The 144,179-nt window shown below is 38.5% G+C and overlaps 2 protein-coding genes and 1 pseudogene across 2 annotated transcripts; all 3 read right to left on the reverse strand.

The window, feature by feature from the left end:
- Positions 1 to 9,721: 9,721 nt before the first annotated feature.
- LOC125777886 (piggyBac transposable element-derived protein 3-like) lies at positions 9,722 to 12,319 on the reverse strand. The gene is made up of 2 exons (XM_049454014.1): positions 12,098 to 12,319; positions 9,722 to 11,828 (listed from the first exon to the last, which is right to left on the reverse strand). The coding sequence occupies exons 1-2, from the start codon at positions 12,112 to 12,114 to the stop codon at positions 10,043 to 10,045; spliced, it is 1,803 nt and encodes a 600-aa protein (XP_049309971.1). The 5' UTR covers positions 12,115 to 12,319; the 3' UTR covers positions 9,722 to 10,042.
- Positions 12,224 to 66,278, reverse strand: LOC115066058 (uncharacterized; annotated as a pseudogene).
- Positions 66,279 to 94,916: 28,638 nt separating this feature from the next.
- On the reverse strand, positions 94,917 to 97,287 carry LOC125777887 (uncharacterized). Its single transcript, XM_049454015.1, has 2 exons — positions 95,332 to 97,287; positions 94,917 to 95,276 (listed from the first exon to the last, which is right to left on the reverse strand). Exons 1-2 carry the CDS (start codon positions 96,250 to 96,252, stop codon positions 95,268 to 95,270), a joined length of 930 nt encoding a protein of 309 aa, XP_049309972.1. The 5' UTR covers positions 96,253 to 97,287; the 3' UTR covers positions 94,917 to 95,267.
- Positions 97,288 to 144,179: the final 46,892 nt, after the last annotated feature.

Here is a 144,179-nt window from a genome sequence, read left to right on the forward strand (position 1 = left end):
ATTCCATAGACGTTTTTCATTTTATTATGAATATTGGAATCTACTCTAATGCGCTTAAAACTTACCCACAATGCTATCTTCCACAAGTTCGGCGGAACAAAAACTTTTAAAACCGCCTACTGCTTGGTGTACCGACTCATAATGTTTCCACCGATAGGGGAGCCACCCGATGGGCCAATTTTCTGCTTTTCTTGTCTAAAAATATTTACTGTTGTATGTTTACCTCATAAATTATTACTTACTCGTATCTGTATTTTTTGGTGAAATTGTTTAAATCACTCTGATGAAGTGATTTTGAATTGTCATTTTTGTATGTCGAAATCTTGATACATTTTTAAGATTAGTGGGAAAATTCATTCAACAGCCGAAATCGTGTGATTAAGTGTTGGTCTGAACATGGTATTAGTTTCCACTTAGCGACCTTTCCCACTGAATAGTTATTTTGACAGAAGATAGCTAATATTGTCATCTCTATTACACACCCTAATTAATTCCATGTATTTTCTATTTAGAAAATAAGATTACTAGAAAATTTCTTGATAGTAACGTATGTTCGGTTCCTGCTTTGGTGTCGACAATGGCATAACTTTGATAAGATCGACCAGACGGATCCAAAAACTTTTGTATTTCGGAGAATGTTCTCCTTGTAAACTACTAAATACACTAGATGGGGCACCGAGTACTCTTATTGTTTTACTCCAGTTGGTTTTCAATAGACTTTTTGTTTTTTTTATAAACTAGGTAGGCTTTATTAAGTTTTTAATACTCAGTAGGAAAAGTTGGAGACTCCATAAAGTATAATATATAAATAAATAATCAGCTTGTCTTGATGATTCGATTTAGCCATATTCGTCTGTCTGACTGAACGATCGGAATCATAGTGGTTGTACAAGTATTGTAATTTTTGGAACGAAGTTCCTTACGGCAGGCTTGCAGAAGATAGGATTTTGCTGCGGGAGCTAACTGAAAAATAAATAAAAACCGTAAGAAATAACCCGTAAGAAATAACTCGTAAGAAATATCCGTAAGAAATAACCTGTAAGATCGCTAGTTATAGCCTACTTTTAGGTCTTGCAAAATAATTAGGCATGAAAATCTGTAACATTATTGTGTATGCAAATTTGTAATAACAATTGATAACTTAAAACAAAAACAAATTTACCAATTTTTACTTATTTTTTGCATAAAAAAAATTTCACTTTGAACAAAATATTAAAATTTCATTGAAGTGAAAGGTATTAGTATGGATGGCCACAACGATATTGTGTACATGCAAAATGGACAGCTGTGTTGTCTTGGTACATGCCGGCCATGCTGCATGTGCTTGCACTAAATACGTTTATGAGGAGTTGAGTTGTTGCATATTTTTTGGCGCAGGGTTTGAAATAACCCGTAAGAAAAATATTGTAAGATCGCTAGTTATGGCCTACCTTTAGGTTTTGCAAAATAATTAGGCATGAAAATCTGTAACATTATTGTGTATGCAAATTAGTTTTGAGTGAAGTGCGGAACACATAGAGCGGAACAGACTGCAAACTACATCTGCCAAATATTAAAATACAGACGTTCTTATGGACACTGTTATTTTGACAGCTGCACGACTACACGACTGCAGGCCGACAGTTGTCGTTCCCGCTAACTAGAATATTTCCTATATTTGCCAACGGCAGTAGGACGACAGTAGAGTTGACAGTAGAATGGAAGATAGAAAGAGGAGGTAGAGTGGTGATGTCACTAATATGTAAAATGCAAAATGTAAAATTATTCACAGGTCTAACAAACTTGACGTTATTTTACAAATAAAAGCATAAAATAAGTCTATTATAGCTCTATTATATCATTTGTAATAACAATTGATAACTTAAAACAAAAAAAAATTTACCAATTTTTACTTATTTCTTGCATAAAAAAAATTTCACTTTGAACAAAATATTTAGGGTATTCCATCAAACTCATAAATGCCTCATAAAATTCATAAACTCGTAAAATTCTGTGCCTTATAAATGAGCTGTCAAAATTTGTATGAAAAAGAGTTTACGCGTTTCGTATAAAACTATGAGGCAAAATCGACGCGTATTTGCTTCATAAACTGATATTTTACCTATTACGCGGCTTTTATACGTATGAAAAAAAAGAGCGTTCCAAAAAACTAAAGCGTAAATTTTTAAACTTATAAGTTTCTACAGGGATCCCTACAAAAAGCTGTATATCGAAATTCTTTTCGTACAAAATTCTGCAAACTAACGTCGCGAAATTCTGTAGTGACAAAATTCTGTATTCAAAAAATTCTGTATTGACAAAATTCTGTAAAAGCGAAATTCCGCACTGACAAAATTCTGTATTAAAAAAATTCTGTATTGACAAAATTCTGTATTGAAAAAATGGTGTATTGACTAAAGTCTGTTTTTTATTTGATAATTTCATGTGCCAAGTGATATTTATACAAAGAAAGATAAATGAGAATTTTAAGTCCAAAATAATAATTCAACAAACAAAAGACTTCAATATTAATTCAAACGTTAAGTACATATGTATGCAAAAAATTAGAAATGAGTATTTCAAGTACGGAAAAGTAGTACATATATAATTAGATTAAAAACGGGATACACTTAAAATATCGAAATTCAAAATGCCGACATATTAAAATACCGACAAAATTTAAATATGCAGCTAAATCAAAATATCGACGAATCAAAACACCGACCAATCAGAACACCGAAAAATCAAAATACCGACAAACCAAAATGCCGACATGTGAAAAATATTTTATCTTGCCTACCCTTATTTCTATCGAAGCACAGAAAGAGAATTCTGCTGACTAAGGGTTGTGATCCTGAGCGTGTTCGTGGCCGGAGGCCGAAGGCCGCAGGGCCTCGAACGAACAACGCCACCTTTTCTTGATTTGTCGGTATTGTGATTTGTCGATGTTTCGATTTGTCGGTATTTTCATTTGTCTGTGTTGATTTGTCGGTGTTTTGATTTGTCGATATTTTGACTGTCGGGATTCTAAATTTCGAGATTTTGATTGTCGGCATTACGTTATACACCCATTAAAAACAAATATTTTTTGCTATTCTTTTCAAAAAAGATACTTTTATTTACAGAATTACGTAAATACAGATTTTTGTCAATACAGAATTTCGTCAGTACAGAATATTTTTTACAGAATTTTGAAATACATAATTTTAGATACAGAATTTTATAATACAGAATTTTTAAATACAGAATTTCGCATACAGGATTTTGTAAACAGAATATTGTATAGTACAGCATTTCGTACCCAACCCGTTTCTACATTTACGAGTTTGGTGGAATACCCTAATTAAAATTTCAGTGAAGTGAAAGGTATTAGTATGGATGGCCACAGCGATATTGTGTACATGCAAAATGGACAGCTGTGTTGTCTTGGTACATGCCGGCCATGCTGCATGTGCTTGCACTAAATACGTTTATGAGGAGTTGAAGTGTTGCATATTTTTTGGGCAGGGTTTGAGGAAATAACCCGTAAGAAAAATACTGTAAGATCGCTAGTTATAGCCTACCTTTAGGTTTTGCAAAATAATTAGGCATGAAAATCTGTAACATTATTGTGTATGCAAATTAGTTTTGAGTGAAGTGCGGAACACATAGAGCGCAACAGACTGCAAACTACATCTGCCAAATATTAAAATACAGACGTTCTTATGGACACTGTTATTTTGACAGCTGCACGACTACACGACTGCAGGCCGACAGTTGTCGTTCCCGCTAACTAGAATATTTCCTATATTTGCCAACGGCAGTAGGACGACAGTAGAGTTGACAGTAGAATGGACGATAGAAAGAGGAGGTAGAGTGGTGATGTCACTAATATGTAAAATGTAAAATGTAAAATTATTCACAGGTCTAACAAACTTGACGTTATTTTACAAATAAAAGCATAAAATAGCTCTATTATAGCTCCATTATATCATTTGTAATAACAATTGATAATTAAAAAAAAAAAAATTTACCAATTTTTACTTATTTTTTGCATAAAAAAAATTTCACTTTGAACGAAATATTAAAATTTCATTGAAGTGAAAGGTATTAGTATGGATGGCCACAACGATATTGTGTACATGCAAAATGGAGAGCTGTGTTATGTTGCTGTCTTCTTACGAATGTTCATGTATTATCATGTGGTATTTTTTTTGCAAATTGTATCGATTCTACATTATCCGAAGGAACTTCGTTCCTGCATGGTGTCCCACGACAGCGCATTTCTTGTTTTATTTGACCAGTTATCTTCACCAAATTTGGTATGTGTTAGTTTCTAAGATAACTATGTAATCTCCAAAGAAATTTTCAAGATATAGCTGCCTTACAAACTGAACGATCAGAATAAAGTTCTAACAAGTAATTTTTTACTATATATTATATTTGTGAAGAGTTTTATATCCTCAGCGCAATCAAATAAACGTTTTTCTTGTTTTCATTATTATTTGATCACAGTCGTTTATAATAATATCATTTTTGCCGTCTATTTTTGGATTCTCGAGCCCTTCACTCATTTCAAACTTCCGACTATTGTTCCGGTTAAGTATGTTGAGGAAGTGTCTAGAACTTAACATCGTCGCTAATATCCTCTATTTAAGTTTTTGTCAACGTTACTGTACTTTTACATCTTTACATTTAGGTAAACAAATGCTGTTTAAGCGACACTTGATAAAATTAACGTGCGAAAATGTTTGATTATTGCATTTGCTGTTGTTATGCATAATATATTGTATCAGGTTATAGGGAGGGAATATATTTGATATTTGCAATAGACCCCTTCATATTTACATATACGCAATAGCATGCTGCTAGACACATTTCAAATGCATATCGATAAGTGTTCTTTACCTCATTTAGGGAAATGTGCCGGAACGCAGATGTAAATACATGTCTATGTGTGTGATATATAATTATATATATAATATATGTATAACACACACATTCCTTTGTGCGATTGTGTTTTTGTTTTCTCTCAATACTGCTGAACGCAAGATAAAAAAAAAACTTTACAAAATTACACATTTCTGATGGATTTGTGCCGTATGTATACCATTTTCCTCGTTTACATGCTTACTATGCCACACTTCTTCTCCTTTACTGGCGTAGACACCGCTTACGCGAATATAGCCGAGTCAACAACAGCGCGCCAGTCGTTTCTTCTCTTCGCTACGTGGCGCCAATTGGATATTCCAAGCGAGGCCATCTCCATTTGGTCCTTCCAACGGAGTGGAGGTCTTCCTCTTCCTCTGCTTCCCACGGCGGGTACTGCGTCGAATACTTTCAGAGCTGGAGTGTTTTCATCCATCCGGACAACATGACCTAGCCAGCGTAGCCGCTGTCTTTTAATTTGCTGAACTATGTCAATGTCGTCGTATATCTCGTACATCTCATCGTTCCATCGAATGCGATATTCGCCGTGGCCAACGCGCAAAGGACCATAAATCTTTCGCAGAACTTTTCTCTCGAAAACTCGCAACGTCAACTCATCGGTTGTTGTCATCGTCCAAGCATCTGCACCATATAGCAGGACGGGAATTATGAGCGACTTATAGAGTTTGGCTTTTGTTCGTCGAGAGAGAACTTTACTTTTCAATTACCTACTACTTCGGACTGAGTAGGCAATTGAAAAGTAAAGTCCTCTCTCGACGAACAAAGGCCAAACTCTATAAGACGCTCATAATTCCCGTCCTGCTATATGGTGCAGAGGCTTGGACGATGACAACAACCGATGAGTCGACGTTGCGAGTTTTCGAGAGAAAAGTTCTGCGAAAGATTTTTGGTCCTTTGCGCGTTGGCCACGGCGAATATCGCATTCGTAGATTGGATTTTTACATATAAAACACAAATGAAATGTTTTTCCTTTCTTCTTGGGATCACAAGTTGAACACGTTTTACGTTTTTCAAGATGATCAGCTTGAGAAACAGAAGACAATTTTTCTTCTATTTTCAAGATCCGGCGAATAGAAGTTTTGATGTCACGAGGAGTGTGCTTGTTATTTTCTCTACGATTCATGTGTGGCATGGTCAGATCTTCTGCTAGCTGCTTCATAAATTTAAATCTACTTCTAGTTTTCTTGGCCTGATTTTGTACGCTCATGACATAAGTATTGGAAGCTGATATATCTAATAGACGATAAAAAATGCACAAAGGCCATCTTTGCGTTCGTCGCGCCGTGGTATGTTTCGCACACTTTTGATCCAATAAATCAACGCCAATTTTAGTTTCATTGTAGTATAATATTATTTCGGGCTTGTTTTTATTATCGTCTACGTTTGCTGTATGGTGCATGCTGGAAATTAACACCACAGCACGGTTTTTTCTCGGCACAAAAGATGCCAAAGTAATATTTTTAGTAAAACCGAAACGCGAGGTTCCAATTTCTCGTCGCCGTCAATACCATCAAAAGTACCATGTCAGGTAACATGTGACCATGACGATAAAGATTATCTAGTATCTGATTCAGATGAATTTAACATTGATGATGAGTCATTCATTGAGTAATGATATAGTAGTATTAAACATTTTGTTGTTGTGTGTTATTGTTGTTTTTATGTTATTGTATATGTTATATTATTAGGTCTGTTGGTAAAAAATCCCTTACTAATCATCGCGTTTTTCATTAGTTGAAATGTAATGGACATATGTATTAGTACGCATTTTATACATTCATGTAAATGCTATTGTATGTTCTGAAATTTAAAAAAATATTAGGTCTGCAACTTTGCTTCCGGCGTTTTCCAATAGATGTCTCTAGGGTCAAGCACTGGTCGATTGAATCGTTTTATGTCGATCTTGGACATTTGTGTCAACATTAACCCAACAAAATATTTGTAGAGATCTGTTTGTATTCCAAACTTATTCTCAACTGAAAATGTCACTTTTTGAGCCGCATTCTCGACATTTGCGGGTAATTTTGCTTTTCTTTTTTCATTCCAAGAAAAGACCCGTCCACACTTTACTGAGGCTGACACATACATAGATAATACTATTACTCTACTACTAACGGGTGATTTTTTTGAGGTTAGGATTTTCATGCATTAGTATTTGACAGATCACGTGGGATTTCAGACATGGTGTCAAAGAGAAAGATGCTCAGTATGCTTTGACATTTCATCATGAATAGACTTACTAACGAGCAACGCTTGCAAATCATTGAATTTTATTACCAAAATCAGTGTTCGGTTCGAAATGTGTTTCGCGCGCGTGTTTTGTTCAGCGATGAGGCTCATTTCTGGTTGAATGGCTACGTAAATAAGCAAAATTGCCGCATTTGGGGTGAAGAGCAACCAGAAGCCGTTCAAGAACTGCCCATGCATCCCGAAAAATGCACTGTTTGGTGTGGTTTGTACGCTGGTGGAATCATTGGACCGTATTTTTTCAAAGATGCTGTTGGACGCAACGTTACGGTGAATGGCGATCGCTATCGTTCGATGCTAACAAACTTTTTGTTGCCAAAAATGGAAGAACTGAACTTGGTTGACATGTGGTTTCAACAAGATGGCGCTACATGCCACACAGCTCGCGATTCTATGGCCATTTTGAGGGAAAACTTCGGACAACAATTCATCTCAAGAAATGGACCCGTAAGTTGGCCACCAAGATCATGCGATTTAACGCCTTTAGACTATTTTGTGTGGGGCTACGTCAAGTCTAAAGTCTACAGAAATAAGCCAGCAACTATTCCAGCTTTGGAAGACAACATTTCCGAAGAAATTCGGGCTATTCCGGCCGAAATGCTCGAAAAAGTTGCCCAAAATTGGACTTTCCGAATGGACCACCTAAGACGCAGCCGCGGTCAACATTTAAATGAAATTATCTTCAAAAAGTAAATGTCATGAACCAATCTAACGTTTCAAATAAAGAACCGATGAGATTTTGCAAATTTTATGCGTTTTTTTTTTAAAAAAAAGTTATCAAGCTCTTAAAAAATCACCCTTTACCATCTATATGATTTCTATTAGGTGTTCAAAAAATATAAACTTTTTGTAAAGCAACTTGTGTTAGTTTACAAAAAATGGATCATAAAGCATTTCGTGTGTTAATTAAGCATTGATTTTTGAGGGAATTAGGCAAAGTTGTAGACCTAATAATTAAATATATTTTTTACACAATTTTTTGTTTTCTATTCGTAAATCTAAAAAAAATTTATTAATTTTTCAATGAAACTTAAAATCATTAATCAACACGACCAAAACAATAAAATTTCAAACTAAAATATTTTTGTCCCCCTAGCTTGTATTAAACGATACACTCTGCGTCGGTGCGCTCTTGTTTCTGCATCATCGAAACGAATTGCTTTCATCAAAATCTCGAATCTATTTTTACTTAAAATGCAACGATAAATTTTTCTTCCTGAGCCATCAGAACTGTACCACGACATATAATGTTCCCGATTGCTCCATAAGAAGGTCATAAATTGTGTCTTATGTTGAAAGGCTTGGAGAAGAAAAACACTAACTACCGCAAAGCAATTCAATTAGAGAAGCGCATTGCTATTGCTTTATATGCTCTTGGCTCTTCTGCAGAATACCGAACAATTGGAAATATTTTCGGAATTGGTAAAAGCACTGTCTGCTCCATTCTAATTGATTTCTGTCATAAAGTCTGGCGATGTTTGTGGCCTTTGTATTTGAAGAAATTCCCAATGAACGAAATTCAATTGCGCGTGTATTTAGAGGGTTTTGAGTCATTAAGTTTCCCTCAAGTGTTGGGAGCTACAGGTAATAAGTTACATATTTTACATTGGAGTTTTTATACATTTTTAAGTTTTAGATGGTTGTCATATAGAAGTTCGCCCAGCTGCAGACGATGCTGTTGACTACTACAATTAAAAAGGCTGGTATACCACAGTTCTTTTGGCTTTAGTAGATGCAAGGTAAGTTTTTCATGAAGCTCGTTTAAACACCTAATGAATTTTTTTAATGTTATAGATGTCGCTTTATATACATCAACGTTGGTAGTCCAGGCCATTGTAATGACTCTTCAATACTTGAGGGTTCATCTTTAAAAAGCGAGTTGGCACAATCTACTATATTTAAAGACATGAGTAGACGAATATCGTTAGTTAATGTTCCAGTCGTTTTGTTGGGCGACTCAGCGTTCAAATTTGATGAACATTTGATGAAACCGTACCCATTCTGTGTAAACCAGCCTTTGGATAAAAAAAATTCAACTATGTACTCTCGAAACTCCAAAGTGTGGTGGAGAATGCTTTCGGTCATTTAAAGGGAAGGTTTGGATAACCACATGGCCAACACCAAAATTGTCTTAAAGCGTGCTGCGTTTTGCACAACTTTTTAAGTGAGGAAAATGATGAAATTAATGAAAAGTGGATTGTAGCACAACAAATCGAAAACGACTCTCGGTAGTTGTAAGAATACGTCTCTAACATTTGTGGAAATATTAACCCAAGAGTAGACATAAGACAAGCGTTCGTTTCGTGTTTCGGTGAGTTATTACATTAAACTTTGAAATATTATTAAATCTCAACCGATCCATACTTACATATTCCATAATTCAATTCCAGTACAAAAAAAAAAACAGTTTCGTATTCATTCACATATTTATATTCATTTTCCATTTTCGTATTCATTTATTTTTATTCATTTAATCATTGATATATATATTTTATGTGTTACATATATATTTTCATACTCATTCACATATTTAAATTCATTTTCCATTCATCATTTATATGTATATCTTAACCCATATTATCCCAAGGTGTGATATTACATAGAAAAATGTTTTTTTTCTATGTCTATCTAGTGAGTAGGCTCTAAATAACATGAAAATAAGCTTTTATCAAAAATATTTTCTATACTGGCTGAAATTCAGGACCGCACCTTAAATGGGGCGCTGGGAAAATATGCCTTCGGGTTTTGTATGCGAAGTCGGTTATTATTTTGAATGGTTTTTATTAGTAAATAAAGAATAAGTACACAAAAATTATGATAAATCACAATATATAAGATCAATTATAAACGTAAGCTAAAAATCAAAGTTGATATGAGAGAAAAAAAATTACTTTATGGTATGAAAAGCTTGAGAACAATGTTGATGGAGGCCAACTCCACATTTACTGCATTTGAATTTCGTATTCTTGTGACATTCGCGGCATCGAATTTGAGTTTCGTTTCTAATGATATAGTGTTCCTTCCCATCCAGCCTTACCGAATCTGGCAGCTTACTTTTCGTAGTTAACGGTGTCTTGCCTCCAATGCGTTTTGCTATGGATGTAGAAGGTTTGCCAAGTATCAAATAAGTCTGCACAATGTATCTTGTAAAAGACAAGAAATCATGAGCGTCTTTAGCTTGGCCTGCTGGTGAAACTCGGTATAACTGAAAAGCATTATTAGCACAGGCATTTATGGGGAACATTATCATTTGCCAATACCATCTCTTCAGTCTTATTGAAATTCTATATTTTCCAACATTTTGGTCGAGTCGATCGACTCCGCCCATATATTTGTTATATAATAGATAGCAATGCGGTTGATCTACGTCTACTCTTTTATTGCCGCACCATCTCTTCACCTTACCAATCGGATGAACACCGCTTTCCGTTGAGGCAATAGTTACGATGTTGTTGTCGTTGTAGCGCACTAAAGTCATGTTGGATGATAAATCCGTAATTTGGTGGTGCGAACCCCGTGATGTCTTTTTCATCTCCTTGATGTCTTTTAGCGGGGCACCTTCTGTTCTATTAGCACGTAATGTACCAGTGATAACATGACCCATCTGACTTACTTCGTCTAGTAAACGTAAAGAAGTGAAAAAATTATCAATATAGAAACTGTAGTGGTTATCACTTGGCAGTTTCGAAATCAAATTTGTCACTACAGAGCCTCCAACGCCTAGATTTGGATTGGTGTTACCAGTTTTAGCTCCTTGGTAAGGTTCTCCATAAATAAGATAACCCAATCGTGTACACAGTGACCAAATCTTATAGCCAAAACGTATTGGTTTACCGTGAATATGTTGTTTTGCGCCATGTTTTCCAAAATAAGGTACCATAGACTCATCGATAGACAAATGTTTGTCTCCGGGATAAAACTTTAGCCATCTCTCATTCATAAGATTCCACAGTGGCCTTACTTTTGCAAACTTATCGTCAGAAGGTAGGCGGTTGTTATCGCATGCATGAAAAAAACGTAAAAGCTCTTCAAAACGATTACGAGTCATGCATGATGCAACTCCTGGATGATGAGTGTCAATACTTTGATCCCAGTATAATCTATAGCGTGAAGCGCTATTGTAGCCTGACAAAAGCAAAATACCGATAAAGTTTTTAATTTCTTCAACAGTGACTCGAAAATTGACATGTCCTTTTGCAATTGCATTTTGTTCCGTGCTAGACCGCAGGAGCTCGAAAACTTCTTCGTCAAAAAACATCTCAAAAAAATCTAATGGATTATCCTTATCTAAAACGAAATCAGGTTGCATCGACTCCCTTTCAGGGTTTGCAGCTATATCTTTTTGTCTCCACTTCCTCGTGACAATAGTCTTAGATTTTTTTGCAGGTGGTTCATTTGACTGAGACGCGGACGGCTGTTGTTCCTGTTCATCCTGATTTATAAATGGAATTCCATCTACGGTTTCCAGGACCCCATCTGCTGATGGTAGCTGGCATCGCACCTCAGCTTCTGCTAGTAGTTGCCGACGCGTAAGATTACCTATTTCTCCCGCTTCTTCGCTTCCGCTGTCTTCATCGCTGAAGTCATTGTTTTCAGGTGGTGTGATAAATATATCTGCAGACAGTATATTATGATCATCTTCTAATGCCGATATAATTTCGTGAACGTTCAACCTGTAAATAACAAAACATATAAAAATACGGTAAAATAGTTCTAAATATAGTTTACTGAAGCTGGGAGTACAAGGGCCCGTAGCAAAAACCACGGTGCCTCCTATTCCCAGCGCACCTCAAATGGGGCGGTACACAAAACTTAGTAAAATGAACACATAAAAGCAAATTTTCGTCAAATTCATGATGTTAACTAATAGACTAGTTAAAACTTAAAAAAAAAAACGAAAACGGTAAAATTAATTATAAGTATAAAAAAAGTTTTTACTTACCCTCTCCTGGAATTCATGATGGCTGAAATTCACAGAGTTTAAATAATTCCTGAGAGATAACCGAAAACAATAATCACTTTCAACAAGTTTTAGGTGATAATGACATACGTCAAGAACCCAAATAAATTATAGCCTCTACCAACACAGAATAAAATTTGCGTAATCTGAAACAAAAAAGAAGTGCACCTTAAATGGAGCGCTGGGATAATATGGGTTAAAACTCTTCTTCTTCTTAATTGGCGTAGACACCGCTTATGCGATTATAGCCGAGTCAACAACAGCGCGCCAGTCGTTTCTTCTTTTCGCTACGTGGCGCCAATTGGATATTCCAAGCGAGGCCAGGTCCTTCTCCACTTGGTCCTTCCAACGGAGTGGAGGTCTTCCTCTTCCTCTGCTTCCCGCGGCGGGTACTGCGTCGAATACTTTCAGAGCTGGAGTGTTTTCGTCCATCCGGACAACATGACCTAGCCAGCGTAGCCGCTGTCTTTTAATTCGCTGAACTATGTCAATGTCGTCGTATATTTCGTACAGCTCATCGTTCCATCGTATGCGATATTCGCCGTGGCCAACGCGCAAAGGACCATAAATCTTTCGCAGAACTTTTCTCTCGAAAACTCGCAACGTCGACTCATCTGTTGTTGACATCGTCCAGGCCTCTGCACCATAAAGCAGGACGGGAATTATGAGTGACTTATAGAGTTTGGTTTTTGTTTGTCGGGAGAGGACTTTGCTTCTCAATTGCCTACTTAGTCCGAAGTAGCACCTGTTGGCAAGAGTTATCCTGCGTTGGATATCTTAAAACTAAAACTTAAAAAAAAATTTTAAATCTATTTTTGGCGACGAAGGAAGTCGATGAAAGCGTGGCCTTTACTAAGTCATCTTTAATTTCCTTCTTTATTGCTATTGCTGATTTTTTCTTTCTTACCGCATCGCGTGACGATGGCCAAGCGCAACGACGCGACGTTGAAGGACCATCGCCTGGGCTTGGGAGCGGCGACGCTCCTTCCGTATCGGCCTCCACGTAAATTGGTTCCATGTCAACTGAAAATAGAAGAAAGAAATAAAAGTGTAAAGAAACATTCCATAGACGTTTTTCATTTTATTATGAATATTGGAATCTACTCTAATGCGCTTAAAACTTACCCACAATGCTATCTTCCACAAGTTCGGCGGAACAAAAACTTTTAAAACCGCCTACTGCTTGGTGTACCGACTCATAATGTTTCCACCGATAGGGGAGCCACCCGATGGGCCAATTTTCTGCTTTTCTTGTCTAAAAATATTTACTGTTGTATGTTTACCTCATAAATTATTACTTACTCGTATCTGTATTTTTTGGTGAAATTGTTTAAATCACTCTGATGAAGTGATTTTGAATTGTCATTTTTGTATGTCGAAATCTTGATACATTTTTAAGATTAGTGGGAAAATTCATTCAACAGCCGAAATCGTGTGATTAAGTGTTGGTCTGAACATGGTATTAGTTTCCACTTAGCGACCTTTCCCACTGAATAGTTATTTTGACAGAAGATAGCTAATATTGTCATCTCTATTACACACCCTAATTAATTCCATGTATTTTCTATTTAGAAAATAAGATTACTAGAAAATTTCTTGATAGTAACGTATGTTCGGTTCCTGCTTTGGTGTCGACAATGGCATAACTTTGATAAGATCGACCAGACGGATCCAAAAACTTTTGTATTTCGGAGAATGTTCTCCTTGTAAACTACTAAATACACTAGATGGGGCACCGAGTACTCTTATTGTTTTACTCCAGTTGGTTTTCAATAGACTTTTTGTTTTTTTTATAAACTAGGTAGGCTTTATTAAGTTTTTAATACTCAGTAGGAAAAGTTGGAGACTCCATAAAGTATAATATATAAATAAATAATCAGCTTGTCTTGATGATTCGATTTAGCCATATTCGTCTGTCTGACTGAACGATCGGAATCATAGTGGTTGTACAAGTATTGTAATTTTTTTATTTGACCAGTTATCTTCACCAAATTTGGTATGTGTTAGTTTCTAAGATAACTATGTAATCTCCAAAGAAATTTTCAAGATATAGCTGCCTTACAAACTGAACGATCAGAATAAAGTTCTAACAAGTAATTTTTTACTATATATTATATTTGTGAAGAGTTTTATATCCTCAGCGCAATCAAATAAACGTTTTTCTTGTTTTCATTATTATTTGATCACAGTCGTTTATAATAATATCATTTTTGCCGTCTATTTTTGGATTCTCGAGCCCTTCACTCATTTCAAACTTCCGACTATTGTTCCGGTTAAGTATGTTGAGGAAGTGTCTAGAACTTAACATCGTCGCTAATATCCTCTATTTAAGTTTTTGTCAACGTTACTGTACTTTTACATCTTTACATTTAGGTAAACAAATGCTGTTTAAGCGACACTTGATAAAATTAACGTGCGAAAATGTTTGATTATTGCATTTGCTGTTGTTATGCATAATATATTGTATCAGGTTATAGGGAGGGAATATATTTGATATTTGCAATAGACCCCTTCATATTTACATATACGCAATAGCATGCTGCTAGACACATTTCAAATGCATATCGATAAGTGTTCTTTACCTCATTTAGGGAAATGTGCCGGAACGCAGATGTAAATACATGTCTATGTGTGTGATATATAATTATATATATAATATATGTATAACACACACATTCCTTTGTGCGATTGTGTTTTTGTTTTCTCTCAATACTGCTGAACGCAAGATAAAAAAAAAACTTTACAAAATTACACATTTCTGATGGATTTGTGCCGTATGTATACCATTTTCCTCGTTTACATGCTTACTATGCCACACTTCTTCTCCTTTACTGGCGTAGACACCGCTTACGCGAATATAGCCGAGTCAACAACAGCGCGCCAGTCGTTTCTTCTCTTCGCTACGTGGCGCCAATTGGATATTCCAAGCGAGGCCATCTCCATTTGGTCCTTCCAACGGAGTGGAGGTCTTCCTCTTCCTCTGCTTCCCACGGCGGGTACTGCGTCGAATACTTTCAGAGCTGGAGTGTTTTCATCCATCCGGACAACATGACCTAGCCAGCGTAGCCGCTGTCTTTTAATTTGCTGAACTATGTCAATGTCGTCGTATATCTCGTACATCTCATCGTTCCATCGAATGCGATATTCGCCGTGGCCAACGCGCAAAGGACCATAAATCTTTCGCAGAACTTTTCTCTTGAAAACTCGCAACGTCAACTCATCGGTTGTTGTCATCGTCCAAGCATCTGCACCATATAGCAGGACGGGAATTATGAGCGACTTATAGAGTTTGGCTTTTGTTCGTCGAGAGAGAACTTTACTTTTCAATTACCTACTAAGTACGAAGTAGCACCTGTTGGCAAGAGTAATTCTGCGTTAGATTTCCAGGCTGACATTGTTGGTGGTGTTTACGCTGGTTCCAAGATAGACGAAATTATCTACAACTTCAAAGTTATGACTGTCAACAGTGACGTGAGAGCCAAGTCGCGAGTGCGACGACTGTTTGTTTGGTGACAGGAGATATTTCGCCAGACCCAATTGCGTTGCTTCCTTGTTCAGTCTGGAGAAAGCAGAACTAACGGCGCGGGTTTTGAGGCCGATGATATCAATATCATCGGCATACGCCAGCAGCTGTACACTCTTATAAAAGATTGTACCTGCTCGATTAAGTTCTGCAGCTCGAAAAATTTTCTCCAGCAGCAGATTGAAGAAGTCGCACGATAGGGAATCGCCTTGTCTGAAACCTCGTTCGGTATCGAACGGCTCGGAGAGGTCCTTCCCGATCCTAACGGAGAGTTTTGTGGGGATACCAACTTCAGACATCGGGGCATAAAGGCAGCTCCTTTTCGTGCTGTCGAAAGCAGCTTTGAAATCGACGAAGAGGTGGTGTGTGTCGATTCTCCTTTCACGGGTCTTTTCCAAGATTTGGCGCATGGTGAATATCTGGTCGGTTGTTGATTTACCAGGTCTGAAGCTTTAGTCTTTCACACAATACGCTCGACAGAACCTTATATGCGATGTTGAGGAGGCTAATCCCACGCTAGTTGGCGCAGATTGTGGGGTCTCTTTTTTATGGATTGGGCATAGTACACTTAAATTCCAATCGTTGGGCATGCTTTCGTCCAACCATATTTTGCAAAAAAACTGATGCTTGCACCTTGTCAGCTCTTCGCCGCCGTGTTTGAATAGCTCGGCCGGCAATCCATCGGCCCCTGCTGCATTGTTGTTCTTCAGGCGGGCAATTGCTATTCGAACTTCTTCATGGTCGGGCAATGGAACGCCTGCTCCATCGTCATCAATTGGGGTATCGGGTTCGCCTTCTCCTGGTGTTGTGCGCTCACTACCATTCAGCAGGCTGGAGAAGTCTTCCCTCCATAATTTAAGTATGCTCTGGGCATCGGTGGCTAGATCACCTTGGGGGGTTCTACAAGAGTATGCTCCGGTCTTGAAACCTTCTGTAAGCTGCCGCATCTTTTCGTAGAATTTTCGAGCATTACCCTTGTCGGCCAGCTTATCAAGCTGTTCGTACTCACGCATTTCGGTCTCTTTCTTTTTCTGTCTACAAATGCGTCTCGCTGCCATCTTCAACTCTCGGTATCTATCGTAACGTTGCGAGGTAGGCAGCCTGTTTTCTCTCCGCTGCGACACGGCACTCCTCGTCGTACCAGCTGTTCTTTTGCACTTTCCGAAAACCAATGATTTCGGTTGCAGCTGTACGTAAGGAGTTTGAAATGCCGTCCCACAGTTCCCTTATATCGAGTTGTTGACGAGTGCTCTCAGAGAGCAGGAGTGCAAGCCGAGTGGCAAATCTTTCGGCTGTCTGTTGTGATTGCAGCTTCTCGACGTCGAACCTTCCTTGTGTTTGTTGGTGTGCGTTTGCTGCACAGAGGCGGGTGCGAATTTTGGCTGCAACAATATAGTGGTCCGAGTCGATGTTAGGGCCTCGGAGCGCACGCATATCTAAAACACTGGAGACGTGTCTTCCGTCTATCACAACATGATCGATCTGGTTGGTGGTTTTTCGATCCGGAGACAGCCAGGTAGCTTGATGTATCTTCTTATGCTGGAATCTTGTACTACAGATGACCATATTTCGGGCCCCGGCGAAGTCGATCAGCCTCAACCCATTTGGGGATGTTTCCTCGTGGAGACTGAATTTACCGACCGTAGCGCCAAAGATACCTTCTTTTCCCACCCTGGCGTTGAAGTCGCCAAGCACGATTTTGACATCGTCGCGGGGGCGTCTCTCCAGACGTTCATTCTCCGGAGTGAATGATGGTACTCGGCGACGGAGTCTCTCTCCCACCACGAATCCAACACCAAACTTGCGCTCCTTTATATGGCCACTGTAGTAAATGTCACAAGGACCTACTCGTCTCTGTCCTTGTCCCGTCCATCGCATTTCTTGGACGGCGGTGAAGTCAGCCTTTATCTTTACGAAGACATCTACCAGCTGGGCAGCGGCACCTTCCCAATGAAGGGACCGGACATTCCAGGTGCATGCCCTCAAATCATAGTCCTTATTTTGTTTGCCATGGTCGTCATCAAAAGGGGGGTCTCTTATCCGAGGCTGTTTATACTTTTTCATTGGGGGTGTTTTTTTACGTGGCGGGTCCCAAACCCAGCGCACAACCCTATGCAGGTGTTTCGCCCTTTCACTTTAGCTCGCTTTCAAACGGATGTTCTTAGGCTACCCAGAGGATACTTGGTCAAAGACCGGAAGTCGTGAGCTGCTTGAGTCATATGTAAAAGAATCGTTTCTGGCCGCTCCCAAGTGAATGGCGATCAGAGAACTTTCCTCACTTGCGTGAACTTCTACACATGACTCCATCCTCCACTATGCCACACAGACATATCAAATATATAAGCAAAAAATATTTATTTATTTATTTTTTATTTAATAAAAGTTTACATAACAATAAAATTATTACATAAACTAAAGATAACGCAGCGCTAGCATCGGAGGCTTTCGGCTGGCATGTTGACTAGGGCGGTATCAAATGCGTCGGAGTAGGTCGGTATCTCTGAGGAAATTATATATCCTGCTAATATTATTGTCCATCGGGTTTTTTAACAGCTGTGTAGGATTAATACCATTGAAGTAGTGTATACTTTGGGCATCAAGTTTCGGGCAGCAATCCAAGAGGTGGTTAATGCTGTGTGAAAAGTTGCAGAACGGGCAGCAACTAGAAGTAGCGCCTTGAAGCAAGTGAGAGGTTGTAATAATCCTGTGGCCAAGTCGGAGACGGGTATATGGAGTAATGTAATTTGTCGGCATGGTCAGAGAGAAGCAGGGCTTTGTACGACTGGGATTGATTGAGGAGTAGTGATGACTATATCGGCTCCACTCGGATAGCAATTTTTTTTGCCTCTCATTATTTATAACCCAGTAGATATCCCTTTTAAAAAGAACGTTGGAAGTTATGGTAGGTGTAAGAACCATATCTTTAGCGATCATATCGGCAATCGTGTTGCCCTTTATATCTGCGTGACCGGGGACCCACATGATTTTGATATTCTGGGGGTGTGAAATAAGGATATCTCGAATATTTTCAAGAACGGGGTTGGTTTGGTTACATCTCTTAATAGCTTGAAAACATGACATACTGTCAGAGCAAAATATAAATTTTCCTTTATTTCGTACGGAATAAAGCATCGCGTTGAATATTGCCACGGCTTCTGCTGTGAAAATCGAGCAGAAATTAAATAAAATACCATAAGTAATTACTTCTCCATGTTCTTTCACGACAGCAAATGAAGTCTGTGATGATTTTGAACCGTCGGTAAAAATCAGATCCCATCCAGTGGATTTGTATTTAGCTGCCACTTCGAGGAAATTTGCCTTGTATACATCGTTGGCAGTATTCGCCTTCCGCAGATGGACAAGTTCATTGATAAAAGAATCATTTTTAAACAGCCACGGCGGATGAACGCTTTTGTGAATATGAGGTCTTTGGAGTGGAAAGCCGTTATCCTTTGCGAATTTGATACATAAGTAAATGGATGATTGCACTTTAGGTGGCCGTTTGCGCGAAATCGCTAATTGTAGGTCCTTTCTAAGAAGAGCGTTCGGTGAAAACATCAGCTTAGCGTAGAGCTTGCGAACCGAATCTTCGGCGTCATCGAATATTGTATTTAGCCCAGATTCTGCAAATAAATTATTTAAATGAGTCATTGGAAACGCTCGCAGCGATCTTCAAATTGCAACGTGGTAAGGGGCAGTTAGCATTTTCAACTTATTTTTTGCGTGATGTCCATAAACTTCCAAACCGTATTGTATAGTTGAGACAATAAGTGCCCTGGTTACGTTAATCAACAATGCCGGACCGAAAAATGAGCGCTTTGCGGAGATGTACTTAACTATTAATAGTTTGGACATTAGTCTATCTCTTACAACGATGGGATAAAAAAGATTTTATAAAATTTAAGATTCGCGGACCCACTTTCCATTTGGTTAGTTGCCTTAGTAAAATCGAGAGACATTAGGGAGATGTGATTTTTATTTGACAAAGCATTAGAAATGTAGTGGTCAAGATGAACAAGTGAGTCGATAGTACTTTGCACTCTTTTGAATGCAACTTGGTTATGATGAATGAAATCATTTTTGCGGGCATACCAGGAGAGTCTGGTAGCAATCATTTTTTCTAGCAGTTTGCCTAAACACGGGAGAAGGGAGGTTGGGCGGTAACTGAAACATCAAGGGGAGATTTACCAGGTTTGAGGATGGGAACTATCAAGCTGGTTTTCCAAGCTTGGGTGTAAATGCCTGTAGAAAAAATATTATTGTAGAGGTTAAGAAGGCGGGATAGGATAGAAAGGGGAAGGTTCTTGATAATTGGGTAAGAAATTTTATCGTGGCCAGGTGTTTGCCTTTTACTGAAAAAGGGCAGAGACCAGCTCAAAATGCGTTAAGTCTTTTTCTAAGTACTTGGCAGAGATCGAAAGATTGCTGGGTGGAAACCGGGATAAGGTTGTTCGGTACATATTTCAAATAAATTCAGGGGGAAGTTGCAATCGGAGGAGGTCGTAGAAAAGTAGTTGGCGAACTCTTGAGCTATATCTAGAGGATATAGAAGAGTGTCGCGACCGGATCTTAAGGCAGATATTGTAGAAAAAGAAGCCATCCCAGATAGTCTTTTGATGTCGGCCCAGATCCTTCTTGGGTTGGATGACGAGTTAATGTTGCTGGTAAATTTTTCAAAGCAGGCAGCTTTCGCAAGTTTGGCTTTGCGGTGAAAGTTAGCATTGGCTTTTTTGTACTGAAGCAGATTGGAGGAAGATCTTTCACGCTTATATTCATGCCATGTACTTTATTTGGCTTGTCTTAAAGTTGAAAGTTCAGCGCTCCACCAGAATGGAGCCGGCCTACGAGTTTTGCTACCTGATTGTGGGACAGATAGATTAGCCGCACTTCTGATGATTTTTTGGACGCGGGACGCTTCTTCGTTGACTTTGAGGGAAATGGAATAGGAGCTGCGACCATGTAGACATGCATCTTGGAACTTTAAAAAATCAGCAGAGTCAGTCTGGTATTTCAGCCTCGGGCGAAATGTTGAAGGAAAACGGTTTGAAGGGAGTCTGGTAATAATGGGGAAATGATCACTGCCATGGAGGTCATCAATTACTAGCCAAGTGCATTTGGTAGAAAGGGAAATCGAACATATGGTGAGGTCAAGGTGGGTGAAGTTAAGAAGTGAGTCGGAGAGCCGTTATTAAGGAGAAAGGAATTGGAGGCAAGGATTGAATCTTCAATTACACGGCCCTTAGCATTAAGCGAAGTAGAACGCCACATAGGGCTCCAGGCGTTAAAATCGCCTGCCAAAATAAAAGGACTATCAGTTGACGGAAGAGGGATTGTGTGATTTAATTAATATTTCAAGATCGATGAAATTATTGTAATATCCGTTTATGTTCCACTGTAAAGCTACAAACATATGCACAAAAGAGAAAAGAAAACTGGTATTTGTTTTTGTTAAGTATATAGCTAAAAATATTATGAGTTAGAAATGTCCATATTACTAGTTTCTGCTGGTTGCGAAGGTGGGGAAAGCGTAATTGAGTCATCGTGTTTATTATATGGAGATTGAGAGGATAGTGGGATAGGAAGGGGAGAGGAAAGTGACGTGCAATAGCGCGAGAGTATGTCTGTTAAGTTGGGAGAGTCAGATAGATACATATTGCAATTATTTTGAGAGAGTGGATTATCAACGATTGCGTTGGTTGCTGTTGGGTTTTTGTTAAATGATTGGGGATAAAGGTCAGCAGTGTGAGAGTTAAGTGGAGACAAGACGAACTTTGTGGAAGATGATGGTTTGGCTGAGTATGTATGTAATGAGTTGTTATTGGTGGTTTGTGAGGAGTTTGCGGGGTTGGAAGGGGAATTATTTTCGTTTGAGTCTGCAGTTGTTTGTGGTTTTTCGTTTTTGTTGAATTCGGGAGTCTTTAACACATTGGCAAATGATGAGGGGTTAAGGGGAGCCGGGATTGTATTTTTGTATTTTTTTATTGCTTCGTGTATGCTGCATTTTTCTAAAGTTTTAATACGTAGTATTTCTTTAGTTTGTAGAATTTTGGACAAGCGTTTTAGGAGGGCGGATGCTCTCCAGAGCAGTTAGCGCACATTGTTCTTATACATTCGTAAGGGGAGTGGGGAGGGAGGTAGCAATTGTTACACATTGGGAAATTTTTGCAGTATTTTGTTGTATGGCCAAGTTTTTGACACGACTTGCATCTCATGGGATTTGGGATGTATGGACGGACAGAAAGGATTCTCCATGCGACTTCAATTTTTTCGGGAAGATGATATTTATCAAATGATAAGAGAATTGAGCCAGTATGCTTAGATACACCATCAATTATTCTATTAAACTTATGTATAGAAGTTACGCCGTGCGTCTTAAGACCCTCTATAATGTCGCTTTCAGGCAAATGAGTCAGGAATGGAGCTAAAATGGTTCCTTTTACGCTGTTCAAGTTATCGTGAAGTTTAGCGGTGATATCACACACTCCCGGAAGAGATTTAGCTGACAAAAACTTTTCTGCAATTTTCTTATTTTTGAGAAGCAGAAGTAAACTGCCGTCGCGAAGCTAGGATATAGTGTTGACATCTTTGCTAATGGCTAGTATACCTTTATGTACGGCAAAACACGATAAGCTCGTTAGTGGTTTGTTACCTTCCAATGCTTTTATTATGATGAATTTAGGATCGTCTTTTTTTGTAATTGGTAGTTCTGGGAATAAATCCAGTGGAGTCGTTTCTGCTTTTTTTCGTTTAGGTCTGGAGCTCGGAGAAAGCAGGGCGAACCTGTTATCTCCGAGGTTAGAAGCTCCGGGAGCATATTGGCAAATTGATGATTTGTGTCACTGACTTTTTAAGCGCGGTTTAGTTAAGTAAACAACTAATGCACGTGTTTTAATACGAATAGCGCTGATAAACAGAATTGACAACAAACGCACTGTGTTAGAAACGCAACTGTTCACGCTGAGTGATAGTCGGAGACTGAAGCAAATATATATTTTATACCTATACATACACACATATATGCATTTATAAATGCACTATATCTCAATTATATGTCGTTTCACTATGTGTGACTGTCATTTAATGTTGTTCGGAAGGAGAGAGGGGGAATGGATGTGTGCGGGCAGGGAGTGCAACGTGCAAAACGTTTGCATTGCGGCACTGCATTATTATAACAGGTTTATTTTATGTTGTGACTTTCTTCTTGTTAACATTTTCAATAGCAAAAAAAATAACATATCTTATTTTATTACACACATATGTATTAGGGTGAGCCACATACAAAACCTGAAACAATGTATATACGAGGGCTGTCTGATAAATAACCGACCTCAACGTGAAGGTAGCGGCACATCTGAAAAAGAAGTTTCTACTTCAAATTGTGCATATTATAATAGCTACTCGCCAAAATTTCAGAAATTTATCTTGCGCAATTATCTGTTGACAGTCGTTTTTGTGAGTCTATTTCGGTGATTTCCCCAAAATGGAAAAAATTTAATATCGAGCTGTAATTAAATTTTTATTTTTGAAAGGCAATACGCCTTCACAAATCAAAGATGAGTTGGACTCTGTGTATTGTGACTCTGCACCATCGTTTACCACCGTAAAATTTTGGGCAGCTGAATTTAAACGTAGTCGCAGGAGCTTGGAAGATGATGAACGTCCTGGGCGTCCAAAAACTGTAACCACTAACGATAACATCGCTAAAGTTCATCAATTGGTACTAGACGACCGCCGGATTAAAGTTAGGGAAATAGCTGAGATTATGAAGATGTCAAAAGAAACTGTTTGTCACATATTAAACCAAGATTTGGGCATGAGAAAGCTGTCCGCGCGTTGGGTGCCGCGTTTGCTTACGCTAGACCACAAACGTGCGCGCATGAACATTTCTAGCGCTCTGTTGGCTCAGTTTAGAGGCAATAAGACCGAGTTTTGGCGCCAATTGATAACTGTAGACGAAACTTGGATTCATCATTATACGCCCGAAACAAAAATCCAATCTAACCAATGGATTGAAAAGGGGGAACCAGCCCCCAAAAAACCTAAAGCTGTGTACTCGGCTGGGAAAGTGAGTGTTTTTTGGGACAGCCATGGAATTATTTTTATCGACTATCTTGAAAAAGGAAAAACTATAACAGGAGCATACTACGCATCATTATTGGACAAGCTAAAGGAAGAAATTTCGAAAAATCGGCCACATTTGCAAAAACAGAAAGTCTTGTTCCACCAAGACAACGTACCATCTCACACCTCAACAGTCGCCATGGCGAAAATCCACGAATTGCGGTTCGAACTGCTTGACCATCCACCTTATTCACCAAGCGACTTTTTTTTGTTTCCTCAACTTAACCCTCTATAACGTATGGTAGACCACAGGCAACAAACCGTTTCACCTTCCTAAATTCTACTCGTAGTAATTTTTTTCGTCTTGTCAAGCAATGTAGAATGTAGTCTACACTCCATTCCTCTAATCAAGCATAAGCAAAACAAACTAAGTGCGGTTACTTTTTTCCAATGAAGCTTTATCTTCAGTGAAAGTCGGGCACTGGCCTCAATGTGCGGAAAAAAAATCCGATGCAAGTTCCCGAAATGTGCCGCGTTCACTCACACGGTGTGTGAAAAGTGCGGGTTAGCTTTATGCTATACCAAAAACAATAATTGTTTCAAGAACTTTCATTTATCCTGAAGGATTTCCATTTTACTCATAATTTTGCCCACTTTCTTTATCACTGTTACTCATTGTTTTTTTGTGTTATATGTGTTATAAATAAAAAGTAAAAAAAAAAAATAATAATTTCTGTATATTTTTCCCATAAAACTAACCGATTCCACTAAAAATAGTTAATTTGGAGGTTTTGAGTTATAGAGGGTTAAAACTGCGCTCGGCGGCCAGAGATTTTCGTCAAATGAGGAGGCAATCTCAAAGACGCCAAGTACTATTTGGAAGGGTTGCAGAGATGGGAGCATCGCTGGGAGAAGTGTGTGGAGTTACAAGGAGACTATGTAGAAAAATACAAAAAAAAATTTTGAAAAAGTCGCGTGCATCATGTTTAGGTCGGTTATTTATCGGACAGCCCTCGTACAGAATTAACAAGAAAAAATTTTAACTTCGGCTACACTGGATAATACCCTTCACAAGTACATAAGATTCCTTACAAGAACCTTGGTCGGTCAGTTCGTATGGTGGCTATATACTATAGTGACTCGATCTAAACTATTTCTTTGGATATTGTACCAAATTTCATCCCAGTAACTCGTCGAATGAAAACGATTTCTATTCAACCACTTGATTCCTATCGATCAGCTTTTATGGCAGATATATACTATAATGATGGGATCTGAAAATTTTTTTTTTGGAGATTGCGCGATTGCTTTAGACAATAATTCATGGCAAATTTGTTGCAGATATATCTTCGAATAAAAAATTTCTGATCAAAACCTCAAAAACTAAAAGATTTGTTCGCATATATACAGAGAGACGGACGGATAGACAGACGGTCATGGCTAAATCGTCTCAGTTCGTCATGCTGATTTATTTTTAGACTTTATCTCTGACGTTGCCTTGGGTGTTACATGTTCAGGGTATAAAAATATTCCTGGAAGTCCTTTATCTTAATATTTAAAGTTTTACACATAAATAAAACGTAAACATTTCTTTGTTTAGAATAGCATAACTTTTGTACCGTTTGGATTAAAAGTTTTTGTTGAACAGTTTCTTATGGAGCTTAAATTTCCTTAAAAATCGACATCAAGGATTTTGTTTTGGTTTTTGGTTCGACCTAATGTGTATGTGCGTACTAGGGTGGGTCGATTCCGGAATTTTTTCGATTCGGTATTTCTAATAGTGCGCAAAAGTTGCCTTAGTACTTCCTGATTCCAATGCAACTTTTTGTTTTGAGATCGGATTGCATCTTCAACCCGAACCTCGGCCTTGAAATTTCGGAAATTCGCCTAAAATCGTGAAATTGTCTACCTAGCACCTGAAATACGCATCTCATGGCAAAATGTACTAAACAAAAGTTATTTGTCACGTCATTTGCTACCGAAATGGTATGGCCGTAGGACGAACCGTTCCCGAGATACGAGCGAAAAGGCGGCGCGCCACAGCGCAAGGTCAAAATTGTTGCAGCTCTCAGCTAACCTGTATTGGTCACCCAGAACCCACCGCGTGGAGGTAGCTGCTCTTCGGGTTCCTCCCAAGCCCAACCCAACCAACCAACCACATGTCAGGCTTGTTTTAGTCTGAATCTGTGTCAAATTTATTGATAAAATCAGATTTTGTACTAAACTTTGGCACTTGTTGCCTAGATTTCAGTGTAGAGCGTATAAAAAGATCACGAGATTGGGGGCCAATAACTTTAGAAGATGCCTCTGTCACCAGTTTGACGTTCTCTCTACTGCCACGGTGTGAGAGGGGAATTCACTAAATTTCTATTCCTCTGCAGTGTCTCCCGACAGCCCTTTTATGAGTTCTTCGTTAGAAACTGAACAAAGAACTGGTGGAACAGTCAAGGTAATAGTCTTCCAGTTAATCATATCGTAATAAGTATTAGCTTTGAAATTCAGGTTTGGCACTTTGTTACATCTAACTCTTCCATTTATGGTGTCAGACTCTGCTTCTCTGGCTGCCAGAAGACGGTCAAGGGCCAACTTTCTGACTTCTATCCGTTCGTCAGTCATCATACTAAGGAGAATGTTTTCTGGAAGAGCAAAGAAAGCATTCTGTTGAATGGATGAATCGACAACCTTGCGCAGTTTAGCGGGTAAGTATCTCGACCTTTGAATCGCAGCATAGAGATGGCGCGAGCCATCTTTGATTGAACTGTTGAATCTTATTGAGAACCACAAAGGTGAGTAAACTGTAAGTATGTACTTGACCAAAATCTTTATTTTCTTTATTGGTTTGTCAGTAGAAATTTATAATCTCAGAATTCAATTTGCACAGGTGAGCCAGCGAGATTTGCACATGTTTCCTGGATGCATCGACGCTAAATCTGAGGAACATTGACCGGAAATAACAGCTTCTGATATTTTGTAGAGATAAGTTTGGTCTGTGCTAAGTTGGGTCGGATTAATAACCTCAGAAGGTAATTGGCAGGATGGAAAACTTTCAAATTTGACAACAGGCAACTTCTCACAATAAGGGAGCAGTTTACCTATGTCGCCAGAGAATATATTTGGACTCTTTGAGACACCATCTATGTGTTCGAAAAGAGCACGGAAATTTCGTTGAAATGTAGAAGACAAACAACCCACTGCAATGGCCTACCTATTCTTTCTTCTAGTTTCCGAATGATTCCACCTTTCCAACCTGTGTTCGTGTTCGTGCCATCAGCACCGACAACTTCTAGATGTTCCACATCAACTGAATTGTCTTGTAAATGTTGCCATATAGCTTGCGTCTCATCCTCAGCTCACCCGGAAGGAGAGGTGACGTGGCCAAAGTAATGACAACCAGGTTCCGCTATAAGAGAAATATGTTCCTCTTTGACAGTGTCGGGGTAGTACTTTTCACCTTCGCTGACTTATGTAAGTGTATTGTCTTTGCGGCCGTCAAAATACAGCCCATATACGGAGTCAATACTTTCGGTGTTCTGGAGCTTAACACCAACACTTTTTTTTGCCCGACTAATCTTGCATTTGTCAGTGACAAAGCTAGCCTAATCCTCTGTTATCAAACCTGCTTTTTTGGCATCCAGAAAAGCCGATGAAACAACCAAGGCCGCTGCTCTATCACTTACTCCAAATCTTTGGGCAGCTAAAGTAGTGTGTTGTAATACTAGTGTGTTTTGTTTGGTTTTAGAGGATGGAAGAGAAAATTCATCATCACCATCGTTTTTCGAAGAATCAATGTACGACGCACCTACATTGTTGTCGTCTGTATGAGACTCTGGCTGATCTGAATGGTCACGTGTTCTAGCTGATACTTTTCTGGTAAGTGTTGATGTTGAATGACTTTTTGAAAGCTTTTCTTTACGTTCATTTTTCTTTGTAATCTTTTTTGTTTCAGGTAGATCAACACTTCCAATGCGACCAATTCTTGTGGTTCTCTGGTCCAAGAGAAATGGTTGTTCATTGATAGGAACTTTCCTTTCCTTTGGACAAGTGCAAGAAGAAAAATAAATTCATTTACAAGCAGCGATGTCAAATAATTTTCCGGCAGAAGAGACAAAAGAAGAAGTGACATTTTGAGTTCTGTGTTTTGTTGAGAGAATATAAGTGATAGCACCTGGCGAAATCAACGACAAGAGTGAAGGAACTCGATGAAAAAATATTTATGTGGAGACCAGTCCGAACGTGTCGTATGGTGCAGGGAAATGAATGTAAGTGATAGAACTCGGCGAAATCACCGACAGGAGTGAAGGATCTCGATGAAAAAATATTTGTGTGGGGACCTATCCAAACGTGTCCTTTGGCGTAGGTGAATGAATGTGAGTGATAATAAAAATAAGCAAATAACCATACAACATAGGGTGCTCACGGAGCATAGAGGTTATTTTTAATCTAATAATCACATAACCCGATAACCACCTTACCGTGAACAGCCTAAATGTTAGTTATCAGTGGTTATCTTCTCTTTTGTTATTATTAAGGCCAAAATATAAATCCAGTGGTTAAAGCTGAAGAAAATCCAAAGGCTGGTATCATAAGAAGGTACCGACTGTACTTGTTAAGCTTCTGAAAAGTCCAATTAATTCTAAGAAATACTATAGAAAAGCACTGTACCGCATAGCCTTTGATACAAAAACAAGAATTATCGGCGATAGACGATGCGGTCTCTGCTTGGACCCTTAATTGCAATACACAGTCTAAAACAGGTATTGAGGTTTGTGGTGGAGAGAACCATAATAGAAGAACGAATAAATAAAAGGTTGACGCTCGACAACATAGTGAGTCACATGCTGCATCAGAGCTGGTGTGGGTTGAAATAAAAAAATGGGGCGCAATAGCGCTTCGAGAACTCAGAATAAAAGAACGACAGCGGATAAGCATAAGACCGCATAAAGAACTCTCAAGGTAGAATGTCAAGAGGCATTTATCGCCCAGATTGGTCCTGCAAAGTAGTGCTTAAGGGCAGTCTCACAGTTCCAAATGCAAGCTACAGCAATATGGTTTAGTACGTATGCATCTCTAGCGGACAATGTGAATCGTGCACGCTGCCAGTTTCACCAGGGACAGTACCTTTGAAATATTCTCCCTCCGGAAACAAAAAAAAGGTCTCATGCATGCATTCAAGCATATAACAGCAGAATGTCGCCAGTCAAAGTATATAACCAAAGGATGGATGCCATCTGATAGTAAATTAATTGAATTGTTACTGTTTTTCAATGTTATGCTCACTATCTGTTGCTGTCTTCTATATATTTTCAGTGTGTGCGTTCGCATACACATACATATCTATACACGTATGTATGTATATAGACAAAAGGAAGATTGTTGTTGTTGGGATTTTTGCTTCGCATGCATTTGGTATACCCTGTACAGGTTATATTCAGGTTGCTTTGTCCGTCTATATAAGTCTGTATAGTATATCGATCAGAAATCTTACATGCATCCCTTTCCTCTCAAGAAAGCGCAAATTTTTTCAGAATCGCGGATATCAGACCAATATAGCATATAGCCGTACTATGAAGTAGCCGATCAAAACCGAGAGGCTGTATGGCATCTGTATATCTTTACACAAACTAGCATTGATTATTATGCAAGGTAACGTTAGAACCTCTAAAGAAATTGTTCAGATCGGACCATTATAGCATATAGCTGAAATACATGCTGGGCGATCAATATCAAGATAAAGATTTTGTACACTCTTTGTGCTATAAGAAAGACACCTGAGCAGGGTATTATTGCTACAGTGTAGCCAACGTTAATGTTTTTGGTTTTCTTTTGTTTGTTATTGCTGTTGTCGTACTTCTTCTTGCAAGTCTGTTTTCACTAGTTTTGTCTACTACATGTGCAATTTACTTGCTTTTCGCGCTACGTTTTTGCAGCTCTGGCATTATTTTTGCTTTTGTTATTGCTACAACATTGCTTTAACTGTTCGTACGAGACGGTAGTTATTGTTATTTTGCCATTCGCTACATTGTAAACATGCATACACCCACAAACAAGTTACATGTATAGGTATAGCACACGTGTCTACTTTCACATTCACAATTAATTTTCACAAAACATTTTTCCAAAACTTCTTAGGCAGTACAACTAATTTGTCGAATTACTTATATTTTCTTAAATTTACAATTTTTTTATTTGTTTGTTTGTTTGACAGAAATAATGCCAGCACGTCTGAACGTGAACGTTAGTTATTGCCATGCAGAGTGTGAGTGATTGCAAAACTCATGAGCACAAAGCACATAAAGCTGATTTCTCTCGCACGGGACCACTGGACAAAGTATTACTTCATGGGAGAGAAGAAGACATTTAAGTCTCCTCTATTGCACAGACTGATTGACGCTTAATCTGTTCTAAATGTCTAAATTTTGTCATAATTTGATTTGCCGCTCTGCTGACAGCTTTCTACTTAAAAGAATACTCGCACATAAGTGCAGTCAAGTTTTCTACCATGATACTACCTCCCGGGTAGTTTTAAACATTTCCCTTATACTTGAAAACCAAGGGCAAAAAGAGTACGTGTTCAGAGTCTTCTTTATACTCTGTACACGTCGGACAGTATGGAGTAAAGTCAAGGCGATATTTGAATAGGTAGCTTCTGAAGCAACTATCCTCACTTAGTATTTGGGTAAGGTGGAAATCCAGGTCCCTATGCTGTCTACCTATCCACGAATGTATGTCCGAAATCAATCGTTGGATCCACCGTCCTTTGCCTGAAGTTTGCCACCATTTCTGCTGGTTCGGAAAGCACTTTTAACGCGTATTGCTGAAAGCCTGTGCACTGTGTTAATTGGTCTAACATATAATTTTATTTCTAGCGCCTGTATTCATAATGGAGCCGCATACAGGATAATTGAACTCATGACCTTAGCTATTAAACATTCTAGATAAGGTATTATATATTTTATTTGCTTTACGTGTCTCATTTTAAAAGTGTTCCTTGAATTTGAGTCTTAAGTTCACCATTACCCCAACATACTTCAACTGTGGCTGTGAAGTAATCTCACATTCTCCTATGGTCAGCGATATTTTTTTTTCAATTTTTCTGGAGTTTATGAGAAAGACATTTGTTTTCTCCCCAGCTCTAGATTCTTGGTAGCAATCCATCGGCGCAAACCATTTATGCTATCATTGCATTTGATACGAAGGTCATCTAGATGTTCAGCCACAGCTACCATTATGAGGTTATCCGCATTTGTGATTGTTTTCACATTTTTTAGATGCGGTATTCTTAACACCCCGTCGTACGTCAGGTTCCATAGCAGCGGGCCTAAAACCGAGCTTTGCGGTACTCCACTGGAGATAGTGTAGCTCTGAGTGCCCTCGTCCGTCTCGAATATCAATATCCTATTTTGAAAGTAACTTATTATAATATTTATTAGATAATGAGAAGCGTGTATATCGTGTAGAGTTTTTATTATATTTGCCCACTTTGCGGAGTTGAACGCATCTTTCTCATCCAGGGTTATTAGCGCGCAGTATCTTTTTATATCACCTTTCAATCTTTTCCCACTTATTGCACATTTCGCAGTATCAACTATTTCTCTTAGTGCGTCAATAGTGGACCTCTTTTTTATTAAGCCGTATTGTCTCTCTGATAATCCACCGGCTTTTTGGATTGCTAACTCCAAGCGGTTTCTTACAATGCTTTCCAAATCGTGTCGAGCATGCAAAGATGCCGATATTATGAAGGTGCTTCTGGTGGCTTTTTTGGTTTTGGGAGTAGAACAAAATGCTGTATCTTCCACGTATCGGGGAACACCTCTTCTAATATACACGCATTGTACATGTTAACAAATATACTGGGTTTTAAAGTTGTGGCTTCTTCATGTGTCGGGAATAACGCTTCGACAACATTTTTCATAAAGGATGCATTCTTAGGTTGTTGCGACTTATTTTTGAACTTCGACATACAAATTTTGTATGCCGATCCCTAGGGCTCTATGTTCGCTCCTTCACAGAGCTTTTCGAAACAGGATCTCTTACTACGAATAATGGCTGACTTCAGGAGCTTTTTTTGGCATTTAAATGATTCTCTGAGGCTGAATTTGTTATCACCTCCCTGGTTACGCTGTAGGCGGCGTCTAGCTGAGTGAGAGAGCTTCCTTAGCTTGGCAAATCGTCGTTCCACCAGTATACCGGCTTTGCATCTGATTTCTAGTGACAACTCCAGGAGAAAATATTCGAGTTCGCCAATTATTGCACTACGACGAGCATAGCAGCTTACAAAATATATTCCTTGTATATTCGCCCATGTAAAGCCTTTATGGGTTTCTTTGGAGCGAGATGTGATGGCTTGACCTTTGCAGGCCCATATTGCTGCTTTGCTACTGATATCTTTACTCCAAGTGACATCTATATTTTCTTCTAGCACCGTCTGTGTTAGGAGGTCTTCTACTGCAGCACAATGGTTGAGATTTAGTTGCAGTATCTTCATTTTTTCGTTGACTTCGACATATCTGCGTATTTGGACAGGCCGTACTCAAAACAGAGCAGAGCATACATGCCCTTTGCAGAGCATACTATACATCTCGGGGAATTCGTCCATGCCTTTGCCACGTGACCTGGGGTTGTATTCTATATGTCCTAGATGGAAGCACCGAAAATAGCGAGTAATAGGTAAAAATTCCCGGAGAAGACAGATAGACCACCTGATATTTACTTTACCGCACTTAAGTAAAGTTTTGCCATCCTCAGCTCGTAGGCATATAAGAGCTATTTGAGTGCCACTCCGAGTTTTCCGCTGTTTTTTATATTTTGCTTCCTCGGGTTTTTTATCCAACACTCCTTTTGTAATGCCGCACAGATTTCTTCAGGCATGGTTATCTCATCCAATTCTTTGCACATAATGGTTATATATTATGCGTTTATGGATGTATTATGGCTATCTCACCAATAATTCTCTCTAGGTGTCGGGTCTCTTTTTTGCTTAATTTTTAATTCGATTAGTATTTAGGTCTCCTTTGAGAGTTTTTTCTAATGTGTCTCACGTTTGAACCCAGTTCTTTAAGGCCTCTGTTACACTTAATTTTATTCAGAATATTCGCATGCGACGCTCTCACCTTTTTTGTTAAAATCATAGCGTCCGGTTTCGAACTGATTCTCTTCTCGATCAGTTTCTTCTTTCTAACAACGTCTATCCATTTCTCGCCTGCGAGGTTGCCTTCAAAACTGTCTTTGCGCGTGAATTCAGTGACCTCACTATATGTTGCTTGCCCTTTGTGGCTCATGTTTTTCAGCTTCTTCGTTGGTGGCAAACATCCCAATATTTCGCGTGGTCTCTTTGGGGAATTTTTATGACTTTACAACATGTGGTACAAAAATATTTTCAATTTTTTTCAGGCAGACATGATCCACGATTTTGTACTACCTGATTGGGAAATTTAAATAGCCGACTTACCGAACAATCCTCGCCAGTAAATCCGCTAATTTCTAACTGTGCGCTGCTATTAAAGCTTTTATTGGCCAATATATGCGGTACAAAGTCACCCGGAAAATCTTTATTTTAAGTATATGGGGGCTAAGGAAAGTATAGGTGTGAATCAGAGACCTGCATTGAGTATGATCGATCCGGTTTGATCAGCCTCGCTCAGCACAGCGGTTCGCAACAAAATTGTTTGTTTGAATTGATTGTGATTGAACCAATCAGATCGAGAATTGCCCTGCAAATATGTATGTGCATAGATTGTATGTACATATTTGTGTGTTTTAACGGCAACAAGTTGCGATGCATAAAATCCAAAACATTACTGCATATATTTCTTCATTTTTAACGCTTAAAACTAAAATTCAATTAATGCTTAAAATTAATAAACAAAGGTAATGCTTAAAATATTAGGGAACACAAATTTTTATCACTTCTTCATTGAGATCAACAAAAACTTAAAATTAAAAGAAGGTAATAAACTTGGTTTCTTAATCGCTAAAACTATTAAAAAATGAATTTAAAAACAATAAATTATCAACTGAACATGGTCCGAGTCTATTTCTTTTTTCAGTTATAATATTTCCAGCTAAAGAAAAAGAACGCTCAGCGACTGCGCTGCTGGCAGAAACCACCCGGTATGACCAAACGGTATGATTGTGATCGATCGGAATGCAAGCAGCATTCTCGAACATTCTTTGCTGCTCACACAAGGCGTTCGATCGAGAAAAATCATTACGAAACAAGCAACAGTGATTGAAACTGATTGTTCGCTTTGAGCACGCTCGCTTACGATCATTCATTTTTGTTGAAGCAAAGTTTTCCGTCACAAAAAATCTGAGTCAATGATCGGGTATGATTGAAAAATTTGTGATCGTTGCAGCTCTCTGGTGTGAATCAACCTGTTTTAGCATAAAGACATACCATTACCAGAGAAGGATTATACCTTAATTTCAGTTACCCGGGGGGGCTAAGGAAAGTATAGGTGTGAATCAACCTGTTTTAGCATAAAGACATACCATTACCAGAGAAGGATTATTCATTAATTTCAGTTACTTGGTGTTAAATATTCGGTACCTAGGGACTTGAACAGTTTTTGTTGGATTTAAATAATTTTTTATCATAAGGTGGAGCACACTAATGACATAATTGGTGCAAAGTTTTATGCCGTTATATTAATTGCTTCTTGTTTAGTATACTGGAAACTGAATGAATCAAGTGAAATTTAAAGTTATCGCTCATTTCCACAATGTTAAGTAGAAATATCAAAAAATGAAACAGGAAGACTTATGGGATTTCACCAAATAGTGGACGGTGCAACGCCCATCGTCCAATTTTCACATCGGCTCTCATAAAGCTCTCTCATTCCATCTTGGTGGTAAGATTTTAGCGTATTTAGTTATCGATTTATCGCGTTTTTAGTAGTTTTTAACTCTACTGTTGTATGGGGAGTGAACAGGGCTTTTATCCGATTTCATCCATTTCACAATATTGGTAGGAATTCTTATACGAGGGTTGCTATATATATTTCTGGCCTAATAATGAAAATAGGAATATTTATCAACGAAAATGGTTTTATTGTAAAAATATTCTCCATCAAGATTTATACACTTTTGGATGCGCTCAAACCAATTTTCGAAGCACTGTTTCCACTCCGATTGAGAAACCTCTAAAACATGGTTTTTGAATGCTTCAACAGCATCTTCTGGCGACGAAAACCACGCATTATTTTCTTGATGTCTGGGAATAAAAAGAAGTCATTGGGTGCCAAGTCAGGGCTGTACGGCGGATGACCCATCAATTCGACGTTTTGGCCGGTCAAAAAGGTGCTGGTTTGAGCCGATGTGTGAGAGCTCGCATTGTCATGGTGCACAATGATTCGTCTTCTCTTGTTCGTTTTTCGAATTTCTCCGAAGACTTCAGGCAAACAAATGGTGGAACCAAACTTTCGTTAGATTTGGCCCGTCTTGGAAGACCAACACGGTCGATTGCTGTTTTGTTTTGGGCTCATACTCACAAATCCATGATTCGTCACCTGTGCGATCTTATAAACGTCTTTTGAAGCACCGCGATCGTATATTTTTAGCATTTCTTTACACCAATTCACAAGATCCTTTTTTTTGAGCGATTGTAAAATTGTGCGGGATCCAACGAGAACAAACCTTTTTTATGGCCAGGTGTTCATGCAATATCGAATGTATGCTGGTGGGAGAAATGCATAGGCATGCCTATATCTGAAGGTATGTTACATGACGGTCTTGCATTATCAGTTCACGTACGGCATCGATGTTTTCTGGCACAACGGCTGTTTTTGGACGACCTTCACGGAATTCGTCTTTGAGCGAGCGTATGCTACGATTGAATTCGTTGTAACAGTTTTTCACAGTGCTATAGGATGGTGCTTTATAGCCATACAAAGATTTTAGTTCATCGATGCACTCTTGTCGTGATAATCCACGTCGAAAGTGATCGCACGAAAATGTTCACGAATTAATTCCATTTTTTGGCCGAGATGAATTTTTTAATTCCCTGTAAATAAAAAAATTCACGATTAAATGACAAAACGTTCTGAGTTATGTTATACTAAAAAATGTCAAACTTTCCAATGGAAATGTCAGATTGCACCTGGCAACACTTTGTGTTGCCTAAGCCAGAAATCGTGTTGGTTGTTGTAGCTTAAGTGGTTTAGGAGACATATACATTAAACATATTAGAGGGCGGGGCAACGCCCATATTTTCAACATTTTTTTCACATTTTATATAAAAATATATAAAAGTGGTCCGACTACACTCATCTACGAACTCGATTTTTTTATACTAAGAAACCTACATAGCAAGTTTTTCTTTTTAATTTAATACACTAAAAAATAAGTAAACAAAATTATGACTGCCATCTTCTTCTTCTTCTTTACTGGCGTAGACACCGCTTACTCGATAATAGCCGAGTTAACAACAGCGTGCCAGTCGTTTCTTCTTTTCGCTACGTGTCGCCTATTGGATATTCCAAGCGAAGCAAGGTCCTTCTCCAACTGGTCCTTCCAACGGAGTGTTGGTCTTCCTCTTCCTCAGCTCATCGTTCCATCGAATGCGACATTTGCCGTGGCCAACGCGCAAAGGACCATAAATCTTTCGCAGCACTTTTCTCTCGAAAACTCGCAACGTCTACTCTGCACCACATAGCATGACGGGAATTATGAGTGACTTATAGAGTTTGGTTTTTGTTCGTCGAGATAGGACTTTACTTCTCAATTTTCTACTCAGTCCGAAGTAAGCACCTGTTGGCAAGAGTTATTCTGTGTTGGATTTCCAGGCTGACGTTGTTGGTGGTGTTTAGACTGGTTCCAAGATAGACGAAGTTATCTACAAATTCAAAGTTATGACTGTCAACAGTGATGTGGGAGCTTAGCCGCGAGTGCGACGATTGTTTGTTTGATGACAGGAGGAATATCATTAGCTTACGCTAGCAGCTACACTCTTATAAAAGATTGTACCTGCTCGATTAAGTTCTGCAGCCCGAAAAGTGTTCTCCAGTAACAGATTAAAGAAGTCACACGATAAGGAGTCGCCTCGCCTGAAACCTCGTTTGGTATCGAACGGCTCGGACGGAGCTTTTGGTGCTGCTCAACGTCAGTTTACACAGCCGTATTAGTTTTGCGGGGATACCAAATTCAGACAGCGCGGCATAAAGGCAGCTCCTTTTCGTACTGTCGAAAGTAGCTTTGAAATCGACAAAGAAGTCATGTGTGTAGATTCTTCATTCATGGGTCCTTTCCAAAATTTGGCACATGGTGAATTCTTGGTCGGTTGTTGATTTGCCAGGTCTAAAGCCACACTGATAAGGTCCAATCACTTTGTTGACGGTGGGCTTTAATCTTTCACTCTACACGCTCGATAGAACCTTATACGCGATGTTGAGGAAGCTGATCCCACGGCAATTGTCGCAGATTGTGGGGTCTCCCTTTTTTGTGGATAGAGCAAACCACACTTAAGTTCCAATCTTTGGGCACTTTTTTGTCCAACCATATTTTGCAAAGAAGCTGATGCATGCCCATTATCAGTTCTTTGTCGCCGTGTTTAAATTGCTCGGTCCCCGCTGCTTTGTTGTTCTTCAGACGGGTAATTGCTATTCAAACTTTTTCATGGTCGGGCAATGGAACGTCTGCTCCATTATCATCGATTGGGGATTCAGGTTCGCCTTCTGCTGGCGTTGCACTTTCATTGCCATTCAGCAGGCTGGATAAGTGTTCCCTCCAAAATTTAAGTATGCTCTAGGCATCGGTTTGTAGATCATCATTAATCTTGAAACCTTCTGTTTGTCGCCGCATTTTCTTGTAGAATTTTCGAGCATTACTCCTGTCGGCCAGCTTGTCCAGCTCTTCATTCTCTCGCATTTCGGCCTCTCTCTTTTTCTGTCTGTCAATGTGCTTCGCTTCCATCTTCAACTCTCGGTATCTGTACCATCCCGCACGTGTTGTAGTCGATCGTAACGTTGCGAGGTAGGCAGTCTGGTTTCTCTCCACTGCGATACGGCACTCCTTGTCGTACATGATGTTTTTTGCATTTTCTGAAAACCAATGGTTTAAAAAAACTATACATAAAAAGTAGTTAACCGTTATATATTTGGAGGGATTGTTTATATCAATTTGGAGTCTCAATCCCTCCAAATTGATATAAACAATCCCTCCAAATATATAACAGGGTTGTCAAGCATACAAAATCGTTGTAGATGTTTAGTGGCTATATGATTGAAAAAGTAAAATTTATATTAAAACAAGTAAGGAAGGGCTAAAGTCGGGTGTCACCGAACTTTTTATACTCTCGCATGATAAAATGATAATCGAGATTCTGAGAGATTTACCAATATTTTCGGATAAAAATTAGGTTAGGTTAGGCACTGAGTTCTTCGTGTTTGATATCAGGGACCTTGAAAAGTTATAGTCCGATCACGACAATTTTTCCACATGGAATACCTCAGCTCAAATACCGTATTTGTGTAAAGTTTTATTCCGCTATCATCATTGGCTCCTAATGAATATATTATACAGAGAAGGCATCAAATGGAATTCAAAATAGCCTTATATTGGAAGAAGGCGTGGTTGTGAACCGATTTCACCTATATTTCGTACATGTTATCAGGGTGTTAAGGAAATATTATATGCTAAATTTCATTGAAATTGGTTTGAGTAGTTCCTGAGATATGGTTTTTGGTCCATAAGTGGGCGACGCCACGCCCATTTTCAATTAAAAAAAAAGCTTGGGTGCAGCTTCCTTCTTCCATTTCTTCCGTAAAATTTAGTGTTTCTGACGTTTTTTGTTAGTCGGTTAACGCACTTTTAGTGATTTTCAACATTACCTTTGTATGGGAGGTGGGCGTGGTTATTATCCGATTTCTTCCATTTTTGAACTGTACATGGAAGGAAACGACTCTACAGAGTTTGGTTGACACAGCTGTAGTAGTTTCCGAGATATGTACAAAAAACTTAGTAGGGGGCGAGGCCATGCCCACTTTTCCAAAAAAATTACGTCCAAATATGCCCCTCCCTAATGCGATCCCTTATGCTAAATTTCACTTTAATATCTTTATTTATGGCTTAGTTATGACACTTTATAAGTTTTCGGTTTTCGCCATTTTGTGGGCGTGGCAGTGGGCCGATTCTGCCCATCTTCGAACTTATGGAGCCAAGAAATATATGTACCAAGTTTCATTATGATATCTAAATTTTTACTCAAGTTACAGCTTGCACGGACGGACATACGGACAGACAGACATCCGGATTTCAACTCTACTCGTCACCCTGATCACTTTGGTATATATAACCCTATATCTGACTCTTTTAGTTTTAGGACTTACAAACAACCGTTATATAAACCAAACTATGTATAATACTCTCCTTAGCAACTTTGTTGAGAGAGTATAATAAAAAAAAAATTTTGTTAAAAAAATTACTTGATATGGTTGCCACTTATACATTATAAAAATTATTTTCGGTCGCAAACCATGGACGTTTCAACAAGACTCAGCACCGTCTCACAAGGCGCGAGTGAACCAAGAATGGCTGAAAAACAACGTTTCGAACTTCATTACGACCATACAATGGCTGTCGAATTCACCAGATGCGAGTCCAATGGATTATTCTCTCTGGGCCGTTTTGGCAAGGTCCGAAGTAAAAAATACACCAGTCTCGAGATGCTGAAGAAAGCCATTGTCCGTGAGTGGGCCAAAATACCAGCAAGTCTCATTCGGGCAGCTTGCGATTCGTTTTTTGACCGTCTCCAGGCCTTAGTTAAGGTAAAAGGTGGCCATATCAAGCAAAAGTGAATTGGTTCTGAATGTATGGTTATTTTCACACATTTTGTACTTTAAAATAAAAATAATAATTTTCCAAACCGAACTTATGTATTTTTTAATTGGTTACATTTCGAGTGCCGGTCGCTGACCATGACCTGGAAATGCCAAACGGGCGAGCACTAAGTTGCAAACAGCGGCCGCGACGCGCCCGGTGGCATAGTTATTCAATTGTACGCGCTATTAACAAAAAAAAAAAACAATCTTACACATACACAAGCGCACGTTCTCACAAACACAAAATTACATATACAGTGACTCACATTGAAAGTCGGGCAGGCGCAAAACAAAATTTCTACTTATAATAAAACTGTAATAAAAAGAGATATTCAACTCAATCTTTTTTTATTTTATTAAATAAAGTCTTACTGTTAAAAACAACAAAATTATATATTCAAAGTAACATAAAACTTAACGCATGTAACAAAAACTGTACTAAGGCCACTTTTTCGCCTCACATTGAAACTCGGGCAAACTGTATTTCTAGAAAATGTAACGGTAAATGTTCCGTTATACCGACTCGAAATTTCACTATAAGCTTGAAGATTTGTCATTTGAATATCGTAAGCCATTTAGAGAAGTTTAAGTGAGTATTTTTTTAAATTTCGCGAAAAATTAAACAGTCTACTTTGGTTGAGCGCAATTTAGTCATATATCACCATTTACAAGGAAAAACGGAGCGTGAAATAGCAAATTTTGTGAAGAAAAGAAAGTCCACAGTTCACGCTATTATTACTAGATATAATCAAAATGGATTGGTTTCAAATAAGCAGCGCGAGTCCAAACCTAAGAAATTATCAACCAGAGATGAGAACTTTATTTTAAGAGAAACAAACAAAGGCCTTTTACTTCTGCACCCAAACTAGCTGCAATGGTCGAAGAATCTTCTGGTACTAAGGTTAACCCAGAAACTATAAGAAGATTATTACGAAAAAATGAGTTACATGGTCGAGTAGCAAGAAAAAAGCCCCTAATTAGCAAAAAAATCAATATGATCGACTTGAATTCGCTCGAAAATTTATGGATAAAGATTTCTCATATTGGAAAACGGTAAATATTGACAATAAGAACGTTTCTATAATTCTAAGGTCGATTTTTAGGTATTATTTACAGACGAGAGTAGGTTTAATTTATTCGGATGTGATGGAAGAGGTAAAGTGTGGCGTAAAGTAAATCAAGAACTTGATGCCAAAAATTTAAGGAAAACAGTAAAGCACGGTGGTGGCTCAGTAATGGTCTGGGGGTGTATGGCAGCTTCAGGAGTTGGAAATTTACATTTTATAGATGGCATAATGAACAAATATGTATATTTGGCCATTTTGAAGACTAATTTGAAAGAAAGCGTGCAAAAACTTGGTATTGAAAGCAACTTTCAGTTTTATCAAGACAACGACTCAAAACATTCGGCGCTTGATGTAAGAAGTTGGTTGTTATATAACTGCCCAAAAGTAATCAAAACTCCAGCACAAAGCCCGAACCTCAATGCAATTGAACATTTGTGGGACGAATTAGGACGCAGGATGCAGAACAGGATGTGCACATCGAAGGAGCAGTTGAAAAATGCTTTATAAGAGGAGTGGAACAAGCTTAGTCCGAATGTGTGCAAAATCTGGTTAATCAATGCCGAGAAGACTGCAAGCAGTAGAAAATCAAAAGGATGGAGCCACAAAATACTAAAAATTATTTTTTTTATGTAAACTTTTAAATACTTATGTCTTTTACGTCTTGCCCGACTTTCAATTTGAGGCCAAAATATGGCCTTAGCACAGTTTTTGTTAAATGCGTTAAGTTTTATGTTACTTTGAATACATAGTTTTGTTGTTTTTTAACAGTAAGACTTTATTTAATAAAATAAAAAAAGATTGAGTTGAATATCTCTTTTTATTACAGTTATATTATAAGTAGAAATTTTGTTTTGCGCTTGCCCGACTTTCAATGTGAGTCACTGTATATAAAGTGAAATTTGAGGCAGCGTAGAGCGTTTGAAGGTCTAACAATTAGGCAACCGCACTGCCTACGCGCCATAACGCGCCGCGCTGCTAAAGAAATGACAATAGAATGGTTGGTATAAAATCGCGTTGAGCACGCGCATCATGTTCCAGCAAAAACATCAAAATTCTGGCGTCATGTTTTGATGGCGGGTGTGTTGTTGAATTTGCTGGCAGCACCAGCGAAGTCTCAATTAACGCCACAATTGCATTCAAGTGTTTGCTCGAGACATACGCCAGCTAGGCGTTGAGATACACAGCGATTGCGTTTATTTGTAGACATACATATGTGTGCAAAGTGTTGCAGCTGCTGGTGCCTCAGCATCAACAAGCGCGCTGTTTCCGTCACAGCGTGCGTCGCTGTGGTTCAGTTTTCGTACGCGCTCAAGTGCAGCGCGCCATTCTTGCTGACTTACAATATATATACTTTCAAGCGTACATAACTGTGGTATATATGTGTTTGTTAGTGTGTATGTTAAGGCTGCCTGGCAACCCAATCCTAGGACAGACAGTCCTTCAAAAACATTCATGCTTCAATTTCATTGCACATATGTGAGTGTGTGCATATATATGTGTGTGTGGTCGCTTGGTTCGGGTTTTCATTCATGCTGCTTTTATGCGTGAGCACTTGTATGACTTTCACTATTTCGACCCGGTTGCTCAGTTGAGATGTGTTGCAGCTTTTGTTTGTTGTTTGTTTGTTGTTGTGAGCGATTAGTGCTGAAAATGTGCATAGATATTACTTCGAAGTACGAGCTCTTTCTCACCATTTTGCTTCGACTTATACATTCCAGACTTGGTCTGTTCGTTTTCAAATGTTAAAGTTGCATAATTATCGTCTTTGTCGAAGCTTAACCTTAAAACCCGATCCCTTACTCTGGACTGGTTGATTATGCTCTAAGAAGCTAACATTAGAAAAAAAAATGAATGAAATGGTGATTAAAAAATGAAGCAAAATTAGAACCAAAACAAAAAATGCTGTCTGACACGTTCGAAAACTTTTCGAAAAGGTTGTGGTCGTATAAGCCCTCTTAGATCATGACCGGGTTAGTCATACTATACTATTATAGTAGGCTGATCTGTCCAAAACCGAACCATAAGTGGCTGGAAACTTTTATGTATTCTTTTTAGAAACAAATCTTCTTCTTAGTGATAATACTGGATTCAATTTTGACAATGGTATAATGCACAAATAGAATCCACTCAGACGAAAGTCAGGATTTCATTGCTGTTCTAGGCTTTCAATAATGATGGGCAGAAATACATACATATGCTGACAATAAGAAGCTTTAATGAAGAGTTTTTATAAGCGTTCCCACGACAGTCTAAGTAACTCGGCATTATTCCTCGAAACGACTTCGGAAATGGTTACTACCGTTACGACAAAAACAAAAAGCTAATAAAAATTCTTTAGGACGAAACTTTACAACAATAATATACGTTGACTAGAAACATTTAGTATATAAGCGTATATACCGGTGTTAACCAAAAAGGTTAGCTTGGCATTTGCGGCACACAGCTCTGCTAAATGCACTGACCAAAAGTCGAAAATAGGCGCGCATGCGATTTCTGCTCGTTGCTATTCTAAGCAATAATAAGTAAACAGCAACAACAACAAGTAAATATGTTTTTGCTCCCATTTCTTCTTCTTCTTCTTTCACACACCTACATACAAATCGACGATACTTGGTCGCCATAATGCTTGCACGAGCAGACAACATCCGGCTAGCATGCTGTTTGTGTATTGTCATGTGTTTCTATGTGCGAGTGCATGTGTTTAGTTGATGTCATTGTATGTGTAAGTGTGAGTGTTTGCTTTCCACTTAACATCCAACCGGGTCAACTACTCGAATGCAAGCATGCATGCTGAGTATGTATGTGGTGCGCACATGTTGTTGCATAATACATGTTGCATATTGTGCTGCTTGTATGCTAGCTTGTTGGCACTCTTCCATTGTCATTCGATTTGCCTTTAGCAAATTACCGTTACCCTCTTTCCATTTTCATACTTATTTGCTATTAAGCATTGTTTGTTGTAGCATTTGTTGTTGTTCTTGCTGTTGCTGTAGTTGTCGTCATTGCTATTGATAGACATTGCTGGCTGTTTAGTCGCTTTGATAGATTCATTACAGACATGTTTGCCTATGCTGTGCTATGCCACTGCGGTGTATTTACCATTACTCTGACGAAGAAAAGAAGAAGAAGCAGCAGCATTAAGTAGGAAGCTAGACTAGTGGTTTCCAAGTATTTTTACGGCTGCTATCGCTGCTGCGGTTGAATAGTCAACAGACAGGCACTTGTACAAATATACACACACACATATGTATATGAAGAGTGTATAAAATATTCACACATTCATGCAACACACAGTTTTTCAACACAATTCTGCGGTGTCTCACTCCGCGCGTCCCGCCAACCGCTTTGCCAGTGGCCAACTACGGCGTAAGACAGCGCAAGACACACACATAGCAATACATACGAGTATACACGTATGCATTCATTCCCCATACGTAATTTCCGCTAATTTGCATTTAGATTGTGGTACTACATCGGCTCTATTTAATTTTCCAACATCTCGTGTCGCTTGCTTATTTGGCGTGAGAGTTTATCTTTTAATTTATTGTTGCTCCGCCTAGTTAAGTAGTCCAAGCTTGCTTATACATATACACTTGCATTTTCGAGTCACTCGCCAACTTCATAACATACTTTGAGGAGCTATAGCACTTCATTGCGCGTGCCCGGTAACTCTTTGCTTATTTATGAAATGAATGCGGAAAGCATATAATAAGGTTAGAAAGGAGGCACAGTTTACTTGTTGAAGGAACAATTACATTGTATTCGTATATTCCTAGTTTGAAATATCGTTTAAAATGGCGATGCTCATTTCTGAGAAATTTTAAATAAAGTTTCGGGTTCGAGGAACTGGTAACTCGAAAAAAGTGTTGCCAATATTTGCAGTTGTTGCTGTTTTAGTTTTCGTAGACATTTTTCAAAATCAGTTTTTTAATAAATCCGAATTTTCGGTATATATACATACATACATATACATATACGTGGGAGACGTGTTTTTTCTGCGATCCTAAAACATTGTGAATACTTCTAGTTTTTGTGTTGAAAAAATAGTGGTTGCTCGTGTGGATACCAAATCTAAAGGAAAAGATAAGTAGACATTGATTTTGTTTAATGTTAAAAATTTCACTTCCACTTACCTTTCCGTTTTTCTGGGCAAATTTTGTGCAAATATAGCTTTTCTCCTTCAATTAACGTGCACTCAATAAATTTTTTTTGTTCTGCCGTTTTTTGATCGATCAGCTGTTCCCCTCCTCGTGTTTTCGTTTTCCTTTTGGTTTGCGAATTACCAACCATCGGAAACACAATAAATCAGCTGTTCTTTCTTTTTGGTTTTGGCATTGCCAACACTCTTTTTTGTTTTAAAATTTAAATTTAAAAATATTTAAGTAGTTAAGTTTAGGTCAGAACGTATACCACAAAGGGTGTTCCCAAACTATTCTTTCGCAGAGGATATGGCCTCCGAAAATAGTATTGGGCTAACACCGGAGAATCCTTTCCGAAGGAACTCCAAAATAATGAGAACGCCGCCCAATGGCAAAAAGGAGGAGTCTGCCGCTGCTGGACCAATAAGCGTGGAGATACTGCTGGTCAAGAAAGCAAAGGGGGAAAACCTGAGGAGACTGAAAAAGATGAAACGGTTAGCATCTTTTGCAACCTGAGCAAAAAAATCAAAGATTTAGAAATGATGATGGCAGGACAAAGGCATATGAATCAAGCTATGCGCGATTTAGTAAGCAGCATAGTGACTTTACATGCCAAAAAGGAAAAACTGGGAAATCAAGCAAGAAGAGTTATGATAGGGAAACCATCGCATGTACCCACCATTGGAAGAGATGAAAATACCCCTAAAAGAACGCGAGAAGCACCAGGCGATTTACCACCTACCAAAAAGCAAAAAAGTGTAAACGAAAAGCCGCAATTGTCGTACAGTGCAGCAGAAAAATTAACCCAAGAGAATAATACGACTAGATGGGTAGACGTTGTAAAAAAGAAGAAACCTTTGGAAAGGAAGATCAAAACAAAACCAGATGCCATAATCATAACAAAGAAGGATGGTGCGTCGTATGCAGATATTCTGCGGAAAATTAAAAGTGACAGCGGGCTTGAAGTACTGGGTTCAAATGTAACCCATATTCGTAAAACGTTAAAAGGAGATCTACTTATTGAACTTAAAAATCGAGCAGAGACGAAAGCCGAATCTTTCCAAAGCGCCTTGGAGGGGGTGGTTGGCGAAATGGCTAAGATACAGCCCAAGACCCACAACGTCACAAGGACCTCGATGAAATTACAACTCCCGAAGAAATCTGCACAGCACTAAAAAGAGAGTACGGAATCGAAAGTCTGGAGATATCGAGTGTGAAAAGTCTGCGAAAAACGCGCAGTGGCACGCAAATAGCACTTATATGCATGCGTGCTCAAGATGCCAAGGCCGCACTTAAAATAGGGAAAATAAAAATTGGGTGGTCGATCTGTCGCCTTCGAGAATTTTCGCCTGTCCCCAGATGCTATAAGTGTTTCCACCTGGGTCACATGGCGCGAAATTGCTGCAGCTCGACAGACAGATCTTCCCAGTGTACACGCTGTGGAACCGCGGGACATTTAGCAAAGGCATGCACAAACGCTCCGAGCTGCATGCTCTGCAAAGGAGAGAACTCAGTATTGAGCACGACTTGCCCAAATATATCGAGATGATGAAGTCTCTAAATAAATGAGGATACTACAGCTAAACCTTAACCATTGTGCAGCGGCTCAGGATTTGCTAGAACAGACAGTCATAGAAGAGAACATTGATGTCGCTATTTTAAGTGAACAATACTCCCAGCGTCCGGAAAGCACTTGGATTGCAGACAAATCTGGTAAGGCAGCAATATGGTCCTGCAAAGGCCAACCTTTCAAGACCAGCTCCAGAGAAGCTCATAACTGCTTCACATGGGCCAATATACAAGGGATATATCTTGTAAGTTGCTATGCTCGTCCCAGCGCAGCTATTACAGAATTTGAAGACTTCCTCATACGGCTCTCTTTAGAAACCAGAGGCAAAACTCCAATTGTAATAGCGGGGGGATTTTAACGCATGGTCGACTGCATGGGGCAGCAGATATACAAACCATCGCGGGCGCCTAGTCCAAGAATTCCTAAGTCAAACGAACCTAACAATAATAAACAGTGGAACGCGAAACACGTACCAAAAAGGAAACAAAGGATCCATAATCGACATTATGTTTGCAAACGATTCGCTGAGCAGGCACATTAAGTGGGAAGTGTCCAACATATACACAAACAGCGATCACATGGCAATTATAGCACATATTTCGTACTCCCGAGAGCAGGAGCTTCTTAGCAGAAACCCCTCCCGAAGGCGAAATTGGAAACAACAAGAGTTCGACCCAGACCTGTTTGACCTAGTCTGGAGTGCATCAAAGGCATCTGGTGACAGCGCCGCCCACTTGGTATCAGCAGTTCGAAAAGAACTCGTGGCAGCATGCGATGCAACAATGCGTAGAACGTCACATCACCACAAGCGGCGGCCTGTATATTGGTGGAATGATGAAATTTCCATGCTGAGAAAACTTAGTCACTCAGCTAGACGACGTCTACAGCGTAACTGGGGCGAAACGAATGAAAATCACCTTAGGGAGGAATTCAAAACCTACAAGAGGCTCCTGAAGTCGGCAATTACACGAAGCAAAAAATCATGTCTTGAGAAGCTGTGTAAGAAGCAAACCTTGACCCTTGGGGTACTGCATACAAAATATGTATGTCTAGATTTAAAAACAAGCAGCAGTAACCTAAAGATGCCTCTTTTATGGGAAAGGTCGTTGAAATACTATTCCCGAAACACGACCGGATTTCATATGCCAAACGACGAAAGGAAGCTGTAGAGTCACCCCCGTTAGTCACGGAAGACGAACTATTGGCAATAACAAGGAAAATCAAAAACGCCAAAGCGCCTGGGTTGGATGGGATACCCAACAGGGCCTTGAAGGAAGCTATAAGCTCAAAACCCCAACTGTTCGCTAAAATGTACAACACGTGTATAAAGGAAGAGGTGTTCCCCGACGTATGGAAAATACAGCTATTGGTTCTGCTCCCAAAACCAAAGAAACCACCGGAAGAACCCTCATCGTACCGACCACTGTGTATGCTTGATACAATGGGTAAAGTGTACGAAAATAGAATAAGAAACCGCCTGGAGTTAGCAATCCAGAAAGCCGGCGGATTATCAGAGAGACAATTCGGCTTTATAAAAAAGAGATCCACTATTGACGCACTACGAGATGTCGTTGATACTGCGAAATGTGCAGTAAGTGCCAAAAGATGGAAAGGTGGCACAAAAAAGTACTGCGTGCTGATTACCCTGAATGTTAAGAATGCGTTCAACTCGGCAAAATGGGCACACATAATCAAAGCCCTGGATGAAATACACGCCCCTGAATACCTCATAAACATTATATTGAGCTATTTTAAAAACAGAAGGCTACTTTTTGATACAGACGAAGGTACCAAGAGCTACTCTATCTCGTGTGGAGTACCCCAAGGGTCAGTGTTAGGCCCACTATTATGGCACCTCATGTACGATGGGGTGCTAAAAAGACAGCAACCAACAGACGTGAAACTAATAGCGTATGCGGACGATCTCATGGTGGTAGCAGTAGCCAAACAATTAGCCGATCTAAGAAACAAATGCAATGAGTGCTTAAATGGCCTACGCCATTGGTTCTCATCTCTGAGTCTGGAGCGGAGCAAAAAACTGAAGTTTTGCTCATAAGCACCAGGAAGGTAGAAGAACAAATAGAGCTCTCCATAGGGGAGTGCGAGATTACTTCGCAGCCGCAACTAAAGTATCTGGAAGTAATATTAGATTCTAAATTAAAATTTAAAGAACACCTGGAATATTCATCCAGTAAAGCAAACAAAATTTACAATGCGCTATCGAGAATGATGACCAATACAGGCTATGTGCGTTCCAGCCGGCGATTCCTGATAGCAAAAGCAATGAGCTCCGTAATACTGTATGCAGCACCAGTATGGATACAGGCAATGGATATAAAAGCATATGCTAAACAAATAATTGCAGTGCATAGGCTTTCTGCAATTCGAGTAATAAGTGCTTTCCGGACTACATCTACCGACGCTGCTGAAGTATTAGCCAGCATGCCGCCCATTGACATCCAGGGAGATGAACTCGAGCGTTTATATCATCTATCGGCGCCTAAAACAGTATCGGCAAAGACAGAGGTGAGGAATAAAAGCATTAAAATGTGGCAGGAGCGGTGGAATTCCTCATCCAAAGGGCGTTGGACCCACCGACTGATACCTGACATCCACTCGTAGATAGACAGACGACATGGGGACCTAGACTTTTATCTGACCCAAATACTTAGTGGGCATGGGTGCTTTAGAAGTTACCTTTTCAGATTCCACAATGACATTAGTCCGAACTGTCCGACATGTACAGAGCATATAGAAGACTCTGAGCATGTATTTTTTAATTGCCCTCGATTTTCAAATACAAGGGAAAAACTAAAAACCGCACTCGGTGGTAGTTTTACCGTCGATTATTTAACGACACTCATGTGTCAGTCGACTGATAATTGGAAAGCTGTCAGCGAAGCGTCAGCATCCATAATGACAAAACTGAGATTTTTTGAACAAGTTAGGCGTCCGTCAGTCCGCACAATAGAGGAGACTTAAATGTCCTGTCCCTCCCACGAAGTAATACTTAATCGGTGGTTCCGTGGGAGAGTCCTGAGTTGGGAGTAGGTTAGGTTTAGCGGATTAAAGTTCCGCACTCCGGCTTTCGATGCTTCCCCCTACTATAAAAAAAAAAAAAAAAAAAAAGACATTCGAAAGAACAACAAAGCCTTGCTTTGAAATATCGTTTAAAATGGCGCAGTTCATTTAGAGAAACTTAAAAGTTCGGGTTCGGGAAACAACATGATCCTGGTAACTCGAAAAAAGTATTGACGATATTTGCAGTTGTTTCTGTTTTACTTTTCGTAAAAATTTGTTTAAAATCACACCTTTAATAATGCCGAATTTTCGGGATTAGTTTCTGGAATTTATCTACGGTATCCCGGGTACCTAAAATAAACTTTAATTTCTTTTGCAGCTTTAATTTTCATATTTTTTTTTAAGAATCACTGTATTAATAAGCCTTCGGGTTTTTCTAAGAAGGACAGGACTGAATACGTGAAATGAAAGTTAGATTTTTAGTTACACATAATTTTTTTGACAGGAACATAGAAAAAATCCTGAAACTACAAAATTGGAAAACTGGTCTTTTCTTTGAGATATCAGAATAACAATTTTTAATAATACCGTATTTTCGGGATATTCAAATGAATAGGAGACGGCAAACCTCTTATGAAAATTAGATAAAAATCATTTCTTTAACAGCAAAATCAAAGTAATCCCGAAACATTAAGATTGGGGAATAAGCAATAACAATTTTTAAATAATCCCGAATTTTCGATATTTGCAAATTAATACTTTGTTTTTTTTTTTTATTATTTTATTTATTGGATCTGCTTTTTCTTAAAGCCTAACAATAAGTAATAAAATCTTAAATCTTATTAAAAACTATACAGGCTCAAGCAAGTGATTGAGCTGTTTTGGTGATACTCTCTTTAATACGCTGGCATTTCTCTTCTTTTAAGTCGTGTTTAACCGCAGGAATGAACCAAAGCATTAGCCTAAGGGTTTGGGTGATCTCGGAATTTAGATATTAATTTAACTCTGCTGTCTCCCTGTGCTCAAATGCTTTTCTTATTTCGTTAGTAATTCTATTTACTTGCTCTATTGTGCCATGTTTCGCACGAAAACCGAATTGATGCATTCGTATTGTGGTATTTTCGTGGAGGAAAGGAGACATCTTTGATAGTAATACTTTTTTAAATACTTTAGAAAGACAGGGTAGAAGACTGAGCACCTCTACAGTAATAATTGGTAACTCAATATTTTCATGTCCCGTCGACTTTTTTGGATTAAGTTCTTTGATGATACCAATAATTTCAGAAGGTGAATTAAGAGACTCGAGCGACTCCTTAGATGTGTTGGGTAAGATTGACAGCTTAAAGTTGTTCTTTGGAAAATTGGGTTGAAATACTTTTTCGAGGTAATTTGCAAAGCAATTTGCCTTTTCCTCGTCACTTCGAGCCAAATTTCCACCCAAGTCTCGAATTTTGCTTGTTTGAATTTGGACACAGCTTCTTCATATACATTTCGGTGTTCAAATCTTCCTTATGTTTTAATTTTTTAATTTACGTACAGCAGGTTTTAACTTAAAATAAATAAAATTTTAATTAAAGCTGAGTAGAAGGGGAACGATTTATCTGCCATTCACGTCTTGCATGTCTTTTTTTATTTACAAGCTTTTCTATTTGTCTATTAGAGATTTTTCTGAAACCAAGCGGCTTATAGCTTTTGTTTGGTGTTGCTAAAATAGCTGCTCTGGTCATTATATTATATCATTGAATTTTCTTATACTTTCGTCAATATCTCTTCCTGTATTTATTTTGTACTCAATATTAATGTGGCTACTGACGGATTTTTTAGATTTTAGCCAATTCGTCTTATAAGAAGTTAAAGCCACTTTTTTAGTACAGGAGAGTGATCAAAAGTTAGATCAGTACATGTATCAGCTGTTATGTGCGATTTATCTATATTTTTGATTACAGCAAAATCAATTAAATCTGTTGTTTTCTTACGATCACTAGGCCAATATGTCGGCTTACCAGAAGATATACGTATTATTTCAAGGATATTGTGCCTACAGCTGCCGTCCCTTCGAATTAATAAGACGTGAGCCCCAGTACATGTGTTTTGCGTTGTAATCTCCCAAATTTTGGACCTAGTGTTCCAAAAAAGTCTTTATATTCGATAATCTCTAATTTATGTTGGTTAACACTGTTAGCATTCCATATACAGGTATTTAGTAAGGTCACTTTTTACTTAATAAAGTTTGCAGCATTTGATTTTGTGATTTTATTAAATCTTGTATCATGTTTTGCATGCTAGACATAAATTGTGTCATACACTGTGTAAGATTTATAATAGTTTCAATACCTCCATTTGCAGGATTTTTTGAACTTTTTTCTGAGGTTGCTATAATTTCATTATGGGGTGTTTTTAACATTTGGTTTAAAGTGCTTGAATGCCCTGTGACAACTTCGATTTCAAATCCTTATATACAGGGCAACCTCTGAAGTTAGCAGTGTGATTTCCTCCGCAATTGCTCCATTTTTTATTTAATTCTTCTTTCTTAAGGGTGCATTTAGAAGTGGGATGTAAATCCCCACATACCACACAAACACTACGTAGAGTACCGGACCGTTTCTTTTATGTGGTTCTTCCACAGTTACTCTACGATGCAGCAAATATTTGAAATTATATATTGGATGTGTTTCATTTTTTTAAGTTAATTTGAGTTTGGCAACAATTCAATTTTAAACATTGGCTGAGGTACTTTGTTTCTATTAAATATATTTACAACTGTTTCAATTCCAAAACCGCATTCTTCCAATGCTTCTTTGACTTCACTAGAGTCCACGGCGGACTCTATACCCTTGATTATAACAACTAGGCCCTTAAAGCTCTTCAGTTGCTATGAATAATAATATTTGTTTTTATTTGACAAAAATTTAACGATTTCCATGAAACTTTTTCAGTGTAGGACTGAATTTTTGTTTCATCTATATTGCCTTTTTTCAAAGGCACTATATGAAAATTGTTAGTGCCAACAATTTCACTTAATTTTGCAACAAGAATATTACTGCTCAAATATATTGGAGGTGGTTTGGCATTAACGACTGTGCTGATACCCTTCGCATCGTCATTTGAACCATTGCTTAGTATGGCAAATCTGTTGCCATTTAAGACTTCCGTTTTATTTTTATTTGGTGTGCCGCCTTGAAATTTTTTAGGGTTGACCGCTGACTTTGAAGGACTTAATTTCCTTTTTATATTGACGTAGCGGTCAATGCCTGTTTGTACAGACGGGCCTTTTTTTATTACGTTCTCACCTTGCGTTGTGATTTTCTACGTTGCCTGTGCGCTTGCAATTACCTGCAGACTGGTTGCTGTCAGCGCATTTGTTGTTGCCCGATTGTTGTTTTCTGCCGCCTCTGCTGACTGCGTTTTGCTGATCGCCGCGAAGATTCATCATCGCCGTTACCCTTTTTATTGCCAGAAGTTGTTATTGTTGATGTGTCGACAAAGCTGAAGTAGGCATTTAAGGAATGCCTACGGCCTTCCTGGTGAGGCTGCAAAGCACTCATTATTGTTTTTTTTTTTTTTGAGTTTTGTTTTTATCTATTTATTTCGTGCACTATTTGTTTCTGTTTATAAATAATAATTTGTGCGCACTGATTTTTATTGATTGTTTGTTTTTATTTTATTATTATTAATTGGTTACTTTTTGCACAATGTGAATACACGGAGCGAGTTAAAAAAAAAAAACACGTCCGTACACCTTGAAAGCCAAATGAATATGAAGAAAAACCAAATAAATATAAAGAAAGTATTAATACTGGACAGCATCTTTAATATTGAAAAAACATTCAAATAATTTCTTCAACAGCAAAATAAAAAAATCCATAAACTTCGGTATTGAAAAATTGTAATCCCGAATCTTTTAGATTGAAAAACTGCTTTTTTCTTGAGATATCTATCAGCATAATAATTATTTAATAATCGGCATTTTTCGGGACTGAATCCTTAATACGAAGATTAGTTAAACTTTTTGCCATTAATAGCAAAATAAAATAAAACAAAATTTGTAATTTCGAAACTTCAACATTAGTTACTTGGGTGACCAACTTAGTGAGGAATACAAATCACTGTATTTAGATGTTTCGATTTGCACCCGCACTCGCGTTAGCGTTTAAAATGAAAAAACAGTGTATTTAGGCATAGTACAATATATTTGGAATTAATCCTTTATTTCTACTAATGTGTAGTGCGATCTTACATAAATTGTGGTATTATTAAAATAACGTCCAATGTGTTGTATCGCTGCAAATCGGCACGGCCGGAACGCTGTCAATCGGAACCAAAAGTAATGGTGTCGCGGCGCAGTATCGAATGTTTTTTAAGACGAATTTTAATGCGCGAATGTTGATGTGCGGCTTGTGTAGATCGAATGTGGGTGTCGAAGAGTTTATGTGGCGACTGTCGGTAGCGAATTGACCTGTCGAATTGTTTAGGACGAATAATGTCAGCTTCCCCGTTGTAAATTGCTTTTGTTAGTTGGGTTGGTGCGAGTGTGGTGGATTGTATTGGTGTTGTATTGTAGTGGCATCCTGTGGTGAATTGCACTGTTGCATTAGGATGCGCCAGTTTTACTGAGTAGAGGGGGTGGATGCTTAACTCATTTAAACAAACATAACAAAATTGTTGTTGCTATCTTTTCAGATATATGTATATCGGACACTTGCTTTTAACAGTAAAGAAGTAAATCCCGGAATTTTCTATTTTTCAGATATTTATTATAATAATAATTTTAAATAATACAGACTTTTTGGAATTATAAAAATCGTTTCGTGGTTGTTTTCTTATCTGAAACTTCAGGGTTAGAAAACTATTGCTACTTATGTCATTTTGTTCAGCAAGAATTTTTTGGAACGTCACATCTACACTTTTTATTTTTATCAATTAATGGTTTGAGTTTCAAGGAAGTATTAACATCACACTCAAATTTATGATTCTGAAAAAAATTAAAATTGTATGAAAAATAATAAGAGTGGCCGGATTGTGGAGAACTGTGTTTCCATTAAGTGTTATTTCGAAATTTACTTTAAGGTAGTAGTCTGGTAACTTTGGTTCAAAAAATTGAAACCTTTTTTTTTGCTTAATTTGAAAGTACAATGTCTTGAAAATATGCTATGAAAATTTCGGAAAGAAATTCGAAATATTTCGGGAGTTATAACGAGTTTCCTAGAGCGCCTCGGAGTCCTATCTCTCGGAGTTGTTGATCTTTAATCGCGTTTTTCTCAAAACATTGTTTTTCTGGTCGGCCAGGGTCCTAACTTTTTTTCTACTGAATCGATTTCAATTTTTAACAGGCTATTCTACACTCTTCTAGTTCTCGTCGGAACTAACGAGAATTTTTTTCACTCCTGACTTTTTATTTTAAAACCCTTTCTTTGCTGAAATAAAAGGACTTTTTTTAAAGTCCGCCATTTTGTTATTTATCCTTGAAATTTAACTTCAGTAGTTCCGACCAGAATGACATGTCTGTAAATTAAGAATAATCAAAAATATTTGATTTCAGATGGCATCAAGAGCCAAAGCCATCCGGGCTACCCAGGTGCATTTTTTTTGAGGTTCCAACTTCGAGTGACAATAATAACAGTAATAAAGTATTACATTTTTTCAAATCAATTTTTTTTATGATTTCAAAATGTAAATAAAAACACTCTAAATATTCAAGATAATTCACTTTTATTTTCCTATAAAAAAAACCACCCTTCAAAGAAGTCAAGTCAATAGGCACAAGTTACACTACCTTAAGTCTCTAGACAACATACAACTCTTACTATAGCATCAAACTAATTCAACTAATTCAAACGTAATAGTCGTAAAAGTTTATGTGTAGTAGTATACGTTTATTCGCAATCACCAGAAGCATCAATCTGTGATTTGAGGAGCAGATTACAAAGATTTCATTATCCTTTGATTAAACTGGAGCAACTCATTTAATATTTCTAAGATACAAAGGCGAAAGTCAAGCGAACTGTAATACATGTACGCGTAAGCTTCTTCTTCTCTTCTTCTTTACTGGCGTAGACACCGCTTACGCGATTATAGCCGAGTCAACAACAGCGCGCCAGTCATTTCTTCTCTTTGCTACGTGGCGCCAATTGGATATTCCAAGCGAAGCCAGGTCCTTCTCCACTTGGTCCTTCCAACGGAGTGGAGGTCTTCCTCTTTCTTTGCTTCCCGCGGCGGGTACTGCGTCGAATACTTTCAGAGCTGGAGTGTTTTCATCCATCCGGACAACATGACCTAGCCAGCGAAGCCGCTGTCTTTTAATTCGCTGAACTATGTCAATGTCATCGTATATCTCGTACAGCTCATCGTTCCATCGAATGCGATATTCGCGGTGGCCAACGCGCAAAGGACCATAAATATTTCGCAGAACCTTTCTCTCGAAAACTCGTAACGTCGACTCATCGGTTGTTGTCATCGTCCAAACCTCTGCACCATATAGCAGGACGGGAATTATGAGCGACTTAAAGAGTTTGGCTTTTGTTCGTCGAGAGAGGACTTTACTTTTCAATTGCCTACTCAGTCCGAAGTAGCACCTGTTGGCAAGAGTAATCCTGCGTTGAATTTCCAGGTTGACATTGTTGGTGGTGTTTACGCTGGTTCCAAGATAGACGAAATTATCTACAACTTCAAAGTTATGACTGTCAACAGTGACGTGAGTGCCAAGTCGCGAGTGCGACGACTGTTTGTTTGATGACAGGAGATATTTCGTCTTGCCCTCGGTCACTGCCAGACCCATTCATTTTGCTTCCTTGTCCAGCCTGGAGAAAGCAGAACTAACGGCGCGGGTGTTGAGGCCGATGATATCAATATCATCGGCATACATCAGCAGCTGTACACTCTTATAAAAGATTGTACCTGCTCGATTCAGTTCTGCAGCTCGAATAATTTTCTCCAGCAGCAGATTGAAGAAATCGCACGATAGGGAGTCGCCTTGTCTGAAACCTCGTTTGGTATCGAACGGCTCAGAGAGGTCCTTCCCGATCCTGACGGAGCTTTTCGTATTGCTCAACGTCAGTTTACATAGCCGTATTAGTTTTTCGGGGATATCAAATTCAGACATCGAGGCATAAAGGCTGCTCCTTTTCGTGCTGTCGAAAGCAGCTTTGAAATCGACGAATAGGTGGTGAGTGTCGATTCTCCTTTCACGGGTCTTTTCCAAGATTTGGCGCATGGTGAATATCTGGTCGGTTGTTGATTTACCAGGTCTGAAGCGACACTGATAAGGTCCAATCAGTTTGTTGACGGTGGGCTTTAATCTTTCACACAATACGCTCGATAGAACCTTGTTCGCGATGTTGAGGAGGCTTATCCCACGGTAGTTGGCACAGATTGTGGGGTCTCCTTTTTTATGGATTGGGCATAGCACACGTAAATTTCAATCGTTGGGCATACTTTCGTCCGACCATATTTTGTAAAGAAGCTGATGCATGCACCTTATCAGCTCTCCGCCGCCGTGTTTGAATAGCTCGGCCGGCAATCCATCGGCCCCTGCCGCTTTGTTATTTTTCAGGCGGGCAATTGCTATTCGAACTTCTTCATGGTGGGGCAATGGAACGTCTGCTCCATCGTCATCGATTGGGGTATCGGGTTCGCCTTCTCCTGGCGTTGTGCATTCACTGCCATTCAGCAGGCTGGAGAGGTGTTCCCTCCATAATTTAAGTATGCTCTGGGCATCGGTGGCTAGATCACCTTGGGGGGTTCTACAAGAGTATGCTCCGGTCTTGAAACCTTCTGTGAGTCGCCGCATCTTTTCGTAGAATTTTCGAGCATTACTCCTGTCGGCCAGCTTATCAAGCTCTTCGTACTCACGCATTTCGGCCTCTTTCTTTTTCTGTCTACAAATGCGCCTCGCTTCTCTCTTCAACTGTCGGTATCTATCCCATCCCGCACGTGTTGCGCTCGATCGTAACGTTGCGAGGTAGGCAGCCTGTTTTCTCTCCGCTGCGACACGGCACTTCTCGTCGTACCAGCTCTTCTTTTCCTTCCTTTTTTGTTTGTTGGCGTGCGCTTTTTGCTGCACAGAGGCGGGTGCGAATTTTGGCTGCAACAAGATAGTGGTCCGAGTCGATGTTAGGACCTCGGAGCGCACGCACATCTAAAACACTGGAGACGTGTCTTGCGTCTATCACAACATGATCGATCTGGTTGGTAGTTTTTCGATCCGGAGACAGCCAGGTAGCTTGATGAATCTTCTTATGCTGGAATCTAGTACTACAGATAACCATATTTCGGCCCCCGGCGAAGTCGATCAGCCTCAACCCATTTGACGATGTTTCCTCGTGGAGGCTGAATTTACCGACCGTTCTCTTCCTTCGGGGCGTGGGAGCAAATCAGCGATATGTTGAAGAACCTCGCTTTGATGCGGATTGTGGCTAGACGTTCCGGAGTGAATGATAGTACGACGGAATCTCTCTCCCACCACGAATCCAACACCAAACTTGCGCTCCTTTATATAGCCACTGTAGTAAATGTCACAAGGACCTACTCGTCTCTGTCCTTGTCCATCGCATTTCTTGGACGGCGGTGATGTCAGCCTTTATTTGCACGATGACATCAACCAGCTGGGCCGCGGCACCTTCCCAATTAAGGGACCGGACATTCCAGGTGCATGCCCTCAAATCATAGTCCTTAATTCGTTTGCCATAGTCATCAAAAAGAGGGTCACTCATCCGAGGCTGTTGGTGGTTTTTCCTTTGTGGGTGTTTTTTACATGGGGGGTCCCAAACCCAGCGCACAACCCTATGCAGGGGATGTTTCGCCTTCTTACTTTAGCTCGCCTTCGAACGGATGTTCTTAGACTACCCAGAGGATACTTGGTCAAAGACCGAAAGTCGTGAGCTGCTTGAGTCATATGTAAAAGAATCGTTTCTGGCCACTCCCAAGTGAATGGCAATCAGAGAGCTTTCCTCACTTGCGTGAACTTCTACACATGACTCCATCGCGTAAGCTACGCATTAAAATATGCTACGAATCCTCTTGAACTCATATAGAACGATTGCTTGCAAATTAAGGAAATGAGTTTTTAATTGTCAGAGTGCGTCAAAGCGATTTGCGCTACAATTTTGAGATTGTGCGATAAAAAGTTTGTACGAATTTTGTAGTTTTCATGAGTTGCGAAATGGCGGTAGTGGCAACCAAGCATATCCCAAAGTTAGGCGCGCTAAAGTAAAAGTATGTGTGTGTAGGGAAATCTGAGTGGCTAATACATGAGAAAATTTAATGCAATAACTGTAGAGTTTCCGTTATGAAAATTTATAAATTACAAAAAAAAAATAGTTTTGAAGCAGTGCAGAACTATAAGTGAAGTTGAAGGTATACCTAAGAGTTTCGTAGACCGATAAGATTTTAACTTCTTAAAACGCTTAGTGCCGCCTAAGTGTGTTTAACGCTATACGCAAAGTTTGTAGCGAGCAGTAGGTAGTAAATAAGGGCTGCTACGTTACGATTCAGCGCTCTACGTGCTCAAGCATGGCATAATGAACGCGCAGTGTACGCACTTGTAACAGCAAATGTTGCGCACTATATTTCCGCTTGCATAGTTTGCTTTGCGCGTTCCTACGCCAAATCGCACAGATTCACCCAGTAGTATTAACACCGCGTTGTTGATGAACTTTTTATTGTTGTTTCGAACTGTTGCCGCCATAGAAGGTAGCGCATAATTCCTTGTGAAAATATTTAACATGGCAGCGCATCATTTAAATGTGCCGCTTCCGCTTTGGTTGCGGCGTGTGGCGGCGCCCAACGAAGAAACACTCGGCGACGCACCGCAAAACCACATTGCGCACACTTTGTTATTGTATTATTTCAGCATGTTATTGTTGCAGGTTATAAAATTTTCTCAAGAGTAACAAACCAGTTATGCAAATACACTATGCAAAACTAAACACACACACACACATACAACCCAGTATACTGCGCGGTGACAGGGATAACGGTTTGGCGGACAGTCCCGCGTCAGCCGCAGACATCTATATATGTATTTGGCGTGTGCGCCTATGCTCGCGCGCTATTTTATTTGCGTAATGAACATATTTGTTGTACAAGAATACTGCAAACAACTAGTAATGAGCGATATTTCACTACCGGTGATTTTTTCACTGTGATTGAAAAATCGCAAATCGCAACTGCGATCACATTTTAGAAATAGCAGTTCGCTTCTATGAACTGCGATTGCGATCGCAGTTCGAAACTGGTTATTTTCCCAAAGATTTTGAAAATATTAAAAGCGGGTATTCTAAACAAACAAATTATCACCACACTAATGGTAATTCCTTTTAAGAAATGTGTGAAACCATCATACCAACATACAAATGAACTATGCTATACGGTCTAAGTGTCAGGTAGCCGAACCGCTCCAACATTTGCAAAAATGTAGTGAAAAGAAAGGCGGAAAAACTTGACTCGAGTTACAGGAGTCAAAAGAGAATTTGCCGCCAATAACGACAAAATGTTTTCGTCGTTTCCACGACAGTCGGGTCTACGTAAGTGGAACAGATCAGGACTTTCATTCGGCCAAACAGTGTCAAATTGGCTGAATCTGCCGCTACAACAACAACAACGACGTTTTAACGTCGACTTAGTTGCGATCGCAATAGCAATATAAAATCACAGTGATTTAAAAATAGCAATCGCTGAAATCACAGATATCGAAAAATCACCATATGGCTCATCTCTACAAACAACTAGAAAATCCACAGTCACCCACAAACGTTGTATCCTGTGTTGATGGGAATTCATTTCGTTTGCTTGTGCGAGTGTGTATGTATGCGGATTTCTTTTAGATTTTCTGACACCGTTGTGAGCGCCTAACCTGGCGTATGAGTAACAATATTTTCCTTTCATGATATTTGTAACTTTTAGCTCGTCAGCGGCAAGGCGCATAATACATGTTATATGGGTGTGCATATTGCAGTTATTTGCTTATGTGAGTTCGGGTTGTTTGTTCATGTGGGCAAGGCAGTTAAGCTGTTAATGCAAAAGGTAGAAGCAAATTTTTCATATTGTTTTTGCTTTGGAGTTTAAGTTTTCTCTTTTATCATGCAATGTTTATATTGTGGGGTACAGTGAACTCCAATTAAAAACTTCTAAGTTTTTAGAAATAAATAAGTTGTTTTAAGTCATGTCACATAAATTTTAGGATTGGATTGAGTTTAGGGCCACTTTTTAGCATAATGCTAACACTTTGTTCAGATTAAGGTGTGTCTCAGTCATTCATATGAATTCTGGGCACTTGAAAATTTCTAGGTACAAATTTATAAATAATTGCGATATCAGTGTCCTTTCTGATACCAACAACACTTTCCAAAGCTACTTTTAGCAAGATTTATAACCCTGACTGAGGTGAATGAATTATCTTTTTATATTTGGCGAAGACAACAATATCGTGTCAATGACCCATTTGTAAATCTTTAACGATATCAATAATCCTTCCGACATCTTAGTTTACAACAACACTTACCAATTTGTTTACATAACAGGACAATAACCTTAGGTGAGGCCAATAGCCCCTTTATTTAAGTTTAGCAAGAACAATAACCTTTTTTTTACCTTGAGCAAGGTCAATGAGTCTCAGGGTTGTTGACTTTTTGCAAACTTCGTCTGAAATACATCTAAAGATTTGTCTAATATACTGTATCTGCTCTCTAAAGCAGAAAAAAAGGTATCTGTAGTTAAATCCATAACTAGTAACGCCACAGACATTAAATTTTACATCCAAGATGGTATGAAGTATCTTTATGAGAAATCGGAAAATGGGCGTGGCACCGCCTACTTGACCAAACCAATTTCGACTAAATTTAGTATGTATCATTTTATGAAACATTCATATCTTACAGTGTGAAAATAAGCAAAATCGGACAACAACCACGCATACTTCCCATATAACACAATTTTTAGTTCCTCTTGATTTGTTCAGTTTCCAGAAAAAAAATTAAAGAGTAATTATTATATCGGGATACAACTTTGCACGAATAATATTTTTAGTGTGTGCCACCACAAAAAATTGTCCAAGTCCAAGTAAAACTTTTCAAATCTATAGGTACCGAATTATCGCTCAATATTTAAGATTTACCATTGAAATTCAGAGAGAATCCTGTCCTAAGAATAGTTATTCTAGGTATCAAAAATGGGTTGAACCAGGTCAATAATTCCCTGAGCCTCCATTTACATAATATAAAGATTTTCGAACTTCCATGTTACCTGAGGTTGAATATATCGGCCGATATTTAAGTTATCTCAATAAAAATTGCAGAACGTATTTTACTCATGATAGTTTATTTTTGTGCTTAAAATAAATAAAATTGGGGAAAACTTCACCTAGTTCCCATAAAACTAATATTAGTATTTTCGAGTATTCCGGCGGACTTTACTCCATATGATAAGTGATTGTATGTGAGGTACTTTAATGAAACCCAGGAAACATGTTTTTTAGTATGTGGCATGATAATAAATAATAGATAAAATCGAAGCGACACTTCCCCAACTCCCATAAACTACGAGTACATAATTGTATAATTATTTTCGTTTTTCTGAGAAATCTTATGCGGAATTTGTGAGTCAGTGTATGAGTTATACGAGTATAGAGTATAAGAATATACAAAATTTCTTAGATTCTTATCCTATACTTAATTTCAAGTTGCTAGAACGTTGATTCTTGCAAGTTGATAGAATATAGAATGTCCGTCCCTTGGTTCTAAGCTACTTCTCTACCAATTTTCACCCAAATCGGTTCAGCCGTTGTAGAGCTATAAATAGTGAATCGTAATTCTATTTACTTGCTCTGCAGTGCCATGTTTAGCGCGAAAACCAAATTGGTGCGTTGGTATTAAGTATATTATTTATATTGAAAAATATGTAAATAACTTGTTTAAAAACTACATTATTGTTTATAACAAATTTTACTTCTGTGGTTTGTTATGTGCATGTTTTTACATTTTTATCTATAACAAGTGTTAAACTATAAGTTTTTTATATAAAAATGCTTGAAACATAAACTAAATAAAAGTGGTTGACCCTCAAAGAAAAAATGTTTATCTTAGAATAATATGAATCCAAGTTTTGCGCTATATAAAAGTAGAGTGCGTGGGTTTTTTTTTCGCTGAGTGTACATTTATGACAATAATATCCCTGCTAAAGTTGCCATTATTATTTGAAAATAATATTTTAAAATTTTAATATTTTAAAATTTCTCTTACGAGGACTGCTATATATATTTCTGGCCTAATAATGAATAATAATTTTTTTTTGTTTTTTTTTTTCGTTGGATTTGGCTCGTCTTGGAAGACCCACACGGTCGATTGCTGTTTTGTTTCGGGCTCATACGCATAGATCCATGATGCGTCACCTGTGACGATCTTATAAACGTCTTTTGAAGCACCGCGATCGTATTTTTTCAGCATATCTTTACACCAATCCACACGAGCCTTTTTTTGAGCGATTGTCAAATTGTGCTGAATGAACAATCCAACGAGAATAAATCTTTTTTACGGCCAGGTGTTCATGCAATATCAAATGTATGCTGGTGGGAGAAATTCATAGACATGCTTCTATCTGAAGGTATGTTACATGACGGTCTTGCATTATCAGTTCACGTACGGCATCGATGTTTTCTGGCACAACGGCTGTTTTTGGACGACCTTCACGGAATTCGTCTTTGAGCGAGCGTATGCTACGATTGAATTCGTTGTAACAGTTTTTCACAGTGCTATAGGATGGTGCTTTATAGCCATACAAAGATTTTACTTCATCGATGCACTCTTGTCGTGATAAGCCACGTCGAAAGTGATCGCACGAAAATGTTCACGAATTAATTCCATTTTTTGGCCGAGATGAATTTTTTAATTCCCTGTAAATAAAACAATTCACGATTAAATGACAAAACGTCCTGAGTGATGTTATGCTAAAACATTTCAAACTTTCCAATGGAAATGTCAGATTGCACCTGGCAACACTTAGTGTTGCCTAGTCCAGAAATATATTTAGCAGCCTATGTATGATAGCTATAACTTGGCGAAGGTTGCAAAATTATTTAAAAAAAAAATTTGCCAAATATTTTCAAACAATACGGCATAATATTTAAAGCCGAACTCTGCATTTTTTAAGGGGACATTGAAACTTATTTATAGTTTTTATTTGTATGGTATTATTAACTTTCATAAGGTTTTCACATTATTATACCCTGAACAGGGTATATTAAGTTTGTCACGAAGTTTGTAACACCCAGAATGAAGGGTCGGAGACCCTATAAAATATATATATAAATGAACAGTATGTCGAGCTGTCCGTCTCTCTGTATATATACGAACTAGTCCCTCAGATTTTTAAATAATTTTGAAATTTTGAAAACGTCATTTGCTCTTCAAGAAGCTGCTCATTTGTCGGAATTGCCGATATCGGACCACTATAACATATAGTTGCCATACAAACTGAGCGATCGGAAAACTTTCATATTTCTCAATGTTTTTATTTGGCACAGGTTATTTTCTAAATCAGCAATGTAATCTCCGAAGGAATTTTTTAGAACGGATTACTATAAAATATAGCTGCCATACAATCTGAACGATCGGAATGAAGTTCTTGCATGGAAAACTTTCACATTTCACAAAACTTTGCACAGGTTATTTTCTAAAGCAACAATGTAATCTCCGAAGAAATTGTTCAGATCGGTTAACTATAGCATATAGCTGCCATACAAACTGAATGATCGGAATCAAATATTTGCATGGGAAACTTTGTCATTTGACGATATACATATCTTCACGATATTTGGTATGAGTTATTGTTTATAGAAATAATGTAATATGAAAAGAAATTGTTCAGATCGGTTAACTATAGCATATAGCTGCCATACAAGCCGAACGATCTGAATCAAGTTCTTGTAAGGAAAACTTTCACATTTGACATGGTATCTTCACGAAATTTGGCATGGATTACTGCTTAAGGTAACAATATAATCTTCACAAAAATTGTTCAGAACAGATTACTATAGCATATAGCTTCCATACAAACTGAGCACATAGTTACTAACAGAAATGCACCTGTGAAGGGTATTTATCTTCGGTGCAACCGAAGTTAACGTTTTTTCTTCTTTCTAAAAAGTTTAATTGACACAAAATTTTTAATATAAATTATATGTTCGAATTGGCCTTTTAAATGTTTTTTATGACTACAATAATTTTGGAAACGTTGTCTTATTACTATACAAATATTTATTCCTTTTGGAAAGCCCAAAAGTTCATGAGCCACCGATTGACTCAAACATGCCTATACGAGTCTTGGGTGGAAATTAGGCCCGAAGTGATGAGGAAAATGTTAATTGTTTTTAAAATCACCTAGGAAAGGTAGAAAAGATGTTTCCTTTAACAACTTTAATTTGCCAATCTTAACCAACACAGCTAACGAGTCACTCGAGTCTTTTAAGACCTCTTGTTTTGAAATTATTAGAGACATAAAAGAGCTTATTAAAAAAAGTCGCCACAATATTACCCCAAATATGCTAAAAGAGTTACCAAATATTTCTGTGTGCTTTTTGTGCTCTTCAATGCAATTCTTAGTTTTCCAATTTCATGGAAAAGTCGCAGATTATCTTGATAGATAAACCTGGGAAAGACTTAACACAGCCGACTTCATACAGACCAATCAGTCTTCTACCCTGTCTTTCCAATGTATTTGAAAATGTATTACTATCGAAGATGACTCCTTTCCTCCACGAAAATAATATAATACCAACGTACTAATTCGCGTTTCCTTCAAAACAAAGCACAATAAAGCAAATAAGTGGAATTACTAACGAAATAAGCATTTGAGCACAGGGAGTACTGTTCAGCAATATTTCTAGACTTACCTAAGGCTTTTTATAAGATGTGGTATGAAGTGTATACATATCTAAACTCCGAGGTTACCCAAACCCATTGCCTATGCTTTAGTCATTCCTATGATCAAAAACGCCTGAAGAGAAGAGATGTGTAACGTTTAACGAGTGTCACCAACACAACTTAATCCGTTGCTTGATCTTGTCTAGGTTTTAAATATTTAGATTTACGATTTTATAAATTATTGCTAGGCTTTAAAAAAAATCAGATTCAAGAAATATTGAAAAAAAAAAATATTAATCGAACTTTTTGGTTTCCGTTCTGAAACGGGATAGGCAATCATCGCCATAAACTTGTTTCATCAATTGAAACTTCTTCTTCTTCTTTGCTGGCGTAGACACCGCCTACGCAATTATAGCCGAGTCAGCAACAGCGCGCCAGTCGTTTCTTCTCTTCGCTATCAATTGAAACGTTTCGGTAAAAATTTTACCAATTTTAAAACAAAATTTTATGTTGGCTCTTTGTTCAGAGCTCATTTTCACACCATTTATTCCGATAACACAAACATACTAACATTTAAAACGCAAGAAGTTAAATAAAGTATTAACATACATTTTACAGTTAATTTGTTTTCTTAGGCAATTATTTAATGGTGGAACCGTTTAGTTGTTGGTCGCGTTTGTTTGTCATGTTTGATGAGTGGAATGAAGGATGAATACTCGGAACTAAGTCGACAGAGAGCGCTACAGATTTTGTTGTTGGTGTAGTGGTATAACACACTCTTCTATTAGCTTTGAAAATGCTGCTGAGATGATCGTACTTAATATTAGTTAAGGTCCGCTTTTGTTATATGTACCCGAGTATCGTAGGAGCGACTAATTCTCTAGTCTGGCGACGTGATAAATATCTTCGATCTTTTGCGCTCCCTCTTTCTTCCCATATGTTTTTTTTTTCTTTTTTAAACCGTGTTCGATAAGCTTTGTGCTCATCTCCATGGGCTTTAAAATTATCCTCCTTTTCTACTTCAGCCGGCAGGTGATTGGCTTACCGGTTTGTTATCACGTAGCATTGGGTCACCTCCTCCATTTTCATATCATCTTCAACATTTATTTCTGTCATTTATTCCGTTTATAACGTTTATTTTCACTTCTTTTTCAAGACTTAATATTCCTTGAATAAGACATATTAATCAGGAATAAAAATGGCGAAATTATAGTTTAGCCATTTTTATTTGACAATTAAAAAAATTATTTTGTTGGAACTTTTGTCAGATGAGTTTAAGAGTTTTAGACCGGTTGAAAAAGCTGCCTGTTTCACAATGTAATAATGTTTACATTAATCTGGTTTTAGAAATTGTTATCTTATCGCTAGATCCTTCCTAGGACAATAATCTTCGCAAAATTTTGTTAAGATTTCTCGTCAAATACAAAAGGTTTTCTGACAAGTATTTGATACTGATCGCTCAGTTATATGGCAGCTATATGCTTTAGTTCCCACAGACGAATAGCTTCTTGTGGAGAAAAGGTCGTGTGCAAAATTTCAGCTCGATATCTTAAAGCAGACAGATGGACTTGGCTAAGTCAACTCAGCTCAGCATGCTGATCCTGTATATACTTGTAAATATTTTTATTGTCTTTCACTTTTCCTTCACTGTGTTACGAATTAGAGCAAACTTAATATATGCAAGCGCCCTAAAGCGTAGGCAATGTTTAGTTCTTACATTTAGATACCAAAAGTTCCAATTTAGTAAATAAAGCTAATCAGAAAATGTTTATCAGTATAGCCTTTAGAAAATGTGAAATATTTTTATATGTATGTTTACGACAATTAATCTTTTCTCAATTTTCTTCTAATACTCTGCAAAATTTCCAGTAGGTGTTCGGTTTTTTTTTGCTGTAGTCGTGTTGTTGTTATTGGTGCACATTTGTTTGCTGGAAGTATTCAATTACATGCTGTTTTTGCAGTTAAGTGGCTCCACCGCCTCGACGGCAGTTTCCCACCAAAATTTACCGTTAGCTTGCAACCACGTATGCAGAAGCGTCCCTTCCCCCTCTCTCTCGGCGTTGGAGTACGGTAGTGTTTCTTGTACGCTCATGTTCGCAGACATTTCTAAACAACACTATGTTGTTGAAATTTCTTCCTCTTCATTTTGTTGCTTTCCATTCTATGACTTTCTAAGCTTTTGTTTTTGTTTTATCTTGTTTCGGTTACGTAACGTCGTGACCGTTGTTCACCCACTTAATTTCCTTATTAAATTTTAATCACTCTCTGCTCTCCCATCCTTCTTCTCTCCTCTGCCCTATGCTTTCGTTCAATTACCGGTCGCTTTAGTTACGTGGTAAGGTACACAGTTGGGTGTTTGTTGGTTTTGTGTGGTAAAATTATTTAAAAAGTCATAATTACTCAAAATGCCAGGCATTGAAATTTTTTTGAGCTGCTGTGGCATAACGGCATACTTTCAGGGGCTGCTTGAGTGCATGTATGCCCAAAGAAAGTTTGCAAATGCACATGTGGCATACATACAAGTACATATGTATTTACATTCATATATTCGTAAAGTGTTCACAGATATGCTATATGAAATGAAGAGGAACAGTGTGGTGCCGAATCATTAATAACTCTATTAAGCGTATGCCTTGAATAAAAGCATATTTCTTTGTTTTCACGCAAAATATTTGATAACGAAGTGGGTAAACTAGGCAATGCAGCTGTAAATTCGTACTACTTTATTAGGTACTGAAACTAAGGTAGATAGTCCTATTATATTCTATTTTCTTAATTCAGCTTACATACTTTACTTAGCAGGGCTTGTGTATTGCATTTTCAACTTATTTTTTAACTTTTTTGCAGCCCTACTAATGTTTGTAATTTAAGTTATTTTCCTTAATTAGTTCTTTATATTGTATTATTTCTAATTATTTGCAGGATACGTGGCAACCCTATTAATATATTTTTTAAATAGTAATTATTCAGTACTTAAATTACTCTGCAAAGTGTGTACTCTATTAATTTTTGACTTTCTAATTTTTTGGAACATACTTGGCAACCCTATAAATGTAGTTTTTTAAATAATATTATTTTGTACTTGTACTTTCTAAATTGTTTTATTTATACTGAATACATTCCTAACTTATTGCTTTTTAATTTTTTGCTACATACCTTGCACCCTAATAATGTAGTATTTTTAAACAATAGTATTTCCGTTTTTTGTTGGCAACTCTAATAACATTTTTTTTTACTATTAATATTTCTGTATAAATAAATGGTCTTGACATTCCAATAAACGTATCTCTGCTTTCGGGCGCCTTCGCGTAAGTTCTAGTTTCATCATATCTCACAATTTCATGGAAGTATGTATTTCGAATCACAGCTACTGTAGTTTTTTAACATTTTCCCCGACTAATCGACATTAGCATCTTTTGCGCGATCGACAAATTGTGTGGAATACAATGGAAAAAGTTTTTTTTATAGTAAAATTTTCATCCAATATTGAATGCATGCTAGTTCTACAAATGTCTACGGTTTTCTCTATCACAAAATAGGTCACAGACGATCTGGCAATATTAGTTTGTGGACAGCATCAATAGTTTCGGGACGAACAACTGATTTTGGACAACCTTAAGGAAATTCGGCTTGAAATGATCTAAGACCTCGAATGAATTCGAAATACCATAGATAAAAACTCACCCTTGATGGACCTACATCTACAAAAACTAATTTAAGTTTAAGGTTGCACTGTTGCTGTTGTTAAAAAATAAACGCTCGAAAATGTTCGCGGCTTAATTTTTTTTGGCCAAGATGAATTTTTCAAGTTACCGTAAGCAACACAAATATCGCCCATATGTCAAAATGTTCTGAGTATGTGTAACATCAAAAATGTTACGATAAAGTTGTGAGTTGCCAGATGGCAACACTAGGGTTAAAGTATTCATATAAATGATCAGTGCGACGACATGAATGCCACGTCCGTCTGCCTGCAGATATACATAGGTGCCCTACAAACTGTTCGATTAAAATCAAGTCCATGTATGTAAACCTTTTTTATTGAGTAGTCGAAAAAGTCCTTTCGTATTTTTAATCAAACTTCAACTATGTACTATTTTGGTCGACCACTTTTTGCCATTTTTCCGCTAGAGAAATTATTCCATCATTGTAAAACTTTTCTCGTTTTTCGGCGAAAAATTGTAACAAGTAATTTTGACTTCTGAATACTCTTTGCACGAAATCAAGTTGCATGCCCTGAAAAGCACGTTCAATATTGGCTTTAAAGTCTGAATTATTCCTAAAAACCAATGACTTCAAATAACACCACAAGAATTAGTCTAATTATCCTTGAAATAATCGAATCTTCAAACATTTCTGGCAATATAAATAAAATAAATAAAATAAAAAAAAGTTGTATTTCTTAAATGCGTAGAAAATTCCGAAGTTGAGACTCCGCTGGCAGAGTTCTTGGAAATCGGGGCTCCGCTGAACATTCGTGGTGAAATTATTTGACGTTAATTTAAAATTGTCTCGTTGCTTCTCACAAATTCAGAGAGAATTCGTTATCTCTCATTTTCTTTCGTTTCGTCGCTCTTCATTCAGCAGAATAAGCTGAACAACACTCGCTAAAAATTGAAGTGTGGTTATTCTTCTCACGCATGCACACATATCGTTGGCGAAAAAGAATACAACGATCGTTCATCACATTGTCGCCATATATTCGTAAATCGTCGCTTATACAACACCACGGAGAATAATGCAAAATTGTCTCACTTACGTTTCTCACAGCCATACGCTCGCATAATGTTTTTAACGTTCTACGAGTTCCATTGATTCGCCTATATCATTGGAATGTGTTATGCCGTAGTCACAACGTAAACGAATACAACGAAAATTAATCGTGTGTTCGTTTTGCTACGCTCGTTTATTATTCAGCGCGCAAGCGTACTTTGCTCGCTGATATCGTAAAACTTCAACTCGTTGAAAATCGGTAGCAAAACGAAACGTGATAATGGAAAATTTGCGCAATAAAAACGTCGTTGATCTAAGACAAATGTGTAGAGATACAGGACTCGCCTGTAGTGTTAACAAAAATACACTCATAAAGCATCTAGAGAGGTATAAACATAACGAGGAGCATTACGAAAGTGCTAGTTCGGTATTGTTAGAACGAGTTGCTGAGTTAAAAAAGACAATTCGCGAAATAGAACTGTGACAAAATGTTGCTGCAACATCTTCAGACTTTGTACCACAACGTTTTTCGTCACCATTGGATACAAATACATTTCTCATATCTTCGAACGTACATACCGTGCAATCAGTAGTACCCCCATTGCAGGTACCAACCAGAGAACGTATAATATAGAGAAGGTTCACCGCGTTGCCAAACTTACGATATTTCATTTTTTGGAGGGGTACTCGTTTCTATTAGTGGATTTCACCACAAAATCAGGGGTACTCGTTTCTATAAGCGGATTTCACCAATATTTACCAGGAGCGTCGAAAATAGCAGAATTGAGCATTTTCAATGTTAAATGAGAAAAATGATGCTAATTTCAATGTACGCTTACAGATTCGCATATTTACAATGCGCAAGCGACTATGGATATTCTCCATATAACGGGTGATTTTTTTGAGGTTAGGATTTTCATGCATTAGTATTTGACAGATCACGTGGGATTTCAGACATGGTGTCAAAGAGAAAGATGCTCAGTATGCTTTGACATTTCATCATGAATATACTTACTAACGAGCAACGCTTGCAAATCATTGAATTTTATTACCAAAATCAGTGTTCGGTTCGAAATGTGTTTTATCGACAAATTTTGTTCAGCGATGAGGCTCATTTCTGGTTGAATGGCTACGTAAATAAGCAAAATTGCCGCATTTGGGGTGAAGAGCAACCAGAAGCCGTTCAAGAACTGCCCATGCATCCCGAAAAATGCACTGTTTGGTGTGGTTTGTACGCTGGTGGAATCATTGGACCGTATTTTTTCAAAGATGCTGTTGGACGCAACGTTACGGTGAATGGCGATCGCTATCGTTCGATGCTAACAAACTTTTTGTTGCCAAAAATGGAAGAACTGAACTTGGTTGACATGTGGTTTCAACAAGATGGCGCTACATGCCACACAGCTCGCGATTCTATGGCCATTTTGAGGGAAAACTTCGGACAACAATTCATCTCAAGAAATGGACCCGTAAGTTGGCCACCAAGATCATGCGATTTAACGCCTTTAGACTATTTTTTGTGGGGCTACGTCAAGTCTAAAGTCTACAGAAATAAGCCAGCAACTATTCCAGCTTTGGAAGACAACATTTCCGAAGAAATTCGGGCTATTCCGGCCGAAATGCTCGAAAAAGTTGCCCAAAATTGGACTTTCCGAATGAACCACCTAAGACGCAGCCGCGGTCAACATTTAAATGAAATTATCTTCAAAAAGTAAATGTCATGAACCAATCTAACGTTTCAAATAAAGAACCGATGAGATTTTGCAAATTTTATGCGTTTTTTTTTTAAAAAAAGTTATCAAGCTCTTAAAAAATCACCCTATATTTGATAACAAAGCTCATATGTACATATGTATGTAAGTGCAATTTGACCCATTTAATGATTAAATCCATTAAATCTATTGAAATGTTTAATTAAGTCATATTTGTACTATTACTTAAATATTTAATTAATATAATTATAATTAATATATGTTTTTTTAAGTTATATATTTATATATCTACATACATATGTACATATGTATTTATTTACTTTGGGCATTTGAAGTTTTGATAAAATCTTAAAAGTCATATGCATATTGTGTACATGTAAACAGATTTTAAAAAACCATACACGAATGCTCACATATTCACATATGTATGTATGTAATTTTGTGTGGACGTAAACAAATTTGAAAGAATCTTTCGCATTATGTTTGTAAATTTGTCTATTCACAACTTTGTATGTAAATATACACACCCATTGTTTCATACAAAAACTCCGTTGTCCGGGCAACCAAACTTTGTTAAAAAGCAGAGAACGTATAATATTTGTAGAAAATGGGAGCTGTACCGACACAGAAGCATACACACTTTTACAAACACACATCGCATATGAGCAAGCGCAAAATCAACCCCTATTCGTGTACAACGTGGCACGCGCAAGTCAATTAGGGTATTCACAAGGTGTCATATTGTGTCATATCGTCATATTGTCATATTTTTTTATGACTGTCATAACAACACTGTTGTTGTTTCACATGCAAAATTAAAATATGACTGATACAACACTGCGCGCTATGTTTCTTGAGTTCGCTATTCTATCAGCTGTATTTGTTTACTTTCTTATTATTGGCATTTAATGTTTGAAATTAATTAATTTAATAAATTTCGTTATTAATATGGAAGGAAACCACGATATTCAGGTAAATTAAGTTGAATATAAGTGAAATATGAAAATATTTTGAAGTTTATGTAGTTGCAAATGATTTTATTTAAAAATTAAAAAAAACAAAACAAAGTCAAATATTTTTTTTTTTTAAGAAACCAACGGCTCAAAGCTTTTATGGTCGTTTCATCGAAGACACGCAGCTGACGGTAGGATGGAAAGTAGTGCGCCCAAAAGTATGCAATATGCAATCACCTGATTAAGTGTAGAAATATGACAAAATATGACATACAACAGTTAAGGGTGCTCACAAGTGTCATATTTTTTAAGAATATTAAAATATGACATAAGACATACAACAAAGCTTGTGAATTGCCTAAATATGTCTTCTTTACATATTTGCATACATACATTCCATGACAAATACAGTCAATCCCGGTTACGTGCCACATTCAAAGATACAGATATTTATAATTAAAGGGTGATTTTTTAAGAGCTTGATAACTTTAAAAAAAAAAACGCATAAAATTTGCAAAATCTCATCGGTTCTTTATTTGAAACGTTAGATTGGTTCATGACATTTACTTTTTGAAGATAATTTCATTTAAATGTTGACCGCGGCTGCGTCTTAGGTGGTCCATTCGGAAAGTCCAATTTTGGGCAACTTTTTCGAGCATTTCGGCCGGAATAGCCCGAATTTCTTCGGAAATGTTGTCTTCCAAAGCTGGAATAGTTGCTGGCTTATTTCTGTAGACTTTAGACTTGACGTAGCCCCACAAAAAATAGTCTAAAGGCGTTAAATCGCATGATCTTGGTGGCCAACTTACGGGTCCATTTCTTGAGATGAATTGTTGTCCGAAGTTTTCCCTCAAAATGGCCATAGAATCGCGAGCTGTGTGGCATGTAGCGCCATCTTGTTGAAACCACATGTCAACCAAGTTCAGTTCTTCCATTTTTGGCAACAAAAAGTTTGTTAGCATCGAACGATAGCGATCGCCATTCACCGTAACGTTGCGTCCAACAGCATCTTTGAAAAAATACGGTCCAATGATTCCACCAGCGTACAAACCACACCAAACAGTGCATTTTTCGGGATGCATGGGCAGTTCTTGAACGGCTTCTGGTTGCTCTTCACCCCAAATGCGGCAATTTTGCTTATTTACGTAGCCATTCAACCAGAAATGAGCCTCATCGCTGAACAAAATTTGTCGATAAACACATTTCGAACCGAACACTGATTTTGGTAATAAAATTCAATGATTTGCAAGCGTTGCTCGTTAGTAAGTCTATTCATGATGAAATGTCAAAGCATACTGAGCATCTTTCTCTTTGACACCATGTCTGAAATCCCACGTGATCTGTCAAATACTAATGCATGAAAATCCTAACCTCAAAAAAATCACCCGTTAGTTACAAATAAAAATATAATATGGTACGTAAGTGACCGCGGATACTTGAACGAGTCGTACTTAAAGCAATAATTTCTATGTATTTCAGAAAACAAACCGTGAGATGCAGCATGATATAATATAGGCTGTTAAGAGTGATGAGGGAGGGATTTGATTTTCATTTAAGCGGAGTACTACTTAACCGGGATTGACTGTACACATAAATCAGAGGAATATTGAATATTTTCTTTGAAATATGTATTTCTTGACTTGAAAATCGACAAATAAACTATGGTGGCAATTTTATTCTAGATATATATTTGCGGGGTTGTCACTTTTTTTCCATAAAATTTCAGAAATATATTCAATTTATGAATTTTAGCTTTTGAAATCGTCGCGAAAAGACGCTTGTAGGCAAGGCATGCTCGGGGAGATGTAATGGCGTCTGCTTTTATGAATGAATCGAATATGCTTTTTGAAAGTACGTTTGCGTTCATGAATGAAAATTTTGTTGTTGTGTATTTTACTATAAAGTTTTACGTCGGCAATTGGCTGCCATATTGGTTTCTGATGCTATTTCAATTGATTGTTGTTTTTGTAGAACAATATTTGTAACTTTTGCGGGTGACATATCCACATGTGAACGCATGTAAGTATGTATGTTGTGTATGCATTGTTTGTGTCGGAAAGTCATACGCATATATTTACGTGTGTACTCATATTGTAAGTATGTATGAATTTTTTGAGACTATTGTTGTTTTTCCAGAAGAATGTTTGTATTTTTTGATTTACATGCGTACGCATATATTATTTGTGTGAGAATGTCAAACGCACATACAAACATATGTGTGCACGTAAATATAGAGAAGCGCGCGCTTTTTATATTACTGATAATATCTTGATTTGAAATGAAATTGATTTGTACTTGCATACATATCTGCAGGATAGATGCGTATGAAAGTTTGATAATGATAAAAGTTGTGATTTACATACATACATATGTATGTATATTATTATTGTAACATATGTTTTTAGGATATTACGATAATATATCATATGTATATATAGAATATATACAGGTATATGAAATTATATTATATTATCAAAGATAAGAAATATTTAAAAAGTAGCTTTTATTTGGACATTAACTACAAATATTACCATGAAAATAGCATAATTTAATAATAATGTTATCAATTTTGCATGAATTCACAAAAATTCGCAAAATTATATTCATATCAATTGATATGATAGCATGTAAACGTATAAAAATATAAGCCAAATGGCCAACATGCGTCTGTAAAAGCAATGTATATTTCTGAGCATAATTTTCATTGAATTCTCAGCTCTGTTCACTCATTTCTGTTAATGTTTCCCCTGCCGAGCCAAAAGTGGTGAAATCCACTAATAGGATTTTGTTAGCTCTTGACAGTTCACACGCTTGTCCGTAACTGAACCTTCTCTATATTATACGTTCTCTGTACCAACCACGCAAATGCAATTCCCTCTCTGTTGCACCTCTGTTGCAGTTACCGACCTCACAAACGCAAATACCGGTATCCTCGCAGCAGATACCGGTCACGCAAACGTATGAGCAAATAGCTTATTCAATGCCTAAGCATACCCCTAGGTACACGCATGTTCCTGTTTATCCAACTTGTCCCGTAATATCTGATCCACCGTATGCGCCAATCCACCACCAGCAAAATTGGCAACCGCGTCCAATGTTTAATGTGCGCGAAATAATTGATCTATTGCCATCTTTTAATCCAATTTCAAAGATGTCATTAAATGCTACACAGTTTATTCAACGCGTCGAAATGCTACGTAATGTATACAGTATCGATGACAATTTTCTTCTTTTTTCTGTGCAACAGAAAATGCAAGGACCAGCCAAGCAGTGGGTCGATTCCTTGCCTGTTGTATACACGACCTGGTCCGCGTTTTCAAACCGATTTATTGAAGATTTTCCAACGTTACACAGTGTCGCCGATGCCCATATTAAAATGTCGAAAATGAGAAGAGGGGAAAACGAATCTCCTCAAGAATTTTATTGTCGCATGGTAGCTTACGGCAATAAATGTGGTATTTTTGAAAACCATATTGTTGTTCACATCATCAACGGTATTAATGATAGTGATTTGAAAAGAAAAATTTCGAACAGTTATACACGATGTATTGCTTTGTTGTCTCTGACGGTATTTTAAAGCAAATTAAAGTTAATGGTGTAAGTACAAATGCTTTCGTAGATCCGGGAAGCAGTCGTACTCTCGTTAAACAAAGTTTTGCGATAAAACTCGGTAGTATCAGTACATGCTCTACCACACTGAACGGATTCGGTGGAGGTAAATACTTATGCGATGCAAAAATAAACGCAATCGTCGAAATCGACAATGAGAAGTTTGAAAGTGACATTTTAATCGTGAAAGACAATTTATTAGACGAAAATATCTTGCTTGGAACTGACTGTTTATGTAGAAACGGTAGTCGACTAGTGATTGAGAACGGTGGTTGTCTTGTCGAAAATGCTTGAAGCAAACGTGCCCACACAACAATCGATATAAATTATTTAATTAAACTCTAGCAAATATTTTCGTCGTACGGTGATGTGTTCTCAGAGAAAGTTTCTGATCTTGGTCGTTGTAAACTAAAGAAAATGGAAATTGAACTGAACTCGCAAACACCCGTAAATATGAAGCCGTATCGTATCCCTTTTTTAAAAAGACCAATCGTCGCCGATATCATCAAAGAATTACTCGAAAATGAAATTATACGATCATCCGAATCTCCGCACGCGTCACCAATCGTCCTGGTTGAAAAACAAAACGGTGAGCATCGTCTTTGCGTAGACTATAGGTGCCTAAATAAAATTACAACCAAAATGTCATACCCAATGCCAGTTATGGAGGAACACTTCGCATAGCTCGCAGGTAATATCAAATTGAGATCGAGGAGAAATCGAAACAATTCACGGCATTTGTCACCAATGAAGGGCACTACGATTTTTAACAGAATGCCTTTTGGGCTGGTCAATGCTCCGGCCGTGTATCAAACTGTTATGAACACGTTGGTGGCTAAAATGAAAACGGGTGAGGTTTTGGCGTATCTAGATGACGTCATTATACCCAGTCGTACGATTGAAAAAGGTTTACAGCGTATTGAAAAGTCCTTGTCTCTCCTTAGAGAAAGCGGTTTGACTTTGCGAATCGACAAATGCAAATTTTTAGAAGGTAAAATCGAATACCTAGGTCACGTGATAACCGAGAATGGTATAATGCCTGGGAACCGTAAGCTATCAGCCATCTCTAACTTCCCAGCGCCGACGAATATCACAGAGTTAAGACGTTTCCTAGGACTCACGGGATTCTTTAGGAAATTTGTCCCTGAATTTTCATTAATCACTAAACCGTTAACAACAATGTTACGAAAATCCGAACGCAACTCATTTCACTGGAATGAGCCACAGCAACAAGCATTTCAACGTGTTATCGATCTTTTGACATCCGCTCCGGTGTTGGCCCTTTACGACCAAAATGCGCAGCATGAGGTACATACAGACGCTAGCAGTATCGGCCTCGCAGGAGTCTTAATGCAGTCGTATGATGGTAAAGTGTGGCAGCCAACTATGTACTACAGCCGTCATTGCACAGAGCCCGAAAGCCGATATCATTCATATGAGTTAGAAGCTCTCGCCGTTGTCGAAATGCTAGACCGTTTCCGCATATACCTTTTTGGTAAGAAATTTCGACTTGTGACCGATTGTGCAGCCGTAGCCAAAGTTCGAGATAACAAAGAGCTCAAAGCAAAAATCGCCCGATGGTGCCTGAAAATATCCGAATTCGACTTTGAAGCAGTACATCGTTCCGGTAGCAGGCTACCACACGTAGATGCCATGAGTAGAGCACCTGACCAGCCCGCTGAAAACGTGGAACCGGTAGGTTCTACGAGTATCCTCGAGATACAAGCCGACGTCAACGATTGTCGAGAAGATTGACGAGAAGTTACGAGAAGTAGTCGCCATTCTACGAGGTCTTGTTAAATCTGATCGAGAAACAGAAATCAAAAAATATTTTTGAATCCAAAATCACCGCCTTTATCGTCTAGAAGACGATGGCCTTAAGTTCGTCGTTCCAAAAGCTGTACGATGGTATCATGCGTTAGAGAAGACTATCACCCGCATTCGTAGTAAGTTTTGGTTTCCCCAAATGCGTAAATACCTAAAGTATTACATCGCCGCGTGCATTGATTGTTGCTATCGAAAAGCCCAATCCGGTAAAGTCGAAGGTGTAATTCACTACGATCCGAGAGAACCGATACCGTTTCGCGTAACTCACGTTGACCACCTACATAGGTCCATTCATTCGCAGTAAGAAAGGAAATTGTTACATTTTGGCTTGCCTTTGCTTGCCGATGCCTTTTCTAAGTATCTTATTGTTAAAGCGGTGCGCGACACGCGGACGATTCACGTAATAAATACCTTAAACGAGATAACTAGCTATTTTGGGTTACCGGCTAAACTAATTTCTGATCGTGTTACCGCTTACACATCCAAAACATTTATGGCCTATTGCGAAGAGAACGGGATAAAAAACGTTAAAACCGCTGTACGTACCCCGCGGTCGAACGGTCAAGTCGAACGCGCAAATCAAACAATCCTTAGTTATTTGCGGACGTCTGTAGATAATCAAAAAGAATGGGACTTAATGTTACGAAATTTATAATTTTCTATTAACTCGCAGAGAAATAACACGTCGGGTTATAGCCCAAACGAACTCATTTTTAACTTTAGCTTACGCGATCTTGCATACAATCAGTTAGTTGCCGCCGTACATGAAGACGTAGACGAATAATATTCCGATAGTTGAAAAACGTACCCTTGCATCCAAAAATATCGAGCGCGAAAGAGAAAAATGGAAAAAACGATTCGATGAAAGGCATTCCCTTCCTCGTATATATCACGAAAACGATTTAGTAGTCACAGAAAACGAAGTTCCCGCAACCGGTGAGTCGAGAAAATTAGAACCGAAATATCGTGGACCCTATCGTATCGCGAAGGTATTGAATAATGATCGGTATTTAATAGAAGACGTGCCAGGTATGCCAATAAAATCGCGAACTTTCACATCCGTTTACGAGTCAAGCAAACTTAAGCCGTGGTGCCACAACTGTCCCGAACTTGATGATGAACTAGTTCCCGAAGACTACGATGGCGCCGAAATCGAGGTCGATTTCCTGTCAGGAAAGGCCGACTGTCAACAATCTGGCAACCTGTGTACAAAACAGCAAAAGCCAAGAGGTGGCATCGACACATGAAGATAATCGTCGAGTGGCGTCGGTTGGATACACAGAATATTAATACTGAAAAGAGGTCTCCTGATACAAGCAACAGATATCGCTCATTTGCTGCAACGTCGTCATAACTCAAAAAACGTGATTTTTGAGTTAATAATGCAGAATTGTTCGTTATATCATACTTCATATTGAGTGAAAAATTCATATGATACCTCTTATATGCTCCGCTTGAGAAGAGGTGTAAGGTTGGAGTCACCGTGTAAGGTTGTAGTAAGTTGAAAACTTTAAACACGTTTTCTGACGAATCGATTTTTTTGAGTTATGACGACGTTGCAGCAAATGAGCGATATGTATTTAACATTGTAATAATTCAGAATTTTTGTAATACTGAAACATATTTGACAAACACGAAAAATATGAAAACAGAACTCAAACTGAAAAAAAATGTGCGCTCGAAGTTTTCAACATTTTGACAAATTGCGAGCGCTATTATTACAACCATAAAATGGCAAAAGCTCACGAATGATTATTTTGATGAAAATTTAATAATCTGTAAACATTGTTCTTGTGTATATCTTTCCATAATGTAATTGTAAACTTTTCTGAATACAATGAAAGAGACAACACTTAAAAATTATATCATTGCTATTGGAAAATCCCGTTCTATTCTTAAGGTTATTTCGATTGACAACCTACAAATTAAGTTTTTTATAATATTTGTTAGCTCAAAAAAATTGTGGCAACCTTATTCAAGTTATTGAAAGGAAAATTGGAAACTTCTACTTTTCTACTATTATTATTATTTTCTTTTTGAAATCAAAAAAAGTTTTTTTTTGCCAGCCAGTTCATTTTAACTATTTCCACTTCGTACAAAACCAAATTTTTCTTGAGTAAAAAATCGTAAGCAAACTTTAAAACTTTTCAACGATGATTTGTAATTTTGTATCTGAAACAGATCTGAAACTCGTTTTGAACTTTATGCAACTTTGAGCCAACACTATTCAACCAAATCGTATGTGTAGGCATACATACGAAACTTTGTCATTCAATCACTCGTACATCCCCACACATAAAAGTGCAGTTGGGTTTGAAAGTTGATTGCCCATACGTTCATGATATTACCGTGTCTTTGCCCAATTCGATTGTGATGCAAGGGTGCAGTAAATAAAATAAAGCCAAAGCGTGTGATGCGACAAAGACTACGTGTCGATTCTTAAAAAGAGCAAAAGCGAAAAAATTGGCGAGTGTAAATATTAAGAGAGTGATAGAGTGGGATATATCGGAGTTGATTGGAGTGGTGGTGAGAAGCTGGCAGCGTGCTTGGCTTAAGTCCTGTCACAGAATTCGATTTTCCGATCACGTGCGAGCTGTAAAAGTTTACCTTCGCTATTGCCAATTTTCGATAGCGGCATTTATGTCTATGTGCAGTGATCGTTTAAAAAACCTGTGAAAAATTGGATGTTTTGTAGTAAGTTCAACTTCAAACAGTGAATAAGAATATTGAAAAGTGATTTAGAACTTCGGTTTTGTCGATACCATATCGTAAACAAAGTTGGCAAAAAAGCTTTGGTTCGTAAATGGAACACAGACAATAACGCAATGGTTAAGTTTCTTTTACCAAAGCCTTACTCAGAGCTCAAAATAACTGGCTCTGGGAAGTCCTTCTATCTTTGTATATATTGGATTGCCGGCTGATCTATTCGACATTGATATTCATGTAATTCAGCGAATTAAGAGACAGCGCTAGGTCAAATAACTCTTGCTGGTAACCGGTAATATCTTCAAAGTCTACTGCATGAATTCTAGTCGAACAGTGTCCAGTTAGAATTTCTACAACCATTGAAAAGTGTACCTTGTTGAGAGCGCAAAGCTTTCTTCCGATTTATTGTGGGCCATATTTTGAGCCTCTCTTCCAGGAAGATTTTAAAGACTTCTTGAACAATCCTTCCAAATTCCATTTTTTATGAAAACTTGACGCCCAGCTGCTTCTTTTATCCCGCGTCTATCTGTCAGCCATTGCAGTGGCAACAGTGTATGCAACATGCACAGAACCACCGGCACGAAGTCACCTAGAGCTGAGCTGCCTCTGAGTGCAAATCAGTTCGGTACCAGACACGTTAGCACAATTGGAATTTACACACCATTGACAGTAGTGAGCAAAAACTGAATACAAAAATATTAAAGTTTTTCCCATGCAACTTTTTGCCTTCCTTTTGCCACTGATTTGGCAATTCTCACTCAAGTTGGCTGCAGCATTACATTGGTTGGAGAAGGTGAGCGAAACTCGAAAAGCATAGGAAGCAAACGAAAACTTGTTCAATATTTCCTTCCGTTCATCATTTGCCGCTGCTCTGCAACAGCTCGCTACGTTCCGCTTTTGCTCATATTCTATATTATTATCACTTCTCTCTTTGCAAAATAAAATTATTTTGGTTGAAAAAAATACGCAAATTCTTATTTCCAATCGATAGATAAAAATTCTGCTTACAAATGATAACTTTTTGGCAACGACACAAACGTGATTATGACCGCACTGCAACGGGGGCTTTGATACGCAAGCGATATGTTAATGGCTTAGTTCTCGGTACTTGTGCTTATATAAAGTACGAATATGTTAATGTGGTTGTATAATATCGTTTTACGTCTGTATGGAAAACTGTGATAACGGCACATTATGTGATGTGAAAAAGTCGCTATTGATGTCGTAATAAAGTTCGGCAATGATTTTGAGAGGTCCATGCTTCTTTTGGTTCCGCACTTTTGTCGCACGTCATTTTTCGAAAGGGGCAGTTGCTTCTTAAATTAGTCGATAAAATAGTAGTGAAAGAGTACATAGTTTTGAAGTCCATCCAAAATTTATTGGTATAACAGAGTTCCTGTTAACTTGATTATACTTCGTATCTTCCGAATATATCTAGTTTGATATTTCGCGAAGGAGGATAAGTAAAAACAAAGGGAATCATCCTGTCTAAGTAATTTCTTCTGGTGCGGTTTTCTTCCAATATAATGCCAGAAAAAGTGATGCCTTCCCCCAATGGGAACCACAGCTGTTCATTTGACTTTGTATATCTTAGAAGAGGAACTCTGAGGAACTTACATCAAGAATCGTATAAAAACCAGACTAGAGCTGCTCACATGCGTCTAACATAGAGTTAGGGGATGAATCCTTGAACGATTGCACAGGTTTTCGGCTTTAAGTTTACGGATACCTGAGAATCCTCAATAGCGCAATAGCTTCTTTTTTGGGAGTACATGTCAAGCTCCAACTTTTTAGCTAAGCCTTTCGTGTTTGTTCTAAGGTTACGGAAGGTAAGGATCAGAGTCATAAAGATTCAGTGCCAAAGAAAATACAAGTAAATTTAGTTGTAGTTCACATCAGCTAAGCTCTGATGAGCTCCAAAGTCTTATGTGCCGGCGGCTGCATTGATATTTACTTACGGTTTCACCGTAGACTTTAACTGAATGTTATAAAGGCGATAGACGCCATATATGTACAGCTCCGCTGTTTTAATAAAAAACCTATCTTGTATTACGAATGTCTGAAAGCTCGGGTGCAATAGTTCATTGGTCCTTCAAATATGTACGTGAAGGTTACCATTTCTATTTTGTTTACCAACAGATCAACCTTCAAATGTCAATTGTGAAGGCATGTTATGTACTAATGCACTGCAGCCATTGCTTTCACATAATTCTGCTGGTAACTAGGCAATATTTCCATCAACCAATGTATTGTCTCCTGTATTGCCAATTGGGACGTAACGAAAACCTCGTTCATCATTCAATAAGCGTTACTTAATCCACTTCACTGTCTTGCTACTGAGCTGTCAGCCGACTTTCTGGCATCTCCTACCTGCCACAAAACCACTGAATTTCACACTCATATCCATGACAATTAAATTCAGCGCAGCTGTAGCTGTAGTTTTCGTTTAAAATGTCCGAAGCATTGCAGACCCAATGTTTGCTTCTCTGCCAATTAGCCCTGCTCCACCAGTTCGAAAATAGAATAAGAATAAGACCGGAGAAAGAGAGAAAAAATTGAAGTTGAAAATCTATTTGCAACAAAATGTCAACTGGTTCATTGAGAATCTGAATTTTAATAATACAAAGTGCCTGATTACTGTTGAGTAGTGGGCATAGCGTTCTACATGGTGGTTAAGTGCAGAGCTCGGTTGAAAAGTGCTTGTGCGAAGTAGTATAATAACAGTTCAATGATTTGTGTGAGCTTTTTCCGCAAAACACATTCAGCTGCTGATGTTGTTGTTGCCATTTCTCTATTACCTTGGAATTTGGTTTACTTTTCAAGTGTCTTTCTATTGTTTCGCCGAACGGGCTACTTCTACTTCTACTATTATTATTATTAGTGTTAGTCCGAGCCGCAAAGCAACGCTAATTCGCCTTCACCTTTGTGCCATGGGAATATTCAATTACAATTGAAACCTTAGCATTTGTCTGTGGATAGTCAGTTGACTGAACATACCTGTGCTCCGTTACCCTTAACTTTCTGTGTTGGTAAAGTGGTAGTAACTGTAAGTCATGCCCTACCTCTATCGCTTTTTGTCCGTTTTGCTCTCGGTTAACTGGCGCTGGCCATAAATTAAATAACAGCAAACAGCGCCAATCCAAGTCTTTTGGCTAACGGTTTTGTTGGAGTTCACTATAGTGCTCTTGCTCTCAGCAGGTAAAAACTTCACCAACAGACCAAGAATTTTGTGTTTTCGATAATGAATTTATTGTAGTGACAATAAATTTTACAAACATTTGCTACAAAAAGTTATGGTGTGGAAATGTGGCGTGTTGGGAGTTCTCAAGTTTTCTACGAATTGGAAGCTCGGATGTGCACTAAAGAAAATATGTGATCTATTTTGTTTTGCACTCTAAATTTAAAAGAATATTGGAGAAGAATATGGCTTATATTGTATATGTATATGTATATGTAATTTAAAACTTGTCTCCCATATTCTTTTAAATTTAGAGTGCAAGATATATATATATATATATATTTGGTGGTGATGCGGTACTAGGAGGAATTGTTGTTCACACTTTGATGGTCGCTGACGAACTATATTTCAATTTAGTGCTTTTGATCTCACATTCTTACATTCGTTAAGTTTAAGGATAAATTACATAAAACGGCAAACTTAAGAAGTATAGTACGAATAAATATTATGTACAGTACAAATCAAAATTAGGAGTAATTATTATAACTAATGTAGAGTGGTGATCTCCACATTACCCCCCTTCTAGATTTTTGTGAATTGACTTGCAATACATCTAGAGGGTCTGATGTTTGGTTAGAATTAAAAGCTGGTTCTTCATTTGCTATATTGTAACTTGGCTTCAGGCGGTCGATTGAAATAACGATGTTTTTGCTTTTTATTTCGATTGTAAAATTTTTGTCGTTTTTTGAAACAACTTTGTAGGGTCCATCGTATGGTTGTGTCATAGAAGGAGTTACTCGATCGTTGCGTACATATACGTGTGTTGATTGAAATAAATTCTTATTTACGAATGGTGTACTTGGAGAATGCCATGAAGTTTCGACGGGACGAATTTTTTGAAGATGATGTCGTAATTTTTCAACAAAAATTGAGTTCGGCTGCATATTTGGTTTTGTAGTAAAAAACTCGCCAGGTAATCGTGTTGCGGTTCCGAATAACATTTCGGCTGCGGAAGCCTTTAAGTCTTCCTTAACGGCATTTCGTAGTCCCAAAAGAGTAAGTCCTAAATTATCTACCCAAGATTCTTTTCCGGTGGCTAGTATGGCGTTTTTGAATGAACGGTGCCACCTTTCTATCAATCCATTCGTTTGTGGATGATACGGTGATGTACGTTCACGCTGAGTAGCTAATGTTAGTAGCATCTCTTGAAACATTTTGGATTCGAATTGAGTTCCTTGGTCTGTTATTATCTTCTGAAGTGAGCCGTTTCGTCCAACCCACTCGTTCAAGAAAGCTCTACTGTTTCTGCTTGAATGTCGACAAGAGATATCGCTTCGGGCCATCTCGAAAAGCGATCGATGAGTGTAAGACAATATTTGAATCCATGATTAAGAGGTAATGGTCCAATTATATCAACGTGAACGACTTGAAAGCGTTGGTCTGGCATTTCTAAATGTTGAGATATCATCTTTAGAGTTGCGTTGGCTCCAACGTGAGCGAGGTCGTGAACATTGTGTAGAATCTGCTTACAAATCGATTGCGGTACGATGGGTCTAACTTGGCTCATTGAGACATCACAAAGTAATGTAGCGTTGCTGCCCTCCAATCTTAAATGTTTAAGTTGTAAAGAGTGTTTTATCTTACCCTTAACAAGTGCTTGAATGTTTGAGTCAGATTTTTGTTCGTTGGCCATATCAGTGTAGTTGATTGATGTTATTGTGTTGATACGCGACAATATATCTGCGGTTTGGATTTTTGAACCCGGAATGTGACGGATGTCTGTTGTAAACTGACTAATATAGTCAAGTTGTCTAATCTGACGAGGTGAACCTTTGTCGTTGCGCTTATGAAAAGAATAAATTAATGGCTTATGATCCGTATAAATGCATGTTTGATTGCCTTCAATTAGAAATTGAAAATGTTTCATGGCGAGATAGATTGCAAGAAGTTCTCTATCGTAAACTGAGTAATGCTTTTCTGTTTCGGTTAAACGACGTGAAAAATATCCAAGGGGTTCTGGTTCGTTACTTACTAATTGGTGAAGTACAGCTCCTACAGCGACATCGGATGCGTCTGTGAATAAACGGAGTTGAGCACCAACATGAGGGTATGCTAAAGTTGCTGCATCGGCCATATTTTGTTTACAATCTTCAAAAGCGTTGATTGCTTCATCTGTCCAATCGGTACGAGTTGTATCATTTCGTTTGTTTCCTTTGATAAGTGTTTGTAGAACGGCTTGACGTCTGCGGCATTAGGTAAAAATTTGCGATAGAAATTGATAGATGCTAGGAAACTTTTTAATTCGTTGGCTACTGTGGGTCGTTTAACTTTTAAAATAGCCTCAACTTTTTCTGGTAGCGGGCGAATACCTTTATGCGTAATGATGTGACCTAAGAATTTTATTTCTTTCTTACCAAATTCACATTTCGATGGATTAATTGTTAGACCAGTTCCGCGGAGTCGTTGGAATATCATGCGTATATGTTTCGCATGTTCCTCCATGTTTGCTGAAGCTATGCATATGTCATCAACATAAGGAAAGGCGAAGTCAAGTCCTCGTAAGGCTTCATGCATAAGGCGTTGAAAAGTTTGTGCTGCATTTCGTAGACCAAACGTCATATGAGTAAACTCATATAGACCGAATGGTGTTATTATGGCTGTTTTCTTTATGTCGTCCGGTCGAACGGGTATTTGATGGAATGCTCTTTGTAGATCGATCTTGCCAAAAACTGTTTTTCCTCGTAGGATTTTTAAGCAGTCATGAATAAACGGAATAGGATAACGGTCTGGATCGGTGATTTTATTGAGCGCACGGTAATCTCCACATGGCCGCCAATTGCCGTTTGCTTTGCGGACCATGTGAAGCAGACTAACCCAATTGCTCTTCGAAGGGCGACACACGCCTATTTGCATCAGATATTCGAATTCAGTGTGTGCGGCTTTAAGTTTATTGTGGTCGAGCTTTCGAGCACGAGCTGTAACGGGTTGACCTTGAGTTTCAATTACGTGACATACCTCAGAGTTTACTGGTTTTCGATCAAGATTCATTTCTGTGAGGTCCTTAAATTCCTTGAGTAACTTTGCGAATGGACACTGTACGTCGAAAGCCTTAATCTGCATGTTCAACTCTTTGTGAATAGTGCACGGTGCTTCGAGATTTGTCTTGTTGTCGATTAATTTGTTGCGTTTTAGATCGATGATCAAGTCGTAGTGACGAATAAAATCACTGCCAATGATTGATGTATTGACATCTGCAACCATGAAGTTCTACATGAATTTACGACGAAGACCAGGATCTACGTGTTGGCGTACTAAACCATAAATTTTTATTGGAGTACCGTTGGCTGCGTATAACGTGACGTTTGTTGGGCGAAGAGAATTAAAATTGTTGTTGTTTGGAAGAACACTGTAATCGGCACCAGCGTCTATGAGATATTTTACGTTTGATGACTGGTCTTTGATGAAAAGTTGATTTACTGCTGCGTCGGGGCGATTGTCGTCAGCATCGCTGACTGAAACTTCTAGTCATTCATGCTGGGTGTTGGTACTTTGTCGACGTAGACATGGACTACGGCATCGGTTGGCGGAGTCTCCGAAAGTTTGATGGTACCAACATTCTTTCGTATTGCGTGAGGAAGATCTTCGCTCACTCGATTGACTATGTCGTCGAGGAAATCTGCGACTAGTGCGTGAGCGACTGCGTTCTCGTGTGCGCATATTATCAAATTTGCGTTGCAATTCGTTAATCGTATTTGATAGTTGAAAAATCGTGTCTTGTTGAGTCTGAGACGATGTACTGGCGGTGTGATCTGATGATGAACAAATTTGACGCTGGGTTAACGTTTCCATAATAGCGTCGGCAACTGCAATTTGGACATCTATCGTACCTTCGCGTGCGATTATAGATGCTCTTATTAATTCCGGTAAGCGTTGGATCCACATGGCTCTAAGAGTTTCTTCCGAAAAGGAATTTCCTGCCACTCGTCTCATGGCATTAAATAGTTGACTCGGACGTTGATCACCTAGTACCATCTCCTCCAATAATCGCTGTATTTTGCGTTGATAACTTTCACCAAAATATTTGAGAAGCTCAGTCTTGAGAAACTCATACATGCCAATGCCTGAGTTGGTAACACGTTGCGTATTTTCAGCGTTTCTACTGATTTGGCTAATGGTTGGTAGCGTAAGAGGATCTAAAGTATCCATCACATGATAATAACGTTGAGCGTCGCTGTTCATGTTGCATGCCTTAAACCAATAGTCCACCGATGTGAACCATGCATCCATATCGTTTGGTGTTATGCGAGGCATCGGAATACGTGCATGTGCTTCAGGTGTAGTATACCGTTGAAGCGGTGCAAACTGTACACATTGATGATCTGGAAACGGGATCGCATCATTTTTACGTTGCTGTGAAAACGGTACTATATTCGGCTGATGTAAATTCCTATACGGTACTTCGCTGCCCTCTGTCTGCGCTGGCTTCGTCTGACGCGCAGCTTCACTCGCTGCCTCTAAATGTATGACCGTATGACTTTGACTTTCAGGTTGAATGTCATTGGCGCTCCAACTGCTTCGGTAGTGTCCAAATGCTTCTGGGACCACAGGAATTCCATCGCTGCCAGATATGGTTTCGCCTTCCACAGGTTGAAGGTGTTCGTCCATTTTGAGTAAGCGCGGTGTTTAGAAAAAAAATCAAAAAATTTTTTCTTCTGACACCAATTTGGTGATGATGCGGTATTAGGAGGAATTGTTGTTCACACTTTGATGGTCGCTGACGAACTATATTTCAATTTAGTGCTTTTGATCTCACATTCTTACATTCGTTAAGTTTAAGGATAAATTACATAAAATGACAAACTTAAGAAGTATAGTACGAATAAATATTTTGTACGGTACAAATCAAAATTAGAAGTAATTATTATAACTAGTGTAGAGTGGTGATCTCCATATATATACAAATATATAGGGTGACCCGTTTCGAGCTTCCCTACATTTTTATTATCATTTGAAAAAACATTGGCATTTATTTTTTTGGCATTTATTTTTTGAAGATTACCCCTTTAAAAAGATGGACGCGGCTTCGTCTGATATGGTCCATCCCTTGAGTTTTAAAACGTTGTTTTTTGGATGAGATCACAGCTCTTGAATCTCTTCATGTTACTCTTTGTCCCAAATGCGGCAATTTTGCTTATTTACATACTCATTGAGTCAGAAATGGTACTCATCGCTGAAGAAAATTTGGCTCGAAAACGTCGAAACTTCTTCGAACTTTTCAAGACCCCATAGAGTGAAGATATGTCACTTGGGAAGGTCGAGCGGCTTTTTTACGGAAAGTGAATTTTCATAATAAAGTTGAACAAATTGTAAATGTTGTTCAGGCGTTATTATTTCCATGATGAAATGTCAAACAATACTGAACGAAAACAATATGACAGCGTGACACGACTCTCGCATGATCTGTCCAAAAAATTCTATTTAAAAAAGTATCTTTACTTGAATCACGCGTTACATTGAAGGTAATGTAATGTTATGTCATATTTGGGTCCAACAATAGTAGTAATCTCTTTATTCTCATAAGACTCGGCTAAAAGTAATTGAATGTGAACAGGAATATAACTCAGTGAAGACTGCAAATTCACTAGCATACTGGGGCGGTGCTGTGAGCAAAAAATTGTAAGAATTTTTAATTAAATTTCGCGCTAAACCCCATTCGTCGAAATAAAAATTTTGCAGGTCCATGACATCTGTGCCAAAAGTCATACTAAAACAATCATATAGTATAATATAGTTCTCGCTTGTGTTTCTGAAGCATAGCCTTCGGTGATAGTTGTCAATAAAAAAAAACAATTGGTACTTGAGAAGCGACGATCAATTGCCAGAGTTCTTATTAGCATCGTTGGAATATTGGAAGAATCATTGAGAGCCATTTGCAAGATCATTTGGGCCTAAGAAAAGTGAAAGCACCATTGCTTTCGAAATCACTAAACGTCTTTTGAAGCAATGTCTTCCGACTATCAGGGTGTCAAAACTGGTTGCAAACCAACGTTATGATGACAGCTTGGTGCGCTCCGAATTCCGACCGGTCAAACTGTCAATAAGGAATACTATTTGTTATGCATCGTTTGAGCGAAGCTACTAGCAAAATGCTGCAATTATGGGTCGCCAACTCTTGGCTCTTTTACCATGATAATCTACCGTCACACACTGCATTGATTCTTCGAGAGTTTTTCGCCAAATTTTCAACCAATATCGTGCCGCAACCACAGTTTTCACCTGATTTAGCTCCGTGTGATTTCTGGCTATACAGCAAACTCAAACGACCACTCCGGTTTGAGTAAATTGAAGACATTAAATGTTAATCGCTACTACTTTTACTCTACATTGGTCCCTAAGCATGCACCTTTGAATTTCGAGAATTGTGTTTCTTCTTCTTACTAATTGGCGTAGACACCGCTTACGCGATTATAGCCGAGTTAACAATCGCGCGCCAGTCGATCCTTCTTTTCGCTACGTGGCGCCAATTGGATATTCCAAGCGAAGCCAGGTCCTTCTCCACTTGGTCCTTCCCACGGAGTGGAGATCTGCCTCTTCCCCGGCTTCCCCCGGCGGCTTTCAGAGCTGGAGTGTTTTCGTCCATCAGGACAACATGATTTAGCCAGCGTAGCCGCTGAGGGTTATCCAACGGTAGTTGGCGCAGATTGTGGGGTCTCCTTTTTATGGATTGGGCATAGCACACTTAAATTCCAATCGTTGGGCATGCTTTCGTCCGACCATATTTTGCAAAGAAGCTGATGCATGCTCCTTATCAGTTCTTCGCTGCCGTGTTTGAATAGCTCGGCCGGCAATCCGTCGGTCCCTGCCGCTTTGTTAATCTTCAGGCAGGCAATTGCTATTCGCACTTCTTCATGGTCGGGTAATGGAACGTCTGCTCCATCGTCATCGATTGGGGAATCGGGTTCACCTTCTCCTGGCGTTTTTTTGTGGAATTTTCGAGTATTTCCCCTGTCGGCCAGCTTATCAAGCTCTTCGTACTCACGCATTTCGGCCTCTTTCTTTTTCAGATTACAAATGCACCTCGCTTCCCTCTTCAACTCACGGTGCCTATCCCATCCCGTGTTGTGGTCGATCGTAACGTTGCTAGGTAGGCAGTCTGTTTTCTCTCCGCTGCGACACGGCACTTCTCGTCGAACTAGCTGTTTTTTTGCGTTTTTCGAAAACCAATGGTTTCGGTTGCAGCTGTTCGTAAGGAGTTTGAAATGCCGTCCCACAGTTCCCTTATACCGAGTTGTTGACGAGTGCTCTCAGAGAGCAGGAGTGCAAGCCGAGTAGAAAATCGTTCGGCTGTCTGTTGTGATTACAGCTTCTCGACGTTGAACCTTCCTTGTGTTTGTTGGCGTGCGTTTTTTGCTGCACAGAGGCGGGTGCGAATCTTGGTTGCAGCAAGATTGTGGTCCGAATCGATGTTAGGGAGAATTGTGCTTACTAGTAAAAAAAGTATTAAGGTGAGATTAAGCAAAGAAATTGTCTTAAGTTTGGCGGGGGCACAGAATATTTATTTAGTTTTTTTATTTCTATAAATTTGGCTTCTTCATGAAGGCTAAATTTCTAATGTTAAGCGAACGTACGAAGTTTATGCAATCATTCTTGTGTTGACAAATAATTGTACAAATTTCAGTGATTTTGAGCATTATATTTTTAGGTAGTTGAAGTGGTGTGTTACTAGCGGAGATTACAGAAATCGAAGAAAATCTTGTTGTTCTGACAAGGAGCGTACTCACAACAAGGAATATATTTATATATACATATATCTCCTGGGATCTCGTCAAAGTTAGTGAAATAATGCCTTGATCATAACAACTAACATCATATTTCACGATAAACTTGCAATGGGTTATAGAAATTGTGATTTTCCTGGTAAATGTGAAGCAGATTAAATAGCCAGAACAGTCATCGACCTACAGTTAGAATCCGAAAAGGAGCCTTAAATTTATAGATATTTAATCGACGAATATATTGCTGTACAATTAGCTGAGTTCCAATGGAGTCAATCTCTGGTTTGCACAACAAGCAGGCAAACGTGGCATGAAGGTAGCAGAGGCCGGATGTTGATAGAACTCTGGTAGGGGTGCTTACAGATCACTGTCTAAATGGCAGAAATGTCAGCAGACTTGGGTAAGTAGTTTATTATGAGTAGCTACTTATTTAAAAAGTAATAATTACTTTGTCATTATGTGCAGAATTTACGAAGACGCTTGTCTACATATGTATATACATCTACGTGCGTTCCAAAGTAAACAAATTTTTGAAACCCCCTGGTGGCGACATCTATATGTCGACTGGTGCGTTAGAATCTGCAATCTTCAGCGAATGCTCAGTGAGAATTTCATAATATTTCATCGACTGATGAAACTGACTAATACGGCTGTGTAAACTGACGTTGAGCAACACGAAAAGCTCCGTCAGGATCGGGAAGGACCTCTCCGAGCCGTTCGATACCAAACGAGGTGACTCCATATCGTGCGACTTTTTCAATCTGCTGTTGGAGAAAATTATTCAAGCTGCAGAACTTAATCGAGCAGGTACACTCCTTTATACGAGTGTACAGCTGCTGGCGTATGCCGATGATATTGATATCATCGGCCTCAACACCCGCGCCGTTAGTTCTGCTTTCTCCAGACTGAACAAGGAAGCAACGCAAATGGGTCTGGCAGTGAACGAGGGCAAGACGAAATATCTCCTGTCATCAAACAAATAGTCGTCGCACTCGCGACTTGGCTCCCACGTCACTGTTGACAGTCATAACTTTGAAGTTGTAGATAATTTCGTCTATTTAGGAACCAGCATTAACACCATCAACAATGTCAGCCTGGAAATCCAACACAGGATTACTCTTGCCAACAGGTGCTACTTCGGACTAAGTAGGCAATTGAGAAGCAAAGTCCTCTCTCGACAAACAAAAACCAAACTCTATAAGTCGCTCATAATTCCCGTCCTGCTATATGGTGCAGAGGCTTGGACGATGACAACAACCGATGAGTCGACGTTGCGAGTTTTCGAGAGAAAAGCTCTGCGAAAGATTTATGGTCCTTTGCGCGTTGGCCACGGCGAATATCGCATTCGATGGAACGATGAGCTGTACGAGATATACGACGACATTGACATAGTTCAGCGAATTAACCCTTAAATGCATGATGATGTATATATACATCAGTGTTTTCTTCCTTACATAATTTCTAAACGGTAACTCAAACAAAGTATTTTTTACTTTTATTAGGAGCTAAAAATATCTGTGCTGACTTTTGAATGCAAACTTTCATGATATGACATTTCACTTTTTAATTTTAATAATTTGACAGCTTGGCGCGCCACTTAAAAAATACACACTTGGTATTTAAAAAGGAAAAATCATGCATTTAAGGGTTAAAAGACAGCGGCTACGCTGGCTAGGTCATGTTGTCCGGATGGATGAAAACACTTCAGCTCTGAAAGTATTCGACGCAGTACCCGCCGCGGGAAGCAGAGGAAGAGGAAGACCTCCACTCCGTTAGAAGGACCAAGTGGAGAAGGACCTGGCTTCGCTTGGAATATCCAATTGGCGCCACGTAGCGAAGAGAAGAAATGACTGGCGCGCTGTTGTTGACTCGGCTATAATCGCGTAAGCGGTGTCTACGCCAGTAAAGAAGAAGAAGATGAAAGTGAAATTATTGCGTTTTAAGTGTCAGTATGTTTGTGTTATCGATACGAATATTATCTTCGAACAACGAGCCCACATTAAATTTTGTTTTAAAATTGGAACAAATTTTACTGAAACGTTTCAAACAAGTTAATAGCGATGATTTCCTATCCCGTAGCAGAGTGCATGAGTGGTTTCAACGTTTTAAAAGCGGGCGTCAGGACATACCCGACGATCAGCCTGTGAGCCAATCAAAATCTGTGATAACCGGAAATTCCATCGAAACTGTGCCTGAATTCATCAAAAATCTGCCGAAATCATGATTGATACTTCGCGACTGCTTTTGGACCGTGCGAAAAACTGTATTGAAGCAGAAGGAGACCATTTTGAATAAGATAAATTGATTTTGCTAAAAAACAGCAGTTCTGTTTTTTTTTTAAAGGTCCTGTTTACTTTGGAACGCACCTTGCATGTATGAGACGACAAAAGCGCTGCACAGTTCAATTAGCAAATTAAACGCCCTCGGCAAGCCATTGCTATGACACCATTAAGCCATTCAGCAGAAACTTATAAACAGAGTTGCCTCGTGAGAAATGCTAGGTTATGTAACGCTTCAGTTTAAGTTTCCACTCACAAAATGAAAGTAATTTTTAAAAAAATTGGTACTTTCATTGATCAGAAAGTAGTTTCAAGTTTTACCTCATTTAAGAGCAGTTAAAGTATATTCTTATACCAGGAATCGTGTACGACTAGCTGGATCGTTTTAGCCATGTTCGTCCATATGGCAACGTGTCCTTTAGTTTTTGATATTTGGGTTGTCAAAAAAGTCTTGCGGTATTTTTATTGAATCAATTCGTGTGGCACCCATACATCGAGCTCCTTAATGACTCCAAGCTTCTTCAAATGGTTTATAACGGTTTGATGAGTACTATGCCGGTCTCTTTCGACCAATTCAGCGATTTTATCGCAATTTTCGACGACAGGCCTTCCGGAGCGTGGCGCATCTTCGACCACCTCTACACCAGAACGAAAACATTGAAACCATCGTTGTGCAGTGGAAATGGAAACTGTATCGGGGCCATAAACTGCACAAATTTTATTGGCGGCTTGAGATCAATTTTTTCCTTTATCGTAGTAGTACTGTAAAATATTCCGTATTTTCTCTTTATTTTGCTCCATGTTTGCGACGCCATAACTCACGAACGACTTAAAAGAAACAACAATCAATCAAACACGTGTTAGCGCGCTTTCCAAAAAGGTATAGCATGACCCGATGCGACGAATAAAACTAGAACTACGCGCTTTCAGCGCAAACTAGCGCAAATACCGCAAAACTTTTTTGACAACCCACTATGGGTCAAATGAATGGTTTTTGAGGCAAGAAATCACAGGAAGCAGCTAGAGCTTCAAAATTTGGAACAGGTGACTACGATGGGCATCTTACTCTTCGATAAAAATCTCAAGTCGATCCGCCCTAATCACGCCCACTTCTAGTAACTATATTGTTTACCACGTTAAAATTATTATAATTCCCACTTGCATTGACCGGAAAAGTAAGCTTAGCGGTGGGAGAATTAATAGAAAACACGGTCCTTGGATAATGGAGCATTCTGCTAGAAATAACATTTATTTACTAATAAAATTATTAACATAAAACGATGAAATTAAATAAGTCTTCTTTTGCTAGTGATCGGCTTACAAGTTAATTTGTGCTTCCAATGCCATCAAGATTTAATTCCACTAAAAAGAGAACATTAAATTTTATAAAAGTTAGTATATTATAAATAACTCTTACTTCAAAATTGTCCCCTGTTTCATCAACTTCTAACTCTATATTAAAAAGAGATAGATCCTCTGCCTCCCATTCGAAATCAGGAAAATTTTCATTTGCGATAGCATTTGACGTAGTCGGCAATTGATATTCAGGAACATCTAGAATCTTTAAAAGAGAAATAACTTCTCTTGGAAGTTGCAAATTTTTTTTTGCTGAATGACGGTTCTTTAGGCATATACTGGATAAGAATGGGTCAGAAGAATCCATGGCTCTGTTAAAAACATCAGATATATTGTGTTCTCTAGAGTCTTTTCGTGCATGCTCAATGCGATCCTTTTTATAAAATTTATTTCTCGCCTCAGAAGCACTTTCTCCAGCGCATCCAAGAGGCACGATTGAGGCTTGTACTATTTGTGAAGAATGTGCTAAAATTTTATGTAACGTAGCTGACATTGGGTACCATTCATAATATTGAAAATATATTTCGGCAGTTCTATAACAAAAACTCTTCAAGTTTTCGACACTTAACTCAAAATTACAAGAAATTGCAATTAGTATGACTTGTAAGTGTTTTAAAAACTCGATGTTAACGTTTGTTATTGAAGCAAATAATTCCAGATTTGAAAATGCTTTTCGCGCCGTATTGCCGTCGTTTGTTGATCCACTTCCGTTACTTTTCGGTTTATGGACATGAAGGCCCATTTTCTCCCAGAATTGTTGTTGAATTTCACTTTTTCTTTGTTGCATTAGTAATTTGTCCTCAGCATTTCGAATTTGCCATTTTTTAATATGAAGTCTATATGAAAGATTCAGAACAAATTCTAGGAATCGAATCCAAGCGTGTAATGGGCTTATGCCATATTTTAATGAATTTGGTTTTGGCTGAAACACTAATGAGCTTAAATCTTCTATGACAAAAACTGCTTCGGATTTCCACCACATATTGGGCACGACTGAGAATACTTTGTTTCCGTAAGTACGTTCAAAACTTTTCCATCAATTAAAGTCATTATAAATTCATATTTTACTGATATTTTTCGACCATTTAAAAAATATTCTAAGGGCTCAAGGTTTTTTATTTGCATATTCAGATTGTTTTTTTCTTTCAAAATACGTTCCTTCGTTTCCTTAATAAATTCAATTTTAAGTGGTCGGCAAAAACGAACAGATTGAGGTATACGATTAATCCAAACGGTTTCATAATGCGACGTGATTAATTTTAGTGGTATAATTGATGTCACAAATAGCGAGTTATCTAAACTTTCAGGGGTATTGCTGCTGAATATTTGTTTAAAAGAACTTTGTCCTGTGGAACCGTCGAAACCATAACTTAAAACCAATCTGACATCACTCAGCTCATCTATTTGCATCAAAACTTTTTCTTAGTAAGACAAAATTCTTGTTGCTGTATGGTTAACCAAGCTCTGCAGAGGAATTTGTGCTGATGATTCCGTTACCGATAGTCCATCAGGTCGGCATTGCAGTTTGCACTCTTGAATTTTTTGGTAATGTGGATAAATATCACAGTTTCGTGACTTGCTCATCGCCCGAATGTTTATGTACTGTTGCTTTGTTAAATTATTTTCTATCAAAAATAGTAATGCTTCCTCGGGGGATAGTGGTAATGGGTTTTTGTCATTGGAGGTTAAAGTTTTTCTCATTTTTGTAGCCCTAGATGGAGATGAAGCTGCTTCCTTTAAAACAAAGTTTAAATCATTTGCTTTTGATGCATAAGCTGATATTGAAGCAGCATGGACCAATAATTTGGTATCGCGACCCTGTACGAACGATACTTCGGAAGCAAGTTTTCGTTTTTGCCTCGCACTTCCCTCGCTGTATCCAACATGAGGGCAACCTCTTTTGTTTGTGACATCACTCTCAGAAATTTTAAATTCAGTTACATTTGATAGCCATAAACTTTCGTTGTTCTCAAATCTCTTCGCACATCTTTGGTTTTTGTTCCACTTTTGGGTAGCATTTGCACAAAAATTGTTAACTTTCGTTGTTCTCAAATCTCTTCGCACATCTTTGGTTCTTGTTCCACTTTTGGGTAGTATTTGCACAAAAATTGTTAATTTTCTTTTTGGTTGATGCCATACATTCGTCTTCCACACTTCTATTAAATTTCTTGAAAATCCAGTTGACAACAATCGTAGCATTTCGGTTATTATCTAACCAAAATTTAACTATATCCGTATTTTTTATTTTTACGGAATCTTAAAAGGAAAATATAAATAATTTAGAGCAGTTGGGCTGCAGTTGGCTGCAGTTGAAATTACAACCACATGAAAATACACATCATTACCTTTCTCCACATATATATTGTTCAACAAATACGTCCCAATAAACAAAGTACTACTCCAAGAAATATCAGGTCAATAACCAAAACTCCACAGTAAATACGACACACTTTGATGCAACAAAAAATTTACAACAACAACATTTTTATGAAACTTATTAATAACATTTTTTTTTACATACCTGAATTAATAATTTCCATTTTATAAAAATTGTATACAATTATAATATTTTGTTAAACAATGGATTAAATGTTAGGCACTATAAAGGTGAATGTAAGAAAACAAAACAAACCAAAAAAACTACAACTTTGACAGCTTGGCTTTAAGACATGGGTTGCCACCTGATTCTAATTTTTTTTTTTTTGGGTATTTCAAAATGTTTATTACAAAATGCCATTATCCTTTTTATGAAATAGTACACTTCAAAAATTGAGTTTTTGCCTCAAAAACCGTTCATTTGACCTATAGTGCAACCCAATCAATTTGACATTTTTTATTTGTCAAGATATTTTCATGAAATTTGGTATGGATTATTATGAAAGACAACGATATAATCTATGAATATATTGTATAGATCGAACGAAATTAAAAAATATATTTTTCTTGTTTTCTATAAAGTCGTATTCCTTAACCGGCCCTTGATTCACTGGGCCAACGTTGAAGCGCACACAAACAAGTATGTACACAAATAACGATGACGACTTAGCTAATTAAAATCATTGGCAGCAGCCGATTTATTGCGGTATTACCATTTTGATAATTAAATAATAGAATGGACTCAGCTTGTGGCAGAATAATAATTTAAGCGATTTGTAGTAAACAACAAACAATATCGATTATGATGGCAAGTGAAGCGGTTGCAAGGCTTTAACTTAAAGGAGCAACATTATTGAGTGCCGTATAGTCGCACTGTGTATGTTCGTGTGGCGAAATGAAATTTGGTTAAAACGACGACACGCAAAAGTCTTAAATTTAGTAGGCAATTTTCATAATAAATGCTCTGTCTCTTAAGCATACTACGTCCACTGTCATGCGCGAAGCACACCTCACGCTCACAATACCCGCGGTGCTGGTGCGCTCTTTTACCACGCCTCACTTACGATCGGTAGTGATTGCTCACAGCGAGTGTGTGCGTGACCACAAATTTATTAATGAGCAGTAAAAAATGCGTCACGCAGTTTTAATGGCAACAACAACTACAGCTAACCAGCCAACTATCGAAATTGTTGTCAAATGTTGCATAACGCGCAAAGTGCCTAATTGTAGCTTGTCCCCCGCGCACCACCCAAGCACCACCCACTCAGCCCCACTCGTTTCACATTTTTCACGCGATTTTGGTGGTCGGCTAACAAGCTGCAATTTCACCTTTTTAGGGTCGAAATTCGCACCGCAAAGCGCTCGGCTACAATGTGCTTCGCAAAAAGTATGCTGACAAATATTTCCATTTCGCTCAAGCGGAAATTGTTTAAAAAATCTGTGAATCTTCGTTTACTTTTCGAGTTAAGTTATAATAAGGTTTAGTTTTTCATTTTTGTGGATAAAACCCTATCTGTGCTCATCGGGAACAATGTAAGTTAAGAAAAAAATTTTAGAATTGGCGAAGAGCTTTGATTATAAACGTCTCTAAAATTAAAAAAAAAACCTTCATATCCAATCAATCAGGTTTCAGTGGCGTCATAAAATTTGATACATTTTATCACGAACTACATACATTTTGTAAAATTTTTTTTGTTTTCCTTTTAACTGTTCACTTTCCCATGACAATCGTTTCAATGGCATTTAAATTGATCTTGTTTTTTCCGATTTAGGGTTGTTTTTTGGAGTTCTAACCTTTTTTGGATTCATTTAAAAAATCAAACTGTACTACAAAATCGTTATACTCTTTGTTTATCTTGGCGGCAATCGAATTATGCCAAAAAGAACTATTTTTCTTCTATTCTATTCTTTGTTATCATTTAATCGTAGAAAAACAGTATCTTTTAGATTTTTTTATATCTATTGGTGTTGCAGTCGCGGACAACATTACTGAAAAAATTCGGAGGAATTATACAAATATCCTTGGACAGATAATAATTTGGGTCCGTTCCGACTATCGCAGGAACGGTTTTTTTTGTCTTATATCATAACAAACTTGTCGAACTTGAATGAACTTATTTTATCTCTTCGATCATCTGAAAGTGGGTCCCACGGAATAGCAATTTCAGTTTGGGGAACAAGAAAACATCACACGGAGCCAAATCTGATGATTACGATGGTATTCATTGCGTTTTTGGCTTTAAATTTGGTCACAATCGTAGCTCGATAATATGGTGCATTTTCATCGTGTAAAATCCATGAATTGTTCTTCCACAATTTCGGTCTGCCTCTGTGGAAAAAATTTATGAGGCATCGAACTACGAATATTGAAAAACAATGAGTATAATCTTGGTTTTTTTTAACAGATTTAGTGCGGTTTTTTGGTTTCGGCTCGTTTTTCCCTTCCATTCCGATAATTGTTGACTTGTTTGTACAATATGTCAAACCCATAAGCTCATGTCTCAGTGTCAGTTATAATGCTCTTCTTTAATGTGGAATTCGTACGATCGATAATGTCCAAAGAGACCTATGGTACTCTTTAAAAAAAAAAAAAAAAATTAATTCTGGACAAGTCTTGCAATAACGCATGTTATACCCAAAATATCCACCAAAATCATTCGAACGGACTCGGAAGAGACGTCGAGCTCTCTTGCCACATCAAGGCAAGTGAAAGCCTGTCGATTTTCAAGCGCCATATTCTTCTTTAATATTTTAATCAGTTGAAGAGGTCGAAGGTCGACCAGAACGAGGAATGTCTCTTACTACTGAGGTGTACTGACTGCAGCTGCTGTAAAAAAAACTAATTGACAGAGCGCTCTCACATTTAGCATAGTAATTAAGAACAGCTCTCCCAACTTAGTAAAATGCATTTTTTTGAAATATCATTTACTCCGAGAATTAAAATTAAAATTTCCGGGTACTTGTCACAATGTATATAAAAAATATTAGCGTGAATTGAACCGATTTAGCCATGTCCGTCTGTATACCATATATGCAAGCTTGTCCTTCTGTGTTTGAGATTTCGATCTAAAAATTTGCTCACATCTTTTTCTACCTAAGACGCGGTTCATTTGGCGGAACCGCCGTCATTTGACCACTATAGTATATAATTGTCATACAAACTGAACGATCAGAATCAAGTGATGGTATGGAAAACTCTTTATTTGACGAGATATTTAGTCATACATATTTTTTAAATAAAACTATTTTCAAAGGATATTGTTACATAACATTGTTTAATTCTTACATTTGTTCAGTTGGTACACGAACATAGAACCATTAGACAAATATACACACAGTAAGATATTACCAAAATTATTTTCGCATATAATTTGATTAAATCAAGCATTTGTGGCTGTGGTTATGTAATTGTAATACATACAATTATGCAAAGAATGTGCCACAGACAATGCCAGATAAGCGCACAATTTAGTGCCTATTACATGCACATAGCAAGCGCTTACTGGTATGCATATTGAATGCATTGCATACATATACATATGAAATTTTAGCACATATAAACTTATGTCTTTATAAACAAATGAATATTTTGCACATTGTTTTATAACACTAGTTTACAGTACATTTGTTGCCGAAGAAATTTTAGCTGTTGCTGACTACAAAAATATGCCATTTCCAAAAATTTAATTTAAATATTTTTATCAGCTCTAGTTTCCGAGTTTCAGCTATGTAGGTATTACACAGAAAAAACATGTATTTATTAAGAAAAATAATTAATCATTAAGTTCTAAAAAACTTCGTTTTAAAGCTCTTCTCCGATGTGTAGACTTTGGAAAATGACGTATTAGAGGCCATATCATATTTGTATTTCAAAAACCCTGATAGCGGTTTTCCATGACGCGTAAGTCTTGATGCATACGCTCTCTCTGCTCTTCACCCATATCTCCTAAATTTTCCGGAAACCTCTCTAGGTGACTATGGAGGAAGTGGAGTTTTATACTCATATTGCATGCCATATTTTTTAATTGTAGCAGAAGGTGTTCTACAAGTTCAATATAAATAATTTTCAGATTTTTAATTTCCGAGAAAGTTCTGCATCACAGATACGAATGCTGTCCAAGCCTTTAGTTCTGACTCAGTCATAGAATTTCTAAACTGAGTATCTTTCGTAAGATGTCTGATTTGGGAGCCATCAAAAATTCCGGCTTTAATGTTTTCCGTAGTGAGCTGAGGAAGTTTTTGGCAAATGTAAGAAAAGCAGTTTCTATCTTTATCTAGTGATTTATATGTAATGGTGGAAGGATAATTTTGTTACGAGCTACTAATGAATTGTGGACTATATTGTGCTTTCAGGGTCCATTTTTTGTCTCAAGGGCCAGTTTTTTCTCACCCAATGCTCTTGTTTAGCCTCTTTAGGAGGATGGAGTCATGTGTAGAAGTTCACGCAAGTGAGGAAAGTTCTCTGATTGCCCTTCACTTGGGAGTGGCCAGAAACGATTCTTTTACATATGACTCAAGCAGCTCACGACTTCCGGTCTTTGACCAAATATCCTCTAGGTAGCCGAAGAACATCCGTTAGAAGGCGAGCTAAAGTGAGAAGGCGAAAAATCCCCTGCATAGGGTTGTGCGCTGGGTTTGGGATCCGCCACGTGAAAAAACACTCCCAATGAAAAGGTGTAAACAGCCTCGGATGAGAGACCCCCCTTTTGATGACGACCATGGCAAACGAAATAAGGACTACGAATTGAGGGCATGCACGTGGAATGTCCGGTCCCTTAATTGGGAAGGTGCCGCTGCCCAGCTGGTTGATGTCCTCGTGAAAACAAAGGCTGACATCACCGCCGTCCAAGAAATGCGATGGACGGGACAAGGACAGAGACGAGTAGGTCCTTGTGACATTTACTACAGTGGCCATATAAAGGAGTGCAAGTTTGGTGTTGGATTCGTGGTAGGAGAGAGATTCCGTCGTACTATCATTCACTCCGGAGAATGAACGTCTAGCCACAATCCGCATCAAAGCGAGGTTCTTCAACATATCACTGATTTGCGCCCACGCCCTGAAGGAAGAGAAGGACGATGTGACCAAAGATGCTTTTTATGAGTGCTTGGAGCGCACTTATGAGAGATGCCCCCGCCAAAATCGTGCTTGGCGACTTCAACGCCAGGGTGGGCAAAGAGTAAGGGTAAGGGTATCTTTGGCACTACGGTCGCTAAATTCAGCCTCCACGAGGAAACATCCCCAAATGGGTTGAGGCTGATCGACTTCGCCGGGGCCGAAATATGGTTATCTGTAGTACTAGATTCCAGCATAAGAAGATTCATCAAGCTACCTGGCTGTCTCCGGATCGAAAAACTACCAACCAGATTGATCATGTTGTGATAGACGCAAGACACGTCTCCAGTGTTTTAGATGTGCGTGCGCTCCGAGGTCCTAACATCGATTCGGACCACTATATTGTTGCAGCCAAAATTCGCACCCGCCTCTGTGCAGCAAAAAACGCACGCCAACAAACACAAGGAAGGTTCGACGTCGAGAAGCTGCAATCACAACAGACTGCCGAACGATTCTCTACTCGGCTTGCACTCCTGCTCTCTGAGAGCACTCGTCAACAACTCGGTATAAGGGAACTGTGGGAAGGTATTTCAAACTCCTTACGTACAGCTGCAACCGAAACCATTGGTTTTCGGAAAGTGCAAAAGAACAGCTAGTACGACGAGGAGTGCCGTGTCGCAGCGGAGAGAAAACAGGCCGCCTACCTCGCAACGTTACGATCGCCCACAACACGTGCGGGATGGGATAGATACCGAGAGTTGAAGAGGGAAGCGAGACGCATTTTTAGACAGAAGAAGAAAGAGGCCGAAATGAGTGAGTATGAAGAGCTTGATAAGCTGGCCGACAGGGGTAATGGTCGAAAATTCTACGAAAAAATGCGGCGACTTACAGAAGGTTTCAAGACCGGAGCATACTCCTGTAGAACCCCCAAAGGTGATCTAGCCACCGATGCCCAGAGCATACTTATATTATGGAGGGAACACTTCTCCAGCGTACTGAACGGCAGTGAATGCATTACACCAGGAGAAGGCGAATCCGATACCCCAATCGATGACGATGGAGCAGACGTTCCATTGCCCGACCATGAAGAAGTTCGAATAGCAATTGCCCGCCTGAAAAACAACAAAGCGGCAGGGGCCGATGGATTGCCGGCCGAGCTATTCAAACACGGCGGCGAAGAGCTGATAAGGTGCATGCATCAGCTTCTTTGCAAAATATGGTCGGACGAAAGCATGCCCAACGATTGGAATTTAAGTGTGCTCTGCCCAATCCATAAAAAAGGAGACCCCACAATCTGCGCCAACTACCGTGGGATAAGCCTCCTTAACATCGCGTACAAGGTTCTATCGAGCGTATTGTGTGAAAGATTAAAGCCCACCGTCAACAAACTGATTGGACCTTATCAGTGTGGCTTCAGACCTGGTAAATCAACAACCGACCAGATATTCATCATGCGTCAAATTTTGGAAAAGACCCGCGAGAGCAGAATCGACACTCACCACCTATTCGTCGATTTCAAAGCTGCTTTCGACAGCACGAAAAGGAGCTGCCTTTATGCCGCGATGTCTGAATTTGGTATCCCCGCAAAACTAATACGGCTGTGTAAACTGACGTTGAGCAACACGAAAAGCTCCGTCAGAATCGGGAAGGACCTCTCCGAGCCGTTCGATACCAAACGAGGTTTCAGACATGGCAATTCCCTATCGTGCGACTTTTTCAACCTGCTTCTGGAGAAAATAGTTCGAGCTGCAGAACTCAACAGAGAAGGTACCATCTTCTATAAGAGTGTACAACTGCTGGCGTATGCCGATGATATTGATATCATCGGCCTCAACACCCGCGCCGTTAGTTCTGCTTTCTCCAGACTGGACAAGGAAGCAACGCAAATGGGTCTGGCAGTGAACGAGGGCTAGACGAAATATCTCCTGTCATCAAACAAACAGTCGTCGCACTCGTGACTTGGCACTCACGTCACTGTTGATAGTCATAACTTTGAAGTTGTAGATAATTTCGTCTATCTTGGAACCAGCGAAAACACCACCAACAACGTCAGCCTAGAAACCCAACGCAGGATAACTCTTGCCAACAGGTGCTACTTCGGACTAAGTAGGCAATTAAGAAGCAAAGTCCTCTGTCGAAAAACAAAAACCAAACTCTATAAGTCACTCGTAATTCCCGTCCTGCTATATGGTGCAGAGGCTTGGGCGATGTCAACAACGGATGAGTCGACATTGCGAGTTTTCGAGAGAAAAGTTCTGCGAAAGATTTATGGTCCTTTGCGCGTTGATCACGGCGAATATCGCATTCGATGGAACGATGAGCTGTACGAGATATACGACGAGGTCATGTTGCCCGGATGGACGAAAACACTCCAGCTCTGAAAGTATTCGACGTAGTACCCGCCGGGGGAAGCAGAGGAAGAGGAAGACCTCCACTCCGTTGGAAGGACCAAGTGGAGAAGGACCTGGCTTCGCTTGGAATATCCAATTGCCGCCACGTAGCGAAAAGAAGAAACGACTGGCGCGCGGTTGTTAACTCGGCTATAATCGCGTAAGCGGTGTCTGCGCCAATTTAGAAGAAGAAGAATGCTCTTGTTTAGCTCTACTGTCCCAAAGACATATTAAACCCGGAAACTTGGTATAACCACTTTGTTGACCGAGAAGAATGTTGACATTTTGAAATCGACACAAATTTGCCACTCATGGTCGTTGTATTTTATGTATGTTCAAGACTAGCAAAATGTTACACTATTCCTCCTTTTACTTTGTACTGTGGACAATAGGTACCCCAGCGTATTTATTTCCATTATGTAATAGAATACGAGGTGTGTTCAAAAAGTATCGCGAATCGTAACTGACAGTTTTCTTCGATTGCAGGGACGTGGTGCATCATGAGTTCTTGCCATAAGGAAGAACGGTCAATAAGGAATATTGCCTGCAAGTAATGTGCAATTTCCGCGAAGCAATCCGCCAGAAACGCCCGGATTTGTGGAAGAACAAAAATTGACTTTGCACCCCTGCTCACACACATCATTGCTTGTACGCGACTTTTTACCCAAAAACAGCACACTAATGATGCCACAGCCACCGTATTCCCCAGATCTGGCCCCCTGTGACTTTCTCTTGTTCCCTAAACTGAAGGGGCCCATGATAGGAGCTGAAGAAGATAAAAAAAATATTTTTTTGAAGTGCTTCGAAGATTGGAAAAACCGTTGGCACAAGTGTATAATATCTCATGGGGATTACTTTGAAGGGGACAAAATAAATATTCATGAATAAATTACTAATTTTTGAAAAACCATAAAATTCGCGATATATTTTGAACGCACCTCGTATATTTAAGGCTACATTTTGAGCTGTCAATGAATAAACGCCAGTCGTTTGGTTCGTATCGCTTCAAGCCCATTTTTATCAATAAGTTTTAATATCTGAACAAAAGGTAATCCCGTTTTCTTCGGAAAAATAACACCGTAATTCTGCATCTCTTTCACGATCAAAACTTATTTTAGTATCCGAAGATAGCAAGTGTTTTTCTTTTAGTCGTGATGCTAACAATTCTGAAGCTTGTTTAGAAAGATTTATATCTCTTACAAGATGTTTCAACTCATTTTAGGAAAAGCGTTTTGGCTCATTAGACATACCTTCAAAATCATCATCATTTTGTGATGAGCTTGGTCCTTCAATGTCTTGCTCTAATGTTTCAGATATATTTTTAGGCTCTAAAGCAGTGTTTCCCAAAGTGGGCGATAACGCCCCCTTGTGGGCGCAGAAGGTGTCAAGGGGGGCGATAAGAGACCCAGAAAGAAAATGGGGACGTTGTGTAGAGGCCTGGGGGGTTATTTGTACTTTTATTTAGCTAGGAGGCCTCTTAGACAACGACTACATGAGCTCTCGACTCTCAACAACAACTTGTGAACATCAACTAATATGAATTAAAAGATTGCTCAAACTCGGTTCTATATTTCTCTCCGCGTAGTTCATATACTTATCTGTCCTGTTTTATTGAATATAGAAAAAATGAAAGTCATGTCAATCGGTCGCTCCGTTTCATAACGGGGCATCTCGACAGGATAGAATTTATAGAATACTAACTGTCAAAAGTATTGCTATTGCCATTGTCACATCTGTATTTGCGCAAAGGTATGGGGTAGGTAGGTTCGAGCTGATGTAGCGCATGCTTTGAGCTCTTGAAAAATTTATTTTATCACTTGCGAAATGACGTCGGGTTGGTAGCTGATGTAGCGCATGTTTTGAGCTTTTGAACTCCTTAAATCTTTTATGTGGAAAATGAAAAAAGGATCTTTATCCTTTCTTACAAATGTATTTCTGGGGAAAATAAGAAAAGGAGAAAGATCCTTTTTTTACAAATGTATTTTTGGGAAAAATAAGATAATAAGAAAAGGAGAAAGATCCTTTTTTTACAAATGTATTTCTAGGAAAAATAAGAATTAATATTTTTGACTACTTTATAATAATTGTGCTTAAGCATTCCTATATAAACAATGTAATATTTATTTTATATTCATTTGTGGTTTTGCGCGCAATAGATGAGCATTACTTACGCCTCCTTTACACTACTCGCGAAGTTAAACGTATTTCTCAAAGCAAAACAATGTCGGAAGTAAAAAGGAAGAGACGGCAATACTGTGCGGAATACGTTAAATTCGGATTCATTGAAGATCCCACAAACCCATCCTCGCCTTTGTGTCTTCTATGTCTGAAAACATTTTCGAATGAAGAAATGAAGCCTTCAAGACTGCAAGATCATTTGAATAAAAAGCATTCAGATAAAGAGACAAGAATGTAGCATATTTTCAAGACCTAAAGAAGAAGACCACGGCGAATATCGCATTCGATGGAACGATGAGCTGTACGAGATATACGACGACATTGACATTGTTCAGCGTATTAAAAGACAGCGGCTACGCTGGCTAGGTCATGTTGTCCGGATGGATGAAAACACTCCAGCTCTGAAAGTATTCGACGCAGTACCCGCCGCGGGAAGCAGAGGAAGAGGAAGACCTCCACTCCGTTGGAAGAACCAAGTGGAGAAGGACCTGTCTTCGCTTGGAATATCCAATTGGCGCCACGTAGCGAAGAGAAGAAACGACTGGCGCGCTGTTGTTGACTCGGCTATAATCGCGTAAGCGGTGTCTACGCCAGTAAAGAAGAAGAAGAAGAGAAGAAGCATAATACTCAGCCAAGTGTAGCAGAACTATTTTCGGCGGCTGCTAAGCAAGATGACGACGGACTTCGAGCTTCGTACAATATCTGTTTGTTAATTGCTCAAAAAGGCAAACCACATAACATCGGAGAAGAGTAAATATTACCAGCAATAAATGAAGTAATAACTACCGTGCTTCATAAACCGGCCGCAGATATTATCCGAAAAATTCCTTTGAGTAATACGTAATTCGTAATTCGTGCAAAGACGAATTGATGAAATGGCTGAAAACATTGAAGAATCATTGTGCGATCACCTGAGGACAAGCCAATTCTCAATTCAGCTCGATGAGTCCACTTTACCAACTAATGAAGCATTGTTGTTGTCTTACGTTTTTTAAAGATGAGAAAATATGTGAAGAACTATTATTTGCTAGAAATTTAGAGACCGATACAAAAGGCGAAACCATATTTAATATATTGGAAAAGTTTTGCGATAAGAAAGAGATTCCTTTGAAAAATATTATTTCAATTGCTACGGATGGCGCTCCGGCTTTGATAGGGTGGCTTAATAGCGCACTTAAAAAATAAAATTCCAGATTTCCTTGGTGTCAATCAATCACTGCAATATGTCATCAAAGCAGTCAATAAAATCCGCAAGTAACGACGAATTGTTGGCCTACTGCCAACATTTGGAAAACCTCCACATTGACTTCACCGAACGATACCAAGACATTTTGAACTTGGAAATACCAGACTGGGTGTTGGATCCGTTTTCAAATGTCAACACAGCTATGTCACCTCAGCTGGAAGAAGAACTTATAGAATTGACAATAAACGAGGAAATAAAAATCAAGTTCAAAAATGGTTACCAAGAATTTTGGCTACAAAAACCGATCTCGCAATTGTTCCTTGGATTGTGGTCAATCGTTCAACGATTCTTGATAGCATTCCCATCGTCATATTTGTGTGAATGTGGATTTAGTGCTGTGCAACACTGCTTACTAAAAATAGAAATCGTTTGCTTGTTACCGAACGTGGCGACTTGCGACTGTTCTTGAGTAAATTGGAACCTGATATTAACAAACTTATTAAACAGCATCAGATTCATCCTTCACATTAGTTTTTATATATGGATCGATTATTTTAGTTTTATTTTTAATAAAAGATTCTCTGTTTTAATACTATAAAGTTGTGTTTCAATAATCATTCTTATTGGCAGGTGGAGCCCGTAAGAGTAAACTTGAGACCTAAGCGCCGTTGTATGTTACCTACTGCGCTCAGGTTTCAAGTTGCTGGTTATAGTAAAAGTTTCGTTTAGAATTCTCCGTTAACATACATATATAGGTCACAATAATTAATTTGAAGTTATAGTGGTTTTTATATAGGTGAAAAAATGGGGGCTTTAAAAAAATATTTATTCTCAAAGTGGGCGGTAGACAAAATAAGTTTGGGAACCACTGCTCTAAAGAGTTATGTAGGTGAACGCTGCACTGGACATTAAACACAACTAGTACTTAGGTACTGCCATTTATCTCGATTTTTAGTGTTTAAACGGTTTATGTTCACTTTGTAGTGTGATGGTCTACGAGATGATTTCGTGATTCTCGCAAAATAGTCGGTGTTCCAAATTTAAAGGCACTTCTTTTACCACTTTTCCATAATATTCAATATTCCACACAAGATGCAAAAACTTGAGAAACTAATATTAACACAGTAAAATACACCTGTTTTCGATTAATATACTATATGCTAAAATGATAAAAATCAAAAACAAAGTAACTCGAGCTGCTCAAAAATTTTTGAGGGTAGATTTGACAAAAACAAGGAATAAGTGAACAATATCAATTGCAGAATTCGCAGCAACAGGCAAAAGGTTCAATACTGTAAACTAGTGTAATTATTTGTCGGTTGTCGAAGTGCTCTGACCACTAATGCTAATCCTGCAATCCACAATAGAGACTGGGCATGGACATACTATATATGTTGCGTAGCCAAAAAAGTTTTTTCGTATTTCTAATCAAATTTTAACATATATTAATAAATAAATAAACAAATATGTACCATTTTGGTCGACCACTTATTGCCATTATTCCATCAGTGTAAAACTTTCATCAGTGTAAATCGAAATTTCTAGAACGGAAGCGAGCGATCCATTGTGGTGCTACACGAACTGATACAGCATCGTCTCCGTTAACTTCACAAATTTCATTGGTGGCTTGCGTGGCATTCTTCCCTTGTTTATAAAAAATTTCAAAATATAGCGAATTTTTTCATTATTTTCACTCATTTTTGAACAGCTGCACAGTGTTCGGTATTGTATGGAATTAGCGGCCAAAAATACTTGCACTGCCTATAAAAAAGGGAAGCTTTTGCCAAAACCTTTTCAAATCTCCCTCTCACGTTTCCCACTCCACCACTCGCCGAAGGTAACAAATTTTAATTAATTATATTAAATTTAAACAGTTAATAAACGCAAAAAGGATTTTTTTAATATTACTCGACTAAATCAAAAAGTGATTTTAATAAAATTGATTTAATTTTGCATAATCGGTTTAGCAAGTCTTGATTTGTAGTGACCCATTAGTTCTTTCGTGTATGATGTATTCGATACATTTTAACGTTCTTGTTGCTTGACTCTGCAGATTCTTTTGAGAGCTCTCATTTGAAACTGATGCATATTGAATAACATCGGGAGCGTAAATTAAAATTTTGTAGACTGACGAAGGAAGATAATACTAGGAATATTTTGAAGTTAAACCCCTTGCAGGATCTAGCGCAAATCTAGTGCATTTAGGATTGATTGAACTGATTCCTTTTGAAATATAATCCGAACAGAACGTCAAAAGCCTAAAGGCCCAAAGGTCTAGAGTTTTTCCAAATTTGTTTGTGCTCTTCATCATTTTGCGATTTTATTATTAGTTGTAGAGGGACATATATAGTGAAAAATAAATTATTGTCTTCCAAATTATTATTTTCAAATTTCTGCTTATATTCGCTTTCACCGAACTGCGATCAAGGCCACATTTTTCTATTAATAATAAGTAATTAGAGGAGTCATTGCGCTCATTAATTACATTCGTGACGCAGTGTGGTTCATTAATTTTTTTTATCTCAACTTCTGCATCAGATCTTGAGATTTTTTGCTCGGTATAACTAAATATTTTACATTTAAAATGTTATCATAGAGTCGATACTGAAGCTTTATTGAATTTCCTTCGATGATAAGTGATATTACTTTACACATTTTCTAAACACCACAATTAATAAATAAATAGGCGTTAAAGTTTACACCGATATGATTTGAGGTGAGAGAATGATGAAAGGAAAACCAAAGCTAAAGCTATATATGACGAAAAATGAACATAAAAAATAATAAAATATACACGTATTTACTTACACGTAAATCCAAAAATTATGAAAAATAACACACACAAAATCGCATGTCTGGTAGAATATAAAAAACGAAGAGAGATGCAAAAGATTGCAGCTGAAATCAAAACTAATATATGTATATATACACAAACTTGACTCATTTGAGGGCGAGACAGTGCACTATGGTTCCTAGGACCACATTTTCTGTCCAAAATTCAAATAACTATAATATAGTTTTGAAATTTTGCATATATATAGTAAATAAGGTTTGTAGAAAGAATGGGAGTGTTTAAAAAGCCACCACGCGCATCTATCTAATATACAGTGACTAAAACAAATGACCCCGTGGGGAATATTTTGCCATAGCAAGAATACTTTCCTTTCGAATTTTTTTTAAGTTTTTTATTAAAATATAATTCAACACAAATAGCGCAAATCAACGTTAAACATTCTGCACAAAATTTCCAAAAATTCGATGAGTTTTCCCAAAATTTTGAACCTTGTATTTAGAGCTTTAAAACAAATTGCGAGTACGCAGCCCAATGAATTTTGGTATAAGGAAGTACACGTTTTCGTCGACTCAGACTGCGCAATGATTTTAACAATACTTTTGAAAACTTTTTTCGTATAACGAAGTATTTTCGTCGTTTGTATTGCCAAATCCCCCAATTTTTGGTTTATCTACATGTAAACCGAGACGAGTCCAAAACGAACATTGAATATTCTTTTTTTCTTCTGCGACGATGTGTTTATCTGATTCGTTACGTATTTGTCACTTTTTAACATTTTTTTATAACTTAAATGAAGTACAAACTCAAAAAACCGTATCCAACAATGTAGAGGAGAAATTTCGTACTTTAAATTACTTGATTTCGGTTTAAATTTATCTGATTTAAGATTTGTTTCATTTAAAAAATCCTTAGGAGTAGCACCGCATATAGGAGAACATTGAGTTGCTTTTGTTCCGGTTAACACATTTAACACTTTTCCATCAATTGCCGTCAGATACAACCTATAATTTATTTCAACTGTTTTCTCACCGTCAATTTTTATTTTAAAGACCTCTAATTTGTCCAGTTCCACTTTTACCTTTTTATTTTTGTCCTTTGAAATCGACCAGTGTGAACTGGTTGAAACATTTTTCGGCCTATTACGTTCCGGACAAACCCTGTATGAGCAGATGAGACCTTAGCGTACGGTAATCTCTAATGAAATCTTAATTTACATCTTGTGGAGAAGAACTACTTACTGCACTTTTTGTATTGAACTTTTCTAGAAATAGATGTGGGAAACCGGAGAGTCGCTGCTAGTAGCAATTTTTAAAAACACTAGTTAATTGGCCTGCCCAATTTAGCATTTGAATTTTGTGATAAGTCACTTACACTAGCAGATTTAATTGTATCCAACTACTGCTTTAATTAAAATAAAAAACACTTTATACCCTTAGGTTTTTTAACCACTTTATTTACAAAATAAATTTATATCTTATAAAGATTTTGTAATAACAACGTTTTTCCGGAACTGGCGATCGGGGTTCCGCGAATCGAGGTCGAACCGGGTAGTCGCGGTTGAGCAGCGAGATGTTGAGGTGTATATGTAAGGATATCTCCTGTAGACGAAAGTTAATGTGCGAATGTCGATGTGCGCAGTGTGTCGAACGAATGTATGTAAAAGTGCGGCTTGTAAAGATCGAATGTGTCCGCTATCCTTTTTCCCAGCCTTTTTGTTATGTGGGTTGATTGATGTGGATGTGTGTTGAGTTGTGTTGAGTGGTATCAGCTGTGGTGAATTGCGCTGTAGCATTAGGATGCGCCAGTTTTACCGGGTAGAGGGGGCGGATGCTTAACTCATTTAAACATCCTGGGCCCCCTAGGTGAATGTTTTGCCTAGTTTTATATATATTATTTGAGACATTTAATATGTAATGGTTTTAATAGAAATTTGTATTTTGTGTAATATTGGTGCTTGAGGTAATAATTGATTTGGCGTGCTTTGACGACTTATTGTGTTATTATACCAAAAACGTTGTTTGCTTTTATTAATTTATATCGGTTTGGCATACCGGTAGGTAGGTAGGTAGGAGTGCAGCCCTATCGGGCTCAATTAGCACTGATGTGCCATTTTGATACACTGCTCGTGGAACCTCCTGTATCTGCTGTTACGTTCCACCTTCTCTCTCAAACCATTTTGAGGTTTCGATGAAGCTACTTATGTCCGATATGCTTTTGGTGGAAATCCATTCAAGGTTTGGTGCTTGGTGGATTCCGAGTGTTTTATGTCGGATCTGTGCCAGAGCTGGGCATTCGCAGAGAAAGTGGAAGATTGTTTCCTTGTTCCCTGCTACTCCGCAGCCACGGCAGATGTCGTTGTAGGGGATACCCATTTTGGACGCATGTTCCCCAAATGGCCAGTGCCCTGTTGTGGTAGCTGTTATTCTGTATATACTTTTCCTTGACCTATTTAATAGGTCGTTGGTTCTCTTCCTGTCGTATGTTGGCCATAATTGTTTAGCTATGACGCATTTTGTAGTGTTTTTCCACCTGTTGTTAGCAATTTGTTGAAATTGTCTATTGATCTCTCCTTTGATCGATCCTAGCGGGTTCGGTATGAGCTCCGCCTCGGATTCATTGAGGAAAGCTCCTGCCTTTGCCAACTCATCTGCTTTTTCGTTACCGAAAATGTTCCTGTGGCCGGGAACCCAGATCAAGTTTAGCTGGAGCTTGTCTTTTATTGAGCTTAGCGCTCTCTTGCAGTTGTGAACTATACTGGAATTTGTCATGGGTGAAGACAATGCCAGGAGGGCCGCCTGGCTATCCGTAAATATAGTTGCTTTATGTATATTCCCGTGGTTTTCTAATAGAACTTCGCAGGCTTTTTCTATGCCTAGTACTTCTGCTTGGAAGATGCTAGCCGAGTTCGGTAGACGTATAGAGAGAGATATGCCCAGATCAGCGGAGAATACCCCCGTGCCCACTCCGCAGTCCATTTTGGACCCGTCGGTATAGACTGAGGTGGTACCCTCCTCTGCAATTGAACCTCTTCTCCATTCTCGCCTAGATGGTATCCTCACCTGAAAGTGCCTATTGAAATCCAGCTTTGGGAGAATGTAGTCTGATTTAGTAATAGTGAGTTTGTTTAGGATTATGCTATGTCCGTAGTTCTGCTGATTCCAACCTCCCAATTCTTTTATTCTTATCGCCGCAATAGCTGCTGTTTTTTGAATAAAAATGTCCATTGGTAGTTGATGCAAGATCACATTGAGCGCATCAGTCGGACATGACCTGATCGCGCTTGTAACACCCGCACATGCTGCTCTTTGTATTCCATTTAATTTTCTTATGTTGTACAGTTTGTTTAGCGCTGGCCACCATACCAGAGCTCCATATGTGAGTATGGGTCTTATGACCGCCGTGTACATCCACATGATTATACTTGGTTTGAGGCCCCAATTCTTGTTGACAATTTTCTTACAAGTATAGTAGGCCATGTATGCTTTGTTTATTCTTTTTTCTATATTTATTTTCCAGGACAGTTTGGCGTCAATCTCCACCCCCAAATACTTAGCTGTTGGGGATAGAGTGAGTGTTGTGCCGTTTAGTACCGGAAGTTGAAACTGTGGTATTTTGGTTTTGCTAGTGAATAGCATCAGTTCTGTTTTGTTCGGGTTAACTCCTAGACCATTGCTTTTAGCCCATAGGTTTAACCTACGAAGTGCTCTTTCCATAATCTCGCTGACTGTTGAAGGAAACATACCTGATACCAACAACACTATATCGTCTGCATACGCTACTGCTTTCACTCCTCCACCGTTTAATTGGAGGAGTATTTCGTTCAGCGCTACAACCCATAGAAGCGGAGAGAGGACCCCCCCTTGAGGCGTCCCTCTACTCACATAACTTGTTTGTGTTGCAGCGCCGTTTGAAGCTATAATCTTCCTATTCTCAAGCATCGATAGTATCCATCTGCACACAGTGTCATCTATGCCCCCATGCGCCAGAGAATTAATTATCGTATTTACTTCTATGTTATTGAAAGCGCCCTCTATGTCTAGAAAAGCAGCCATGGTGTATTGTTTGTGGTGCAGTGATTTTTCAATCACACTTATCACCTCGTGAAGGGCGGTTTCGGTTGATCGGCCCTTTATGTACGCATGTTGGGACTTCGATAACTTCTCCGCCATTATTGTTCTTACGTGTATATCTATCAGCCTTTCTAGTACCTTCAGCATAAATGAGGTAAGGCTTATAGGTCTAAAATCCTTGGCGTTCTCGTGCGTTCTTCTGCCTGGTTTCGGAAGAAACACAACTTTACTCCTTTTCCAACTTCTTGGGATGTAAGATAGTTGAATGCTTGCTTTGTATATATTTTCAAGCCTTAGAACCATTGGTTCTACCAGTTTCTGCAGCATTATGGGCATAATCCCGTCAGGACCTGCCGCTTTAAATGGTGCAAAACTATTTATGGCATATTTGATTTTTCTTTTGTCTACTATTTGGCTTCGATAGTCAGCTGCGTTCACCGGTGGTTCCGGTTGAACCCTCGTTGGAGGTGTTTGCTGACTCCCGGGGAAGTGTGTTTTGATTAGTACCTCCAGAGACTCTTTTGCCGGGGAGGTCCAATCACTTCCCTCCGCCCTAATGTAGGCAGTATTAATATGGTCTTTGGATAGCATTTTACTCAGCCTAGCGGCTTCTCTGCAACTTTCAATCGATGTGCAGAAAGCTCGCCATGAGTCATTTTTAGCTTTCCTGACTGCTTTTTTGTATTCCTTCATAAGGTCTTTATATGGCTGCCATATTTTAGTTCTAAAACTCTCATTGAAAGCTTTCCTTAGTTGTGTTCTCAAATTCTTGAGTTCACTGTTCCACCAAGGAAGAGACTTTCTCTTTTTCAAAACTGTTAGCGGAGTAGATTTATTAAAAGTTGTGGTTAGGATTTTTTCCAACTTCTCTACTTCTGAATCTAGTTCTTCTATATTTCTGATATTCTTATTGCCTCCCTTTTCGAGGCATTTAGTTGCTATACTGGTAAATTTTCCCCATTCCGTTCTTCTAGGGTTCCGGTATGTGAGAGGCGGACTGCACCTCTCGCGGATGCTGAAGAGTATCCAGGAGTGATCCGACATGGAAGGCTCATCGGACACCCTCCAGTTATCCACAACGAGACTGTCTGTGTCTGTTGATAGCGTGAGGTTCAGAACTTCCTCCCACCCCGGGAACCTATCCGAGCTTGGGAAAATAAAGGTTGGCTTATCTCCCTTGTTGCAAATACTTAGCTTACTGTTCAAAATATACTGCAAGAGTGACTCACCTCTGGTGTTTATACTGGAGCTACCCCATACGGTGTGCCTTGCATTTGCATCTCACCCTATTAGGACATCATCCTTCTTGTTCTCCTCTACTAGCTTGGTGAGCGGGGCCGGTGGTATATCTTCGTCATGGGCCAAGTATGCCGAGACCAAGAAGAAGGGCTTTTCCTTCTGTTCCACCTTCACCACTGTGATATCTGCTGTGCTATAATTAGGACAAAGAAATGCATTTATACTTTTATTGATAAGAATGCATGCCCTAGGTTTACCTCTGTTCCGCGTGTAAAACAGGTTATAATTGCTGCTGTTTAGTCCTTTTATGGAGTCTTCATTGACCCAGGGCTCCTGTATTAGGCTGATGTCGATGCCCCCCTCGTTCACGAGGGTTGTCAGATTCGCACTCGAAGAGTGCTACAGGTTAATCTGTACGCATCTTATGCTGTTGTTATTTGGCATCTCGGGGTTCTTCAATGCCCACATTCCTTAGCAACTGGCTGGCGTCGTCGACCTCTTCCGTGTCGTCTTCGTCAGCCGCTTTGTCGCCTTGGAAGATTTTTATTCTTGGCTTGCGTATTCCGAAGCTGATTTTGTTGTCAGTCTTCTTCAGAGCCTCAATGGACTCATCACAAATGGCCACTAGTATTGGCTTGCTTGATTTGTTCGGGTTTTCCTCCTTTATAAGCTGCCACTCATCTATACCAGGTGTAGATTTGTTCTGCAGCTTAATGCACCTCAGGAGTTTTTCGCCTGGCTCCTCTAGTGGGGGTAACCAAATGCGAGCCCGAGGCCTCTTTGGAATATCCCTGGCGGGTATAAGCCTCAATTGGAGGCCTACAAAGGCGTTGCTAATTTTAGCAACACTACCCGTCAGAAAATCCAGCGAGGCCTGGTCCGCGCACTTGATGACCCTGTAGCCCCTGAGGGTCTCAGAGGAGTCAAACTCCGGGCGGGGACCCGCAGGATTTTCGAGTACATAGCTTAGCACCATACTCGATCTGACATCTATCTCCACCCATCTCTCCTGAATAGTGCTCGGAGAGGAGGATTTCCCATCTATTATGGCCACCTGCAGGCTATCCCTGGCTACATCGCAGAAATGACTTGCCGTTGTTGTGCTGCTGTGTTCACCCTCACTCCTCCTCAGTTTTTTGGGCTGAGTTCCGGGTACTTCTGTGGTGGAGCGATTTCTCTTCTGAGAAGTGCTCTCTCGTTTGCTCTCTTCTTGAGGTTGTGATTGCTTCCTTTTCAGGTAGCTCTCATATTCCTCTACAATAGATTTGAGGCGCTTTGTTTCAGCCTCATCAACTGGGGTACCGGCTGCCTGATCTTTGGCTATCTTCCCTAGTATGAAGACTGCCCTCTGGTACCGGTTTTTCTTCAGCTGATTCTGGGATTTTTTTCGTTTCTTTCTGCTGTCTTTAGCCGCCAGTGCACTTTGGTTGGTGCTCATGGCAGCCTTGGAGGTGGACGCCTCCTCCCTTAAGTTTGATGGTTTGGCTGCTGTATCTACCGGTGTACTTTGGTTGGTACGTCCGGTAGTACTCTTACTTGTCTCCTGGCTGGAGGCAAGCAATTCGTCCTCTTCGGATTCCGTGATCGGATTCCTATAATTCATGTCCGTAGTCGTCGCTGTTGTCGTCGTCATGGTTGTTGTTGTAGTTGTTGTTGTTGTTGTTAAGTTGTTGTTCATGTTTTGGTCCCACGAGTAATCCGGAAAGGGTTGGTCACTCGTCCGCAGAGCCGGTATACGGAGAGAAGGCGATTTATACCTCCGACCTCGCCCGGGCATCGGAGGGGACCGTTCGCGATCAGCTATTTATTACCCCCCGCTGACCATTCAGCCCTTGGCACGGGTACCTCGACACCTTGGCTTAGGGTGGTGTTGGTTCGGGTATCCTCACAATTCCACAGTAGGAGATGGGCGTAAAACCTAGGGTTTATTCATCCATTTCACTATTGTGGGAAATTATGAAGTGTCCCTCTTAGTTCGTAAGATTAGAGTGCGTTTCCTTTGGGATGCACACTTTATTCTTACTTAAGCCCCTTCGCCACGGCAAGGCGACCAACTTCAAAGAGGTATACCGGTAGTTTATTATATGCCTTTTCTGTATTATCGGCAATGTTTGGACTTTATTTATTCTCGCCTTATGAAGGATAGTAACTCCACGCCTGGTCAGATATGGCCAGAATGGGTACTCCTTAGCCCAGGAGTTAGGACTGTGGCATTAGAGGGGTCTTGCAAGAGAATGGCCGTGAATGGAGAACGGCTTCGATTCATAAAGTAGAAAATTCTTCTTAACTAAGTTAATGCTTTGTATAACTGATTCACATAAACCACCCATATAAGGAGCGATAAGAGCGACCTTAGCCTTGTAAGAGTAGGTGCGTCCATGTATCGCATTGGGGGTATGGTGATCCCTTAACTTGCTTTTAAGATTTTATTTGTTTTTGAAAATTTAAGCCTCTGTGGGGCAATATTGTAAGAAAAGTGTCGCTTTTCTTTTTTTTTTTTTTTTGAGATAATTTTGTTATGTTTTAGTACCTATTCACTACTTTGGCGTTGTGTTTTTTTGATCAGGATTTATGTATCATTATTGGCGAAAGCCATCCTGCGGGGTCGAAAGGTTACGAACATGTATTTGTGTTTTTTTTATGAGGTTGTCAGAAGGAATCTGACCTTGCTTTTTTTAACTTTATGTATGGTCTTGCAAAATTGTTGTCGTACGACGTACCGGCCATTATTTGATTGAGTAGTTATGGGGGGAAGTTTCCTTAACTTTTGACATTTCCTTAATTGTGAATTAAGGTATTTATTTTTATGATACTCAACTTGAGTTGGTATGGTGGTGACTAGTTCTGTGACTAGTCCATTTTGTGCTTCGCTGTGCAGCGTTTGAGATTTTTGTGCCTTTGAGCAGCATGGTGTCTCTTGGCAATTTTTAGTGTTTTGTGTTTCAGGATTTGCTCTTGCAATTAAATCTGTGGTTCTTTGTGCATAAGAGCTTCTTTGAGGTGAGCTAGGAAATGTGCTGTAGTGAAGCATCGAATGGTGTCTTTTGTGACAATGTAAGCAATTAAATTTGCTTTTGCACTTTTTATAAGTATGCGCATATGACAGGCAATTTGTGCAAAGTCTTTTTGACCTGACAAAGGTATTCCTTTCGATAATATTTAAGTTTTTAAACCTCTCGCAAGATTTAAGTTTATGCCCTCTTTTACATAGTTCGCATGACGTATGTTTTCGTTGTTCAGATGTGAACGATTGTGTTTTGTTAGAAATTCTGTTTGATTTGGTTTTGCTTCTAGCTTGGGGTCTATTTAAGCTGCTATTTTGGTCGTGTTTAATGTTCTTAGTTTTGATTATATTTTCTTCTAACCTTTCCGCAATTTCATATTGGGTGGTGAGAAAATCTTTCATTTGTTGCCACGTTGGGCACTTTTTTCGAGATAAGAGCGATTGCTCCCATAGAAGTAACGACTTTTCTGGTAATGCGGCGGTGCAAATGTTTACCAGAATTACCAGCTGTCTGTGGGAATATTTTGTGTCGACAGAATCGACAAACAATTAGAAACAGTTTTGTATTGTAGTGTTACAAATTCTTCACTTGTTCCTTTCTTGATTTTAGGCAAGTTTAATAGTGTCGTTACTTGTTTATCGACCAGTATTCTTTCATTTTCGTATCTAGCTTTTAGAGCTTCCCAAGCCAAATTGAAATTATCGTCATTCAATGCGAACTGTTTGACTATTATGCCTGCTTGACCTTTAGTTTTGACTGTATTCTTGTGGCAGCTCTACTCTACTGTGGGGAGTAGGTGCGATTGCTTTTATGAGCTTTAATTGATCGGAGATCATAGCTTTCGTTTCTTTATTTTGGTCCAAGCAGTTTTCGTAAATATCGTAAGCCGATGTTTTAAAATTATGTGTATCTGAATCGTTAGAATCTAGAATGGCGTCATGAGCCACTTGGAGCCGAGTCCAAAAGTTTTCAAGATTTTGAATTTTGATTTCTAATAACGATTCAGAGTTTTCATTAATCGGCAAAGCGGCAAATCTAGTGCAGTATCGTAATAAACTGTCACTTTGTGAAATATATTTAACAACCTGTTTTGAGCATTTAGCTTCTGCAGGTGTATTTTGATTAGTGTCGTTGTTAACCTTTTTTGCGAAATAATATTATTTATTTATTTTATTTTTGCTTTAAGTTTGAAAATATCCGCACTTTTACTTTATTACCACCTTTTACGTCCTTATGTTAGTATTTAGGTACACCCTAATACTTGGACTTATGTGTATGTAAGTATGTATGTGCTTATGAAGGTACTTATGTTTTGTGCAATTGAGAGCTCGCTGAGGAGATCAATGCGCTATGTACATAAGTATGCACGAATTGTTAGTGTGCTTATGAGTATGCTTTGTTCGTAAGCAATTGAGAGCTCGTTAGAGAGATCAATTTGCTTTTGTACGCAATCCTGCTTGTTTTTGTTTGTCAAAGAACAAGAGGTATTGCCGGATAAATGCTAATGTGGAATTTAAAAGAATTTGTATGTTTACATATACACAAACATATGTTTGAATGTATATTGTTTAAATTTATAATTTTTTTTTGTATACCCGAGCTTTTGGTATGACTGTGTTCACAAACTTATGATCAATGTGTGAAACTGATTTTTTGTATTCATTGCAATAAACGTATTCTGTAAGTTTTATTTTACTGTTCCGTTTAGTTATTTACGGAAAACTGCGATTACCCTTTTTTGAAAATTAATAAGAATTTATAATTTTAATAAAGTAGTGTGTAGTACCCGGTGTAGGGTATTAAATTACAGGCAGATTTTATGCAGTATGATTATATGTATGTACTAAAATTATGCATAGAGAAGTAAAAAAATATGCATATATGTATATGTTATGTTTGCTTCTCTCTTTATGGTTTTTTTTTTTGTTTGTTTATGCCTTTACTTATTTAGTTTTTTCAATCCTGCTTATTGTTTTGTAAACATAAGGAGCATTGCCAGTAAGCTTAACTTATGTAAAATGTTTGAGTATATATGTATATATTTTTTACCAACTGTTTGTTTGCCGTATTATATTGATAAACGAATTTGGTGTTACATACCTATGTGCATTTAATAATTAAAATGTGAAATTAATATTCTCACTCTGATTTTGGGGTTAATGTACGTATGTACATATGTATATGTGTATGTATCTCCCGCCAATTTTGTTCCTCCGCTTCTTCCAGTTGGTTGGACCTGTTGTGTTTGTTGTATGTATGTATATTTGTTTTAATCTTCACGCCCGTTTGCTTCGTTTTGTTTGTTTTATTAGTGCTTTAGTTTTTGGCGCCCGATTTAGGTTTTGTTTTTAGGTTTCGCGCGTTTGTGTTGTTAATTTTTTTTTTTTTCTATTTGTTTGTTGAAATTGTTTTATATATTTTGTTTTTCCATGTAATTTGTTTTTGTCACTTCACCTTCTGTTTTATCCACCGTCGTGAATCTTTACTGCACAGTTCTGCACTTTCTTTGTTTCTTTATTTTTTATATATTGTTTTATTATTGTTATATATTTATTTTTTATTTTTGGTTTTTTTTTGGTTCGCCACTGCACTTCACTGCACTTTCTGTTGATTATTATTTTTGTTTATTATATGTATATAAGTACACGGGTATGTTTTTTTTCTTGTTGAGCCAGCACTGTTTTTTATTCTGTTTTGGTTCTTTTTCTCACTGCACTCTCTTATTTGGTATATGCGCAAGTATATAATATATTAATATATTTATATGTTTATTGTGGTTTATGTTTTTCCACTGGTGCCTTTCTTTGAGGCTCGAAGGACCATAGTTAATTGGCTGCCCAATTTAGCATTTGAATTTTGTGATAAGTCACTTACACTAGCAAATTTAATTGTATCCAACTACTGCTTTAATTAAAATAAAAAACACTTTATACCCTTAGGTTTTTTAACCACTTTATTTACAAAATAAATTTATATCTTATAAAGATTTTGTAATAACAACGTTTTTCCGGAACTGGCGATCGGGGTTCCGCGAATCGAGGTCGAACCGGGTAGTCGCGGTTGAGCAGCGAGATGTTGAGGTGTATATGTAAGGATATCTCCTGTAGACGAAAGTTAATGTGCGAATGTCGATGTGCGCAGTGTGTCGAACGAATGTATGTAAAAGTGCGGCTTGTAAAGATCGAATGTGTCCGCTATCCTTTTTCCCAGCCTTTTTGTTATGTGGGTTGATTGATGTGGATGTGTGTTGAGTTGTGTTGAGTGGTATCAGCTGTGGTAAATTGCGCTGTAGCATTAGGATGCGCCAGTTTTACCGGGTAGAGGGGGCGGACGCTTAACTCATTTAAACAAACACTTTTCTGCTCGCTTGACATCTCCCATATTTTCCCCACATCAGCACCGATCTCACTTGCCGCAGTTTTGGTTTCCAGAATGTCAGCAAGTTCGTTATCGTTAATGCATTTGTGCCCAGGGGCTCATGCTAATGCTATGATTTTATGCATGAAAAGCCTGTTAAGAGTCCCAGTACCATTGCCCAGCCATTGCCCAGTACCATTGCCGATTTGATTTTAACGACAGACGAGATTGTCTTAAGTGCTTAATCTAAAATAACCTCGGCAGAATCAATAGTGGGGAAAATCTCAGCAGAAAGAATGCCTTGGAAAACTGCCCATGGACACTGATCATTTGGTTTCCCGATTCGGTGCTGCCTGTATATCATTGTTGGATATTGCTTATTATGTACTTTCAGAGAGTGGAATCCCCAGCTTCAGTGTTTTTAAACTACTCAGATTATTAAAATTGTGTCTTATGATTTCTGTTTAATCCAAACAAATACTCCTCTGCATTACTCCCACAAATTGCATAAAGTAATAGAGGCGTAATGCAGAGGAGTATCAACCGCCCCAACTTCACGCAACAGGCGAAAAAGGAGGAATGAAGGAGACGATTTTCCCGCGTTTTCACCAAAAAGGCATATTATTATCCCGCCAACATACAGAAGCGAACACAAGTGAAATCAAGCGAACCACAAGTGAAACGATAACAAGTGAACACAATAAGTGAGACATACAATCAGTGAATATAATAAAACGTTTTCACACAAGTAATACGTATACAACATAAAGATCCACGCAAATTTATTTACAACAGCGAGGGAATAAACCCAACACACAAACCGGATTAATACATTTAAAATCAAAACAATACTTTTATAACGTTTGAACTCAAAATACTATCTTTTAATTAAACGCAATCGGCCCCCTACGTCGACATACCCCGACATTTTTGGTCCTTCGAGCCGGATTATTAAAAGAAAAAGTCTTCGTGGGAATTTTACCAACAACATCGTTGGAGTCCCAACACCAAACCCAAAAGTTAAAAGAGTGCACCCAGCAAACAACAAGCCTGTAAGATAATCAACAAATACCCAAACGAATAACTCAAACCCAAAACAAAACGAAATTAACAAAAAGCGGAAAAACTGTAAGTGCGACCCATATTTTTCTATATATTATTATAGAGTGCAAATCATATTTGTTAAAAAATACCCAATTGTCAAATTGTGTCCTTAAGAATACTTAAGCATAATTTATTTGCTCTATTGGGTTGACAAAAATTTGATTTGCACTATTTAATTATATATGCATACATACATACCTGCATATACTTACCCAAGAGAAGAAGTGCAATAATAAAATATATGCATATATTTTGCCGTCGGCTATTGCATTCTTCTCGTTAAACTAAAATTACATATAAGTAAATATACACCCGCTACATACCTGCATACGAATAGCGCACCCATTCGCTTATATTTGTTGGTGACAAAAATTGCTAGCGAACAGCACGTCAAAAGACAAATACCCAGTAGGAAATTAAAAAGGTGACCCAGTAGGAAAAGGTGCAAAACCCTGCAAATTTTTTATTTAACGATTTTTTTTCTGCGATTCATCGGAAATTTAATTTTTCTCATTTAACCCAAAAATCAAACATATTTTACCCAAAAATGGAAATGGAAGATTTCAAAATCACAACAACAGATTTGATTGAATTCGTGGAAGACCATCTTCAGACCCAAAGTGAAGATGATTCGGTCTATACCCTAGAAATTAAAAGGGTCGAACTAAATTCGCTCTATGAAAAAGCAAAGCGCTCATACGATGCGATCAGAAGAATTTCTCGCGAAAGTCATGAAACCATCGATTTCTTTAAAGTGAAAGAAAAATATCAAAAAAGTTATCGAATGTACCTCTCTTGCTTAGCTTCCATCAACGAAGATGTAGATGCGCGTAAAACACAAGTGTCAACCCAACCCATTAAGGAAAGGACTTCAGAAGCCACAATCATGGATTTCGCTCCTGCAGTTCACCTTCCACTATGCGACACCGACATCTTTTACAGAGATTACACAACTTGGCCCACCTTTCGGGATATGTTTACAGCCCTGTATATCCGTAACCCAAGGATTAGTAACGTGGAAAGACTCTTTCACCTTACTCAGAAGACCCGAGGAGAAGCAAGAGAGGTTATTCAAAACGCACCCCTAACAAATGATGGTTTCATACTTGCCTGGAAAAATTTAGTCGACCAATACGAAAATAAGAGGTTGCAGGTAAACACCCAATTAAAGACCCTTTTTAACCTACCCCAAATAACTCAGGAAACAGGTTGTGCTATAAAAAGCTTACAACGTTCGGTTAATAACGTTTTAACTAATTTAAACAACCTCGAGATTGACACACAAAGTTGGGATCCGATATTAATATATTTTTGTAGTTCAAAACTACCTAAACAAACTCTCGAAACCTTTGAATATACCCTAGCAGATAATTCAGATATACCGACGTGGTCGAATTTCGACAGTTTTTTAACCCACAAATACAAAACCCTCGAATCTGTTGGAAATTTCAAAGCTTCAGTAGCAAAGTTACCCCCATTCCACACCGGTACCGTTAAAAGAACAGATGAAAAGAAATATAACACTTTTCATGCAAACGTGGCTGAAGCGCCAATTGCTAGACCCTCTAACACCCAAAGAAATAATTTCAATTTTACTCAAAATAATATAGATACAGAAAGCTGTAAACTCTGCAAAAAGCAGCACCCTATTCGAGAATGTCCCAAATTTCTCGCAATGAATGTAGAGTCGCGTCTCTCCACAATCAAAAAATATGGTTATTGCTATAACTGCTTGGCCACATCACACAGCTACAAGAACTATGTGAGTAAATTCTCGTGTCGTAAGTGTCACAAAAAACACAATACTTTGATACACAGAGAATCCAGCTTTCGACCTGAATCAACTCCGGAAATGCCAAACGTCACTAGTTCGAGCCCTGAAAACGCTTCAAGTACCGCATTACCCACCCAAAGCACAAATACGAATCGGCAAGCCTACACTACAACTATACAGTCCACTATATCATCAACCCAAGACCCACCCAACCCAAGTAGGAAGCAGATATTACTCGGTACTGCAATGGTTCAAATAGAACATAATGGCCAACGATATTCCGCGAGAGCTCTTATTGATTCAGGATCGGAAGCCACATTTATATCTCGAAGACTTCAAAGAAGTTTGGATATACCCACCCACTCTGCATCAGCCCAAGTGACCGGACTAAACAATGCAGTTTCAGCAACACCAACGAGTATTTGCGAAATCACGCTTTGCTCACCCTTAAACACAAATTATAAGGTATCAGCACAGGCATTTATACTAAATAGCCTAACTGATAATTTACCCTCATAGCCCTTGGATCCAATGCAGTGTCTTAAAAATCTTGGATTCACTTTAGCCGACACCCAATTTCACAAACCCAGACACGTGGATATACTAATCGGTAGTGATATCTATCCAAGTATTTTACTAAATGGAGTAAAGAGAAACGTACTAGGTTCACTCTTAGCTCAAGAGACAGAATTCGGATGGATATTGTCCGGACCCATAACCCAACCCTCCCAAAACTCCGCCATAGTCTCATTTCACAATAAAGTGAACCCTGAGAATCTACTCACACGTTTTTGGGAGGTGGAGGAAATCCCAAAGAAATCCGTAGTTTCCAAATCAGATCAAATTTGTGAGGAAATTTTCCAAAAAACTACCCGTCGTAACCCAGATGGGCGCTATCTAGTAACCCTACCCTTCAAAGAACCCGACAATATTGATATCGGATACTCTAGACATATAGCGTTGGCCCAATTTCTCAGAAATGAACGAGCTTTACTTAAAAAACCCGAAGTGAAAGCAGAGTATGACAAAGCAATTATGGAATATTTGGAACTCGGACAAATGGAAAAAGTAGAATATGACCCTTCTGATAAAGCGACCCTTATTACTTACCACACCACGCAGTCATTAAACCCGATCGTATAACCACGAAATTGCGTGTGGTATTTAATGCATCTTGCCCCACGTCAATTAACAAAAGCTTAAATGACGTCTTACATATTGGGCCGACTTTACAGAAAGATCTTGTTATTCTGATAACAAATTGGCGACTCTTCCAATTCGTTTTTAATGCGGATATTCAGAAAAAGTACCGGCAAATACTCGTAGACTCTAAACACACTCGGTTCCAAAGGATATTATTTAGGAAGTCCCCGGAAGACACAATAGAAGACTTCGAATTGCAAACAGTCACGTTCGGCATAAATTGTGCGCCGTATTTAGCGATCCGTACCCTCATGAAGCTAGCCGATGATGTTGAAGAAACCCACCCATTAGCAGCCAAAATACTTCGCCAGGAAATGTATATAGACGATGTTTTAGCTGGAACACATGACCTGACCACGGCAAAGTCAGCACGAGATGAACTCATTTCCGCTCTGAAGACCCCAGGATTCGCTCTGCGAAAATGGACCTCCAATGACCCACACATTCTGAAAGGACTTCCACAGGATCATCTTTTAGAGACGGAAACACTTAACCTTTCGGAATCCGAGAACACCAAAACCCTAGGCATTCGATGGAACTCCAAAAAGGATTCATTTTTCTTCCTCGTCAACCCAATGGAGAAAAAACCCGCATACACCAAACGTGAAGTTTTATCAGCCATAGCAAAATTGTTTGACCCAGCCGGTTGGCTTAGTCCAATAATAATCACGGCAAAAATAATTATGCAACAAATATGGCTGGATAAAACTGACTGGGATGAAAGAGCCTGAAGCCCCTCACCCTTCATCGATGGAACAGCTTCGTAAAGGATTACGACAACATAAACAAAATTGAATTACCCAGGTGGACCCATTTCAACCCAACAGCCACCATTGAATTCCACGGTTTCTCTGATGCTTCAGAAAAAGCATATGCCGCGACACTTTATATAAGGGTTTCAATTGGAGACAAAATATGGACAACTCTCTTAGTCTCAAAAACAAGAGTTGCTCCCATTAAAACCGTATCCCTACCCAGATTGGAACTCTGCGGAGCGGTTCTACTAGCTAACCTTGTTAACTCTACTCTATCCCAACTCCACCTAACCCAATATAAAAATTATTTTTGGACTGACTCAACCATAGTTCTTGCTTGGTTAAACAAACCACCCTGTTCATGGACCACTTTCGTTTCTCATCGAGTAGCTGCAATCACCGAGAAAGTAGGAGTCGAAAATTGGAACCATGTGGAAAGCCAAGACAATCCCGCAGACTTAGCAAGCCGAGGATGTACACCCACCGATCTATTTAATTACAACCTCTGGTGGCATGGACCCCAATGGCTACAACATGAAAAGGAGCATTTCCCAGCAATAGAGAAAATATACAACACCACCGTGGAATTCAAACCCGTTAAGACGTTTGCGATAACCACCCAAGAGGATATACTCGAAAGGTTTTCCTCATTCCCCAGAGCAATTCGCGTCATCGCTTACCTATTCAGGTTTTGCGCAAATGCCTCACCAAGGAGGCGAGAAATTGATTACTCAAACCACGAAATAACCCCGGAAGAGTTCAAAACAACCCGAATGAAGTTAATCATTCACACCCAAAAAACACATTTCAGAGAAGAATATGATGCATTGACCCGTAAAACCCAAATACATAAGAAAAGTTCATTATTGACTTTAAATCCATTCATTGACCCTAAAGGAGTTATGCGAAGTGACGGAAGATTAACCAATTCCGCAGCACTATCATATAATGAGCGCCACCCTATCTTATTACCCTATAATAGTCGTATAACAAAATTACTAACTCAATTTACCCATTTAGCAACGTTACACGGCGGAAATCAGCTAGTTCTTCGACTCCTAAGGACAGAATTCTGGATACCCAAAGCAAAGATGCTGATTAAAACAATAATTCATCAATGCAAAACGTGCATCATACACAACAAGGCTCAACAAACCCAAATAATGGCAGCTCTTCCAAATGAACGAACCATCCTAACCCGGCCGTTTGCTGCCACTGGTATCGACTTTGCTGGACCCTATGACATCAAAAACTACACTGGGAGAGCATGTCTAATCACCAAAGGATATATATGTATGTGTATTTGTATCCTTCTCAACTAAAGCAATACATCTCGAACCCGTTAGCGATCTCACTACGCAAGCCTTCCTAGCAGCATTTTCCCGTTTCTTCTCGAGGCGTTGATGCCCCGCCAATCTTTATTCCGACAACGGAACAAACTTTATAGGAGCTTCACAGTTGCTAATGAAAGATCGGCGTGAATTATTACAGACACTTCGAACTCAAATTACATCTCTCCATAGCCATCAAAATATCTCATGACACTTCAACCCACCAGGAGCTCCACATATGGGTGGATTATGGGAAGCCGGCGTAAAAAGTCTAAAAACCCACCTAAAAAAGATCGCAAAATTACAAAAATTCACGTTTGAAGAATTTGCTACCCTATTGGCCCGCATTGAAAGTTGTTTAAACTCTCGGCCAATAAGCCCCATAAGAGACGACTCATCAAACTTGAAACCTCTAACTCCAGGACACTTCCTTATAGGTACTCCATTGTTAACCCCTGCCGAACCCAATTTAGAAGATGAAAACTTAAGCATCGTTAACAGATGGCAGAAACTAAAAATACTCTACCAGCACATTTGCAAGAGATGGAAGGAAGAGTACCTTAAGGAGCTACACAAACGATACAAATGGAAATATCCACAACGTAATGTTGAAGTTAACGACTTAGTCGTTATAAGAAACGACAATATTTCTCCCAACGAATGGAAGCTCGGTCGAATCCAAAAGGTCTTCCCCGGCTTAGACAATAAAACACGAGTGGTTGAAATCCGAACTGCTCAAGGCACAATAACCCGCCCCATCACAAAAATTGTGATATTAAGTTCAGAATAACTTAAAAGTTTTCTCTTCTTTTTTAGTGAAATGGCACCAACAATCACCAACTCACCCAAACCGCGTCGTATAAGTTCAACAATTGCCATCCGGTCCCGTAGCGCAACCCGTAGCATTACACCGATTTCGGAAGACGAAACGATGTCACGACGCATTCAACGTTTCAAGTCGACTCTTCCCACGATTCGCGAGGAAAAGGAACGTGATGATCACACAACCCGAAGAACGATCTCACATAAGAGAAAAAATACGTCATCCCGTCATGTCGCTTGCGGCATATGCAAAAAAGACCACCGTCTAGTGACTTGCACTACGTACTCGGGATACAATATAAATAAAAAATACGAAGCAGTAATAAAACACCGCTACTGCGTTAATTGCTTAGCCAGGTCGCATAAGACGGAAGGATGCACAAGCAAAAATCGATGTTCAATTTGTCATGGGAAACATCACTCATCCCTACACGGACATCCGAGGCTATACCCGGCCAACGATGCAAATACTGTTGAGAAACATCCACTTGCGCTAGAGACCCGATTACCATCCTTACTGGCTAAGCAGACCCTATTACCCACAATGAAGATCCGGTTAAGATGCGATGGCGAATGGTATAAAGTTCGAGCCATTTTAAACCCTACCCTCAAAATTACGAATATAGCGGCCGAACTCGTTAAAAAATTAAAACTGCCAATTACATACCTCAACACTTATCGTATTTGTAGCATCAAAATTGGCTCAAATAATGATACAAAGTTTTGTTTGGAATGTAACGCAGTTATAACACAGAAGTTACCCAAAAAACCATATGAGCGAGACTTAAATGACGATGTGCAAATGCGCTTCGAACACTTGGTTCTCGTTGACCCTCAATTCCACAGCAACAAGGAACTAACGTTGGAGATTGGAGCGGATATGTACCCTCAAATTATAATTTGATAATTATCAGAAGTGGACTTTTCAAACCCGATAATAGTACAGTGGTAGCAGAATACAGCATTTGGCTGGACCCTTACTGGCACCATCTAACCCTAAGTATACTTCTGATAATTACTCTAATTCATTTCAAAACTTTCAATATATGTTACCCTACTAACATTCAATAATTTCGCAGATTCTGCAAGGTGGCCGGGATGTTTAATCCAAACAAATACTCCTCTGCATTACTCCCACAAATTACATAAAGTAATAGAGGCGTAATGCAGAGGAGTATCAACCGCGCCAACTTCACGCAACAGGCGAAAAAGGAGGAATGAAGGAGACGATTTTCCCGCGCTTTCACCAAAAAGGCATATTATTATCCCGCCAACATACAGAAGCGAACACAAGTGAAATCAAGCGAACCACAAGTGAAACGATAACAAGTGAACACAATATGTGAGACATACAATCAGTGAATATAATAAAACGTTTTCACACAAGTAATACGTATACAACATAAAGATCCACGCAAATTTATTTACAACAGCGAGGGAATAAACCCAACACACAAACCGGATTAATACATTTAAAATCAAAACAATACTTTTTATAACGTTTGAACTCAAAATACTATCTTTTAATTAAACGCAATCGGCCCCGTACGTCGACATACCCCGACAATTTCAGTTATCTAAAAACACTGACTATACCTACCTTATATATGTAAGTTGTTACTAAATCGAATTTTTTAACCTAAACTTCTGTAGGAGTAAGCAGTTATTTCATAGACCTTTTTATTTATAAACCTTCTCCTGGTGGTTCCCTCTTACCTCACATACTTTCGTTGGACTTGCGCGTGGGGTGAAGCTTTGGAGAAGTCTTCTGACCTGGGGATCGCTATGATTTCTAGTTCCATGCCACCAGACCACTGTAGCGTCTTACAAGTGGAGGTGGTGGAATAATCTCTGGATTCGGATCCCAAAATGGGTTGAGTTAGACAATTTTCTAACCAAACGGGTTAAAATGCTAGAGAGAGTATCAAACCTCAAAGGCGAGTTGGGTACTCAACCCAAGATTAAGTCGGCTGATGGTGAAGGTCGGATACCAACCTTGCAGTCAAGGATTGGATCCAAACCCATCACACCAACACAAACAATATTAAATGTAAACTGTGCTCATCTCAATCGCACATTTTAAAATCTTGTCAAAGATTTATTGAGATGCAGCCTAACGCACGGTTAAATGCTGTGAGAAAACTCCACGTATGCCTAAACTGTTTATCGGACTCACATGAAGTCAAAAATTGTAAAAGTCTGTTTAATTGTTCCAAATGTAAACAGAGACATCACTCTATGATTCACCGGGATCAGAGTGAGGAAATAGCTCAGATATCCGACAGCACAGACACTACTGAGATTTCTACTAAATCTCATCTCGCCTCTATTAAGGCCAATGTTTCAAATGTGCCTACCAGTCGACTGCTCTTAGGTGCAGCCATAGTGACCATATGTCACAACGAGAGCACCTTCACTGTCAGAGTCCTGATTGATTCAATTGTAAAAAGGTTACCCAATATCCCCTTAGCGGATAATAATATCTATACGAGTCAAAAGGTTGACTTGTTGATCTGAGCAGATCTTTACCCGAAAATTATACTAAATGGGGTAAAATCGAAAATTTTCGGATCCTTAGCAGCACAACGTACAGTGTTCGGTTGGATTTTAACAGGTTCCGTTCCCTCTGAAAAAACGAAGATAAATGGCAAAGGCGACGGAAAAAATTAAACAATAATTCAACAACAAACACAAGATCGTTTTTGCGACAGCTCATCGATCCAGACATAAGTGGGTTTCCATTTTTTTATAATTAAATATATATATTATAAGAAAGTTTTTGGTTTTTTATTTAATATTTCTATGGAATAAATTTGCGCCGACCGTTTCCCCACGGCCAACCACAATAACGGAACAAGCCACACCGTGCTCCAACACCCGAATTATCATATATCCTTTTTTACCTTTAAAATTTAAACCTATCTCCCCCTCCCTCCCCCTTAAGGAAAGCATCTATCCACAATTTCATATGATTGGTAGCGCGCCGGGTTTGCTATGTCTTCTTGAGTTCTGGCGTTGGTCCTTTGGACCTTTAGTGATCTCAGCAAGCAACAGCCAGAACTTCTGCGATTCTTGGATCAGAATGCAACGTAAGATATGCCGAACTACTGACCCTTACCAAAGCCAATCTCACCGCAATTGTAGTGTTAAAACTGGACGGTTTACAGGCGGTCTGGTTAACTATTCTGTCGGACGATCCTTGCAATAGCTGTATGGAAGAAGGCGAGGAAGAAGAGTTTAATCACTTCCTCCTATATTGGTCTGCCTTTTCTAAAATGAGATTAAACTTTCTCGGAAGACTTACCCGTGAACATGGTGAAGTAGCTGGGATTGATATTAACGGTCTTAATAAATTTATGGCAAGCTTCGGAGATTCATCGATGTTAGACGAACCCTACGATCTTACCTAACATGTGCTTGGACAAAGCTAAAACGACTCAGCTTGTCGCGTTGATCGTTTATATATTGGGTTGTCAAAAAAGTCTTGCGGTATTTTCGCTAGTTGGCGCTGAAAGCGCGTAGTTCTAGTTTTATTCGTCACATCGGGTCATGCTATACCTTTTTGGAAAGTTCATTGCACGCGCTAACACGTGTTTGATTGATTGTCGCTTCTTTTAAGTCGTTCCTGAGTTATAGCGTTGCAAACATGGAGCTAAATAAAAAGAAAATACGGCATATTTTACAGTACAACTACGATAAAGGCAAAAATGCATCTCAAGCCGCCAATAAAATTTGTGCAGTTTATGGACCCGATACAGTTTCCATTTCTACCGCACAACGATGGTTTCAACGTTTTCGTTCTGGTGTAGAGGTGGTCGAAGATGCGCCGGCCTGTCGTCGAAAATTGGTCGAAAGAGACCGGCATAATTTTTATATATTATGCTTTATAGTATTTTCAACATTTCCTTTTAGGTGTTACAAACATATTGGCAAACTCAATGCACGTTCTTCAGAGTATGGATTGGATGCAGATAAAGTTGAAATTCTTCGATGAGTAACCGCTTCCAAAAAGAAAGATTCGTAAATATTAATATGAAAATAAACGTGGACGCAACAATAGCAATAAATTGTGCTGTCGCTACAGGAAAATGCTTTGCTGCTATTAATGCTTCTAAAATGCTATTGCCATGCTGCATAGCCTTGTGTTGTCAACGCCATGTTGCATCCAGTATGCAAAATGCAGCGATTTGTGTCGAAATAATTATAAGTTTGTGGCGCATACCAATAATCTCATACACAAAATTTTCTTGCAAAACATTGTGCTGTAATTTTTTGTTGTTGTTGCTACCAGCTTTTATAAAGTCAGCCGGAATATCCCTTTTTATTGGTATTGTAATTTCACTCGCATTCGCACAAAATGAAAAATTCAGTAAAAATCGCATGGCGAAAGACTGGAAATTTCTTCGGTCTTCGATGCGTATGCAAAACGAATATTCATGGAATTTTGATGGTGGCCAGTGCATACTTACAAACATACACACACAAAAATTCCAGCCAATGGGATATAAAATGCACTTTATTTATCGTTAAACCCCATTTTTAATAAACACATTAAATTTTAACGCTTGAACGCCATGTAATAATAAATTATGTAATATCTTGTTATCGAATTTCTACAAATTGCTTCAGGAGAGCCTTTCTCGTCTGCATAATTATGTCACAGTTGCATGCAAACGTTGGATCTTCTTGGAACTTTTCAAGAGCCCATAGAGCGAAGCGATGTCGCTTGGAGATGTCGAGCGGCTTCAGTTCTTGTACAATCTGTATTTTATACGCTCTCAATTTCAGATTTCTACGTAAAACGCGCCAAGTTGTTGCATACGTCAGTCCGAGTTGCTGCGAACGGCACCGAATCGACTCTGTACGGTCTTCGTGCCCATCCAATCCAAATATTTATGATGATATTTAAAGAAACTAGGCATTACAAACTGGCGCATTGGTTTGCCTAGATAGGTAATAAATAGTAACGGCTGACTAACGACACACCTAGAGAATTCGGAGGCCCATTGTGAAACCACCGGAACTAAAACCTTAACTTTATGGTCTTGTCTTTGAACCACCTCGTGCATCTGATGAGGTTCAACAGTTTTATTTGTGCAACCTTTGAAATATCCGAATGACTGATTTTAAAATCAATTCTATAGGTTTTCGAAAATTCGAGGTATTGGGTAGATTCAGGAATTTATTAAGTATCATAGAATAAATCTCATTACTAGCAACGAATAAGGAGGATAATTCCTCTGTTTCCTTCGCTGACAGTTGCTTACAAGACAAGCAGTAAGAGTAAAATGCATAAAAATTGCGGAATTGTGGTACCGAAAAATTCTAAAAATGGCGTTCCCCTTGGCTTTGTAAAATGTATCGAATTTTATATTATTATATTATTATAAGTTTTAGATTCGGACTTCCCTGATTTTAGGCTAAAGAGAAGCGCTATAGCTAACAGATTTAACAATATTTATCTAGACTGCGCTTGAAGCAAAATTTATTTCAATACGAAATTACGATAAGTATATTATACCTAGAAACGAGGTCAAGTTAGAAAATGTATAAATGATTGGGCTGATGCAGTGAGCTCGGTTGATAGCACCGAGATAATTAAAGCATTGTGGTCAAAGTAATTAAAAGGACGACACTATCCTTGAGTTCACTAACCGTTCGTTAAAGGCTGATTAGGGACTAATTAATCTGAATGGGTAACTACCGATTCGTGTTTGGCCGCAATAAACTTTTGGCCCAGGGTCGATCTTATTAGAATCAGTTCTTTTTTCTTATTAGAATGAGTTCTTTTTTCTTAGTAAGGCTAGGCTCTCCCTAGTTGCGGTGCTTCTGGCAGGTCATTGACCTATCGGTTAGGAATCGTATGGTATGCCAGCTGTAGAAGTTGTATGCGAAAGTACGACGTGGAATCATTTCAGCATTTCACTCTTGATCGGCCCCGGAGCACATACTCTCAGATATCCAACCGAAGTGTTAAAAACTACAGGGTTTCAGCGAAAGCAGGAATATATTCGGGTTCCTCTGCTTGAAAGCCTCAAAACATATGATTAAAACTATAATGACGGTGATGAAGGTTTTTACTTTCGCTCGTGCGTCAAGTTAAGGATCTCGCTCAGAGATTGTTGACTGCAGTAAACGCTGCACTAAAAATAACACTTAAAGCCTAGTGAAATGTTTCACTACACTAAGCGCACCGAAGAAAGTTAGCGTAATAAATTATATAGCGGACATGTCTCGGAACTTGTGTGTATGTGAGCGGCTCAATTGTTGCACATTAATGATTTGTGATGCTACGCGTTCGCTTCTTGACGCGTCGGTGAGAGATACTCATATCGTGGGCATTAGTTGCACGGTGTAGTATATGGCATACCGCAGAACGCCATGAGCAACATAGCTGGACGACAATGACACAACAGTTAAGGAGCAACAAACACAACAATAATAGCCATTGTACATGCCAATGAACAAACAACAATGTGGGCTGTTGCACAGTAATAGTGGTGGTCAACTCGTATCCAAGGTCCCCTATCTCCAACCACTTCCTAGTACAAGTATTGTCCCATTAGGTTTGTACTCCCCTGTGGTTTGCTTTTGTTGCCCGCTGTACATTGTATGAGTGTTGCAATCTGTTTTGTTGCACATCCAGCTGAGCTGAGTGGCGCGCTCGCACGCACAGTCACTTTGACCACATCTCTACCATTAATTAAACTCGCATTGTAATTAACAATTTTCTGACAAATCGCGTGCTGATACCGATTTGGATGCAATGCAGCGTCCACCACCAGTACCACAACCGCAAGCAGCATTGATGCAACAAGTTGCAACAATTAGTGTTAGTAATTGTTATTATTGTTGTATGTAATATTGGATTTTGTTGTTGTTGTAAGTGTTTACGTAGTCTCACTACTCCTTTTTTGGCAAATCAGGCATAGTTTGTGGCATAGTCCTTGATTCGTGTTGTGTTGTAGCGTTCAACACATTATGCTATGCCACCATTGTGAGTGATAAATTGAAATGCGTCCAAATTTATAAGCGTAATTAGGACACGCATTTTTCAACCTTACAGTCTTAGTTTATGGTTTGTTCGCTTAACCCTCTAATGCATGAATTTTTTGTTTCGACTGTGATTTTTATATTAGACTATATTCAGGTCTGTGAAGACGAATCTGATGTTAGTTTTTCGATTTGTCAATTTGTGTACCTTTTACAGGTAAAATAAAAATCCCGCCTCAAGGCGGACCTATGCATTAACCCTTATTGTTCATATAAATTTATGTTTTCATTTCTTCTTTATTGTGATATTTGAAAAACAATCTTTTGCCGTTGAATTGCATAAATTAATTTTACATTTAATGCAAAATGCCTGAGTTTTCTGATTTGCATCCACGAAATTTGCACATTTTTTTGCCTGAGCGGTCCAAAAACTTACACCAGTGTCCTATTTGATCGTATCTTATATTTTCTGATAGGTGATACGTCTTTTTAAGCTTTTGGTGGAGGTGTTAAAGACGATGGACGACCACGTTTTACAGGTTTTTTTGTCGAACCAATCAAACAAAGTGTTTTTCTGCCACTTCTGATCTGAAGTCAGGAAGTTTACACTTTAGGACGTCCCTTATTTAGTCGGTTATAAAGACAATATGCATTCACCATACTCACGTCCAGCATGTGGTAAAATAATTTATTTGTCCATTTTCTGGTTTTCATTTTTATGTGGTATCGACCAATCAAATCCGTCAACCAAATCCACACCACCCATATGCTGGTTGTATTCTTTTCACAATAGCTGGACAATCCACCTCAACATTTTGTTTCAATTTTCGATCCCAACGATTTGCCTTTAAGGAATATGAACTTTCATTATGTACAATTGCATCTGTTTCCTACGTAGGTGGATAACAGACGAACTGCTCTTGTGTCGTACCACAAAACGCTGCTTATGTCTACTCCAAAAACACTTCCCACGTATTCTTCATTATACCCACGTGCTACTTTTTTTGATTGCAGCTCTGCGTCTGTGGAAAGTTTTATATTTGGTACTCGATTTCTCGCACTGTACCTAAACTGTGAATTCCGCGACTTCTCATATATAATAGCAATCCCAATGAGGTACAAAAGTTGTCAAAGTAAATAATATGATTGGCATTGTTTGGTATGACTTGTGACAACCTAACTAACAACATTGGATGCAGCACCAAGATCTGGACAATTTGGCAAAATTTTGTTATCGCCGGCGCCACAATAAACTTCAAAGGAATACGAATATCCAAAGGAATCGCAAATCACGAATAGTTTCGCTCCCCATTTGTGAGGTTTTGCTGGCATATATTGCCTCACTGGGTTTCCACTCATTTTCGTGGCACACATTTGCTCATCAACGCAAAGTCTCTGCCGCATTGGAACTGAAAGAAAAACGTTGGTTGAAATGTTTTACTAGCGGCCTTATTTTATACAAGAGGTCATAACCAGGTTGACCTTTCTCTATACGAGACGCATCATTATTGAAATGCAAGTGGTTTCTAATTTCTTCAAATCGATTGCATGTCATGGATAAACGTATCGGATCTAATCCGTATTGTCCCCAATATGAGCGACTGTTAGGAAAGCGATAAACAGACGTAAACAACAATATTCCCAAAAACTTACGCATCTCTTGGTGATCGATACAAAACTTTGAAGATATATCTTTTTGCTTGGCATACAAGTTCATCTGTAAGGCTATTGCCTGCAAAATTTTTATTAAAAATTTAATAAACTGTTATATATTAGAAATTACCTTCAGAAAGTCTTCGGTCACAAAATATGCAAAGCAGTCGTAAGGTGTTTTTTAAACATTTTAAAAAATCCGGCATGTCCTGGCCTTGAAAAGCCAAATCTGCAACACTCAGCTGAAGTTTTTTCTTCTTCCAAAGAATCGATCTTATCGCACTCATATCGTTTCTCAAATCACTTGCAGCTGGTAGGACTCCGATTTTTTCTTGCGATTCTAATGCTTTGTGCACAGAACGTGTCACTGTCGACGGTAAGAATACACTAGAAGTAACGTCACAAACAGGCAATGGAGGAATCGGTGGCAGCTCAATTATTTCAGCATTTTTCTTCAAAGTCTGTCACATTCAAACTGCATTCGATTGCGTTTCGCATCATTTCTGAGGAGTTTAGCATTGCATCAATGATCGTATCATTTTCCGGTAGTGAGTAGGTTGGATCCATATCAGAATCGTCACTATCAAAATCGCATTCATTGTCGGAAGTATCAGTTACCAATTGCGACTCTTCGAAATATTGTCGAATTTCTTCATCCGTCATATGGGTCTTAGAATAACGCGACATATCTGATTATTATTCAATAATAAATAAGAAAAAATTTTCAATTGTATCACAAATATTTCATTTTACTTGAAAAAGGTAGGCAGCGCAATGCATGAGTCCGCCTCAAGGCGGAGTTCATATTTTCGAATTTACTCACCTGCTATTAGTTTTTTTTATTATAAATCGAACACTATCATAAAGAGCACAAAATTCCACACCCGTAAGTATTTTTTTCAACTTGAAACGACACAAGAATTTATATTTCTTGTTGTTCAGAAAATTGTGTTGATTGCAAAAATAATTAAATTGCGGGAAAGTGCTAATCTGGTCACTTCAAATTGACAGTACGTCAAAACTAGAAGTAGTATTGCCAATCTGAAAAAACCATTACGTAAGTTGAACTTTAAGCGTTCTTTTGAAAAAAAAATCCGAATTTTAATATTAAAAGAAATATTTTATATCTGATTTTGAAAACACCCCCGTCTGTAGGCAGGCATATGCACTAGAGGGTTAAGTGGAGTATTAAGATATTCGTACTGGGATTTGAAACGTAATAAAGTTGGTTCTGACTTCTGAAATCCTTTAATTTAAGTGAGGCTTTGTTTCCATCTATGGAAGCTTACATCCTAGATCCTATATTCTAAGGTTAGATTCAAAAAAACAGAATCAGAAATGGACTGCGGAGTACGGGCAGGGGTATATTCCAATGATCGGTTCAACTCTCTTTCTATCCGTTTACAAAACTCAGGCAACATTTTCCTAGCGTTAGTTATTTGTTATAGAGGAAAACTGTAAAATTCTATTAAATAACTACGGGAGAATACAGTAAGTATAAATGGAGAGCCTGGCGGCATTACTGGCAACGGGTTAATTCCAGAGCAGTAAAAAAATCGCGGGAGGGCTTTAAGCTTACCAACAGGTCAACCGAAGTTGCTAATAATTTGGGTACACGGTTACAGGAACATTGACGGCAAACGAAAAAGCAGATGAGTGGATAAAGCTAGGAGCGAAGCTGAGGGGAAGTTAATACCATGCTCACTGGGAACATTCGTAAGAAAGCTTTATATGCATTTTGAACAAATAGCTCAGAGCAGATGGAAAATAGTTGCAAGGTAACAAAGAAGATATGGCCCAAGTATGATAGGAATAGAAACAATGACTTAATAAATAGATCCAAAAATGGCATCCATATAACGAACATGTACTGAAAATGGGCCTGACTTATAACAATATTTGCCGCTCAAGCAATCTAGAAGGGAATACAAAAATCATCTTCCACGTCTATCACAAACAAAATACTTCTAAACCATCTGACACCAAACCTTGACCCTGGCTGTTGACAAAAAATATTGCGGATATATGTATTCTATTGTTCAGTCGTTGTCGAGCCAGCAACGAATTAACATCATGTAAGACTATAGCGCAAAACCAAATATGCCCTGCGAGAAATATTTTATGTTTCTAAATGCCTTTGGTGCCATGCAATGCAATTTTATGTTCCAAGTCTTTTAAAGATAATAGGGAATATATCCTTAAAATACATTTTGTTAATTTTCATTATTTTATAATTTTGCTTATAAAATTTGCTTAATTTTAATTCCAATTTCTCACTGGGCTACTCTTTTTGCTACTTTTTTTTCGTTCTCATCAACGCAGTGACAGATCCTCTCATGCCGACCACTGCATGTTACTCAATAAGTATTGTGCGCGAAGAAAAGAACTTCGTTTCATTTGCCATTGACGATACCAGATAGTAATCGTACGATGCCACGATGCCACGATGCCGCGATGCCGATGCGCAATGTTACCTTCGCATCGTGGTAATCGTCAGAAGTGTTACTTAGTAACGTAATCGTACGATGCCTACCTTAATCGTGCAGGTCTCTGGTATGTACATATATTCAGAGGACCAAGGAATGTTCTCCCAAAGTGGCTTTAAATGGCGCATTCAGCACTAATTAAGCCCATGAGGTCAGCACACCTACCTAATATGAAAGTTGTCTCGATAGAAGCGATTCGGATTTGTCATAATCAAGTACAGATACCCCAGAAAAATATTTGAATCCAAGCTTTCGCACCATGAAACTGCATGGAAATTTTTAAAAGCCATTCCAAACACCTCAACAAATGTAATCAAAATCTGGAGACAAAATGTTTCTATAACAATTTAAGAACCGCTAAGATGCATATAGGATAATGTTAAAAATGAGAACGAGAGCTTTTCTGTGATTAGAAGGAAATTGAAGAGTCACCAGAAAAGCTCGAGCTTGAATCATGGTAGTAACGTCTAAAATCTTTTAAGAGTTTAATGTTCCAGTTAAGCAGATGGCGCTAGGGCTTTGAGTTAATTTGAAATATCTTGTCTCTAACCGCGCCGATAAAGATCACAATGTCACCTCAGTATATTCTAGTTTTTTCGAATTTTCGAATAACTGAGGTCATCTAAAAATGCTCTTTAATCTATAAGTGTATGGTGATCAAAATCAACGGAAATCATAAGCGATCAGCGTTCACTGCTGTCCAAATGGGATCCTAAATTATCTTTTGCGTGAGGATAGTCAAAAAAAATTTTTAAGCAGATAATCCAGGAACGAAACTATTTCTAAAGATCCGAAACCAATCCAATTTATGCGACGTCTAAATGAAAAATCTTACAAAATAAAAATTACACAAAAAGTAACTTCGAAGCAAATTCGGCTTTGGAAACGTTTTTGTTTGGTTTGCTTCTGCTTATGGTGAAATTAAAGGCTTCAAATTCAGCATTGACAAATATCTGTAGAGATGGAAAACTATGTATCGTTCTGATAGATCAGATATATATCTCATAACCTCTGTTGGAATAAACTCTCGAAGAAATTTGTGAAGTATTTTCGAAGGAAAGTTCTTATGTTTATGTGTAGGTCATAAATAGTTTGTAAACCCCAGTAGATATCTTAATGCAATGTAGTTCTGCAAACAAAAGTCAAAGTCTGGGTCATTTCTAGTAGTGGATTAAAACTCGATAATTCAACGAAAAAATGCGGCGACTAACAAAAGGTTTCAAAACCGGAGCATACTCTTGTAAAACCCCCCGAGGTAATATAGTAACCAATGCCCAGAGCATACTAAAATTGTGGAGAGAACACTTTTCCAGTCTGCTGAATGAGCCAATCGATGACGATGAAGCAGACGTTCCATTATCCGACGAAGAAGAAGTTCGAATAGCAATTACCCGTTTGAAGAACAACAAAGCGGCGGGGACCGATGGATTGCCGACCGAAATATCGCATATTAGGTTCAATCGAGGGTATTGTGTGAGAGATTAAAGCACACCGTCAACAAACTGATTGGACATTATCAGTGTAGCTTTAGACCTAGCAAAACAACATCCGACTAGATATTCACCCGTGAAAAGAAAATTGACACACACCATCTCTTCGTCGATTTCAAAGCAGCTCTTCACAGCACGAAAAGGAGCTTTATGTCGCGATGTCTGAATTTCGTATCCCCGTAAAACTAATACGGCTGTGTAAGCTGGCGTTGAGCAATACCAAAAATTCCATCAGGATCCGGAAGGAGCTCTCCGAGCCGTTCGATACCATACGAGGTTTCAGACGAGACGACTCCCTTTCGTCTGACTTCTTCATCCTCCGTCTGGAGAAAATAAGTCGAGCTGCAGAACTTAACAGAGAAGATATCATATCCTGCAAGAGTGTGCAACTGCTAGCGTACGCCCATAACGTTGATAGCTAATAATATTGGAAGCAAAGCAAATGTGCCTGGTGGTGAACGAGAGCAAGACGAAATATCTCCTGTCATCGAACAAGCAGTCGTCGCACGTAAGTCATTATTCCCGTTCTGCTATATTTTGCAGAGGCATCACAATAACAATAGCTGATGATTCGACGTTGCGAGTTTTCGAGAGAAAAGTTCTGCGAAAGATTTATGGTCCCTTGCGCATTGGCCACGGCAAATATCGCATTCGATGGAACGATGAGCTGTCTGAGATATACGATGACATTGACATAGTTCAGTGAATTAAAAGACAGCAGCTGCCCTGGCTAGGTCATGTCGTCCGAACAGACGAAAATGCTCTAGCTGTAAACGTATTCGACGCAGTACCCGCCAGAGGAAGCAGAGTAAGACTTCTACTCCGTTGGTAGGATCAGGTGGAGAAGGATCTGGCTTCATTTGGAATCGTCAATTGGCACCAACTTGCGAATAGAAGAAACATCTGGCGCACTGTTGTTAACTCGGCAATAATCGCGTAAGCGGTAGATTGAAATTGTATTAAACTCAATGTTTATTTGAAGTGTTTAATGCAGAACTCCGAAACAAAGATTAAATTTGAGTTCGTGGTGGAAAATAAATTTAATGTAACCTCGACCGATTAGCTTTCTGCTTTCCGTTTTGAATTTTCTCAATAAGTTAGGAACTTTATGTGTCCTTCGTAAGAAGGCTGGACTAACTGGGGCTTAAAAAACTCCGAGCTGGACATAAAAACACAAAAATTGTTTTCGCAATGAATTAAAGGAAATTATGATAAACTCAGTGTAACTTCATACGGTTTAATGAACACCAGATTAGTTATTATAAAGTTTATAGCTAAACACTCAAATTTGTTGCGCAAGTAGTAAATTAAATTATCGTAAACTCTTTACTTTTTTTAAACGAATTAAAAGAAATTGTGTTAAACTTTACTTTTATTTTAGGGGTTTAATGCTAAACTCGAAATGAAGTGGACATTCAATTCGAGTATGCGGCGCATAGTGAAATTATTGTAAGCTGCCACGTATGACATCTTTGCTTGCACCCCATTCTTAAAACTTCTCTACACATTATAGGCCGTACGCTTGTGAGTCCGCCCTTAGTAGCCTCTTAAGTATTGAACAAACATATGCTTAAGTTCAGGGATTAAATAAAATTGTGGTCAAAAATAAAATGGCAAGTTTAAACATTAGTAATGCTTGTAAATGGCTAT

The sequence above is a fragment of the Bactrocera dorsalis genome, chromosome 3 (genome assembly GCF_023373825.1).
Source record: "Bactrocera dorsalis isolate Fly_Bdor chromosome 3, ASM2337382v1, whole genome shotgun sequence".
Taxonomy (NCBI): Eukaryota; Metazoa; Arthropoda; class Insecta; order Diptera; family Tephritidae; genus Bactrocera; species Bactrocera dorsalis.

Bases quoted from the DNA above. Each gene is read 5' to 3' on its own strand.
- LOC125777887 (XM_049454015.1), bottom strand. From the start codon at position 96,252: ATGTGGTGGAAATCCGAAGCAGTTTTTGTCATAGAAGATTTAAGCTCA.